Consider the following 144,179-nt stretch of genomic DNA (forward strand, 5'->3'; position numbering starts at 1 on the left):
TTCTTGCCAGCTATTTACTGCAAACTATGCAACTAACATAACAACTCTGTGCAAAAAAATGCGTACCTGTTATAATAAAGATTCTGCTATAGATATGTAGCTTTTGCAACACAAATTGTCATAATGGTGTGAAACTGCCTATTTACTAAGTTTTTAGGTTGTTTGAAACACTGTTTCATGATTAAAACTGATGACATCACTTCCTTTTTTCTGTGCAGGGAGTGTGTGGCAGCAGCCAAAAAAGGAAAATAAGATGCTTGATCTCAATGAGTTGCCTCCTGATCTCAATGAGCTTCCTCATGATATGGATCAGCAGCAACCCAACATACCACATGGAAATTGGACAAAAAATGGGCGATCTGTTTACTACACGCAGACAAGTCTTGGTCCTAACCCTATGGGCCATAATAATGTGGCAGGACAGTCATCAACCCATGGTCCCCCTGTAGTGGTGTCTTTGCAGTCAGAGAGCCATACTCTTGATGACACGGGAACCGCGATAAATGTTCCTGGTCCAACCAGGACTGAGCTAGGAGCTAGGGCTGTTGACGGTGTTGTGCAAGGACAAGGAGAGGATGAGGCTGGTTCTCAGCCCACGGAACCCTATGTTGGCATGAGGTTTGACAACCTTTAAATTACTAAGGATCACTACAATAGCTACGCCCTATGGATGGGTTTCTCTATCAATATGTACACCTCTAGGCGGACACCTCACACCAATGTATTGGTAAAACAACAGTTTTGCTGCAACAATTTCAAGAAGCCCAAAGTTGATGATGGAGGAGCTGAGGCTCCTCCTGTCGTGGACCCTATACCAAATCCAAAACCTATTGACAGTGATGAGAAAATGGAAGATGAACCTCCAATCTTTGCTGAAGAGGAGGTTGGTCCTAGTAAGAAAAAGAAGAAATGGAAATGCGAGACAATAAAGAAGTTGGTGAAGCTGCTAGATGGGCGATGGGAGGTGACGCACTTTGTTCGTAACCACAATCATCCGCTGGTGAACAAACCTTCATTGTGCAAATACTTGAGATCCCACCAAGGCATCTCTCGTGATGAAAAGGAGTTTTTGCGCATCTTGTATAACTGCAACTTGACTACATGCGTGTTTCTATATCCCTTACAAATTTAAGTTTCCTTCTAGGCAGTCCAGTGTGCAACTATTATGGTACTGGTGTGCAACTGAAATGTCTTAATTGTGCAACTAGTTTCCAACTTCCCATGCTGTTTTTATATCACTTTTGTGCTTGTTGTGCAACTAGATTACCTTCACTGTGCAACTACACAATGTCCTGTGTGCAAAGTGCAAGTGTTTTTAAAGGTGCAGCTAGGTGTCCATTTCCTGCAATTATCTTTTATGCCAAGACATGTCCTATTACTATGCAGCTGGGTGTGGGCATTCATGCAACTAAAAATATATATATTGTTTTCTTTTTGTATTATGCATGACGTATGATGCATATAATGGCAGAGTTCTACAGACCTGAGATGATGGTGTCGCTCGGACCAAAGGCAATAACAAATCTGTGTACAAGTTTCCGTAGAGAGGAAACAAAGGAGGGTGACATGATTGCGACAATTGCGCACTTCAAGGATATACAGAAAACCGATCCAAACTTCTTCTATAAGGTAAAATAGGATGAAGAAGACAGAGTTGTCAACATATTTTGGGTGGATGGCTTAGTTCGAAAAGCTTATGCAGAGGCATACCACGATTGCATATCGTTTGACATGACCAACATGTACAATATACCGTTCGCACCCTTCATTGAAATAAATCAACATGACCAATCTTTCATGTTGGGTTGTGCGTTTGTGAGGCAGGAGTTGGCATTGAGCTTTGATTGGGTCTTCCAAGCATTCCTAGAGGCTATGGATGGCAAACCTCCTGACAACTTCATAACCGACCAGGATGGTGCAATGAGGCACTCAATAGAGAGAATATTTCCAACCACCGTGCACTGCTGTTATAGATGGCACATCATGAAAAAGGCATAGGAAAAAGTTGGTTGGTTGTTGTGCCGGAATCCAGGTCTCTTTGATGATTTCAACTACTGTTTTGACTTCAACTTCACTCCAGACGAGTTCGAGCAGAATTGGGCTGGGTTAATGATGAAGTACGAGGCTATGACACACACACACACTTTGAGAAGTTGTACGAATACAAGTCAACTTGGGTGTCGTGCTACTTCAAACACAGGTTCTCCCCCTTCCTATAGTCTACACATCGTAGTGAGGGGTTCAACGCCGTCCTAAAAAGATATGTGAACCCACGCAACTCAATGCTGAACTTCGCCAAGCAATATGATAAAATTTAGTACCACATCCTTGCCAAGGTAGGCTGCAATGATTACAGGACAGAACACCTTGAGATTGAGCTATGGTCCAACTTCCCAATAGAGAGGCAAGCTTACGAAACCTACACTAGGGACCTTTGCTTCAAGTTCAGAGAAGAGTTTGAGCTGATTGGACGTTATAATGCATTTCAAGTTCCTGCTGATATTTTTTAGCCCAGACCGAACCAGGAATTTGTTGCCAAATATGATTCTCGAAACTACTTGGTGCAGGAAAGGGTGGAGGAGGGTTCCTATTTGTGTGAGTGTTGTAAAATGGACAAGGACGACATCCTCTGTTGCCACATCCTCAAGGTGTTCACCCATATTGGAGTTGATGTCATACCAGAAAGGTACATGCTAAGATGGTGGACACCTACTGCTATACCTAGTGTGACAAGGACTGGATATGAGCCACTGGATGAAATGCCTCCTCAATCAAAAAAGCAGATAAGGGAGAGAAGCATGATATATGATTTTCGGAAACTAGCCAAGTTTGTGAGTGGCTCTGATGCAGCACAAGCTATTGTATACAAGCATATGCGTGGAGCATGTACCGAGATCGGCCACCTGAACAAGTCCAAGAAAAAGAAAAAACCGGCTGTTGCTACGGGGCCATCAGATGATGGCAACCCTCAAGGACCTCCTCCACCTCCAGGCCCTACATGGAATGCTCCGCCACATCCTCCCCTGCCTGGCCCAACAAGCAATGCCCCGCGTGCTCCTCCCAATGGCCCTAGAGGGAGTACTTAGGGGGCTCATCATCCAAGTAATTACCTTCCCAATACCCCATCTAACTAGGTGTGTAACTTTAGTTGCACACATCATGGTGCCCAGTTGAACAGAACATGCTACCCAGTTACGCACGCTATGTTAGTTCGAGCATCAAGATAAACAACTAACTTATTTTTCCTATTCTGGCTATAGTTGATGGCAACCCTCGAGGACCTCCTCCACCTCCAGGCCCTACACGGCATGCTCCACCACCTCCTCCCCCGCCTGGACCAACAAGCAGTGCCCCGCGTGCTCCTCCCAACGGCCCTACCGGGAGTACTCAGGGGGCTCGTCATCTAGGTGATTACCTGCCCCAACTCCCCATGCAAGTAGGTGTGTTATTTCACTTGCACACATCATGGTGCCGAGTTGCACAGAACAGGCTACACAGTTGCGCGCGCTATGTTAGTTCGAGCATCAAGACAAACAAATAACTTGTTTTTCCTGTTATGGCTATAGGTGATTACCATCCAAGTGCCATGACGGGCCGTGCTACTACAAGTTTTCTTTTCAACTTAACTTGGACACAACAACTAGTTAGTTGCATAGCATAAGCTGTGTGGTTGCAGAGAACATCAGTCCTAGTTGTGAAGAAAAAACTAAACTTTTTATATGATTATTCCACAGGTGATCAAACACAACCTCGTGATGGTCCAGCGCCCACGCACACTGGTCCTACTGCCTCATTAGAGGCTACATCCTCCGCACAAGCCTCTGATGATTTTGTGCCTAGGGATCCTCCAAGGTCTACTTCAAAGGGTAGGGCGAAGAGTCGGCGGTACAAATCGGCGCTGAAGCTACACCCAAAGAAGAAAAACAAATGCAGCCACTACCAATCTACAGAGCACACTGCTGGTGTGTGTCCACTCAGGCTGCTATGATTCTCTTGCATCGTTTGTATCAAAAAAGGGAAAAAGGAAAAGAATGATGGTTTTTGAGCAATGTTGGGGCCAAGTGGACACATTCAACATCTATGCTTTCTCTTTTCTAAGTTGTTTTCCTTGAATTAGTTCATGCACTGTGTAAAAATGGTTGCTATTTGTGCCTTTGTTGGCAAATGGTTTAATATTTAGTTGTTAAACAATTGTATGCCCAATGCTCCTAATGTGTCAATAAAAGTGATAACATTGAGTTGCAATGGAATTACTACTAATATGCAACTATAAATCTGTCGAAAAATTGTGCAAACAAACAAGGCATTGAAAAAAGGGCAGAGAGTAAAAAGAGTACTAACCTAGTCCTTGTATCTCAGCAACTTCCTCCATGGGGTGGAGTTGTGTGCGCTAGTGACCCAATCATATGCCAGCTTCTTCCTAATGTTCAGTACTTCCTTGGGCTCATAGTTGGGTTGTAGGCTCCCGTTCCACTCAGTGGCATTAAGTAGTGCGAACAGACCACACTCATTGCTGCAGTAGGGAAAAATAAAATTTGTTGGAGGATTTTAAAACCAATAAGATAATGTACTATGTGGCATTGTGCAACTACTTATGTGCCACTATGCAACTAATTATGTGCAACTGTGCAACTACTGATGTTCCACTGTGCAACTGGCTAGATAATCCATGAGAAAGTAATAAAAATGAAAAACAGATTGCAAACTAGTTGTGTGTCTTAAAGAACTATAGATTGTACATGTAGAAATTTTTTAAAACTACAGATTGATGGTAAAAATTGAGAACTATGTCATGCTTCTTGTCTTACTTGCCGAACTGCTTCGGTACAGTGATGTCTATAATTTGGAGGTGCTCGATGTTGTGCTTTGGGTAATGCTTCCTCCATAGCTGGCGTACTGTTCCTGCGATGGTAGAGGCGGTGTTCACCAACTCAATGTCATCTAGCTTCCTTCTTGAATCAAGAACTTTGAAACGTCCTTTCCTCAAGTTGACATTGAAGACCCAATAATGCCCGCCTCCTTCATGATCGTTTATATCAGAGAACTCAAGCACTGGCAGCATGATTTGCACGCTTGAATGATTCAGACACAGATACACGATGTAGGTAAGAAAAAACAGTAAAAAAATGGTGAAGTTGAAACAGGTTGGCAGATGGTATTTGCCAACTAATAGATGTGTCATGTACAATTTAACATGGTATGAGTGCCAACTAAGAGATGGATCATGTGGGCACAACACTGACCAAGCCTTTCTTGTCGAGACAGTTCTTGTATTCAAACTTCTTGTTTATCTCATTCACATTGTGGATCCCTTGCTGTAAATTGATTTGCAGAAATTATAAACACGCCTCAAACTCCTTACTATATGAAAGGACTCGTTGAATTGGTCAAAAAAAGTGGTACAAAAAAAGGAAGAGGGTACAAAGGTTTTGAAAAATCTTATAGAAAACCTCAGTGGCATAACGATTTTCTTTGACCCTTGTGGTAAGTTATCCATGATGTGTATGATTCCAGTCTCAATAACAATTCTTGATAGCCATTAAAGAGGCTTCATGGGATCAACTAACTCCTTTAAAGAAATGTAGAAATTACCATACCTGATTATCGCAGGGCCGATTTTTTTGAAAGAAATGAAATACAAAGTTAGCTCGAAGGGTCACAGCAAGAAAGAAAATATGTATTAAAAAAAAGAGTGTGCAACTAAAAGCACTGTTCTGTGCAACATGATCTGCTTGCTGTGCAACTAAGTGGGTGCTACTATGCAACTGAAAAGGATATGTATATAGGCCGTGGGGAGTTGGTTTACCTGGTATCATCATCATTTGCTCCTTCGTGATGCCTGACCCAATACAACAGGGCAGCGTAAAGCATGTTGACTGCCTCATTGGAGCTAAAGGTCTTCTTTTTGTTGTAATAAATGAATGGGGACCGTTGAGATACTCTGGGCCTTATTACCCTCCTCTATCTTCGTGCAACAGGTGGTCCTAAAGAACTGCTCGTGCCAACTGCTGGTTCTTCACATATCGGGGTGTGGCAGTTGTCTGGTGATCCAACATCTGGCTGCTGAGCTAATCCCTTGCCAGCATCAGCACCAATGCATCCTTCGTTCATAGTTGCTGGATCCAACTCATTCTCATCTATGACAACCACATTGGCTTCCCCTATTTGTGATGCTAGAGCAAGTGCTCCAGCAGGCCCAACATCACCATCTATGCCCAGGTCAAAAGTTGGTGCATCACAGTACCCGTCACCATGATAGCTGTAAGAATTTGATCTGCATATGGGTTGAAGACTAGGGGCATCTGCTTGCGGCACATTCACAGGTGCATCATTCGCTGACCTGGTTCGCGGTAATGTTTGGTTGGTGGCCTGGGAGGCTTGCACTTGCTTACAATGTTGGACACCTCCTCTTGTGTTAATGTGTGCTAAAAATCAGCTCTTGGTGATGCAGGCTTACTTGGATGCTCTGTGATAGCTCTTGGAGACGGCAGTTTGGCAGATTGATGACCTCCTTCCATGTTTGGCATTGAAGAATCTCTATGAGTTGTCACCTTGGGGCTTGCGGTTGCAGTTGTGTCTTCCTGAGCAACAGTGGTAGTTTTGAATGTGACCCGTGTGCTAATTGACACTTCAGTTGGTACACTAGTATCTGCAGTTGGCATCTTTCCAGCCTGAGTTGGCAGCAAACTAGCAGAACTTGGCACTCCTACATCGATGGCTGTGGCATGTTGTTCTGTCTCGTGTCTGGACCCCACACCTTTTGTGCCCTGTTCCCCCTTTGTGCCCTTGGCAAATTTGACAATCTTTTGCTGCTTAGCTAGCTTAGGTGGGACTGTTGATAGAGGAGTCTTCCCCTTGATCCGTTGAACTCCTGTAATGGTTGTAGGCTCAACAGGCATTGCTGACACATCTTGAGTGGTGGTTCGCTCTCTGCTCACTACAGTTGGCACAACAATTTACACCACAGCTTCCTTCTCCACATTTATTTCTGCATCTGCCCTCAGCGTCTGCTGCTTGGTTTGAGGCAACTTCAGATTCTTCATCATTGAAACTCCTTTGTGCTTCTGGACCACACGAGGGTTTGCCACGGATGCCGCCTTGCTCTTGCTGGAGCTCATATCTGGAAGCTGCTTCAAATATTCCTTGTATTTTGCCTTCAAATGAACCTAGTCAAGACCCTTCCCTACTTCCTCCACGTCAACTGGATTCTTTTCAGCCTCACTCAAGAAGAACAGTTTTTGGTCAATGGAAAAATCTATCTTGTCACACAACTCTTGCTCATGAAAGTCTGTCATAGGGAAAGTGGTTGGCAAAGCTGGCTTCAAGTTGCACAGCTTAAACATATCAATGCTCCCCTGAGACTCCGCTTCATCATTTTTCGTTGACTTTGGTAAATGCTTATCTTTCCAGCAAGTTTTGTTAATCAACATCTATAGTGTGCTCCTGCTGCTCATTGAGTTCCTGCTGCTGGCAGGGTTTGGCAAAGCTGCTACTCCCCTGGTTAGGTTGCCGCCTGTACCCCCAGAACCAGGGCCATTACCATCATCATCATCGGTGCTATCACTGCCTCCATTCGATCCCCCTTGATCATTACAATCAACATCCTCTTCTTCTTCCTCATCATCTCCTTCCCCCTCACTGCCATCAACTGTTGCAGCTTTGCTTCCATCCCCCTCCTCGGCCTCATCTTCTTGTTCCTCCTCCTCTGCCTCACTATCTTCTTCCTTGTCCTCCTCCTGTCCTTTGTCCTCTTCTTCTTTGTCCTCCTCCTCGTCATCATCATCTTCTTTGTCATCCTCCTCTTTGTCCTCCTCCTTTGATTCATCCTCATCTGTGTCCCCGTCATCTTCAATATTTTGTGCTACTTCCATTTCATCATATTCTTCTGACTCCTCCTCATCAAACTCTTCTTCTTCTTGTATAGGTGAAACTTGTCTCTTCCTTTTTGGAGCATGGCGTGACATGCCGGTTCCCGTTGATGTCTTCTGTACATATGGATCAATATCCTGTTCCTCATCATCAACCTTGGCAACTGCTTCAATGAAGGTGCAACCTGTTCAGTTATTGCCTTGCACAAGTAATTGACCACTTTGGCAATCTTTGCCTTTTTCTGCATCAACAAAAAAAATTGAGTACTCATTCAATTAGAAACAATTTTAAAAAAGAAAATATCGGTAACTGATCCAAACTCCTTTATGCAAAAGACTTACCTACGGATTGTACGTTAGTTGTAATTTGGATGTCACAAATGCTTGAGCTTGCAAAAGACCACCAAACAATGGTGTCTGCTCCGTGCCCCTATACTCCTCTTTAAGCTGATGTAAAAAAGAGAAAAAGAAAAGAAAAAGGTTATCAAACAAATATTGTGTTGAACGAAAACCAAATGTTATAACCTGTGTAACTACAAAAAAATGTTGGGCAGAGTGGATTCTACATGTATGCAACTGCACAAACCAAAAATACTGTGCACCCCACAGGTCACCTAAAAATGTTTCTGCCAACTGATGTCACACATCTGTGCAACAAGATAAGTAAAACTATGCAAATTGAAACAAATGATGTGCCATATAAAAATGAACATGTGCCCAGATGTCAAACTAGAGCTACAAGCTGTGCAATTATAGGCATTATTGTGCCAACTGATTATAGTTTTTGTGCAACTACCAAAAAGTGGCAAAAAGATGATCTCAAAAGCGTATGGGAAGCTACCAAGGAACTAAAACTGAGAAGAAATTAATAGAACATAAAAATGGCCACTATTGAAAAAAAACAAAAGAGAACTCACTTGTAATTTGCCGAACACACCAGGAGAGATTGAGTCCTTCTTGATCACCTTGGAAATTAGGCTACTATCCCATGGATTCGCTCGTATCATGCAATTTCTTACTGGGATATCATGAACGAGTGCGTCAAGGTACATGATCTGCCGCAGAACCAAAAAAGGACATCCAACTTCAGTTATTATGAGGGGTATTTCAGAAACTATAGTTGAACAAAAAGAAGAAAAACACATGGAAGTGCTAGTTTTCACTCACCATAAAGTGATACAAGCAGCAGCAAACAAATTGCTTTGCCTGGTCCATGTTCCGGAAAGCTTCAAATGTGTTCTGCTACAAAAAGGCAGATGTTTGTGTTCTTGAGGTTTGGACGATCTAGCACGAGTTCGTAGCACTTTGGGCTCAGCCTCAGGGCCGTGGTTGGTGCTAGGAAAGTGATGAATGCAACCGCAAGCCAGGCCATAAAGAATGTGTCATCCGTTCTTCCTGCCATATCCTTAATCATCTTGCACCATGTAGTGATCTGGGGATGAGAATCTCCAGGTATGTTGAAAGCCTCTCTGAATCTCCTAGTTGCATCCTTGTCAACTACATATCTAACTTTTTAACCCCTATTAGGAAGATCAAATACCCTTTGAACACCGTCAGCATCGACACGGATCCTTCCCCTGCCTGGGAATACCATTTCAGAGGTCTCTGGCTGGTAGGACTGCACCAGGAATTTAAAGAAGTCCGTTGGAAGTGTATCTGATAAGTTCAAGCGGCCCTCAAACAACCTTGAAACTAGCTCAGACTTCTGTGGTGGGGATAGCGAGCTGTTGAACTTTGCAAACCACCCTAGTGATGCCCTTATCCTGCCCGCTTGTGATGGTCGCTATCTTCCCGGGCAGCCACCTCAACTCCTTCACCGCTGGCCTGATGATGAGAAAATAAAATAATTAAACACAAGACAAAACACTGGACTGAGAAAAAACTAGCAATGATCATTTGGATCAGTATCGAAAAAACTATATAAACATAAAATGGATCATGCCAACTAATATGATATTTTTGTGCAACTAAGAAAGCTCATTATGGCAACTGAAGACTACCAATGTGCAACCTGCAAAAAAACTAAGAAAACATACTAGACCTGACAACTACAAAAAGTTGTAGGGGATGTGCAAAGATAAAGCATATATTGCAAGAACATAACAACAACTAAGAAAAATGGTTTGCAAGAAACTGTTCAGTAGCTCATAAACACAAAAAAACCACATACCTCAGCATCTACTGCGGAAGATGAGGCAGCTCCTCCAGCAACTGCTGCCTGCACAAAAATGGCGACCAGTGATGTCAACTACAAAGGTGCCAACTCATGTAGACTTCTGTAAAAACTATATTTACATCAAGATGACCAGTGATGTCAACTACAAGATGGTTATTGAGCAACTAGAACAAAATAGTGGTGCCAATGGCTGCATAATTTCATCAGTGCCTAAAAAAAGCAAGAAACATTGATATTCAAGGATTTAATTACCCTAGTAGATGATTCAGCTCGCCTTGCAACTACTGCATGTCTAGTCCGCTTTACAACCCAACACTAATCAACATCCTAAGAAAGATAAAAAAACATGGGCATGGAAAAAAAGATATTATATGACCCAAACAAAACCAAAATAAGGTGCTTGTGTCATCAGCATGCCACTTAACTCAACTTCCTCTCCCTCTTGAACACTGCGCGTACGGCATGGCTGGCGATTAGCAACACGCTTAGTCCTCCGGCGAAGGGACTGACTTCCAGAACCCTAATTAAGTAACCAAAAAACATAAAAAGGATATAAGCATACATGGATAATAAGAAAACAACTCAAAGACACAGAAAAAATTAAAAAATACATCTTCTTCATCGACATCGACATCTCCTCCTATTATAACCATTTTTAGCCCGCGGGGGAAGTACAATAAAAGATAACATAGTTACAAGATGTGAAAAAAACTAGAAAAAACATAAAAGGTTGCTTTGATATCTAGACCTCTACACATAAGCAGGACACCTAGTGCAAAAAACTGTAAAACACGTGGACATCCAACTTGTCGTGGTGGGCGCACGGTAGATGCCAAGGGATGGCTAAAGAGAGGAGGAGGCTCGAGGGCGCTGGTAGGCTCCAGAGGCAAGGTTGATATGCGTGGGCGTGCGACGCCAGACATACCCAGGTTCGGGGCTCTCCAGAGAGATAACACCCCTAGTCCTGCCGAGTTTAGTTGGATGATCGATAGCACAATGTCACTCCTGGAGCTGTATGTAGGAGGAAGGAGGCTGGCCAAGGCTTGGGCGGCTCCTTCTCCCCGGTGTTGCTGGGTGGTGGCTAGTCCTATGCTTTCCTGGGTTTCTCTTACATTTGTCTTGTGTCTATCTTGTATCGCGTGTTCTGCTTGTCGTCCTCTGTGGGCGTGGGCTCCTGGGGTTTTTTATAGATCAACCCACCCAGGGTTACAATGGTAATATGCGGAGTCAGTGGGTCCATATTGTCGGTGTACGGAGTACCGGGCTGGGTCCCGCTTGTCGGCTTGTGGTTCGCCGGGTTCCCCTAGGTGCGGGCCCCGCGTGCCTAGGGCGACTGTGCGCCGTCTTGTCAATCATCATGGCGTGGCCGAGTTGAGCCGCGTACAGTGTTCCCCGTCAGGCCGCGGCTTGCTGTCGTCAGCGGCGAGGGCTGGAACACTGTTGCCACGCCAGCCCTGGTCAGCGGGTAGGTAGGGGGCACTATTGCCACGCTCCGGCTGACCATAGGCATGGGCGGGAACACTCTTGTGTTGGTCATCGGTGATTGAGGTCTCGTCCCATCGTATGGCTTGGATGGGACGGGAGCTGACCCGTGGTTGGGTTGCCGTGGACGCCACGGGTGGGTTGGCTTGCTAGGGAAGCCATGGCTGCACCGGGTTGAGTTGTATTTGCACCAGCTGCTGCAGCCGGGTCGATGTACCTTGCCGAGTCGAGGGTCTTGGCCGAGTTGCGAGCCTTGCCGGGTCGAGCGACCCGGCCTGGCGTGTGCCGGTTTGCGGGGCGATGCGGGCCCTGCTGTTTTTGAAATAGATCCAGGTTCCGCTGCCTGCCCGTGGTTCATCCCCCCGACAGTAGTTCCCGAAGCTGTGAAGGTCCACCGTCTTTGAATGAGTGGGCCTTCGCAGTTTCCCCCCTTGAGCAAGGCGGAATCTGCGAGCGCCGGGTCCGGCAACACCCACTGTGTGCCGGTTTTCTCGGAAACTGGATCGCGGCATCCCGGACGTGGCGGGAACCGAGGAGTCCATCGAATCTGGAGGCGACCCCTCGGGCTTCGCGCAGGTGCCACGTGGTGCCAGGAAGTCGGAGGGGCCTGACAGGCCACACGCATGATGGGACTGGGCGACGGGCCGGGGCCCGCTGCCGCATGCCCTTGGCCCACGCGCGCGGATTTATTGCGGCGTCTGGGGGCCGGTTGCACTTTCCCGCGGAGTTAGTGCGCGTGTACGTGCGCACTTATTGCGGGGTAGTGGAACGGGCGTGTGCAGATGATCCCACTCCCGCATGTTTGAACCCGGGGTTATAAATTGAGGGGGGCAAGGGGGCGGCGGACATTATTCTCGCTTGCGCCCTCCTGTCTCCTTGCTCCTTCTCTGCCCTTTACCACCGATGCATAGATGCGCCCGCGGCCCCGGGAAGAGATCTCTCCGTCGTCCTTCTTCTCTCTTTCTCTTCCGGCGATGTCGCTGCCGTCGGGCTCCTGGATGGGCTCAACCATCACCACCGATGACATCACCTACCTTCGGTCTTCGCGGCGCCTGCTACGGGAGACGGATGTTGGTGTCCGTCTGCCACGCGGCGAGCAGAGGCCCCGGCCCGAGGGGCAGGAGCGCGTCGTCTTCCTCACGCATTTCGAGCATGGCTTCGGGCTGCCGGCGAGCACCTTCTTCCGCACGTTCTTGGACTTCTCATGGCTCCAACCGCACCATCTTGGCGCTGGTGCCATCGTACAGCTCTCCGACTTCGTGACCCTGTGCGAGGGGTACCTGGGGGTCGAGCCGACCATCAATCTCTGGGCGCGGTTCTTCTCCTTGAAGCAGCAGGGCCCGTTGGCCAGGGAGTTCGCCGACTTCGGGGCCGCCGTCATCTCGAAGCGGTCGGGGGCGGACTTCCCCAAGATCCCGCTCGAGGATTCTGCCAAGAAGTGGCAGAACTCCTTCTTCTACGTCCGCAACCACGGTGCAGACCACATTAATCTTCCTGCCTTCGTCGTCGCGCCGCCGTGGGCGAAAATGAACTGGGGCTACTCGCTCCGGCGCCCATTGCTGGAGATCGTCAACCTCTACGAGCAGGTCACAATGATGAGGACGCAGGAGGGGCTCACCGGCACCGACCTCCTTGCCGCGTTCATCACCCGCCGGGTTCTCCCGCTTCAGAGGCGCTCCTGCCTCATCAGCGAGATGATTGGGCTTCAGGACCCCAACCGGATGGGGTCGACGCGGCTGTCTGTGGAGCAGGTCACACGTGGCGTGAACGACATCTCCAAGGCCAACCTTGGAGATGACTGGTGATTCGGCAAGGTGCCGTACAGCCAGGCGAACCCGGCGCCGTAGGTGAGCGTTGGGTCTTCTTATTTTTCCGCCGCGCATCTTCTCATTCGTCCCGACGCGTCACAGGAGATACTTCTGAATGCGAGCCGGCATCCTTACGCCCGGGCTCCATTGCAGGTGGCGCCGGTGGCACCAGAGGAGCCCGCGGATCACGGCGGCCAGGAGGTGGCCGAGTCCGACGCCGGCGCTGGGCGTCGTGTGGGTAATTCTTGATTCTTTTGCTTCTTCATTTGTCTTGAATACTTGGTCACGTTGCGGCGCAGGCGATGCTGACACCGGTTGTTGGTGTAGCGGCGTTGGGCGGGGGAGGCGCCGAGGCGGGCGGAGCCGGGTCCTCGCACTCACCGCCTGCACGGGAAAGAAAGCGTCACGCCGTGACCCTGGGCCCCGAAGCGCACGGCAGAGCCGGCCGAGCCTGGGAGGCCGGCCAAGAAGAGATGCGGGAAGCCAACCCCGGTCCCAGTCTTGACGGGGTAAGTCTTATTTCCTGCTTGCACCTGGATTTCTTGAGCCAGTCTTGTTTCTTGCTTGCTTATTCTTCCTTCTTCTTCAGGTCGCCAATCGCGCTGGCGAGGGTGGCGGCGGAGGCCACGGCCGTCGAGGGGGCCGTGTTTCCTAGGAGCTGGTCCGACCTCGCCGGCCTGGGCGGGGAGGAGGGACGGGGCGACTCGGACCTCGGCCTGGACACGGACGATGCCGAGGCCTTGGCCTGTCGGGACAGGAATCGGGCCGAGGCGAAGCTGGAGGCGACATCGGTCCAGGTTTGGACCAACGCGGCAGCGACATGGGCGCGAGCCGGCGAGGAGCCGACATGGCGCGAGATGCCGGAGGGCACAGTTGGTGGCAGCGACGGTTTTTTAGCCGTCGACGGTGAGGGAGCGCGGCCGTGGAGGCCGGGCTGAGGTGGTGGTCCTCGACCGGGAGGTCGTGGAGGTGGAGGGTGATACCCCGCCGCGAGCCGACGTGGTCGAGCGCACGGGGGTCGATGGTGGCGGGGGCTGCATCGTCTTGGAGGAGGTGCCGCGAGCGGCGGTGCCGGAGGTGCCGTCGGCTATGGAGGAGGCACCACGAGCGGCGGTGCCTGAGGTGGCGACACAGGGCATCCCGGCGTCCGGGTTGCTGATGACGCCGGGAGGAGCGTCGGAGGAGGTGCTGGCCGCGTCGCAAGCGGCCAGCAGGGGGCATGCCTTGGTGCTCCATCTGGTAGGGCGCCGAGCTGCCGTGCCGCAGCCAACACGGAGCGGGGGCGCGGCCATCTTTGGGCCTCAGACCCAGGAGGAGGAAGCACTGGACGCCGTCAGCCGCCGCCTGCGGGGCCGGACGGAGCGGCTTGAGGCCTTTGCCCAGTCTGAGGGGGAGCGGACGCGCGAGCTGGAGCGCACCGTCTTGGTAAGTCTTCTTTCTTCTGTTTCCTTGTGATTTCTTCTTTGTGGGGGCACACTAGCGCACCCACTGGGTGTAGCCCCCGAGGTTCAGGCCAACTATGTAGTAGTTGGGCCGAATCTTAAGAGCGTCGGCCTTGTTCTGACTTTTGTCTGTTTTCATCATCTAGACGCCTTCCGGGTTGCCACCTTCAACCGGCTCCTGGGCAAGCATTGGGAGCTCAAGGAGCAACTTGCTGCCAAGGAGGAGGAGCTTCACGTCCGCAGGTACTCTTGTGCTCTTTTCTAGTGGGGGCGCACTAGCGCACCCACTGGGTTTAGCCCCCGAGGTTTGGGCCAACTGTGTAATAGTTGGGCCAAATCTTAAGTCTTGTCTTTTTTCCTTCTGCTGAATTCTTCTACTTTGCAGCCGAGGTGCTGTCTTGGCAGACCCGGATGCTCCGGGCTGGTCATCATTACGACAGGCTTGTTGCCGACACCGGCCGTCTTGGCTTCCAAGCGGCACAGGCGAGGGCGGAGGCGGCCGCGGCCCGACGATCTCTTGACGAGGCCAACCGGCTGCACGAGTAGCTGGCGGGTCACAAGAGCCGCCTCGAGGCCGAGGTGGAGCTTCTTAAGGCGGAGGTCGTCAAGGTGGTGGATACGCAGAAGGCCTTGGTTGAGGCGGACCAGTAGCGCGGCCAGCTGGCCGACGACAAGGGCCGGCTCCAGGCCGAGGTGGATCGTCTGCGAGAGCAGGCCACCGCGGCTGAGGAGGCTTGCCAGGACGAGACTCGCCGCCGTGAGGCGGCCGAAGACAAGGACACCGAGATGAAGGCGGTCCTTGCTAAGGCGGCCGGCCTGGAGAAGGCGCTCGGGGATCCCGACCGCATCTTGGAGCAGGAGCGACGTGGTACATTGCTCGAGGCGCAACACCTGGAAGAGTCCTTCTCCAGTAAGTGCTCCTTCTTGTAGTTTGCCGGGTCAGGACCCGGTCCTGCCTTCCTTGTTGTTCTTCTAACTTGCTTCTTCTTTTGCGACAGGGGCCTTCCCGGAGACGCAGTGGTTGGTGGAGGAAGCCGTCCGCTATCAGCGCGACCCGACCGACGTTGCCGGGTCCGTGACGGATCCGCTTGTTGGGGAACGTAGAAGAAATTCAAAATTTTCCTACGTGTCACCAAGATCTATCTATGGAGAAACCAGCAACGAGGGGAAGGAGAATGCATCTACATACCCTTGTAGATCACTAAGCGAAAGCGTTGAAGAGAACGGGGTTGAAGGAGTCGTACTCGTTGTGATCCAAATCACCGGAGATCCTAGTGCCGAACGGACAACACCTCCGCTTTCAACACACATACAGCCCGGTGATGTCTCCCATGCCTTGATCGAGATGTTGAGGAAGACTCCATCTAGCAGCAGCACAACGGTGTGGTGGTGATGGAGGAGCGTGGCAATCCCGCAGGGCTTCGCCAAGCACCGCGGGAGAGGAGGAGGGAGAGAGGTAGGGTTGCGCCAGGAAGAGGTCAAAACTCATGTGTTGGCAGCCCCCAAGACCTCAACTATATATAGGGGAGTGGGAGGGGGGTGCGCCCCCTCTAGGGTTTCCACCCCAAGGGGCGCGGCAGCCCCAAACCCATCTAGGGTGGCAGCCAAGGGGGGGGGAGGGGAAACTTGCACCCCAAGTTAGGTGGGTGCGCCCCCTCCCCCAACCCTAGGCGCCTTGGGCCTTGTGGGGGGCGCACCAGCCTACCTAGGGCTGGTCCCCTCCCACACTTGGCCCATGCAGCCCTCCGGGGCCGGTGGCCCGACTTGGTGGACCCTCGGGACCCTCCCGATGGTCCCGGTACGTTACCGATAAAACCCGAAACTTTTCCGGTGACCAAAACAGGGTTCGGGAACCATGCAGACATGACCGAGATGTTCTCCGGTCAATAACCAACAGCGGGATCTAGATACCCATGTTGGCTCCCACATGTTCCACGATGATCTCATTGGATGAACCACGATGTCGAGGATTCGATCAATCCCGTATACAATTCCTTTTGTCTAGCGGTATTGTACTTGCCCGAGATTTGATCGTCGGTATGCCGATACCTTGTTCAATCTCGTTACCGGCAAGTCTCTTTACTCGTTCCGTAACACATCATCCCGTGATCAACCCCTTGGTCACATTGTGCACATTATGATGATGTCCTACCGAGTGGGCCTAGAGATACCTCTCCATTTACACGGAGTGACAAATCCCAGTCTCGATTCGTGCCAACCAAACAGACACTTTCGGAGATACCCGTAGTGCACCTTTATAGCCACCCAGTTACGTTGTGACGTTTGGTGCACCCAAAGCATTCCTACGGTATCCGGGAGTTGCCCAATCTCATGGTCTAAGGAAATGATACTTGACATTAGAAAAGCTTTTGCATACAAACTACGATCTTTGTGCTAGGCTTAGGATTGGGTCTTGTACATCACATCATTCTCCTAATGATGTGATCCTGTTATCAACGACATCCAATGTCCATGGTCAGGAAACCGTAACCATCTGTTGATCAACGAGCTAGTCAACTAGAGGCTTACTAGGGACATGGTGTTGTCTATGTACCCACACATGTATCTGAGTTTCCTATCAATACAATTATAGCATGGATAATAAACAATTATCATGAACAAGGAAATATAATAATAACTAACTTATTATTGCCTCTAGGGCATATTTCCAACAGTCTCCCACTTGCACTAGAGTCAATAATCTAGTTCACATCGCCATGTGATTAACACTGATAGGTCACATCGCCATGTGACCAACATCCAAAGAGTTTACTAGTGTCACTAAACTAGTTCACATCGCCATGTGATTAAGACTCAATGAGTTCTGGGGTTTTATCATGTTTTGCTTGTGAGAGAGGTTTTAGTCAACAGGTCTGCAACATTCAGATCCGTATGTACTTCACAAATCTCTATGTCATATTGTAAATGCTGCTTCCACGCTCCACTTGGAGCTATTCCAAATGGTTGCTCCACTATACGTATTCGGTTTGCTACTCAGAGTCATTCGGATAGGGTTAAATCTTGCATCGATGTAACCCTTTATGCTGAACTCTTTATCACCTCCATAATTGAGAATCATGTCCTTATTTACTCCAAGGACAATTTTGACCACTGTCTAGTGATCCATTCCTGGATCATTCTTGTACCCCTTGAATGACTCATGGCAAGGCACACTTCCAGTGCGGTACACAACATAGCATACTACAGAGCCTATGTCTGAAGCATAGGGGACGACCTTCGTCCTTTCTCTCTCTTCTGCCATGGTCGACCTTTAACTCTTAACTTCATACCTTACAACTCAGGCAAGAACTCCTTCTTTGACTGATCCATCTTGAACACCTTCAAGATCATGTCAAGGTATGTGCTCATTTGAAAGTACCATTTAGCGTTTTTGATCTATCCTCATAGATCTTGATGCTCAATGTTCAAATAGCTTAATTCAGGTTTTCTATTGAAAAACACTTTTCAAATAACCCTGTATGCTTTTCAGAAATTCTACATCATTTCTGATCATCAATATGTCAACAACATATACTCATCAGCATAGTGCTCCCACTCACTTCTTTGGAAATACAAGTTTCTCATAAACTTGTATAAACCCAAAATCTTTGATCATCTCATCAAAGCGTACATTCCAACTCCGAGATGCTTACTCCAGTCCTAAGAAGGATTGCTGGAGCTTTGCATACTTATTAGCATCTTTCAGGATTGACAAAACCTTCTGGTTGTATCACATACAACCTTTCCTCAAGTGTAATGTCGAGGAAACAATGTTTTGCCATCCTATCTGCAAGATTTCATAAATCATGCAGTAGTTGCTAATATAATCCCAACAGATTCTTAGCATCGCTACGAGTGAGAAAGTCTCATCGTAGTCAACTCCTTGAACTTGTCGGAAAACATCTTAACGACAAGTCGAGCTTTCTTAATGGTGATACTTACCATCATTGTCTGTCTTTCTTTTAAAATCCATCTGTACCCAACGGCCTTACGACCATCAAGTATTTCTTCCAAAGTCATGGATCCTTTCTCGGATTTTATGGCCTCGAGCCATTCGTCGGAATCCGGGCCCACCATCGCTTCTCCATAGCTCGTAGGTTCATTGTTATCTAGCAACATGTCCTCCAAGACAGGATTACCGTACCACTCCGAAGCAGTATGCGTCCTTGTCGTCCTACGAGGTTCGGTAGTGACTTGATCCGAAGTTTCATGATCACTATCATAAGCTTCTACTTCAATTGGTGTAGGTGCCACAGGAACAACTTCCTATGCCTTGTTACACACTAGTTGAAGTGATGGTTCAATAACCTCATCAAGTCTCCACCATCCTCCCACTCAATTCTTTCGAGAGAAACTTTTCCTCGAGAAAGGACCCATTTCTACAAAAAATTACTCTTGCTTCCGGATCTGAGATAGGAGGTATACCCAACCATTTTGGGTATCCTATGAAGATGTATTTATCCGTTTTGGGTTTGATCTTATCACGATGAAACCTTTTCACATAAGCGTCGCAGCCCCAAACTTTCAAGAAATGACAGCTTAGGTTTTCCAAACCATAGTTCAAACGGTGTCGTCTCAATGGAATTACGTGGTGCCCTATTAAAGTGAATGTGGTTGTCTCTAATGCCTAACCCATGAACGATAGTGGTAATTCGATAAGAGACATCATGGTACGCACCATATCCAATAGGGTGCAACTATGATGTTTGGACACACCATCACACTATGGTGTTCCAGGCGGTATTAATTGTGAAACAATTTCCACAATGTCTTAATTGCGTGCCAAAGCTCGTAACTCAGATACTCATCTCTATGATCATATCATAGACATTTTATCCTCTTGTCACGATGATCTTCAACTTCACTCTAAAATTACTTGAACCATTCAATAATTTAGACTTGTTTTCATCAAGTAAATATACTCAGTATCTACTTAAATCATCCGTGAAGTAAGAACATAACGATATTCACTGCATGCCTCAGCACTCATTGGACTGCACACATCAAAATGTGTTACTTCCAACAAGTTGCTATCTTGTTCCATCTTACTGAAAACGAGGCTTTTCAGTCATCTTGCCCATGTGGTATGATTTGCATATCTCAAGTGATTCAAAATCAAGTGAGTCCAAACGATCCATCTGCATGGAGTTTCTTCATGCGTATACACCAATAGACATGGTTCGCATGTCTCAAACTTTTCAAAAACGAGTGAGTCCAAAGATCCATCAACATGGAGCTTCTTCATGCGTTTTATACCAATATGACTTACATGGCAGTGCCACAAGTAAGTGGTACTATCATTACTATCTTATGAAAATATGTATCACTATGATCGAGATTCAATAAACCGTTCTTTTAGGTGCAAGACCATTGAAGGTATTATTCAAATAATTAGAGTAACCATTATTCTCCTTAAATGAATAACCGTATTGCGATAGACATAATCCAATCATGTCTATGCTCAACGCAAACACCAAATGACAATTATTTAGGTTTAATACTAATCTTGATGGTAGAGGGAGCGTGCGATGTTTGATCACATCAACCTTGGAAACACTTCCAACACATATCGTCAGCTCACCTTTAGCTAGTCTCCGTTTATTCCGTAGCTTTTATTTCGAGTTACTAACACTTAGCAACTGAACCGGTATCTAATACCCTGGTGCTACTAGGTGTACTAGTAAAGTACACATTAACATAATGTATATCCAATATACTTCTATTGACCTTGCCAGCCTTCTTATCTACCAAGTATCTAGGGTAATTCTGCTCCAGTGGTTGTTCCCCTTATTACAGAAGCACTTAGTCTCGGGTTTGGGTTCAACCTTGGGTTTCTTCATTAGAGCAGCAGCTGATTTGCCGTTTCATGAAGTATCCCTTCTTTCCCTAGCCCTTCTTGAAACTAGTGGTTTCACTAACCATCAACAATTGATGCTCCTTCTTGATTTCTACATTCGCGGTGTCGAACATGGCGAATAGCTCAAGGATCATCATATCTATCCTTGTTATGTTATAGTTCATCAGGAAGCTCTAGTAGCTTGGTGGCTTTGTCTTTGGGGAAACATCACTATCTCATCCGGAAGATCAACTCCCACTCGATTCAAGTGATTGTTGTACCCAAACAATCTGAGTACAAGATCAACGATTGAGATATTCTCCCTTAGTTTGTAGGCTAGAAAACTCGTCGGAGGTCTCATACCTCTTGACGTCGGCACGAGCCTGAAATCCCAGTTTCAGCTCTTGGAACATCTCATATGTTCTGCGACATTTCAAAAATGTCTTCGGTGCCTCAACTCTAAACCGTTTAACTGAACTATCACGTAGTTATCAAAACGTGTATGTCCGATGTTCACAACATCCACAGACGACGTTCGAGGTTTAGCACACTGAGCGGTGCATTAAGGACATAAGCTTTCTATTGTTCTCATAATCGCTACTGTCAACTTTCAACTATATTTTCTCTAGGAACATATCTAAAATAGTAGAACTAAAGCGCGAGCTATGACATAATTGCAAAGGGGTTTTGACTATGTTCAGGATAATTAAGTTCATCTAATGAACTCCCACTCAGACAGACATCCCTCTAGTCATCTAAGTGATTACATGATCCAAGTCAACTAGCCCGTGTCCGATCATCACGTGAGATAGACTAGTCATCATCGGTGAACATCTTCATGTTGATCGTATCTACTATATGACTCATGCTCAACCTTTCGGTCTCTTGTGTTCCGAGGCCATGTATGTACATGCTAGGCTCGTCAAGTTAACCTAAGTGTTTCGCGTGTGTAAATCTGGCTTACACCAGTTGTATGTGAACGTAAGAATCTATCACACCCGATCATCACGTGGTGCTTCGAAACGACGAACTTTCGCAATGGTGCACAGTTAGGGGGAACACTTTCTTGAAATGTTAATGAGGGATCATCTTATTTACTACCGTTATTCTAAGCAAATAAGATGCATAAACATGATAAACATCACATGCAATCAAATAGTGACATGTTATGGCCAATATCATTTTGCTCCTTTTGATCTCCATCTTCGGGGCTCCATGATCATCATCGTCACCGGCATGACACCATGATCTCCATCATCATGATCTCCATCATCGTGTCTTCAAGAAGTTGTCTCGCCAACTATTACTTCTACTACTATGGCTACCGGTTAGCAATAAAGTAAAGAAATTACATGGCATTTTTCAATGACACGCAGGTCATACAATAAATTAAGACAACTCCTATGGCTCCTGCCGGTTGTCATACTCATCGACATGCAAGTCGTGATTCCTATTACAAGAACATGATCAATCTCATACATCACATATCATTCATCACATTCTTCTTGGCCATATCACATCACATAGCATACCCTGCAAAACAAGTTAGACGTCCTCTAATTGTTCTTTGCATGTTTTACGTGGCTGCTATGGGTTTCTACCAAGAACGTTTCTTACCTACGCAAAACCACAACGTGATATGCCAATTGCTATTTACCCTTCATAAGGACCCTTTTCATGGAATCCGTTCCGACTAAAGTGGGAGAGACTGGCACCCGCTAGCCACCTTATGCACCAAGTGCATGTCAGTCGGTGGAACCTGTCTCACGTAAGTGTACGTGTAAGGTCGGTCCGGGCCGCTTCATCCCACAATACCGTCAAAACAAGATTGGACTAGTAACGGTAAGAATATTGAACAAAATCAACGCCCACAACTACTTTTTGTTCTACTCGTGCAAAGAATCTATGCAATAGACCTAGCTCATGATGCCACTGTTGGGGAACGTAGCAGAAATTCAAAATTTTCCTACGTGTCACCAAGATCTATCTATGGAGAAACCAGCAACGAGGGGAAGGAGAGTGCATCTACATACCCTTGTAGATCGCTAAGCGGAAGCGTTCAAGAGAACGGGGTTGAAGGAGTCGTACTCGTCGTGATCCAAATCACCGGAGATCCTAGTGCCGAACGGACGGCACCTCCGCGTTCAACACACGTTACCGGCAAGTCTCTTTACTCGTTCCGTAACACATCATCCCGTGATCAACCCCTTGGTCACATTGTGCACATTATGATGATGTCCTACCGAGTGGGCCTAGAGATACCTCTCCATTTACACGGAGTGACAAATCCCAGTCTCGATTCGTGCCAACCAAACAGACACTTTCGGAGATACCCGTAGTGCACCTTTATAGCCACCCAGTTACGTTGTGACGTTTGGTGCACCCAAAGCATTCCTACGGTATCCGGGAGTTGCCCAATCTCATGGTCTAAGGAAATGATACTTGACATTAGAAAAGCTTTTGCATACAAACTACGATCTTTGTGCTAGGCTTAGGATTGGGTCTTGTACATCACATCATTCTCCTAATGATGTGATCCTGTTATCAACGACATCCAATGTCCATGGTCAGGAAACCGTAACCATCTGTTGATCAACGAGCTAGTCAACTAGAGGCTTACTAGGGACATGGTGTTGTCTATGTACCCACACATGTATCTGAGTTTCCTATCAATACAATTATAGCATGGATAATAAACGATTATCATGAACAAGGAAATATAATAATAACTAACTTATTATTGCCTCTAGGGCATATTTCCAACAGTCTCCCACTTGCACTAGAGTCAATAATCTAGTTCACATCGCCATGTGATTAACACTGATAGGTCACATCGCCATGTGACCAACATCCAAAGAGTTTACTAGTGTCACTAAACTAGTTCACATCGCCATGTGATTAAGACTCAATGAGTTCTGGGGTTTTATCATGTTTTGCTTGTGAGAGAGGTTTTAGTCAACAGGTCTGCAACATTCAGATCCGTATGTACTTCACAAATCTCTATGTCATATTGTAAATGCTGCTTCCACGCTCCACTTGGAGCTATTCCAAATGGTTGCTCCACTATACGTATTCGGTTTGCTACTCAGAGTCATTCGAATAGGGTTAAATCTTGCATCGATGTAACCCTTTATGCTGAACTCTTTATCACCTCCATAATTGAGAATCATGTCCTTATTTACTCCAAGGACAATTTTGACCACTGTCTAGTGATCCATTCCTGGATCATTCTTGTACCCCTTGAATGACTCATGGCAAGGCACACTTCCAGTGCGGTACACAACATAGCATACTACAGAGCCTATGTCTGAAGCATAGGGGACGACCTTCGTCCTTTCTCTCTCTTCTGCCATGGTCGACCTTTAACTCTTAACTTCATACCTTACAACTCAGGCAAGAACTCCTTCTTTGACTGATCCATCTTGAACACCTTCAAGATCATGTCAAGGTATGTGCTCATTTGAAAGTACCATTTAGCGTTTTTGATCTATCCTCATAGATCTTGATGCTCAATGTTCAAATAGCTTAATTCAGGTTTTCTATTGAAAACACTTTTCAAATAACCCTGTATGCTTTTCAGAAATTCTACATCATTTCTGATCATCAATATGTCAACAACATATACTCATCAGCATAGTGCTCCCACTCACTTCTTTGGAAATACAAGTTTCTCATAAACTTGTATAAACCCAAAATCTTTGATCATCTCATCAAAGCGTACATTCCAACTCCGAGATGCTTACTCCAGTCCTAAGAAGGATTGCTGGAGCTTTGCATACTTATTAGCATCTTTCAGGATTGACAAAACCTTCTGGTTGTATCACATACAACCTTTCCTCAAGTGTAATGTCGAGGAAACAATGTTTTGCCATCCTATCTGCAAGATTTCATAAATCATGCAGTAGTTGCTAATATAATCCCAACAGATTCTTAGCATCGCTACGAGTGAGAAAGTCTCATCGTAGTCAACTCCTTGAACTTGTCGGAAAACATCTTAACGACAAGTCGAGCTTTCTTAATGGTGATACTTACCATCATTGTCTGTCTTTCTTTTAAAATCCATCTGTACCCAACGGCCTTACGACCATCAAGTATTTCTTCCAAAGTCATGGATCCTTTCTCGGATTTTATGGCCTCGAGCCATTCGTCGGAATCCGGGCCCACCATCGCTTCTCCATAGCTCGTAGGTTCATTGTTATCTAGCAACATGTCCTCCAAGACAGGATTACCGTACCACTCCGAAGCAGTATGCGTCCTTGTCGTCCTACGAGGTTCGGTAGTGACTTGATCCGAAGTTTCATGATCACTATCATAAGCTTCTACTTCAATTGGTGTAGGTGCCACAGGAACAACTTCCTATGCCTTGTTACACACTAGTTGAAGTGATGGTTCAATAACCTCATCAAGTCTCCACCATCCTCCCACTCAATTCTTTCGAGAGAAACTTTTCCTCGAGAAAGGACCCATTTCTACAAAAAATTACTCTTGCTTCCGGATCTGAGATAGGAGGTATACCCAACCATTTTGGGTATCCTATGAAGATGTATTTATCCGTTTTGGGTTTGATCTTATCACGATGAAACCTTTTCACATAAGCGTCGCAGCCCCAAACTTTCAAGAAATGACAGCTTAGGTTTTTCCAAACCATAGTTCAAACGGTGTCGTCTCAATGGAATTACGTGGTGCCCTATTAAAGTGAATGTGGTTGTCTCTAATGCCTAACCCATGAACGATAGTGGTAATTCGATAAGAGACATCATGGTACGCACCATATCCAATAGGGTGCAACTATGATGTTTGGACACACCATCACACTATGGTGTTCCAGGCGGTATTAATTGTGAAACAATTTCCACAATGTCTTAATTGCGTGCCAAAGCTCGTAACTCAGATACTCATCTCTATGATCATATCATAGACATTTTATCCTCTTGTCACGATGATCTTCAACTTCACTCTAAAATTACTTGAACCATTCAATAATTTAGACTTGTTTTCATCAAGTAAATATACTCAGTATCTACTTAAATCATCCGTGAAGTAAGAACATAACGATATTCACTGCATGCCTCAGCACTCATTGGACTGCACACATCAAAATGTGTTACTTCCAACAAGTTGCTATCTTGTTCCATCTTACTGAAAACGAGGCTTTTCAGTCATCTTGCCCATGTGGTATGATTTGCATATCTCAAGTGATTCAAAATCAAGTGAGTCCAAACGATCCATCTGCATGGAGTTTCTTCATGCGTATACACCAATAGACATGGTTCGCATGTCTCAAACTTTTCAAAAACGAGTGAGTCCAAAGATCCATCAACATGGAGCTTCTTCATGCGTTTTATACCAATATGACTTACATGGCAGTGCCACAAGTAAGTGGTACTATCATTACTATCTTATGAAAATATGTATCACTATGATCGAGATTCAATAAACCGTTCTTTTAGGTGCAAGACCATTGAAGGTATTATTCAAATAATTAGAGTAACCATTATTCTCCTTAAATGAATAACCGTATTGCGATAGACATAATCCAATCATGTCTATGCTCAACGCAAACACCAAATGACAATTATTTAGGTTTAATACTAATCTTGATGGTAGAGGGAGCGTGCGATGTTTGATCACATCAACCTTGGAAACACTTCCAACACATATCGTCAGCTCACCTTTAGCTAGTCTCCGTTTATTCCGTAGCTTTTATTTCGAGTTACTAACACTTAGCAACTGAACCGGTATCTAATACCCTGGTGCTACTAGGTGTACTAGTAAAGTACACATTAACATAATGTATATCCAATATACTTCTATTGACCTTGCCAGCCTTCTTATCTACCAAGTATCTAGGGTAATTCTGCTCCAGTGGTTGTTCCCCTTATTACAGAAGCACTTAGTCTCGGGTTTGGGTTCAACCTTGGGTTTCTTCATTAGAGCAGCAGCTGATTTGCCGTTTCATGAAGTATCCCTTCTTTCCCTAGCCCTTCTTGAAACTAGTGGTTTCACTAACCATCAACAATTGATGCTCCTTCTTGATTTCTACATTCGCGGTGTCGAACATGGCGAATAGCTCAAGGATCATCATATCTATCCTTGTTATGTTATAGTTCATCAGGAAGCTCTAGTAGCTTGGTGGCTTTGTCTTTGGGGAAACATCACTATCTCATCCGGAAGATCAACTCCCACTCGATTCAAGTGATTGTTGTACCCAAACAATCTGAGTACAAGATCAACGATTGAGATATTCTCCCTTAGTTTGTAGGCTAGAAAACTCGTCGGAGGTCTCATACCTCTTGACGTCGGCACGAGCCTGAAATCCCAGTTTCAGCTCTTGGAACATCTCATATGTTCTGCGACATTTCAAAAATGTCTTCGGTGCCTCAACTCTAAACCGTTTAACTGAACTATCACGTAGTTATCAAAACGTGTATGTCCAATGTTCACAACATCCACAGACGACGTTCGAGGTTTAGCACACTGAGCGGTGCATTAAGGACATAAGCTTTCTATTGTTCTCATAATCGCTACTGTCAACTTTCAACTATATTTTCTCTAGGAACATATCTAAAATAGTAGAACTAAAGCGCGAGCTATGACATAATTTGCAAAGGGGTTTTGACTATGTTCAGGATAATTAAGTTCATCTAATGAACTCCCACTCAGACAGACATCCCTCTAGTCATCTAAGTGATTACATGATCCAAGTCAACTAGCCCGTGTCCGATCATCACGTGAGATAGACTAGTCATCATCGGTGAACATCTTCATGTTGATCGTATCTACTATATGACTCATGCTCAACCTTTCGGTCTCTTGTGTTCCGAGGCCATGTATGTACATGCTAGGCTCGTCAAGTTAACCTAAGTGTTTCGCGTGTGTAAATCTGGCTTACACCAGTTGTATGTGAACGTAAGAATCTATCACACCCGATCATCACGTGGTGCTTCGAAACGACGAACTTTCGCAATGGTGCACAGTTAGGGGGAACACTTTCTTGAAATGTTAATGAGGGATCATCTTATTTACTACCGTTATTCTAAGCAAATAAGATGCATAAACATGATAAACATCACATGCAATCAAATAGTGACATGTTATGGCCAATATCATTTTGCTCCTTTTGATCTCCATCTTCGGGGCTCCATGATCATCATCGTCACCGGCATGACACCATGATCTCCATCATCATGATCTCCATCATCGTGTCTTCAAGAAGTTGTCTCGCCAACTATTACTTCTACTACTATGGCTACCGGTTAGCAATAAAGTAAAGAAATTACATGGCATTTTTCAATGACACGCAGGTCATACAATAAATTAAGACAACTCCTATGGCTCCTGCCGGTTGTCATACTCATCGACATGCAAGTCGTGATTCCTATTACAAGAACATGATCAATCTCATACATCACATATCATTCATCACATTCTTCTTGGCCATATCACATCACATAGCATACCCTGCAAAACAAGTTAGACGTCCTCTAATTGTTCTTTGCATGTTTTACGTGGCTGCTATGGGTTTCTACCAAGAATGTTTCTTACCTACGCAAAACCACAACGTGATATGCCAATTGCTATTTACCCTTCATAAGGACCCTTTTCATGGAATCCGTTCCGACTAAAGTGGGAGAGACTGGCACCCGCTAGCCACCTTATGCACCAAGTGCATGTCAGTCGGTGGAACCTGTCTCACGTAAGTGTACGTGTAAGGTCGGTCCGGGCCGCTTCATCCCACAATACCGTCAAAACAAGATTGGACTAGTAACGGTAAGAATATTGAACAAAATCAACGCCCACAACTACTTTTTGTTCTACTCGTGCAAAGAATCTATGCAATAGACCTAGCTCATGATGCCACTGTTGGGGAACGTAGCAGAAATTCAAAATTTTCCTACGTGTCACCAAGATCTATCTATGGAGAAACCAGCAACGAGGGGAAGGAGAGTGCATCTACATACCCTTGTAGATCGCTAAGCGGAAGCGTTCAAGAGAACGGGGTTGAAGGAGTCGTACTCGTCGTGATCCAAATCACCGGAGATCCTAGTGCCGAACGGACGGCACCTCCGCGTTCAACACACGTACAGCCCAGGGACGTCTCCCATGCCTTGATCTAGCAAGGAGAGAGGGAGAGGTTGAGGAAGACTCCATCCAGCAGCAGCACAACGGCGTGGTGGTGATGGAGGAGCGTGGCAATCATGCAGGGCTTCGCCAAGCACCGCGGGAGAGGAGGAGGGAGAGAGGTAGGGCTGCGCCAGGCAGAGGTCAAAACTCATGTGTTGGCAGCCCCCAAGACCTCAACTATATATAGCTGAGAGGGAGGGGGGTGCTCCCCCTATAGGGTTTCCACCCCAAGGGGTGTGGCAGCCCCAAACCCATCTAGGGTGGCGGCCAAGGGGGGGGAGGGGAAACTTGTCCCCCAAGTTAGGTGGGTGCGCCCCCTCCCCCAACCCTAGGTGCCTTGGGCCCTTGTGGGGGGTGCACTAGCCCACCTGGGGCTGGTCCCCTCCCACACTTGGCCCATGCAGCCCTCCGGGGCCGGTGGCCCCATTTGGTGGACCCCTGGGACCCTCCCGGTGGTCCCGGTACGTTACCGATAAAACCCGAAACTTTTCTAGTGACCAAAATAGGACTTCCCATATATAAATCTTTACCTCTGGACCATTCCGGAACTCCTCATGACGTCCGGGATCTCATCCGGGACTCCGAACAACATTCGGTAAACACATACAAACTTCCTTTATAACCCTAGCATCATCGAACCTTAAGTGTGTAGACCCTACGGGTTCGGCAACCATGCAGACATGACAGAGGCATTCTCCGGTCAATAACCAATAGCGGGATCTGGATACCCATGTTGGCTCTCACATGTTCCACGATGATCTCATCGGATGAACCACGATGTCGAGGATTCGATCAATCCCGTATACAATTCCTTTTGTCTAGCGGTATTGTACTTGCCCGAGATTCGATCATCGGTATGCCGATACCTTTTCAATCTCGTTACCAGCAAGTCTCTTTACTCGTTCTGTAACACATCATCCCGTGATCAACCCCTTGGTCACATTGTGCACATTATGATGATGTCCTACCGAGTGGGCCCAGAGATACCTCTCCGTTTACACGGAGTGACAAATCCCAGTCTCGATTCGTGCAAACCCAACAGACACTTTCAGAGATACCCGTAGTGCACCTTTATAGCCACCCAGTTATGTTGTGACGTTTGGTGCACCCAAAGCATTCCTACGGTATCCGGGAGTTTCACAATCTCATGGTCTAAGGAAATGATACTTGACATTAGAAAAGCTTTAGCATACAAACTACAATCTTTGTGCTAGACTAAGGATTGGGTCTTGTCCATCAAATCATTCTCCTAATGATGTGATCCCGTTATCAACGACATCCAATGTCCATGGTCAGGAAACCGTAACCATCTGTTGATCAACGAGCTAGTCAACTAGAGGCTTACTAGGGACATGGTGTTGTCTATGTACCCACACATGTATCTGAGTTTCCTATCAATACAATTATAGCATGGATAATAAACGATTATCATGAACAAGGAAATAGAATAATAACTAATTTATTATTGCCTCTAGGTCATATTTCCAACACCGCTGACGGCCTGGACCTTCCCGGGGATCATCGCCGCTGCTGAGGCCCGCCTGCGGGTCTTGGGGACGCAGATGGAGCGGCTGTCCCAGGCCGGCACCGCAATGACGACGGCCCTGTGGTCGGACTCCGTCCATCTGCGCAGCTTCTCGCGCCTGGCGTGCTGGTTCGAGATGGGCCCGGACCGCTTTAGCGACTGGCGCGTTTCTACCGCCTGGGCCAGTGCTGAGATGGCGCTCTGGATCACGCTGTCTTGGCTTCCGGATCTTCAGCTAGACGCACTGATGGGCCAGCGCGCTGGTTCAGAGCAGTTGCTGCAGGAGCAAGCCGGCCGGATCGCCTCCTGGGCCAGCTACATTGCCGAGTTCGCCTTCCACGACGAGTTCCATCCGGAGCGGACAGAAGACGGCGGGGTCATGGATGGCGACGACTATGGCTTGCTTCTTCGCGACCCGGAGGGGAGCTCGGAGGTGACGGGTGTTTACGGCGACACAGAGGCCGAAGAGGACACTGGTGCCTCGCTGGACCCGGAGGCCGGCAGGGGAGAGCCGTCGACGTCGCGGCGCGTCACTAGGGATGCCTGAGAAACTTAGTGTAGAAAACTTTGTTAAGTAGCAGGTCCACCCACCCACTGGGGTTTTTTAGGGTGTAATGAACTCGGGTTGTGGGCCTTTTCTTTAAACATTTGTGTGTAAATGTTGTGAGTGTTTGTTTGCTTTTTGCCCTCCGCTTTTTTCGAACTTATTTAATGCGCTGTTCCTCTCTGAAACCTCCCCCCCCCCCGCGAGTCAGACGGCCGAGGCTTCGGTCCGTGACAAGGAGTTCGATTCTTTGAGAGGGGCACGCATGATTTGGGTCCTTAGAAGCTTTGAGCGCGAGCGAAACACCCACTGGGCCGGCTGGCGGCAATCCGGCTTGGCCGGTTGGTGAGCAGCCGGTCGTGCGGCTAACTTAGTTGATGAGTGATGGGCCGAGTTAATCGACCCGGCGGCCTTTGACTTAGTGTATGAATCGTAGGGGAGCTTTGGCCTGTTGTGCTTGCCCGCCGTTAGCCAGAGTTGGATCTGCGGTTTTAGGGCGAAGTGGGGGACCGCGGCATCCTAACTTTATCAGGAATCACTAAGTAAAGCGGCAGGGTGGCGACCGAGCCGGCCTGCCCCCTAGCCCCCGGGTAGAGCGAGTCGAGCCGGCGGCCAGGTTCAGTAGTCAAGTGATGCAAAATATGGACACAATAAATTGGTCAACAAAAGGCAGCCCCCGAGTCTCGTTCGGGGACCCCATAGTTTCATACGTTTACAAAAGGCGATGATACATACATTCGTGCGGATAACTATAAAACGGGCGGAGGAGTTCCGCATTCCACGGCCGGATTGTTTCTTCGCCGGCGGTGTCCCTCTTGCGCTTCTTCGACTTGCGTGCGTCGATGAGGTAGTAGGCGTTGCAATCGCGCAAGGCCCTGCTCACGATGAATGGGCCCTCCCATGGAGAAGACAACTTGTGCTGGCCTGCCTGCTCTTGGACGAGTCGGAGGACGAGGTCGCTGATGTCTACTACACAACCTTCTTCTTGTAGACGTTGTTGGGCCTGCAAGTGCACAGGTTTGTAGGACAGTAGCAAATTTCCCTCAAGTGGATGACCTAAGGTTTATCAATCCGTAGGAGGCGTAGGATGAAGATGGTCTCTCTGAAACAACCCTACAACCAAATAACAAAGAGTCTCTTGTGTCCCCAACACACCCAATACAATGGTAAATTGTATAGGTGCACTAGTTCGGCGAAGAGATGGTGATACAAGTGCAATATGGATGGTAGATAAAGGTATTTGTAATCTGAAATTATAAAAACAGCAAGGTAGCAAGTGATAAAAGTGAGCGTAAACGGTATTGCAATGATAGGAAACAAGGCATAGGGTTCATACTTTCACTAGTGCAAGTTCTCTCAACAATAATAACATAGATATATGATATAACAATCCCTCAACATGCAACAAAGAGTCACTCCAAAGCCATTAATAGCGGAGAACAAACGAAGAGATTATGGTAGGGTACGAAACCACCTCAAAGTCATTCTTTCGGATCGATCTATTAAAGAGTTCGTACTAGAATAACACCTTAAGACACAAATCAACCAAAACCCTAATGTCACCTAGATACTCCATTGTCACCTCAAGTATCCGTGGGCATGATTATACGATATGCATCACACAATCTCAGATTCATCTATTCAACCAACACAAAGTACTTCAAAGAGTGCCCCAAAGTTTCTACCAGAGAGTCAAGAACTTGTGCCAACCCCGATGCATAGGTTCATGGGCAGAACCCACAAGTTGGTCACCAAAACATACATCAAGATGGCACATGACATCCCATTGTCACCACAGATAAGCACGGCAAGACATACATCAAGTGTTCTCATAAAAGATTCAATCTGATAAGATAACTTCAAAGGGGAAACTCAATTCATCACAAGAGAGTAGAGGGGGAGAAACATCATAAGATCCAACTACAATAGCAAAGCTCGGGATACATCAAGATCGTGCTATAGAGGGAACACGAGAGAGAGAGAGATCAAACACATAGCTACTGGTACGTACCCTCAGCCCCGAGGGTGAACTACTCCCTCCTCGTCATGGATAGCGCCAGGATGATGAAGATGGCCACCGGTGAAGGATCCCCCCTCCGGCAGGGTGCCGGGAAGGGCTCCCGAGAGGTTTTTGGTGAATACAGAGGCTTGCGGCGGCGGAACTCCCGATCTATCTTGATATTCGATTGTTTTAGGGTATGTAGGCTTATATAGGCGAAAGAAGTCGGTCGGGGGGGGGGGGGGGGGCTCGAGGGGCCCATGAGACAGGGGGCGCGCCCAGTAGGGGGGGGGGCACGCCCTCCTATCTCGTGGCCTCCTCGAGGTTGTTCTGACGTGAACTCCAAGTCTCCCGGGTGATATTCTTCCCAAAAATAACTGTGCCGAAGGTTTCATTCCGTTTGGACTCCGTTTGATATTCGTTTTCTTTGAAATACTGAAACAGGCAATAAAACAGCAATATGGGCTGGGCCTCCGGTTAATAGATGTCTATGATAATATATTTATATGTGAAATCTCTCTTCCTTCAATATTCTCTCATGAATTCTTCAAATTACTAATACAATGCTTGCTAACCGTCAATAAATTTACAACCTCTACTTCTTAGATGTGAAGTCATTACTCCCCATGGGATAAGCAAATGAAACATATATAATTTCAGATTTATGACATTCAACTCATTCAACCATTTACTCATAGGATATAAGTGAAGCACACGAGTAAATGAAAAACTACTCCAAAAAGATATAAGTGAAGATCAATGAGTAGCTAAATAATTATGCAACTATGTGAAGACTCTCTCTCATTAAATAATTTCAGATCTTCGTATTTTATTCAAACAGCAAGCAAATCAAAACAAAATGACAATGCAAGGATAGCACAACTCATGTGAAGAAGCAAAAACTTAGGCTCAACCGATACTAACCGATAGTTGTTGAAGAAGAAAGGTGGGATGCCTACCGGGGCATCCCCAAGCTTAGATGCTTGAGACTTCTTGAAATATTATCTTGGGGTGCCTTGGGCATCCCCAAGCTTGAGCTTTTTTGTCTACTTAATTCCTCTCATATCATGGTTTTTCTATTTCTTATCAAAAGCTTCATTCACAACAAACTCAACAAGAACTCGTGAGATAGGTTAGTATAAACCAATGAAAACCTTATCATTTTCTACTGCAACATATTAGTAACATTATTATTCAACATTGAATACTAAATGTCTCTGCGTATTTAATACTCCTATCCTCAAATAGAATCATTAAACAAGCAAACATATGCAAACAATGCAACCATAACAGCAATCTGCCGAAACAGTACAGTCTGTAAAGAATGCAAGAGTATCAATACTTCCCTGACTCCAAAAATTATGAACTAAAATTTCCACTGTAATAAATTTATCAGAGCTTAATAGGCAAAAAGATTCAACGTTATACCATTCTCTGAGTTTTCTAGGGAATTTTTGCAACAACGGTAAACTTTCTGTTTTCAAACAGCAACATGTATACTTGCAAAGCAAGCATGGCAAAGGCTATCCTTGACATTTTTTTTGAAAATAAAGATTCAAAACATTATTCTAACTAACGGCAAGCAAAACTAAAAAAAAGAAAATGACGCTCCAAGCAAAACACATATCATGTGGTGAATAAAAATATAGCTCCAAGTAAAGTTACCGATGAACGAAGACGAAAGAGGGGATGCCTTCCAGGGCATCCCCAAGCTTAATTGCATGGTTGTCCTTGAATATTACCTTGGGGTTCCTTGGGCATCCCCAAGATTAGGCTCTTTCCACTCCTTATTCCATAGTCCATCGAATCTTTACCCAAAACTTGAAAACTTCAACCACACAAAACTCAACACAAAACTCGTAAGCTCCTAGTATAAGAAAATAAAACCACCACTTAGGTACTGTAATGAAATCATTCTAAATTCATATTGGTGTAATATCTACTGTATTATAACTTCTCTATGGTTCATACCCTCCGATATTACTCATAGATTCATCAAAATAAGCAAACAACACAATGAAAACAGAATCTGTCAAAAAAAAAACAGAACAGTCTGTAGTAATCTGTATCAAATGTATACTTCTGGAACCCCAAAAATTATTAAATAAATTTCTAGACCTGAGTAATTTATCTATTAATCATCTGCAAAAATAATCAACCTAAAAGCACTCTCCAGTAAAAAATGGCAGCTAATCTCGTGAGCACTAAAGTTTCTGTTTTTTACAGCAAGATCACATAAACTTCACCCAAGTCTTCCCAAAGGTTCTACTTGGCATTTTATTGAAATAAAAGCTATAAAACATGATTAATACAGTAGCATAATCATGTGGACACACAAAAACAGTAAGGATAAATATTGGGTTGTCTCCCAACAAGCACTTTTCTTTAATGCCTTTTTAGCTAGGCATAATGATGGCAATGATGCTCACATAAAAGATAAGAATTGAAACATAACGGGAGCATCATGAAGCATATGACTAGCACATTTAAGTCTAACCCACTTCCTATGCATAGGAATTTTGTGAGCAAACAACTTATGGGAACAATAATCAACTAGCATAGGAGGGTAAAACAAGCATAACTTCAAAACTTTAAGCACATAGAGAGGAAACTTGATATTATTGAAATTCCTACAAGCATATGTTCCTCCCTCATAATTATTTTCAGTAGCATCATGAATGAATTCAACAATATAACCAGCACCTAAATCATTCTTTTCATTATCTACAAGCATAGAAAATTTACTACTCTCCACATGAGCAAATTTCTTCTCATTCGGAATAGTGAGAGTATCATAAAAGACTTGAACACTAAAAATTGTTTCCACATTAAAAGAGTAATGTTCAGAAAAAGGGTAATCATAATCATGACAAGTTTTAATAATATAATCATCACTACTTTTTATAGCATAAGTTTCATCACAATAATCATGATAAGTAGCAACTTCGTTCTCATCATAATCAATTGAAACCTCTCCCAAGATAGTGGAATCATCACTAAATAAAGTTGACACTCTTCCAAATCCACTTTCATCAATATAATCATCATAGGTACAAGGCATGCTATCATCATAACAAACTTGGCATGCTAAAAATATCATCTTCATTAAACATAGCATCCCCAAGCTTGGGACAAACATTAATTTCAGCAAATATATTCTCAAATATTTCATCCTCATCAAACATAGCTTCCCCAAGCTTGGGCCCTTTCATATCATAAGCATAATCACTCTCATCATTAAAAATATGGATAGCACCAATAGTAAAGCAATTATCATCATCACAATGAGTAGTAGGAGCAACATCATTTGGGAGGGATACCTTTCTACCTTTGTTGCTCCTTCTTTTCTTTTTCTTCTTCACATTATGTGTGGGTTCAACCTTCCTCTTTGAGCTCCTTATTGATGAGATTTGTTGAATAGAAAGCTCCTCCTCGTTATCTGATTCATCATAAGAAATAATAGGAGGATATTGGGAAGTCTCTTCCCTTTCATTAGTATTCTCATCATCTTCTATTTGCTTTCTTTTCTTTAGGTAATTGGCAATATAAGGATTTTCAATGCAATTCTCCGCACAAAACATATAAATATCCTCTAGATCAAAATCAAGAAATCTATCAAGATTAAATTTTGGAATACCCTCAGTTATACGTTTCATTTCATCATACCCCAAAATAAGACTAAGCTCTTTACGATGCCCAAGGGTAATCAAGTTATCACAATTTTTGGACATGATTCGATCATGAAACAATTTGCATTGGAGATTTAAATGACCACGTTCATTGCAAAGTTCACAAGGAGCACGAAAGATATTGAATCTTCTAGCACACTCATCAAGACTTTCTTGCAAACCTTTAGTTTTTAAATACTTATGCCTCTTGCAATATATATTTTCTCTATTTGGTGTGTCCATGCAAGTCCAATCTACTCCTCACAAATCAACATGCTTATAGGAGACATTTTCATCATAACTAGTGCAATCATCATTAGTACTATGGATATTCAAGGAGTTTATACTAACAACATTGCAATCATGCTCATCATTCAAAGATGTAGTACCAAGCATTTTAATGCACTCTTCTTCTAGCACTTGAGCACAATTTTCCTTTCCATCAAACTCACAAAAGATATTAAAAAGACGAAGCGTATGAGACAAACTTAACTCCATTTTTTGTAGTTTTCTTTTATAAACAAAACTAGTGATAAAACAAGAAACAAAAAGATTCGATTGCAAGATCTAAAGATATACCTTCAAGGACTCACCTCCCCGGCAACGGCACCAGAAATTAGCTTGATGTCTACTACACAACCTTCTTCTTGTAGACGTTGTTGGGCCTGCAAGTGCACATGTTTGTAGGACAGTAGCAAATTTCCCTCAAGTGGATGACCAAAGGTTTATCAATCCGTAGGAGGCGTAGGATGAAGATGGTCTCTCTCAAACAACCCTGCAACCAAATAACAAAGAGTCTCTTGTGTCCCCAACACACCCAATACAATGGTAAATTGTATAGGTGCACTAGTTCGGCGAAGAGATGGTGATACAAGTGCAATATAGATGGTAGATAAAGGTATTTGTAATCTGAAATTATAAAAACAGCAAGGTAGCAAGCGATAAAAGTGAGTGTAAACGGTATTGCAATGATAGGAAACAAGGCATAGGGTTCATACTTTCACTAGTGCATGTTCTCTCAACAATAATAACATAGATATATCATATAACAATTCCTCAACATGAAACAAAGAGTCACTCCAAAGCCACTAATAGCGGAGAACAAACGAAGAGATTATGGTAGGGTACGAAACCACCTCAAAGTCATTCTTTCGGATCGATCTATTAAAGAGTTCGTACTAGAATAACACCTTAAGACACAAATCAACCAAAACCCTAATGTCACCTAGATACTCCATTGTCACCTCAAGTATCCGTGGGCATGATTATATGATATGCATCACACAATCTCAGATTCATCTATTCAACCAACACAAAGTACTTCAAAGAGTGCCCCAAAGTTTCTACCGGAGAGTCAAGAACGTGTGCCAACCCCTATGCATAGGTTCATGGGCGGAACCCGCAAGTTGGTCACCAAAACATACATCAAGATGGGACATGACATCCCATTGTCACCACAGATAAGCACGGCAAGATATACATCAAGTGTTCTCATAGAAGACTCAATCCGATAAGATAACTTCAAAGGGGAAACTCAATTCATCACAAGAGAGTAGAGGGGGAGAAACATCATAAGATCCAACTACAATAGCAAAGCTCGGGATACATCAAGATCGTGCCATAGAGGGAACACAAGAGTGAACATGAGAGAGAGAGAGAGAGATCAAACACACGGCTACTGGTACATACCCTTAGCCCCGAGGGTGAACTACTCCCTCCTCGTCATGGATAGCGCCGGGATGATGAAGATGGCCACCGGTGAAGGATCCCCCCTCCGGCAGGGTGCCGGGAAGGGCTCCCGAGAGGTTTTTGGTGCCTACAGAGGCTTGCGGCGGCGGAACTCCTGATCTATCTTGATATTCGATGGTTTTAGGGTACGTAGGCTTATATAGGCGAAAGAAGTCGGTCGGGGGGTGCTCGAGGGGCCCACAAGACAGGGGGGCACACCCAGCAGGGTGGTGCGCCCTCCTATCTCGTGGCCTCCTCGAGGGTCTTCTGACGTGAACTCCAAGTCTCCTGGTGATATTCTTCCCAAAAATAACGCTGCCAAAGGTTTCATTCCGTTTGGACTCCGTTTGATATTCCTTTTGTTCGAAATACTGAAACAAGCAATAAAACAACAATATGGGCTGGGCCTCCAGTTAATAGGTTAGTCCCAAAAGTAATATAAAAGTGTGTAATAAAACCCATAATCATTCAAAACAGATAATAAAGTAGCATGAATGCTTCATGAATTATAGATATGTTGGAGAATGCTTCGGCTTCGGTGTACATCATGACGCGTGGCAAGTCAAACTTGACGTCGGTCGGGATGACGGCTTCGGATCCATAGACGAGGAAGAACGGGGTGAACCCGGTTGACCGGTTCGGTGTGCTTCGTAGACTCTAGAGAACTGCAGGCAAGTCGTCAAGCCAACTGTCGGGTGAGCGGATGAGTGGCTCGACGAGTCGCGGCTTGATGCCGGACAGGATGAGTCCTTTGGCCCGCTCGACCTGCCCGTTGGACTGCGGATGTGCCACGGAGGCCAGGTCGAGGCGGATGCCGGAGACGGAGTAGTATTGTTCAAGCGTGCCCTTGGCAAAGTTGGTGCCGTTGTCGGTGATGATGCTGTTCGGCATGCCGTTGCACACCGCTATGTCCTTGATGAACCGAACGGCTGTTGGCCCGTCTAGTTTCTTGATTGGTCTTGCCTCGATCCACTTGGTGAATTTGTCCACTGCCACCAGCAAGTGCATCATGCCGCCTCGAGCGGTTTTGAAGGGTCCCACCATGTCGAGTCCCTAGAACACGAAGGGCCAGGCGATCGGTATGGTGCGGAGTGCTGGTGCCGGCTGGTGGCTGCGTTTGCTAAAGCGTTGGCACCCTTCGCACTTGAGGACGAGTGACTCGGCGTCTTTGAGGGCCGTTGGCCAGTAGAACCCGTGGAGAAACGCCTTGGCCACCAGGGATCGTGATGCGGCATGGTGCCTGCACTCGCCCTGGTGAATGTCGAGGAGGATGTCGATGCCACGATCCTGCTCGACGCAGCGCTGCAACACACCGGTAGAGCTTCGCTTGACGAGCTCGTTGTTGATGATGCTGTAGGCGGACGCCTAGTGCTGAACTTGCCGAGCTTCGGTCTCGTCCATGGGGAGAACCCCGTTCTCAGAAATTCTGATATAGGCAAGGCCCAAGATGGGGCCGCGACCACGATGAAGACGGCCACCTGGGTGGGTTCCGAGTCGGCAGCCCTTGAGCCGGGTTGAGCAGCCCCCGGGTTGGGGACGGCGACAGCCGCGTCCGGGGCGATGGTGGCCGGGCTGAGCTGAGTAGCCCCCGGGTTGGGGACGGTGACAGCCGTGTCCGGGGCGATGGTGGCCGGGCTGAGCTGAGAAGCCCCGGGGCCGGGTTCAGCAGCTCCCGGGCCGGCTTGCGGTGCGGCCCGGTCTTCTGGAATGTGGATGGACTCGGAGTCCGGCGATGGCTTGACAGACGGCTTGCGCAGGTGGTCAAGGGAGACGCCGGATGGGATGGCTTGACGTGACGAGGCAATCATGGCAAGCGTGTCGGCTTCCTCATTCTCCGCGCGCGGGACATGGAGGAACTCGCAGCCATCGAAGGATCCGGACAACTTCTGAATGAGGAAGCGGTAGCTTGCCATGTTGGAGTCGTGGGCGTCCCACTCGCCGGAGCACTGCTGCACCACCAAGTCCGAGTCGCCGTAGCACAGGATGCGTCGGATGCCGAGTTCCTTGGCAAGCCGGAGGCTGTGCACAAGGGCTTCATATTCGGCGATGTTGTTGGAGGCGGCGAAGTGGATCTGCAGCGCGTAGCGGAGTCGGTCGCTATTGGAGATGATAGTACGATGCCGGCCCCTAAGCCGAGTTGCATCTTGGACCCGTCGAAGTGCATGCGCCAATGCGTCGAGTCGGGAGACGGCGGCAAGTACTGGGTCTCGGTCCAGTCGACGAGGAAATTGGCCAGGGCCCGAGACTTGATCATGGTGCGGGGCTCGTAGAGGATGGTGTGGCCGGCTAGCTGGATCGCCCATTTGGTGACCCGGCCAGAGGCGTCCCGGCACCCGATAATTTCTCCGATAGGTGCCGTCCTGACGACGGTGACGACGTGCTCTTGAAAGTACTGCTTTAGCTTCTTGGCGGTGAGGTACACGCCGTAACACATCTTCTGGTAGTGTGGGTAGTTCTGCTTGGAGGTGGAGAGCACCTCGCTCAGGTAGTAGACCAGGCGCTGGACGGCCTGGATCTTGCCCTTCTCTGGTCGCTCGACCACCAGCACCGTGCTGACCGCCCGCGAGGTCGCGGCTATGTAGAGAAACAGCGGCTCCTTGTCGATCGGCGCAGCCAGGACTGGTGCGGTGGAGAGCATGAGCTTGAGGTCTTGGAAAGCATCGTCCGCCTTGCGGTTTCACTCGAACGGGCTTGTTTTCTTCATCAGCTGGTACAGGGGTAGTGCCTTCTCGCCTAGCCGGCTTAGAAACCGGCTGACCGAGGCCAAGGAACCTGTGAACTTTTGTACATCGTGCAGCCGAGCCGGCTTGCGCATGCGCTCAATGGCGTTGAGCTTCTCCAGGTTCGCCTCGATGCCGCGTTCCGAGACGAGGAAGCCGAGCAGCTTTCCGGCTGGGACGCCGAAGATGCATTTTTCTGAGTTGAGCTTGACCTTGTATTCGCGGAGGTTGGCGAATGTTTCCTTCAAATCGTCGAAGAGCGTGAGGTGCTGCTTGGTCTTCACCACGATATCGTCCACGTACACATGGATGTTGCGGCCGAGTTGCGGTAGCAGACATTTCTGCATGCAGCGTTGGAAGGTGGCGCCGGAGTTCTTCAAGCCGAGCGACATGGTGATGTAGCAGTACGCCCCAAAGGGCGTGATGAAGGACGTCTTCAGGGCATCGGCCGGGTCCAGCTTGATCTGGTGGTAGTCGGAGTAAGCGTCCAGGAAGGACAGGATCTCGCACCTGGCGGTCGAGTAGATGACTTGGTCGATCCGCGGGAGAGCAAACGGATCCTTGGGACAGGCCTTGTTGAGGCTGGTGTAGTCGATACACATGTGCCAGGTCTTGTTCTTCTTCAGGATGAGGACTGGATTGGCTAGCCACTCGGGGTGAAACACTTCCATTATGAAGCCGGCCACCAAAAGCTTGGCAACCTCTTCACCAATGGTCCTTCTCTTCTCTTCGGAAAATTGTCGGAGGGGTTGACGGACAGGCTTGGCGTCCTTGCGGATGTGGAGTTTGTGCTCGGTGTAATTCCTCGGGATACGCGCATGTCTTTGGGGGTCCATGCGAAGATATCCCGATTCTCACGGAGGAAGTCGACGAGCTCGCCTTCCTATTTGCTGTCGAGGTGGGCGCCTACGATAACGTACTTGCTGCAGCTGGGGTCTCCCGGGTTGAGCTTCACCTTCTTGGTCTCCTTGGAGGGCTTGAAGGCGGCCTCGTCAGCCGGGTCCAGGGTCGGGATCGACACGGAGGAGGCCTCGCCAGCAGGGCGACGATCCGGTTGAGCTGGCGCCGCTCCTCGGCAATGACCAGCGACTCGGCCAACTTGGTGCCGTCTTGGGCGCACTCCAGAGACTTGCGGTAGTCGCCGGTGACGGTAATGAGGCCCTTGGGACCCGACATCTTCATCTTCAGGTACGCGTAGTGGGGAACCTCCATGAACTTGGCGAGTGCGGGCCGGCCCAGTAATGCATGATACGCGCTGGACAAGTCCACCACCTCGAACCAGACCGGTTCGCGTCGAAAGTGGCTGCTGTCGCCAAACAGGACATCGAGACGGACCTGACCAATGGGCGAGCAGGAGAGGCTGGGTACGATGTCGTGGAAGACTGTCCGGGTTGGCTCCAGGTCCTCAGCCTTGAGGCCGAGCTTGGTCATCGTGTCGCGGTAGAGGATGTTGATGCTGCTGCCACCGTTGATGAGGACTAGGGAGAACTTGCATGTACGCCGTGTGATGATGGTGGGGTTGAGGATGAGGGCGTATCCACCCGGACTCGGCATGACTGCCGGTGATCCTCTCGGGTCCAGGTGATCGGGGGATCCGACCAGTGCATCAAATCCGTCTTGGCCGGGACGATGGTGTTCACCTCCTGCCGAAGGAGGCGCTCGCTGCGCTTGTCGTCGCCGAGGCTGGTGAAGATGACGTAGGCCGCATTCTGGTATGGGTAGGCGTCGTTCCGCATCGCACCGGAAGCGGAGGTGGCTGTCTTACGCCTGGAGCCAGAGCCGGAGCCGGAGGAGGCGGAACGTCACCCCTCATGATGCGCTTGGTGATGGCGCACTGCCGAAGCGTGTGCGTGGAGGGTCTTGCGCCGCAGTGGTGCTTGCATGGGGCATCGAGCATCTCTTCAAAGCTCATGGCGGGCTGCCACGCCATCTTGCCGGTCTGCCAGCGCTTCACTGCCGGGTTCGTCGCGCGCTCGGCGGCCGCGACGAGCCGGCTGTCGTGTCGTTGCGCCGGTTGGTCGGCCTTGCGCTTGTTGTTCTGCTGATGCTACTGCCGGCTGCTCTCGCCGGCCGGCTTCTGGGGAGGAACCGGCTTCGCCTTGCCGTCTTCATCTAGCGCCACCTGGATCTTCATGGCGGAGCCGGTGTTGGCGTACTTGTCCGCCGTCACCATGAGCGCGGCCATGGTGGCTGGCTGTCACGCCCAATATGCGATACTATCCTAAAGAGACTCAAAGGTCCCACCAAGGATAGAACCGCATATTGAAACACTTTTGCAAGGTGGATATCATTACATCAACATTACATGATAGATGGGGATACATACAAAAGGCATACAATGCCACACGAATACAACATCATCTTACATAAGAACACCATCCGACTACGGATGATACACAAACAGAAACTCAAATGACATCCACCCTGCTAGCCCAGGCTGCCGACCTGGAACCTATCCCCTGATCGAAGAAGCAGAAGAAGAACTCAACGCAAGCAAGCATCGCTCTCGCGTCATGATCATCACATAACCTGTACCTGCAACTGTTGTTGTAGTAATCTGTGAGTCACGAGGACTCAGCAATCCCGTTACCATGGGTATCAAGACTAGCAAAGCTTAATAGGAAAGGAAGGGGTAAAGTGGTGAGGCTGCAACAGCGACTAAGCATATATGGTGGCTAACATACGCAAATAAGAGCGAGAAGAGAGCAAACGGAACGGTCGTGAAGCTAGCAATGATTAAGAAGTGATCCTGAACTCCTACTTACGTCAAACATAACCCAAAACCGTGTTCACTTCTCGGACTCCGCCAAAAAGAGACCATCACGGCTACACACATGGTTGATGCATTTTAATTCGTATCTGGTGTCAAGTTATCTACAACCGGACATTAACAAATTCCCACCTACCTATAACCGCAGGCACGGCTTTCGAAAGATTATAGCCTGCAGGGGTGTCCCAAATTAGCCCATGATAAGCTCTCGCGATCAACGAAGGATATACCTTCTCCTAGGAAGACCCGATCAGACTCGGAATCCCGGTTTACAAGACATTTCGACAATGGTAATAGAAGACCAGCAAGACCGCCCGATGCGCCGACAATCCCGATAGGAGCTGCACATATCTCGTTCTCAGGGCAACACCGGATAAGCAATCCGTACAACTAAAACCAGACCTCAAGTTTCCCTGAGGGGGCGCTGCAAAGGGCTCTAGTTCGGACCAACACTTAGACAAGCATTGGCCCGGGGGGGGGGGCTATAATAAAGATGACCCTTGGGTTAATTACTCCCAAGGGAAATGTAGGTGGTGGTGAGGCAAATGGTAAAACCAATGTTGGGCCTCGCTGGAGGAGTTTTATTCAAAGCGAACTATCAAGGGGGTCCCATAAATCACCCAACCGCGTAAGGAACGCAAAATCCGAGAACATAACACCGGTATGACGAAAACTAGGGCGGCAAGAGTGGAACAAAACACCAGGCATAAGGCCGAGCCTTCCACCCTTTACCAAATATATAGATGCATTAATTAAATAAGAGATATTGTGATATCCCAACATAATCCTGTCCATCATGGAGCAATCTTCAACTTCACCTACAACTAACAATGCTATAAGAGGGCTGAGCAAAGCGGTAACATAGCCAAGCAATGATTTGCTAGGAACGGTGTCCAAGGTTAGAGGTTCATGGCAATTTGGGAGGCTTGAGGAGCAAAAGATAGGTAACGCAGCATAGCGATAGAACAAAGCAACTAGCATAGCAATGATAGTAGTGAGATCCAGGGTAGCGGTCATCGTGCCTGAAATCCAACAAGGAAGAAGAACGAGTCCATGAAGAAGACGAACGGATGAAGCCGAACCAAGCATAGACGAACGAATCCTCACGATCGCAACGAAACGGGAACTATCGAGAGAAGCACACAACACGGTAAACACACCACACATATACAAGGCCTGATGCACAACCAAGTATGATGCATGACAAAGCTACATGAAGCTACTCATGGCAAGAGATGATGCAAACAAGAGCAACACATCAAGGCAAGTTTAAATGAGGCCGGAAACAACATATAACAATTTCGGTAAGTCCTCATATGCAAATTTCGAAGTTGGTCCAGATCGGAATAAACCTTATGTTCAATATGTTAAACAGCAAGTTAAGATGCACCAAGAAGATCTACACGCGATTCTAGTCAAGTTACATATAAAGTTCATTAGATTCGGAGCTACGGCCTAGAAGATATGGGCAAAACAAGTTAAACATGGCATTGATGCAAAATTCATACAATCATCAATAAAACACCTCAAAACATGGATGCAACATGATAATATGAAACTACATGCAATTCTAAGCAAGTTTCGTATAGAGCACACTCAAAACGGAGCAACGGTTCAACACACACACATGAAACAAGTTTAAAGGACAAGCTGTCCAAAATAGCAACTAGGCATCTAGCAAGCATCAAAACAACATGCTACATGACCTCAACAAGAAAACAAAAGGCATGGCAAGATGGCAACATGGTAAAGCATAACAAAACATGAACACTAAGCTATCTCCAGAAATCACTAGAACATGCTCAAACACACATGGCAAGATTGCAAATGATAATAGTTTCAGACTTTGCAGAAATAACATCAGGTTGCAATGTTTACAGATATCAAACAACATGCTACAGGAACTTATCATGGCAAACAAAGGCATGGCATGAATCTACTAAACCCATAGATCAAAAGTCCCTTACTGACCACGAGCCAAAAAGGATCAGAAAATATGATGGCACCCATATAAACATGGCAAGTTATAAAACAGATTCATACATGGCAGGAACAACGATAAGTAGGCATGTTGGTGAGCTTGCACCACTCACCACAGAGCATTACATGGCATGAAAAGGCAACCAACAGAAAGAAGGCATGTTTATGAAGCTAAGCATGGCAAGAGCAAGTTCATAGGGTGCATGTAACACTAGCAACAATCATGGCAACAACTGAACTTGATGCTAACAGGCTGACAACAACATTATCTAGCAACTTCGGTGCAAGATTACAACAAGCTACAGCGGGCTATAAATGCAACCAGGGGCATGGATGGATAGAGAATGACATTTATAACAAAAGATCCTTAGTGAACATCTCCAGATTAAGCATAGAATGGCTTGTAGCAGCAGGTTTACATAGCATCACAAAATAACAGATTTAGCCTAGCAAAACAGTAACAGCAAGTACACTACTTAGCAAGCTTAATTCAGTCACCACAAGTCATTGCATGACAAGATAAGCATAGCATCAGCAAGAAGACATGTTTATGAAGCTAATCAAGGCAAGAACAAGTTCATAGCATGCAAGGATCAACTACAACAACCTTGGCAAAATTGAATATGTAAACAAGCTTCCAAGAAATATTTTGTAGCAAAAGCAGAGCAAGAAAATGGCATGCTAGACTACTCCATAATTGCAACTAGGGGCATGGATGGATAGAGGATAACCATATGTTCAAAACATCCTTACTGAAGTATCTCAAAATAAGCATGGATCTCTCTGTAGCATCATGTTTACATGGCCTCAAAATAACAGCAGAACAGAGACTAAAATCAGGAACATCACGAAGCCTAGTTTACATGCTTGTTCTAGTCACCACATTGATCACAAAAATACATGGTAAGCACCTCTGTAAAGAAGACATGGCATAGTTCAAAACACATGTAGACATCAACCTCATAAGATGCACACATCAAACATGGCAAAAATGACAAATGAGCATGCTCTGTTAATAGACAGCAGACAACATCATATAGCACTCTTGCAACGATGATTCAGGCATCAAGATGGACTCAAATGAACATGATGCAATGGAATGAAATGAATTACTCGTTGATACGAACAATTTGACATATTACGCGCACAAAACGGAGGAGTATGCATGGACATATGATGCGATGAACATGGCATGATAATGTCAAAATACTTCGGGGACAGTGAAAATTGGACCTCGGGGAAAGTCAACGCGGGCAGTGGATCCGGGTCGGGCGAGGTGGATCCGGGTCGGGGCGGACTCCGGTGAGGTTGGCGCCGGAGAGGAGCGTGGATCTGGCGACGGAGATGGCCGGGACGACGGCCGGTGACGACGGGAGAGGCCGGAGGCGGGGCGCGGCACCGTCCTCTGGCGACGGAGATCGGGCGGCGGGGCCCCGGCGGCGGGCGGCGGCGCGGCGGCGCCGGAGGCGGACGACGCGGTCGGCGGGAGGCAAGGCGGCGGCGGGGCAGATGGACGACGCGGGGCCGGCCGGCGGCAAGGGGAGGGATTCGGCGGCGATGCGAGGCGGCGCCGGCGGCTGCGGGCCCGGCGCTGCCCGGTTTGGCCCGGGGCGGGCCGGATCTGGGCCCCGGGCGGCGGTGCGCGGAGGGATTCGACGGCGCCCACGCGGCGACGCGGGATTGGGCGTGGGCGCGGCGATGATGATGTGGCGGATGCTGATTGGCCCGCACGAAGTGGCTGAGGGTGGGGGACATGTCTGGGCGCCGGGGTTTTTGTCCGGCGGTGCGGGGAGGAAGTAGACTAGGGTTTCATCCGCGAATTTGGACGGGGAGGGCATATTTATAGGTAGAGGGAGCTAGGAGAGTCCAAATGAGGAGCGGTTTTCGCCCACATGATCGTGATCGAACGACCAAGAGCATGGAGGGGGTTTGGATGGGTTTTGGGCCACTTTGTAGGGGTGTTGGGCTGCAAAGAGAAAGGGGGGTTTGCTGGGTTACGCGGTTAACCGTTGGAGTACCAAACGACCTCCAAATGGCACGAAACTTCACAGGCGGTCTACCGGTGGTATACCAAGGCCGCTTGGCAAGACTCGGGCCATTCCGATAAAGTTTAACACCCGCTCACAACAAGAGACAAAAGGGGAACGCTAGAGGGCATAGGAGTGCCAGATTGCAAAACGGACAACGGGGAAAATCCTTGGATGCATGAAATGAACACGTATGCAAAATGAGATGCACATGATGACATGGTAAAATGCAACACGCAAGCAAATGACATGGCAATGACGGCGAATAACTGGCAGACACCTGGCGCAACGAATCCGGGGTGTTACAACACTCCTCCACTAACAAGAGTTCTCGTCCCGAGATCTTAGGACCGAGACGGAAGGGAAAAGGGATGAGGTGAAACAAGAACTCAAGAGAAGAGGCAAGGAATCGAGAGAACTCGAGAAGAAGAGAGGAACGACGAGAATGACGAAAATCGAAAGCTCACGGAATCAGATAGACTATGACACCACTCTGGTTAGATCAATATAAGAAGCGAATAAGACTGAAAGGATTTAGGCAAAACTCTGACTGAACATGGAAAAAATAGAACATGAACTTCACAAGATGGGATGACACTTGATGAGATTAACAACGCAATGCCTCTGGAAGAATTGAAAGAGATGAACGAAAAGAACGGAGAAGAAAATGGAGGATTAATTACACTTCGAGGCTCGAGAAGAAAGATACTTGAACTCCACCAACAAAATATTGATGAACTCTTGACGAATGAATTAACTCATGAAGACCCACCATGAAGAACTCCGGTGACAAAAAGGATGATGAGATGGATGAAAGAAAAGAATAAGATGAGCCTTACGATGATTTAGATGGAGGTTCTGACAAAATAGCCGAGGAAATTGAACTCCGGAAAAGAAAAGACGAAAAGACTTGGAACTAGAGTTTATTCCACAAGAACAAACTCCGAAGGAAAAGTATTACTCACTTGGATGAAATAAGAATAAGATTTATTGTATGCTTATCCTTCATCAAATTAAATTGATGACCAAAAATGGATTTTGCATACTACTTATTCTTCTTGAAAAGGATTAAGGGGAAATATAGCACAAAACTCAAGAAAGTCTTCATGACCCACCGGTAGGATTCGAAAGAACAAATGGATTAAAATGATAATCAAGGAAAATGGATCATGAACGAACCACCGTTAGAAATGAAAATGAACGAAGAAAAGAGAAAGAATCACCGGGAAGAATTGGAAGAACCAATAAGCAAGAGGGGATTTAGATGCAAAAGAACACAGAGATCATGAGCTGATTAAGGAACTCTTGAACGACGCACCGGGATGAATAGAGAACGATAGCCAAAATATGGGGACGAAGAATTCTTCTGGAACGATGGCCTCCGGTGAAAAGAAATGGAAAAACAACTCCTTACATACTCCAGATGGTTAAGAAAGAATATCTGACAGACTGAAATAATTCGAGAGGATGATATGAAGCTAGAACCACGAAACTTCGCAAGAACGGGAAAGATTTAGAGGAAAAACTCTTCTTCGATCTTGAACTGACGACGAGAAACACCACCAAAATTACTGAGATACTCCGGGAGAATGAAAAGCGAAGGGGTTGAGCCAACAATGAAAGCATTTGAAGACGATCTTGGAGAAGGCATGTGACTGATGAAATCCATTCTTACGTCACACTTTGAAAAGAATTTGAGAATAACTCCGGGGGAATTAGAAGAGTCAGGTAAGATCCTGGGAAAAGACCTGTGGGTAGGGCCCACTAAAGAGATAACACCGTTGGAAAGGATTGTTGAAAAGATAGATGATGCACCGGAACAATTGAAAATATTGAATGAGGTAACAACCTCGAATTAATTGGACCACAGGTGAATCTCCTGAGATGTCTTGAGCACTCCGGAAGGATAAACTGGCGAGAGAAGAACAAGCTGGGAGAACACTTGATCGAAGGAAAAGAATATGATAAACCCGAAAAACTTGAATTGAATCCACCGGAGAAGAAAAGAGATGAAGAATGTCGAACAGAACGAGAATTCACCGACTGAAATAATTTACGAAAAACTGAAGAGGTTCCGCACGAATGAAATAGATGGTCGAGAGAGAGACAGACTCCGGGAAGAAAAGGGTGGGAGGGTGGGAAAATAAAATCATCTTGGAAGGGGCAATCGACGAATATCTTGAAGAGAAAACACCGGTTGAAATCATTGAGAGAGAGAGCAAAAACTTCGCACGAGTAGGATGGATACTCGATTATGGACTCTGGTTTCAAGAAAAAAAAGGGGAGGGCGGGTGGGAAAGAAAAACAACTGAGGATTGAACTTGGCAACGATGAAGAGGCTCGAGTCAACTTGACGAGAAATGCACCGGATAAAAAGAGCTGAGGAACAACTACCAGAAAACCAACTGCGTGATCCTAAAGAAAGTTTGAAAGGGAAGAGGAGTAATTCAAAACACCTACGTCAAGATTCCTCACCAGAGCGACGAAGAGGCTGAGGAGTAAAAAGAATTCCTACTCTCCGATATAACTAAACTCTGAAGACAGTTTTCTTCTAGACTCAACAATGGCCAAACTACACGATCAATCAAGGGGGCTTCTAGGGTCGGTTGAGGCTCTGATACGAACTTGTCACGCCCAATATGCGATACTATCCTAAAGAGACTCAAAGGTCCCACCAAGGATAGAACTGCATATTGGAACGCTTTTGCAAGGTGGATATCATTACATCAACATTACATAATAGATGGGGATACATACAAAAGGCATACAATGCCACACGAATACAACATCATCTTACATAAGAACACCATCCGACTACGGATGATACACAAACAAAAACTCAAACGACATCCACCCTGCTAGCCCAGGATGCCGACCTGGAACCTATCCCCTGATCGAAGAAATAGAAGAAGAACTCAACACAAGCAAGCATCGCTCTCACGTCATGATCATCACATAACCTGTACCTGCAACTGTTGTTGTAGTAATCTATGAGTCACGAGGACTCAGCAATCCCATTACCATGGGTATCAAGACTAGCAAAGCTTAATAGGAAAGGAAGGGGTAAAGTGGTGAGGCTGCAGCAGCGACTAAGCATATATGGTGGCTAACATACGCAAATAAGAGCGAGAAGAGAGCAAACGGAATGGTCGTGAAGCTAGCAATGATCAAGAAGTGATCCTGAACTCCTACTTACGTCAAACATAACCCAAAACCGTGTTCACTTCCCGGACTCCGCCGAAAAGAGACCATCACGGCTACACACACGGTTGATGCGTTTTAATTCATATCTGGTGTCAAGTTATCTACAACTGGACATTAACAAATTCCCATCTGCCTATAACCGCAGGCACGGCTTTCGAAAGATTATACCCTGCAGGGGTGTCCCAACTTAGCCCATGATAAGCTCTCGTGATCAACGAAGGATATACCTTCTCCCAGGAAGACCCGATCATACTCGGAATCCCGGTTTACAAGACATTTCGACAATGGTAAAACAAGACCAGCAAGACCGCCCGATGCGCCGACAATCCCGTTGGAGCTGCACATATCTCGTTCTCAGGGCAACACCAGATGAGCAATCCGTACAACTAAAACCAGACCTCAAGTTTCCCTGAGGGGGCGCTGCAAAGGGCTCTAGTTCAGACCAACACTTAGACAAACATTGGCCCGGGGGGGGGGGCTATAATAAAGATGACCCTTGGGTTAATTACTCCCAAGGGAAATGTAGGTGGTGGTGAGGAAAATGGTAAAACCAATGTTGGGCCTTGCTGGAGGAGTTTTATTCAAAGCGAACTGTCAAGGGGGTCCCATAAATCACCCAACCGCGTAAGGAATGCAAAGGAACATAACACCGGTATGACGGAAACTAGGGCGGCAAGAGTGGAACAAAACACCAGGCATAAGGCTGAGCCTTCCACCCTTTACCAAATATATAGATGCATTAATTAAATAAGAGATATTGTCATATCCCAACAGAATCCTGTCCGCCATGGAGCAATCTTCAACTTCACCTGCAACTAACAATGCTATAAGAGGGCTGAGCAAAGCGGTAACATAGCCAAGCAATGGTTTGCTAGGAAGGGTGTCAAAGGTTAGAGGTTCATGGCAATTTGGGAGGCTTGAGGAGCAAAAGATAGGTAACACAGCATAGCGATAGAACAAAGCAACTAGCATAGCAATGATAGTAGTGAGATCCAGGGTAGCGGTCATCTTGCCTGAAATCCCGCAAGGAAGAAGAACGAGTCCATGAAGAAGACGAACGGATGAAGCCGAACCAATCGTAGACGAACGAATCCTCACGATCGCAACGAAACGGGAACTATCGAGAGAAGCACACAACACGGTAAACACACCACACATATACAAGGCCTGATGCACAACCAAGTATGATGCATGACAAAGCTACATGAAGCTACTCATGGCAAGAGATGATGCAAACAAGAGCAACACATCAAGGCAAGTTTAAATGAGGCCGGAAACAACATATAACAATTCCGGTAAGTCCTCATATGCAAATTTCGAAGTTGGTCCAGATCTGAATAAACCTTATGTTGAAGTTGTTAAACAGCAAGTTAAGATGCACCAAGAAGATCTACACGCGATTCTAGTCAAGTTACATATAAAGTTCATTAGATTCGGAGCTACGGCCTAGAAGATATGAGCAAAACAAGTTAAACATGGCATTGATGCAAAATGCATACAATCATCACGCAAACACCTCAAAACATGGATGCAATATGATAATATGAAACTACATGCAATTCTAAGCAAGTGTCATATAGAGCACACTCAAAACGGAGCAACGGTTCAACACACACACACATGAAACAAGTTTAAAGGACAAGCTGTCCAAAACAGCAACTAGGCATCTAGCAAGCATCAAAACAACATGCTACAGGACCTCAACAAGACAAAAAAGGCATGTCCATGATGTACAGGTAAAGCATAACAAAACATGAACACTAAGCTATATCCAGAAATCACTAGAACATGCTCAAACACACATGGCAAGATTGCAAATGATAATAGTTTCAGACTTTGCAGAAATAACATCAGGTTGCAATGTTTAGAGCTATCAAACAACATGCTACAGGAACTTATCATGGCAAACAAAGGCATGGCATGAATCTACTAAACCCATAGATCAAAATTCCCATACTGACCATGAGCCAAAAAGGCACAGAAAATATGATGGCACCCATATAAACATGGCAAGTTATAAAACAGATTCATACATGGCAGGAACAACGATAAGTAAGCATGTTGGTGAGCTTGTACCACTCACCACAGAGCATTACATGGCATGAAAAGGCAACCAGCAGAGAGAAGGCATGTTTATGAAGCTAAGCATGGCAAGAGCAAGTTCATAGGGTGCATGGAACACTAGCAACAATCATGGCAACAACTGAACTTAATGCAAACAGGCTGACAACAACATTATTTAGCAACTTTGGAGCAAGATTACAACAAGCTACATCGGGCTATAAATGCAACCAGGGGCATGGATGGATAGAGCATGACATATATAACAAAAGATCCTTAGTGAACATCTCCAGATTATGCATAGAATGACTTGTAGCAGCAGGTTTACATAGCATCACAAAATAACAGATTCAGCCTAGCAAAACAGTAACAGCAAGCACACTACTTAACAAGCTTGATTCACTCACCACAAGTCATTGCATGACAAGATAAGCATAGCATCAGCAAGAAGGCATGTTTATGAAGCTAATCAAGGCAAGAACAAGTTCATAGCATGCAAGGATCAACTACAACAACCTTGGCAAAATTGAATAACATGTAAACAATCTGCCAGGAAACATTTTGTAGCAAAAGTAGAGAACGAAAATGACATGCTAGACTACTCCATAATTGCAACCAGGGGCATGGATGGATAGAGCATAACCATATGTTCAAAACATCCTTACTGAAGTATCTCAAAATAAGCATGGATCTCTCTGTAGCATCATGTTTACATGGCATCAAAATAACAGCAGAACAGGGACTAAAATTAGCAACATCACGAAGCCTAGTTTACATGCTTGTTCTAGTCACCACATTGATCACAAAAATACATGGTAAGCACCTCTGTAAAGAAGACATGGCATAGTTCAAAACACATGTAGACATCAACCTCATAAGATGCACACATCAAACATGGAAAAAATGACAAATGAGCATGTTCTGTTAACAAACAGCAGACAACATCATATAGCACTCTTGCAACAATGATTCAGGCATCAAGGTGGACTCAAATGAACATGATGCGATGGAATGAAATGAAGTACTCGTTGAGACGAACAATTTGACATATTCGGCGCATAAGACAGAGCAATATGCATGGAGATATGATGCGATGAACATGGCATGATAATGTCAAAATACTTCGAGGACTTGGTGAAAATTGGACCTCGGGGAAAGTCAACGCGGGCAGTGGATCCGGGTCGGGCGAGGTGGATCCGGGTCGGGGCAGACTTCGGTGAGGTCAGCGCCGGAGAGGAGTGCGGATCCGGCGACGGAGATGGCTGGGACGACGGCCGGCGACGACGGGGGAGGCCGGAGGCGGGGCGCGGCGAGGCGCGGGAGGCGCGCGGAGGCGGGGCTCCGGCCTCCGGCGGCGGAGATCGGGCGGCGGGGCCCCGGCGGCGGGTGGCAGCGCGGCGGCGCCGGAGGCGGATGGCGCAGTCGGCGGGAGGTAAGGCGGCGGCGGGGCAGATGGACGACGCGGGGCCGGCCGGCGGCGCAAAGCCGGTGGCAAGGGGAGGGATTCGGCGGAGATGCGGGGCGGCACCGGTGGCGGTGAGTCCGGCGACGGCGGCTGCGGGCCCGGCGCAGCCCGGTTCGGCCAGGGGCGGGCCGGATCTAGGCCCCGGGTGGCGGCGCGCGGAGGGATTCGACGGCGCCCACGTGGCGACGCGGGATTGGGCGTGGGGGCGGCGATGATGATGTGGCGGATGCTGATTGGCCCGGACGACGTGGCTGAGGGTGGCGGACATGTCCGGGCGGCGGGGCTTTTGTCCGGTGGCGCGGGGAGGAAGTAGACTAGGGTTTCATCCGCGAATTTGGACGGGGAGGGCATATTTATAGGTAGAGGGAGCTAGGAGAGTCCAAATGAGGAGCGGTTTTCGCCCACACGATCGTGATCGAACGACCGAGAGCATGGATGGGGTTTGGATGGGTCTTGGGCCACTTTGGAGGGGTGTTGGGCTGCAAAGAGAAAGGGGGGTTTGCTGGGTTACGCGGTTAACCGTTGGAGTACCAAACGACCTCCAAATGGCACGAAACTTGACAGGTGGTCTACCGGTGGTATACCAAGGCCGCTTGGCAAGACTCGGGCCATTCCGAGAAAGTTTAACACCCGCTCACAACAAGAGACAAAACGGGAACGCCGGAGGGCATAGGAGTGCCGGATTGCAAAACGGACAACGGGGAAAATTTTCGGATGCATGAAATGAACACGTCTGCAAAATGAGATGCACATGATGACATGATAAAATGCAACACGCAAGCAAATGACATGGCAATGACGGCGAATAACTGGCAGACACCTAGCGCAATGAATCCGGGGCGTTACACCGGCTTGAAGCGTAGGAGCTTGTGCTAGAGGAGGGTGCCGTCTCTGCACCAACTGACGAAGTATTGTATCGCCTGGACTTCATGGACGCCCTCGCAGCTATTCCAGAGGTTGGTCCAGCGCGCGAGATACTCGCGGCCGGTCTCCGTCAGCCCCTGCACACACATGGTGAGCTGGCTGGGGCGACCCACCGCTTGTATGTCCCCGTGAGGTTGCGGACAAAGGCCTCCTAGATGTCGACCCATGCATTGATGCTGCCCATCAGCAGGTTGTTCAACCATGTGCGGGCCGACCCCTGGAGCATGACGAGACGACAATTGGCACCGGTGATGCCAATGGTCATGGTGTAGTCGGTGAGCCAGTCTTCTGGCTTCACGGTCCCATTGTACTTGGGGGTGTCGCGGGGGAGCACAAACCCCTTGGGGAAGGGCTCCTCCCGGATGCGTAGGCAAACCACGCCGGCACGATAGCGCCGCTCTCCTCCACTTCCAGGGAGCGGGCAAGCTGATCGAGGCGGTGGCGCGCGTCGGTGTCGTCGATGGCGCGCGGGATGAGTCGACCGGCGGCCAGGCCCCAAGGCGCCGGGTCGGTTGGAGCCGGACGCCGGCCATGCTGGCCGGGTCCGTGCTGGGTCTCTGGGGCGGGCTCGTTGCACGGAGCATCGGCGGCGGTGGTGGCCGGGTTGCATCGGGTCCGGGCTTGGCCGGAGTGCGACTCGCCGGTCGGCGTGGAAGCCATGTGCAGGAGTTCACCGGGTCCGCCAAGGTGGGCGGATCCGGACCCAGCCGGCTTGGCAAGCTGGTTGAGGCGATCCTGCTAGGTGTTGGCAGCGTGGAGGAGCTCGCGCATCCGCCCGATGCGTTCCTTGAGTTCCTCGCCCGTGAGTTGGTCGAGGCCGACCGCGGCTGCCTCCGCAGCGCACATGTTCTTGACTGGGGTCTCGTAGACGGTCCGGACGGCGCCGAAGGCCCGGCCGATCGCCCCTCCCAGGGTGCAAGTATTGACGGCCCGGCTTGGTTCGGCATCGTGCTCCATCTGAGCAGCCTCCAGGCGACGCCTAGTGGCGGACAGTGTCTCGGACAGGTCCAGCATCTGCTGCCGCCTGTCCTCGAGCTGGGTTCGGGCTTCAACGATGTTGGCGGCGTCTGAAGTAAATATGCCCTAGAGGCAATAATAAAGTTATTATTTATTTCCTTATTTCATGATAAATGTTTATTATTCATGCTAGAATTGTATTAACCGGAAACATAATACATGTGTGAATACATAGACAAACATAGTGTCACTAGTATGCCTCTACTTGACTAGCTCGTTTATCAAAGATGGTTATGTTTCCTAGCCATGGACAAAAGAGTTGTCATTTGATTAATGGGATCACATCATTAGGAGAATGATGTGATTGACTTGACCCATTCCGTTAGCTTAGCACTTGATCGTTTAGTATGTTGCTATTGCTTTCTTCATGACTTATACATGTTCCTGTAACTATGAGAATTATGCAACTCCCGTTTACCGGAGGAACACTTTGGGTACTACCAAACGTCACAACATAACTGGTTCATTATAAAGGAGTACTACAGGTGTCTCCGAAGGTACATGTTGAGTTGGCGTATTTCGAGATTATGTTTTGTCACTCCGATTGTCGGAGAGGTATCTCTGGGCCCTCTCGGTAATGCACATCATTATAAGCCTTGCAAGCAATGTGACCAATGAGCTGGTTACGGGATGATGCATTACGTAACGAGTAAAGAGACTTGCCGGTAACGAGATTGAACTAGGTATTGGATACCGACGATCAAATCTCGGACAAGTAACATACCGATGACAAAGGGAACAACGTATGTTGTTATGCGGTTTGACCGATAAAGATCTTCGTAGAATATGTAGGAACCAATATGGGCATCCAGGTTACGCTATTGGTTATTGACCGAGAATAGTTCTAGGTCATGTCTACATAGTTCTCGAACCCGTAGGGTCCGCACGCTTAACGTTACGATGACAGTTATATTTTGAGTTTATGAGTTTTGATGTACCAAAGGAGTTCGGAGTCCCGGATGAGATCGGGGACATGACGACGAGTCTCAAAATGGTTGAGACGTAAAGATCGATATATTGGACGACTATATTCGGAGTTCGGAAAGGTTCCGAGTGATTCGGGTATTTTTCGGAGTACCGGAGAGTTACGGGAATTCGCCGGGGAGAAGTATTGGGCCTTATTGGGCCATACGGGAAAGAGAGAGGGGCTGCCTAGGGCAGGCCGCGCGCCCCCCCAAGGAATAGTCCGAATTGGACTAGGGGGAGGGGCCGCACCCCCTCCTTCCTTCCCTTCTCTCTTCCCCTTCCTTCTCTCCTACTCCTACTAGGAAAGGAGGAGTCCTACTCCCGGTGGGAGTAGGACTCCCCCCTTGGGCGCGCCTCCTCCTCCTTGGCCAGCCCTCCCCTTGATCCTTTATATACGGGGGCTGGGGGCACCCCATAGACACACAAGTTGATCTACGGATCGTTCCTTAGCCGTGTGCGGTGCCCCCCTCCACCATATTTCACCTCGGTCATATCGTCGCGGAGTTTAGGAGAAGCCCTGCGCCGGTAGAACATCAACATCGTCACCACGCCGTCGTGCTGACAGAACTCATCTCCGGAGCTCGGCTGGATCGGAGGCCAGAGATCGTCATCGAGCTGAACGTGTGCTGAACTCGGAGGTGCCGTACGTTCGGTGCTTGGATCGGTCGGATCGTGAAGACGTACGACTACATCAACCGTGTTGTCATAATGCTTCCGCTTACGGTCTACGAGGGTACGTAGACAACACTCTCCCCTCTCATTGCTATGCATCACCATGATCTTGCGTGTGCGTAGGAAATTTTTTGAAATTACTACGTTCCCCAACAGTGGCATCCGAGCCAGGTTTTATGCGTAGATGTCATATGCACGAGTAGAACACAAGTGAGCTGTGGGCGATATAAGTCATACTGCTTACCAGCATGTCATACTTTGGTTCGGCGGTATTGTGAGATGAAGCGGCCCGGACCGACATTACGCGTACGCTTACGCGAGACTGGTTTCACCGCTACGAGCACTCGTTGCTTAAAGGTGACCGGCGGGTGTCTGTCTCTCTCACTTCAGCTGAATCGAGTGTGGCTACGCCCGGTCCTTGCGAAGGTTAAAATAGCACCAACTTGACAAACTATCGTTGTGGTTTTTTATGCGTAGGTAAGAACGGTTCTTGCTAAGCCCGTAGCAGCACGTAAAACTTGCAACAACAAAGTAGAGGACGTCTAACTTGTTTTTGCAGGGTATGTTGTGATGTGATATGGTCAAGACGTGATGCTATATTTTATTGTATGAGATGATCATGTTTTGTAACCGAAGTTATCGGCAACTGGCAGGAGCCATATGGTTGTCGCTTTATTGTATGAAATGCAAACGCCCTGTAATTGCTTTAGTTTATCACTAAGCGGTAGCGATAGTCGTAGAAGCAATAGTTGGCGAGACGACAACGATGCTACGATGAAGATCAAGGTGTCGCGCCGGTGATGATGGTGATCATGATGGTGCTTCGAAGATGGAGATCACAAGCACAAGATGATGATGGCCATATCATATCACTTATATTGATTGCATGTGATGTTTATCCTTTATGCATCTTATCTTGCTTTGATTGACGGTAGCATTTTAAGATGATCTCTCATTAAAATTATCAAGAAGTGTTCTCCCTGAGTATGCACCATTGCCTAAGTTCGTCGTGCCCAGACACCACGTGATGATCGGGTGTGATAAGCTCTACGTCCATCTACAATGGGTGCAAGACAGTTTTGCACACGCGGAATACTCAGGTTAAACTTGACAAGCCTAGCATATGCAGATATGGCCTCGGAACACGGAGACCAAAAGGTCGAGCGTGAATCATATAGTAGATATGATCAACATAGTGATGTTCACCATTAAAAACTACTCCATCTCACGTGATGATCAGTTATGGTTTAGTTGATTTGGATCACGTGATCACTTAGATGACTAGAGAGATGTCTTTCTAAGTGGGAGTTCTTAAGTAATATGATTAATTGAACTTAAATTTATCATGAACTTAGTCCTGGTAGTATTTTGCAAATTATGTTGTAGATCAATAGCTTGCGTTGTTGCTTTCATATGTTTATTTTGATATGTTCCTAGAGAAAATTGTGTTGAAAAATGTTAGTAGCAATGATGCGGATTGGATCCGTGATCTGAGGTTTATCCTCATTGCTGCGCAGAAGAATTATGTCCTTGATGCACCGCTAGGTGACAAACCTATTGCAGGAGCAGATGCAGACGTTATGAACGTTTGGCTAGCTCAATATGATGACTACTTGATAGTCTAGTGCACCATGCTTAATGGCTTAGAATCGGGACTTCAAAGACGTTTTGAACGTCATGGACCATATGAGATGTTCCAGGAATTGAAGTTAATATTTCAAGCAAATACCCGAGTTGAGAGATATGAAGTCTCCAACAAGTGCTATTGCTAAAAAGATGGAGGAGAATCGCTCAACTAGTGAGCATGTGCTCAGATTATCTGAGTACTTCAATCGCTTGAATCAAGTGGGAGTTAATCTTCCAGATAACATAGTGATTGACAGAATTCTCTAGTCACCATCACCAAGTTAGTAGAACTTTGTGATGAACTATAGTATGCAAGGGATGACGAAAACGATTCCGAGTTCTTCGTGATGTTGAAATCAACGAAGGTAGAAATCAAGAAAGAGCATCAAGTGTTGACGATTGACAAGACCACTAGTTTCAAGAAAAAGGCAAAGGGAAAGAAAATGGAACTTCAAGTGGAAAGACAAGCAAGTTGTCACTCCCGCGAAGAAGCCCAAAGCTGGACCAAAGCCTGAAACTGAGTGATTATACTGCAAAGGAAATGGTCACTAGAAGCAGGAAATGCCTTGAATATTTGGTGGATAAGAAGGATGGCAAAGTGAACAAGGGTATATTTGATATACATGTTATTGATGTGTACCTTACTAGTGTTTATAGTAACCCCTGAGTATTTGATACTTGTTCGGTTGCTATGATTAGTAACTAGAAACAGGAGTTATAGAATAAACAGAAACTAGTTGAGGGAGAAGTGACGATGTATGTTGGAAGTGGTTCCAAGATTGATATGATCATCATCGCACACTCCCTATACTTTCGGGATTAGTGTTGAACCTAAATAAATGTTATTTGGTGTTTGCGTTGAGCATGAATATGATTTGATCATGTTTATTGCAATACGGTTATTCATTTAAAATCAAAGAATAATTGTTGTTCTGTTTACATGAATAAAACCTTCGATGGTTATACACCCAATGAAAATAGTTTGTTGGATCTCGATCGTAGTGATACACATATTCATAATATTGATGCCAAAAGATGCAAAGTTAATAATGATAGTGCAACTTGTTTGTGGCACTGCCGTTTGGGTCATATTGGTGTAAAGCGCATGAAGAAACTCCATAAAGATGGATTTTCGGAATCACTTGGTTATGAATCATTTGATGCTTGCGAACCGTGCCTTTTGGGCAAGATGACTAAAACTCCGTTCTTCGGAACAATGGAACGAGCTACTGACTTGTTGGAAATAATACATATCGATGTACGTGATCCAATGAGTGTTGATGCTCATGGCAAGTATCGTTATTTTCTGACCTTCACAAGATGATTTGAGCAGATATGGGTATATCTACTTGATGAAACATAAGTATGAAATAATTGAAAGGTTCAAAGAATTTCAGAGTGAAGTGGAAAAATCATCGTAACAAGAAAATAAAGTTTCTGTGATCTGATCGCGGAGACGAATATTTGAGTTACGAGTTTGGTCTTCAATTAAAACAATAGTTTCACAAACTCACGCCACATGGAACACCACAATGTAATGGTGTGTCCGAAAGTCGTAATCGTACTTTACTAGATATGGTGCGATCTATGATATCTCTTATCAGTTTACCACTATCGTTCTGGGGTTATGCATTAGAGACAGCTGCATTCACATTTAATAGGGCACCATCTAAATCCGTTGAGACGACACCGTATGAACTATGGTTTAGCAGTAAACCTAAGCTGTCGTTTCTTAAAGTTTGGAGTTGCGATGCTTATATGAAAAAGGTTTTCAACTTGATAAGCTCGAACCCAAATCGGAGAAGTTCGTCTTCATAGAATACCCAAAGGAAACTGTTGGGTACACCTTCTATCACAGATCCGAAGGCAAAACATTCGTTGCCAAGAATGGATCCTTTCTAGAGAAGAAGTTTCTCTCGAAAGAAGTGAGTGGGAGGAAAGTAGAACTTGATAAGGTAATTGTACCTTCTCCCTTATTGGAAAATAGTTCATCACAGAAATCTATTCCTGTGACTACTACACCAATTAGTGAGGAAGCTAATGATGATGATCATGAAACTTCATATCAAGTTGCTACCAAACCTCGTAGGTCTTCCAGAGTAAAGATCCGCACCAGAGTGGTACGGTAATCATGTTCTGGAAGTCATGTTACTAGACCATGATGAACCTACGAATTATGAGGAAGCGATGATGAGCCCAGATTCCGCAAAATGGCTTGAGGCCATGAGATCTGAGATAAGATCCATATATGAAAACAAAGTATGGACTTTTATTGACTTGCCCAATGATCAGCGAGACATTGAGATTAAATGGATCTTCAAGAGGAAGACGGACGCTGATAGTGTTACTATCTACAAAGCTAGAATTGTCGCAAAAGTTTTTCGACAAGTTCAAGGTGTTGATTACGATGAGAGTTTTTCACTCGTATCTATGCTTAAGTCTATCTGAATCATGTTAGCAATTGCCGCATTTTATGAAATCTGGCAAATGGATAAACAAAACTGCAATCCTTAATGGTTTTCTTAAAGAAGAGTTGTATATGATGCAACCAGAAGGTTTTGTCAATCCTAAAGGTGCGAACAAATTGTGCAAGCTCCAGCGATCCATCTATGGACTGGTGCAAGCATTTCGGAGTTGGAATATATGCTTTGATGAGTTGATCAAAGCATATGGTTTTATACAGATTTTTGAAGAAGCCTGTATTTACAAAGAGCTCTGTAGCATTTCTAATATTATATGTGGATGACATATTGTTAATTGGAAATGATATGGAAATTCTGGATAGCATGAAAGGATACTTGAATAAGAGTTTTTCAAAGCAAGACCTCGGTGAAGATGCTTACACATTGAGCATCAAGATCTATATAGATAGATCAAGACGCGTGATAAGATTTTTCAATGAGTACATACCTTGATAAATTTTTGAAATAGTTCAAAATGGAACAGTCAAAGAAGGAGTTCTTGCATGTGTTACAAGGTGTGAAGTTGAGTAAGACTCAAGACCCGACCATGGCAGAAAATAGAAAGAGAATGAAAAGTCATTCCCTATGCCTTAGTCATAGGTTCTATAAAGTATGCTATGCTGTGAACCAGACCTATTGTATACCTTGCTCTGTGTTTGGCAAAGGAATACAATTTTGATCTAATAAGTAGATCACTGGACATGGGTCAAGAATATCCTTAGTGAGGACTAAGGAGATGTTTCTCGATTATGGAGGTGATAAAAGAGCCCGTCGTAAAAGTTACAACGATGCAAGCTTTTACACCAATCCAGATGACTCTAAGTCTCAATCTGGATATATATTGAAAGTGGGAGCAATTAGCTAGAGTAGCTCCGTGCAGAGCATTGTGCACATAGAATATTTGCGGAATACATACGGCTCAGAATATGACAGACCCGTTGACTAAGCTTCTCTCACGAGCAAAACATGATCATACCTTAGTACTCTTTTGGGTGTTAATCACATAGCGATGTGAACTAGATTATTGAACTCTAGTTAACCCTTTGGGTGTTGATCAGATGATGATGTGAACTATGGGTATTAATCACATGAAGATGTGAATATTGGTGTTAAATCACATAGCGATGTGAACTAGATTATTGACTCTAGTGCAAGTGGGAGACTGAAGGAAATATGCCCTAGAGGCAATAATAAAGTTATTATTTATTTCCTTATTTCATGATAAATGTTTATTATTCATGCTAGAATTGTATTAACCGGAAACATAATACATGTGTGAATACATAGACAAACATAGTGTCACTAGTATGCCTCTACTTGACTAGCTCGTTTATCAAAGATGGTTATGTTTCCTAGCCATGGACAAAAGAGTTGTCATTTGATTAATGGGATCACATCATTAGGAGAATGATGTGATTGACTTGACCCATTCCGTTAGCTTAGCACTTGATCGTTTAGTATGTTGCTATTGCTTTCTTCATGACTTATACATGTTCCTGTAACTATGAGAATTATGCAACTCCGTTTACCGGAGGAACACTTTGGGTACTACCAAACGTCACAACATAACTGGTTCATTATAAAGGAGTACTACAGGTGTCTCCGAAGGTACATGTTGAGTTGGTGTATTTCGAGATTATGTTTTGTCACTCCGATTGTCGGAGAGGTATCTCTGGGCCCTCTCGGTAATGCACATCATTATAAGCCTTGCAAGCAATGTGACCAATGAGTTGGTTACGGGATGATGCATTACGTAACGAGTAAAGAGACTTGCCGGTAACGAGATTGAACTAGGTATTGGATACCGACGATCAAATCTCGGACAAGTAACATACCGATGACAAAGGGAACAACGTATGTTGTTATGCGGTTTGACCGATAAAGATCTTCATAGAATATGTAGGAACCAATATGGGCATCCAGGTTCCGCTATTGGTTATTGATCGAGAATAGTTTTAGGTCATGTCTACATAGTTCTCGAACCCGTAGGGTCCGCACGCTTAACGTTACGATGACAGTTATATTATGAGTTTATGAGTTTTGATGTACCGAAGGAGTTCGGAGTCCCGGATGAGATCAGGGACATGACGACGAGTCTCGAAATGGTCGAGACGTAAAGATCGATATATTGGACGACTATATTCGGAGTTCGGAAAGGTTCCGAGTGATTCGGGTATTTTTCGGAGTACCGGAGAGTTACGGGAATTCGCCGGGGAGAAGTATTGGGCCTTATTGGGCCATACGGGAAAGAGAGAGGGGCTTCCTAGGGAAGGCCGCGCGCCCCCCCCCAAGGCGTAGTCCGAATTGGACTAGGGGGAGGGGCCGCACCCCCTCCTTCCTTCCCTTCTCTCTTCCCCTTCCTTCTCTCCTACTCCTACTAGGAAAGGAGGAGTCCTACTCCCGGTGGGAGTAGGAGTCCCCCCTTGGGCGCGCCTCCTCCTCCTTGGCCGGCCCTCCCCTTGCTCCTTTATATACGGGGGCTGGGGGCACCCCATAGACGCACACGTTGATCTACGGATCGTTCCTTAGCCGTGTGCGGTGCCCCCCTCCACCATATTCCACCTCGGTCATATCGTCGCGGAGTTTAGGCGAAGCCCTGCGCCGGTAGAACATCAACATCGTCACCACGCCGTCGTGCTGGCGGAACTCATCTCCGGAGCTCGGCTGGATCGGAGGCCGGAGATCGTCATCGAGCTGAACGTGTGCTGAACTCGGAGGTGCCGTACGTTCGGTGCTTGGATCGGTCGGATCGTGAAGACGTACGACTACATCAACCGCGTTGTCATAACGCTTCCGCTTACGGTCTACGAGGGTACGTAGACAACACTCTCCCCTCTTGTTGCTATGCATCACCATGATCTTGCGTGTGCGTAGGAATTTTTTTGAAATTACTACGTTCCCCAACAGCGTCGACGTCGGTGCCGATGGGGATGCGGAGGCTCTGCTTCATGGCACGCAGCGGGTCGGACGGCTCGGTCCGTGCCGCAGCGGCCTCGGCTTCCGCGACCCTCCTCGCCTTGCTCGACGAGGAAGAGGCGCCGTCGCCGGTGACGAAGACCTCCACATGGGCGTCCATCGCCTCGGCAATGAATCCGCCGCTAAGGGAGAGCGGAGAGTCGGAGTAGCTGAGCACCTCGCTGGGGTACTCGTCGACCGCAAACATGTCGGAGATGCGCAGCGCGGTGAAGGAGGCATCGAGCGCGCCGATGATGTAGTCCGCCAGAGCGACGGACTCGTCGGAGTAGGAGGAGGGCCCCGTCTGAAGCATGCTCCCGGCCAGCTCCTCGAGCTGCCCCACGGTGGGCGCCAACTGTCGTGGTGGGCGCACGGCAGGTGCCAAGGGATGGCTAAAGAGAGGAGGAGGCTCGAGGGCGCTGGTGGGCTCCAAAGGCGAGGTTGATATGCACGGGCGCGGGATGCCGGACATACCCAGGTTCGGGGCTCTCCGGAGAGATACCACCCCTAGTCCTGCCGAGTTTAGTTGGATGATCAATAGTACAATGTCGCTCCTGGAGCTATATGGAGGAGGAAGGAGGCTGGCCAAGGCTTGGGCGGCTCCTTCTCCCCAGTGTTGCTGTGTGGTGGCTAGTCCTATGCTTGCCTGTGTTTCTCTTACATGTGTCTTGTGTCTATCTTGTATCATGTGTTCTGCTTGTCGTCCCGTGTGGGCGTGGGATCCTGGGGGATTTTATAGATCAACCCACCCACGGTTACAATGGTAATATGGCGAGTCGGTGGGTCCGTATTGTCGGTGTTCGGAGTACCGGGCTGGGTCCCGCTTGTGGGCTTGTGGTTCGCCGGGTTCCCCTAGGTGCAGGCCCCGTGTGCCTAGGGGGATTGTGCACTGTCTTGTCGATCATCTTGGCGTGGCCGAGTTGAGCCGTGTACAGTGTTCCCCGTCAGGCCGCCGCTTGATGTCGTCAGCGGCGAGGGCTGGAACACTGTTGGCACGCCAGCCCTGGTCAGCGGGTAGGCAGGGGCACTGTTGCCACGCTCCAGCTGACCATAGGCATGGGCGGGAAAACTGTTGTCTTGGTAATCGGTGATTGAGGTCTCGTCCCATCATACGGCTTGGATGGGATGGGAGCTGACCCGTGGCTAGGTTGTCGTGGACGCCACGGTGGGTTGGCTTGCTGGGGAAGCAATGGCTGCACCGGGTTGAGTTGTCTTTCCGCTAGCTGCTGCGGCCGGGTCGACGTACCTTTCCAAGTCGAGGGTCTTGGTGGGGTTGCGAGCCTTGCCGGGTCGAGCGACCCGACCTGGCGCGTGCCAGTTTGTGGGGCGATGCGGGCCCCGCTGTTTTTGAAATAGATCCGGGTTCCGTTGCCTGCCCAGGGTTCATCCCCTCGACACAACTACTACAGTGATGCAGCCAACTGGGCAATCAACTTTGTGCAACTGGACAGCTTATAAGCCAACTAGTTTCACTAAGGCAAGAAATAACTAGGCAAAAAAATAGTTAACTAAAGGCAGCTTGCTGAGTATGATAATTCGTGCAACTGGAACAAACAAAAAACCAACTAGTATAGCCAACTAGAATATATGGATAAGTAGGTGCACCAGTAGGGAACCTACGGGGGCAACTCAAACACGGAAGCAGAGCAACTTGTGCAGCTCAAATAGCATATAGACAACCTAGTACAAATCAGGATGCAACCTAAGCATGACAACCTAGCAGCTGATACCTCTTGAGCATGCGTTGGTTTTCCCTTGAAGAGGAAAGGGTGATGCAGCAAAGTAGCGGAAGTATTTCCCTCAGTTTTTGAGAACCAAGGTATCAATCCAGTAGGAGGCTACACTCAAATCCCTCGTACCTGCACAAACAAATAAGAACCTTGCAACCAACGCGATATGGGGGTTGTCAATCCCTTCACGTCCACTTGCAAAAGTGAGATCTGATAGAGATAATAAGATAAATATTTTTGGTATTCTTATAATATAGATTGGAAAGTAAAGATTGCAAAATAAAGTAGATCGGAAACTTATATGATGGAAAATAGACCTGGGGGCCATAGGTTTCACTAGTGGCTTCTCTCAAGATAGCATAAGTATTACGAACGGTGAACAAATTACTCTCGAGCAATTGTTAGAAAATTGCATAGTTATGAGAATATCTAGGCATGATCATGTATATAGGCATCATGTCCGTGACAAGTAGATCGAAAAGATTCTGCATCTACTACTATTACTCCACACATCGACCGCTATCCAGCATGCATCTAGAGTATTAAGTTCATAAGAACAAAGTAACACATTAGGCAAGACGAAGTGATGTAGAGGGATAAACTCAAGCAATATGATATAAAGCCCATCTTTTTATCCTTGATGGCAACAATACAATATGTGCCTTGCTGCCCCTGCTGTCACTGGGAAAGGACACTGCAAGATTGAACCTAAAGCTAAGCACTTCTCCCATTGCAAGAAAGATCAATCTAGTAGGCCAAACCAAACTGGTAGTTCGAAGAGACTTGCAAAGATAACAAATCATACATAAAAGAATTCAGAGGAGATTCAAATATTGTTCACAGATAATCTTAATCATAAACCCACAATTCATCGGATCTCGACAAACACACAACAAAAAGTATTACATTGAATAGATCTCCAAGAAGATCGAGGAGAACTTTGTATTGAGATCCAAAGAGAGAGAAGAAGCCATCTAGCTAATAACTATGGTCTTGAAGGTCTATGGTAAACTACTCACACTTCATCGGAGAGGCTATGGTGTTGATGTAGAATCCCTTCATGATTGATTCCCCCTCCGGTGGAGCGCCGGAAAAGGCCCCAAGATGGTATCTCATGGGTACAGAAGGTTGATGCGGTGGAAATAGGGTTTCTTGGTGCTCCTAGATGTTTTCAGGGTACGTGAGTATATATAGGCGAAGGAAGTCGGTCAGGGGAGCCACGAGGGGCCCACAAGGGTGGGGGGGAGCCTACCCCCCTGGGCGCGCCCTCCTGCCTCGTGGCCTCCTTGTTTCTTTCTTGACGTCCACTACGAGTCTTCTGGATTGCATTTGTTCCAAAAATAACTCTCCCGAAGGTTTCATTCCGTTTGGACTCTGTTTGATATTCCTTTTCTGCGAAACACTGAAATAGGAAAATATTAGCAATTTGGACTGGGCCTCCGGTTAATTGGTTAGTCCCAAAAATAATATAAAAGTGTATAATAAATCCCATTAAACATCCAAAACAGATAATATAATAGCATGGAACAATAAAAAATTATAGATACGTTGGAGATGTATCAAGCATCCCCAAGCTTAATTCCTACTCGTCCTCGAGTAGGTAAATCATAAAAAACAGAATTTTTGATGTGGAATGCTACCTAGCATAATTCTCAATGTAATTTTCCTTATTGTGGCATGAATTTTCAGATCCAAAAGATTCAAGATAAAATTTTAATATTGACATAAGAGTAATAATACTTCAAGCATACTAACAAAGTAATCATGTCTTCTCAAAATAACATGGCCAAAGAAAGTTATCCCTACAAAATCATATAATCTGGCTATGCTCTATCTTCATCACACAAAATATTTAAATCATGCACAACCCCGGTTTTAGCCAAGCAATTGTTTCATACTTTAGTATTCTCAATTTTTTTCAATTTCATGCAATACATGAGCATGAGCCATGGACATAGCACTATAAGTGGAATAGGATGGTGGTTACGGAGAAGACAAAAAAAGAAGAAGATAGTGTCACATCAACTAGGCGTATCAACGGGCTATGGAGATGCCGAATAATAGATATCAATGTGAGTGAGTAGGGATTGCCATCACTACAAAAAAAACACACTTCCGTGATGATACGTGTTTGTGACAGTAGGTCACGTTTTCTGTCATGCATGTACATCCCTGATCATTTTATCACAGAATCAAGATAGTCATACCTGTGCTATCGTAGAAGTGTTCCATGACATTACCAAAATTATCATCACGGAAGTGTCCACTTCCATGACGATAAATCACGCGTCACAGAAGTGCTTTCGTCAAGGGTGAGCAACACGTGGCATCCACCATAACGGAACGCCATTAAGCTATCGGGTCCGGTTTTGGATCCGATAACCCGTTAACAGCCCCGACCAATGGGGATTTTCCACGTGTAAAATCATCATTGGCTGGAGGAAACACGTGTCAGCTCATCGTTGGGACAGATTTTATCCACTCATTGGACCGAAGGCGCCTATGATACGTGGACACGTGGCACGGCCCAACAGAGGCCCATTCCTGTGAAAAGGTCATCCCGTTTGACTTGGTCAAAAGGTGGCGGGCCGGCCCACGGAAAGCCTGTTAACGGCTTGTTCGCATATAGCCCATTTACATCCCGCTAACACAGGGCCCGTTACGACCTCTCCGAATTAGGCCCAATAGCGTCATCTGGGCCATCCAATATGATTCTAGCCCATTTTAACTTCCGGCCCATGTGTGGCCCATGCCTTCTTTCGGCCCATATGAGGCCCTTTGTAACTCTTGCCCATTAACGGCCCATTGTGAAACTGGCCCGGAATGAACAATGTATCACTTTATACCCATTAACGGCCCGTTATTCCGTTGGGCCATTTCCAGCCCAAGTTATCTTTCGGCCTTCTCAGGGCCCATTGGTTCTTGGGCTCATTTGCAGCATTCGGTTACATACGGCCCGTTACTGTCAGTTTCTGCTTGTGGGCCAAATTCAGCCCATCGATGCAGTCAGCCCGTTTGTGGACCGTTAATATGTTGGGCCATTTTCATGTAAAAAAACCCGTTGGTCTATTTTCATAGACTTATCAAATATGGCTTATTAACGGCCCGTTATGGTCCACGAACAGTACGGCCCATGATTGGTGGAATGATGATACGCCCCGTAGAAGGCCCATGGATCCTACCGCCTATTTGAGGCCCATGGATCGTATGGCCCATAGAAGTCCAGTGGATCGCACGGCCCGTAGAAGGCCCATGGACCCTACGGCCCATAGAAGGCCCATGGACCCTACGACCCGTAGAAAGCCCATGAATCCTAAGGCCCGTAGAAGGCCCGTATAGAAGGCCAATGGATCCTACGGCCCGTATAGAAGGCCAATGGATCCTACGGCCGGAAGAAGGCCCATGGAACATACGGCCTGCAGGAGGCCCATGGTTACAATAGTCGTTGTGTTGCCATGATTATTTTGGCCTAGTTACCAAAAATAGGCTATTCTGGCCACTAGAAAAACACAGAAAAAGAACTGCAGTGACTACAAGCAAACAACTAAACAAGACAATAAGGAAATAAAACAAGCAAGCAATAAATGCTAGCCTATTACCGCTATTACACATATTACATCCACTGGGCATCAAAGTTCACCACCAGTGCAAATATAGGGAACAAAGCAACATATTACATACACTGGCCGTCAAAATTGGCCACCAGTGCAAATAAACGCGGCAACAAAACAAGAGGATAACTGAAATAACTTCAGAAGAGCTCAAGAAATGTTATCCTGGGTATCCACCATGCTAGTAATAAGCTTAGCTAGCTTATTAGCTTTATCCTATTTGGCGCTAAAATCCTCCAACGCTTGCTGTTGCACCAGAAAGTATGCATCTGAATACTCCAGGGACTTCCGCAGGCCTTCCCCTTCTTGTCGCAGCACAACTGATCGATGTCTTTCAGCTTGTAGTTGAGACTCAAGAAACCAAACTGATTCAGACAGTGAGTTTGAATAGCTTGTGCAAGCGGTAGTGGCCAGTAACTCGAACACTAAACCAAGACAGGACTTTGGGGTTGTCTCGCTGTCTTCAAGATAGTCTTCCTTAGCTGTTTTATCAGCTTTGTTGGAGACCAACAAGGATGTGTCACTATCCTGAACCTTATCTGCCTTACTTCCTTTACCATTGCTTAATAAGGCACTCTTCCCCAATATTCTATCAGCATTCTAAAATAAGAAACAAGCAGACACATAACAAGTTTAGCATGTACTAGTATATGAAACTCATTTCGGTGAACCAGTTCATTAGTAAGGTGGACATGATTAAACGACCAAGTCTTCTATTGCCAAGTACTAGTACATAATAAAAGCATCAAACAAACATATATCTATGTCCTATGGTCACTACATTGTCTTGCCAAATCAAAATAGAGACACAGTTCAAATCATATCAGTTCAAGACAAAGCAACAGTGAAAGAATACAAAGCGTGGGAAACTACATGGCACAACAAGATTTCAGATGGGTACCACGGGTCTACGTGTACAACAACACTATTGGCTCTGTTGTGATGCTAGTAATGTGCATGATATGCAAGTCAACTGTATACACAATTGAAATTGAAATCAACAACGCTATTGATAAGAGAAAACCTGTTAAAGAAACATGCGTGAACATACCTGCTGTGCCATTGGAGTTTCGTTTGGATCCTTCAATTAAAAAATAAGTTTGTATGAGTAAATACAGTGATACAAGAGCAAAGTAATCATAGTTAAAAAAGGCGCGCCTAAGCGAGCGCTTAAGCACGCCTAGGCTCTAGGCGTTGGCAAAACCGATTGCGCATAACTACGCTTAATCTGTGCATAACTACGCATAAGCATGCCCTTTGGTCAGCAGAGCGCAAGGCGGTGGCAAAACGCACAATTAACGCCTATGGCTTTTTTGAACTATGATAGCATGGAATCTTAAATTAGAACAATTGTTCTTCAGGTTTAGGCGCTTGTTCTACATGAACAAAGTACAATAAGACGCATGCATATAATACTTAAAAATAGAAAATGAGCTCATAGACTTACTACATTCTTGGTTCAGGACCAGTACAGAACAAGGCGTTCCCAGTCATCGTCCAGTAAATGTGTCTCAGAAGAACGTAAGGGAATTTGATGAGTTTCTTTGCCGGTGAAGTACGGTTTCTTCAGGTAATTCCGATACTGCCACCAAGCATTCTTGAAGATAGCAGAGGTATTAGCACAAGTTACCTCATCTCGAGTTTCCAATCGGTCCTTCTCTATAGAGAAAAATGGGAAATTTGTTGTATTATAACCATCATGGAGGTAGGATGTATGGGACGAAGCAAAGTAATTGCCATGAATAACATTACTTACACATAACTCCTGTACAAACACCGAGGTGCTATCTCCACCAAGAGGTAGCACTGTTTTATTTGAAGACCGTGTTTTTAGTCCACTAGATACTGGCATCACCCGCTCCAATTCAAATGGCTGATAAACAGGAAACATAGTTGAATGTACAGACATTGTATGAGAGACATATGCAATAGATAGTGTGGAAAAAAGAGGGCATTAAATAGTTGACATGTATATTGTTTAACTAAAACGGATAGCATGACATTATTTCACATATATGATGTCTATCTAAACTGGATAGCATAGCGTAACATAATTCAAAGATATGATGAATAACAAAACAGGAATGCATGAAATAATTCACCTACATGTTATCTAAGTAATCAAGATCGCATCATTTAATTCTCATATGTGATTTATATGCTAAACAGAGGGCATTCGATATGATGTCTGAACTAAGAACATGGTGTTGAATATTGTGTATATGATGTCTAAACTATGCAATGCAAGACACCATATGCATGATATGAGCAGTATAACCGTGCCAAGTTAGAGCATACACCTCAGTGGGGGAATAGGACTGGTCATCTGTCTCTGAATCCATCTCTGAGGAGCTATCAGGACCCAACAAGAGATCTGCTTCGACGGGTAGCACTGTCTACTCTGAAGGCCTTGTTTTCACTCCAGATTTTTCCATCTCCTACCAAAATGGCTGATTCACAGGAAGAGTAGTTTAATGTACAAACATTGTCGACAAATGGAAATGTAATGAAGAAAAGGATGGGCAAGATATCATTCAAATATATGATGCCTGGTTAAACAGGATGGCTGTCACATCCCTAGTTCTGGCCTGACCTATGCTTGCTTCCATCTGTGCATCATGTTTAAATTTTTGAAACTTGAACTGAGGAATTTGGAAGCCTCAAAACCCTAAATAAAAGAAGGGCAAAAACCCTAAAATCTCATTCATTGTTCCAAAATGCTCTTCTTAAATGTTTGATAATTTTTGGCAAGGGTTCTGGACCCAACCAAAATATTGAACATTTTTAAGGATTTATTTTTGGGACTTTGAATTTAAATCATTAGCTATTTGAATTTGAATTATATTCATATAATTAGAATATAATTTCAAATACCCCTGAAATATTTTATGAGCTTTTGGAAAAAAATCCATCTAGCATAATAAAAATATTCAGAGGAGTTTTTGGCATTGTTTGAATTATTTTAAATTCAAAATAGTGGCAAAACAAATTTAAAAAAATAAAACAAACAGAAAATAAAACAGAGCAGAGAAAACCTTACCTAACGGAGCCCACCTGGCAGCCCGCTGGCCGGCCCAGCACTGTGCTGGCCCGTGCCAGCCACCTGCTTCCTCCCGCCAGAGCAGGCAGGCAGCTGCCTGTCGGCCGCGCGCGCCGCCGTGCGCCACCTCCTGCTTCCCCGGCCCTCCTAGACGACGCCATGGAGACACCCAGAGCCTCCCCTCATTCTCCCCTCTCCCTCTGGACCGCTCCCCCTCCTCTGGCTCTCTCTTTCCCTCTCTTCCCTGTGAGCCCCGAGCGCAGCCGTCGCCGCCGTTCGCCATAGCCGCGGCCACTGGCCACCCCACGCAATCCCGACGCGCCCAGAAGCTCCGCCACGTTGTCTTCTTCTTCTTCGATGAGCCACGCAAGCCGGGAGGGCCTAGAACATCGCCATCGCCGTCGTCTTCCACCTCGGGCTCCGACCACCGCCGCCGTCGATTCGCTGTCTCCACCGCCTCCCCGAGCATGCCGACCTTCTCTTCGAACTCACCGTGAGCCCCTGTCCATTTCCCCTCTCTCCCCGTGCCCGTCCGCGCCTTCTAACCACCCTGGCTGTCGGAGCCGACAGTTCCTCGCCGCCGGCGATGACGCAGACGAGGGTAGAGCCACCGTAGCTAACTCCCGAGCACGGCAACATGCTCAGCACTCTTCCAGGAGCCGGGCGCGCCCACCCGTGTGACCTGTTGTGCCCCCTAGCGCCAACCCCGACCGCGCCGTGCTCCGGCCACCGCCCCGCTCGCCGCCGTCGCCAAGTCCGACCTCCCCAGCACGAACGGATGCCACGATTCGATGCGCGCACACACCATCTATGCGTAGAGCCCCTCAGTCGCCGATTTGGTCGCCGAAGGAGCGTTTCCGAAGCCCTCCGCTGTTGCTGGCGTCGCCGGCGACGAGCCGCGGGTCAACTCCGGTGGGTTTGACCCGGGTTTGACCCCAGTTGGACGCCCCTGACTCAATGACAGGTGGGGCCCAGCCCTGTTAGTTAATTAGGATTAGTACTAATTGAATTAGCTAAACTAATTACCCCTGCTGACACTGACAGTGGGCCCCTTGGCTATTAATTTGATTAGTTAGAGTTAATTAACTCTGTTAGTCACCTAAGTCACTGACCACTGGGCCCCACTGGTCAGGTTTGACCCGGACCAGCCCCTGTTGACCTGCTGACATCATGCCAACGTCATGCTGACGCAGTAAATGTTTTCTGGATTTATTTTTATTCAGAAAATTCCAGAAAATTGTATAAACTTCTAAAATTCATAGAAATTCAACCGTAACTCCAAATGAAATAATTTATATATGAAAAATTATCAGAAAAATTCAAGGAATCCATCTGTACCATTTTCATGCATGTTTGAACAATGTTTGTCCTCTGTTTTGGACAAAACAAATAAAGGGCATTTAAATAATCATATATGGAGTTGGAATTTGAATCGTGTATTCAAACCAACTTCATTTAAATCATAGCTAGGTGCATTAGCCCAAAACACACTCATATTGCCATGTCACTATCATGCATCATATTGTTGCATCGCATTGATTGTGTTCTTTCTTGTTTGCCGGTAATTGTCCCCTCTCAGTAGACGACGTTCCGACGATTGTTCGATGACACCGATGAAGAGCTATATTATCTTCAGAAGTGCCAGGCAAGCAAAACCCCCTTGTTCATTCCGATAAAATCCCACTCTCTCGCTCCAGCTCTCTTTTACTGCATTAGGACAACAACGATTCATCTGTTACTTGTTGCGGTAGCTGAACCCCTTTATCCTTTGCATGACCTGTCATTGCCACAGTAAATAGATGAAACCCACTAGCATGAGTAGGAGTTGTTTGAGCCCTGTTGTGCCTACTCATTCATGCTTGTTTGTCATGCCTGCTACTGCTTAGAGTTGAGTCAGGTCTGATTCATCGGGAATGAATCGGAGGTGTATAAACATGTCCTACTGTTGAGAGCTAAGTGTGTGAACACGATTTGGTAAAGGTAGCGGTGAGAGGCCATGTAGGAGTACATGGTGGGTTGTCTCATTGCAGCTGTCCTCAGGAACTGAGTTTTGTGTTTGTGATCCATGACCAGCTACTACCAGACATTGGAATGCTTAAGTGCCCCTCTCGACTTATTAATCAACTTGATCTCTGTCCAGGAGTTGCAACTAGTTTCTGGTGTTTGTAGGTAGTGTTAGTAGTCTACCAAGTGGCACCCGGTACAGGTGGGCTTGGGACAGACTAGGCACAGTGGCACGGTGTACCAAGTGGCACCCGGATGGTGGGCTTGGGAACCCTGCTCACATCGTTTGGGGCCGTGTGCGACACCCCGGCCGGATCTCCTTGCGGATGGAACCCGAATAGGCGATAAACCTGGACTAGAGACTTGTTCGGTTAGTCAGGTCGTGGCCGACTCCCTCGCCCGGCTTCCGCTTGAAGGTTGCCGAGGTACATGACGTGTACAGGGCGATAAGTGGCGAGAGCGTGTGTGAAGAAGTACACCCCTGCAGGGTTATCACTATCTATTCGAATAGCCGGATTCCTCGGATATGGAAACTTGGACCCCTTGCATAGTTCATAGACAAGTGAAAGTGGATACTCTAAAATACGCAAGATAAGCGTGAGTGCTATGGATGGCATTCTCATAGGGAGACGGGAGCGGATCCATAGTGGTGTATTGATATGGTGAATATGTGGACTCGTGTGCGCCACCTCAAAAGAGTTACTTGCAGTCGTAGTTCAGGTTAGCCACCGAGTCAAAGCTGGCTTGCTGCAGTTAAACTCCACCAACCCCTTTGTTGATAATGATGCATATGTAGATAGATCTGATGTAAGTCTTGCTGGGTACATTTGTACTCACGTTGCTTAATTTATGTTTTTGCAGAGAGACTTCAGTCTCGCTAGTAGTACCGTGTGGACTTCGACGTTTAGCTTGTTACCTCAGCTACGATCTTGTGCCCTCGGCAGGATCTGGTAGATAGTCAGGCTTCTCAGCCTTTTCCATTTATAGATGTCTGTACTCAGACATATTAGCTTTCGCTTGTGCTTTGACTTGTATGCTCTGATTTTTGGGTCATGAGACCCATGTTTGTAATATCTCGCTCCTCGGAGCCTATTGAATAAATACTTGAGTTGTAGAGTCATGTTGTGATGCCATGTTGTATTTGCACATATCGAGCATATTGTGTGTATGTTATTGAAATGCTTGGTATGTGTGGGATCTGACTATCTAGTTGTTTATCCTTAGTAGCCTCTCTTACCGGGAAATGTCTCCTAGTGTTTCCACCGAGCCATGGTAGCTTGCTACTGCTCCGGAGCACTTAGGCTGGCCGGCATGTGTCCTTCTTCGTTCCTGTGTCTGTCCCTTCGGGGAAATGTCACGCGATGAATACCGGAGTCCTGTTAGCCCGCTACAGCCCGGTTCACCAGAGTCCTGCTAGCCCAGTGCTACAGCCTGGATTCACTCGCTGATGACCGACACGTTCGATGCTGGGTCATGGATGCCTGTCCCTGTAAGTTTGTGCCACTTTGGGTTTATGACTAGCCATGTCAGCCCGGGCTCCTTATCATATGGATGCTAGCGACACTGTCATATACGTGTGCCAAAAGGCGCAAACGGTCCCGGGCAAAGGTAAGGCGACACCCGTGGGAATACCGTGCGTGAGGCCGCAAAGTGATATGAGGTGTTACATGCTAGATCGATGTGGCATTGAGTCGGGATCCTGACAATGGCATTGCACATTTCACATATATTATGGTGGGCTAAAATACATGAAACTGCATAATTCCCATATATGATATAGAAACTAAATAGGTGGCATTACAGAACATGTCTAAACTAAGCAGATGACATATATGATGTCAAAAGTAGGCACTGCAAGGCAACATATGCATGATATGACTAACATCATCATGCCAAGGTAGAGAAAACACCTTGGGGGGGGGGGGTAAATAGGAGTGGTCAGCAGCATCTGAATCCGCCTCAGAACAGATATTTTCCTCTGGATTACAATCTGAAGAAGGGTGGGGAGGGTTTGCCATTGAACCCACCATGGAGGGATGTCTGCATGACATTGTATTGCCGCACAAAACTCTTCTCTTTTTCTCTACATGTCCAGCATGACTGTGTACAATATCTGACATGCATATGAAAATAATATGGTGAGATTATGTAAGGAGAGCATGCAGAAATTTAGAGTGATGGTAACAACCAGTGGATGGATCCAAAAATAATGATAGCAGGCTGATGATTGCTTTATTTTAATAAAAAGAGAGATGATGATTGCTTTACTATTTGTTTCCCACCCAAGATGAACAACATAGGCATACCCTAGGTGAACCAGATATTAGACAAACAGACTATTCATTGCTGCCTCGATATGTGCCCCACAACTAATTTAGAACTCAAGTTTGAAAATTAATTTGAATGTGATTCAAGTTAGAATATTATTCTGCCACTAATGCACTTGGTCTTGTTTTCATGCATAGGATTTTGAAAAGTAGGTCCAGGTGGATGTTTTGCTTCATTCCTTTCAACAAAATGCAGGAATAATTGAATAGTAGAGTGCCATTGGAAAATTCGCTATTGCTATGTTTTTCCGTTGAACCAAAATAGCCCTAATGGATCGACATGAATGTATAGTAATAAGTGATGCAACAAGTGTGCAACCTCTTTACCGTAGCCGTGTAGACATCAGGATCATTGGGTTGGTCGCTGAAGCAGTTGAGGTAGAGGTGGCTGTCGGAGGTGTGGAGGAAGATCTGAGGAATCTGTAGACAGCGTCCAAGGCACTGCTCTGTTGTGATGGATCATTCTGTCATTGGAGCAGCTCCGGTGAGCCGTAAGACGTCAAGGTTGAAGCAGCACAAGACAGACATCGTCAATCTCAAGTGGGATTCTAGTAGCATCTCCAATAGATGATGTAAAATTGGTGTAAAATTTACATCACCAAAAACCACCTGACTACAATAGATGAGGTAAAAACTGTTGACTCTGAACTTAACTGTCGAAACTAAAATTTACTGTGCAATCTGAATGTTACTGTCGAAACTGAACGCAATGGTAGCAGAGAGGCACTTGACATGTAGTTTAGGGAGGGCCTGCAGTTCATCTTCAACCTGCACACCCCTGAGCCGCCAGCCACCACCGGCCCCAGCGCCGCCTTGCCGCCCCGAAACAAATCCCCACCGCCGCCCCAGCCAGCCCTCTAGGCCCCCCGCCCCCACCCTGAACCCCAAGATAGATAGTGGGGTACCTCTCCGGTGAGCCCTTGTCCCTGCTCTGTGTGGTTCTTCCTTAACTCTGGCGAGCCCCCCCCCCCCCCCCAACCCCTGAAAATCGACTGACCCAAAAGTCGATTCAGTCGACTGAAGTGTGGCTAAATCAGAGCAGAGCAGCAACACGAGCGAGGGGGAGAGCTGCAGCAGTAGCACGAGCGAGCAAGCGAGAGCCGAAGCAGCAGCAGCTGGGCGAGCGAGCGATCGAGCGAGAGCCGGAGCAGCAGCAGTAGCACGAGCGAGCAAGCGAGAGCCGGAGCAGCAGCAGCAGCGTGAGCGGGCGAGCAAGAGCCGGAGCAGCAGCAGCAGATCCGACTGGTATGGACACCGCCGCCGAAGGGGCTTCGACTAGGGGAGAGTCACCGTGGAGATGTTTCTCGTGGCGCCGGCTTCAAGGTAGCCGCTCCATGGGGGTGCACGATGGAGCAATGTCGGCGCCGGGAGGTCGAGTTAAGGAGAAGGTGCGATGCGATGAGTGTACAACCTATTTGGTGGCGCCGAGTAGGCCTCGGCTTCGTCCGAGGAGTCGGTGAGGATGCTGCGGTTTCGGTGGAGCAGGTTAAGGCGGTGCTGCAGGGATGGAGCAGCTGCGATAGATGAGACGATCGTCAGAGCAGCTCCTTGGAGGTGGAGGATGGGGCGGATGAAGCGGCGGGACAATGAGATGGACGACGGATCCTCATCCGGGGAGGTGGACGAGGGACGTCGAGCTGTTGCAGTGGACGACGTCGTCGGGGAAGAAGCTCCGGCTGGGCAGCGGTGAGGTGGCGGACGGAGGAGGGTGGGGTTTCGCGGCTGGAGCGGAGAGGTTATGGCGGCCTAGGATTTTGAATGGCGAAAAGGGGGCGATGGGAGGGGGTGAACCATGACTTAGGGACGCGGTTGTCCAAAATGTAGGGTGTGTTACAAAAGTACCCCCCACTGATTTGAACTAGCGGCCCTTTTGCCTCAGGGTTAGAAGGGGGATTTCGCGTGTCGGGATTTGGTAGCTGGAGGGAGTTTTCGCGCGCATTGTAATTTCGGGATAGCAAAGCGCGGGTTGTGAAGGCGCCAGTTTTGGGAGCACGATATCTGAATTTTCGGGATATAACAAGGCACGGGTTGAATTTTAGGGACAAGCCTAATGTGTAGTAATATTGTACTTGTACGTACCAAATAAATTCACACTTCCCTCAACCAAAAAGAAAATGAAAAAAATTTAAACTATTCACACCACACAAAGAGAGAATCTTGCCCCGTTTTACTATACAAATGCTATTCAAAGATACTCCCTCCTTCCATCTATATAGGGCCTAATGCGTTTTTCGATGCTAACTCTGACCAAATATTAGAGCAATAATATATGACATGCAAGTTACACAAAGCACACCGTTAAATTCGTCTATGAAAGGTTCTTTCAATGATATAATTTTCACACATTGTGCATGTCATGTACTATTAATCTTGTCAATAGTCAAAGGCCGTGTTTAAAAACTCATTACGCCCTATATAGATGGAAGGAGGGAGTATGAATCCATGTTATGTCCAATTAAATTTTTTCGCTTGGTGTATAATGCATGTAACCTACTCATACCAACATCTTAGTGCATTCCAAATGTCTATACTACCGCTGCAATTCGAACTAAATTTGAATTCGTTTATCTATTTCAATAAGAATCTACAATCATGATTGTTGCCAACTTCAACCATCATTTGTGTATTACCTTAATAACACACAACATGATTACTATAGAGATAGATATGAACTATGTGTACTACATGAACTCGAATTCTAATTTTTGAATACACTTGATGTTGATTCCAAATAATAGTTCATTTGATGTACTAACTATATATTCATAATCTAAACTATGTTCCATACATACACCGTGTTTATCACACAAAGTATAGTGCCCTGCCCCCTACATTATGACAAGTATTTAGACCTGAACTACAAAAGCCACACATTAGCCCAAATTATAATCAATGTTCTATATATTATACGTAGTACTACCAAGATGCCCATGCGTTGCACAGAAGATCAACATGATCAAGGGGCCTAATTTGCAAATATGGAGAGGGGTGTGGGTATCTTTTTTCAAAATTGCCATAGTTTCCTTCCTATCTACCAGATATAAATTGGACGACCTATATTGCAGGATGGCAGGCACACCATCATCAACAACTCCATTTTTTTATAATAAGTAGAGGTAAAATATATTATATGTAGTATAACATGTTCATAACCACACCATGTGTATCACCGTTATATATATTCACACATGCGTCGGTTTAAAACACTATGATAAATTCTGTAAATATCTGAATTCCCTTTTTATAGTGAAGTATGATCTCCATTCGTCTTTTACACCCACACAATCCTCTTGTCTTTGTAGCTAGCGCTAACTTTCTCTCGTGCATGCACACTCCCGCATCCCTCTCACCCTCCCTCAGCATTCTCTAGCTCCATCGTGCAAATTCATCTTTTCACTTTAGGTCTTTCACCCACGGTGTGTGTAGGCCCCCTAGCTCCTTCTTTACGGCACACATCGATCGATATGCCTCTCTAGCCAGGTGTGCCTAGCACAAACACAAGCTTCCCCTCTTGTCTTATCACCGTCCATGCCTCACTGCCACCACTCTTTTCATCGAGCTCGTACTCGCACACTCCTTCCCCCTCGATATAGTATGCCTCTCGTATCACCTCCTAGATGCATCCCTCTCTCTCTATCCTTCTCCACGTGCCTGATTTGCTTCTAACACACACATGCATGTATACCGATCGATCTCCCAACATATACCTAGATCGACTTTAACTATCCCCTCCCCCATCGATCGACGTACCTCACAAGTTATGTCTCTCCTTTCTCTAACAAAGGGCGATTGATCTTCCTATGTAGTTACGTCTGCTTACCACAGCCATATCGTCCTCCCTCATCATTCGTGCATGCCTCCTGACCCGTCTCTCACATGCACGTGCACAGACAAGCAACCATCTCCTCTCTTATTGATATTGCGGGTGTGCCCTCCGTTTGTCTAGCAAGCCTATCCCACCATTTGTTAGAAGCAACTCCACTACCACCCCCTCCAACACTCTTGCTCTGTCTCTCTCCCAACCTTATTCCTCTCCTACACATATGCATGGATGCCGATCGATCTCCCTTAATACATGAGGTAGATCAATCTCCTTAATACATGAGGTAGGCCTCTCTCCTCCTCCACACATATACCAGCCATTGTACCTCTATAATTAATTAGCCCTCCCTCTCCCCCACCACACACCGATAGTCGAGTGATGTAGGGAGGTATCCATGCCACAGAGACAAACTGTACATGTCCCCTCTCAACTTCGAGTAGGCTAGCCACTCTATATATTTGACGTGGGCACACACAAATTCGATGGCACTCTTTACCGATCGCGTGCGCACACACACACACATCATCCCTCTCTTCGATTCTATGGACACCTCAAGCTGATGATACCTCCACTCTCTTCTCGTGGATCGCCCCCTCTCTATATATGATATATCCATGACTCTATTTCACACACATTGCATATGTTACATTTTTTGATTGACCCCCCCACCACCCACCCACAAAAAAACTCTCATGAACCCAACACACTATATGTGTCTAGATTTGTATCTCTCTAACACAACCCCATGTAGGTGGTGTACGTATACAAGAAGAGAATAGGTGCACCGTACACGTACTCACGTTTTGTGCCCAGCCACCCCCGCGCGGGTACACTGTGGAGCTCATTTCTTTACGGAATGGCAGCCCACGTGCTAATTTGAACGCGTGTAGCGGTTGTTTAACTAGGGAGGTCGTGGTACCACGCGTGCACGAAACAAAGTTCGACTTGACGGCGCGTTGTTTTTAAATAAAGTTATAGCGCTCAATGGCACGTACATACAATATAAAACAATTTTTATGGAGAAAACGATAGTCCGCTCCACTATATACAATGGAGCCTGCCTGCCTAGTCTGTCTCTCTTTAGAGTATCTCACACAAGGCTGAGGTGGCCTCTCTCTCTCTCTCACTGTTGGTCAGTGATCCAGCCGCATACCGTCCGCCGGGGGAAAGGGAGGAAGTGCATCGTTTCTCCGTTCGACGGTACCGAGGCAGCACGTCTCGATCTGCAGTACACGCCGTTCTCTCTAACGAAGCTCCGGCGCGGTAGGGCCTACACCACCTGCTCGCTGCCTAGTATGGGTAGATTCCGCTCGCCGCCGCTCACCTAGTTACATCCCGACGACCTCCAGGTATCCCGTCCGGCCTTGCTCCACTGCCCGTCTTCCCACGTCACTGCATGTGGATCTTCCATAGTTCTTTCCCCAAAACGTAGCTCGTCCGACGTACTTTCCATATTGCAATCTCGTCCTCACACTATTTTAGATAAACACAACCGTGTTGTTATCTTCCCTTAGGACAAGGAATATGCTTCTTTTTTGTCGTCGCATGTGTCATCAACTCTTATTGGCCAGTAATTGTTTCCTTTCTACCTCTTTTTTGCAAACAGGGCTATCCATTTCACCTCGTTGCTATTACGACCTTTTGGTGAACTGCACAAATCACTTTTTTCTTAAGAGTGTTTTGTGCAGTTGTACTAAAATGTCACACGGGCAACATCTCTACATTTCAGTGTGACTGCACAAAGGGAGATTGGTTTTGCTCTATCCTCCTCATCTAACTCCGAGCCTAATCTTCTCCAACTAGTTAGTCTTAAGATAGACTGCAAAGGTGATCGGTTCTATTTGTGTGTTTATTGTTTCATCAGCAGTCCTCTATTATCGTAATCACACTTAATATCTTTGGAACAGGGACGCTCAGCTCTATTTTAGTGGAACTGCACAAAATGATCGAAATGTTGCATGCTCCAGACAGCTACTTTTTCCCCAACATGCCTTGTTGATTTAGACAGAGCTGGGTGGACGTTGCTGCCAATGAAAGCATGGATCCATTTTAATTTAACACCTTCTCACAACTTTGTCTTTAGTCGTGATGTAAATATTAGCTCTGATCTGCTAATAATTGAGATGCATTAGCAAGGAAATTAGTTTTTTATTATTTCCGAAAGAGCATCGATGGCACGACACACGAAACAAAAGTTGAATGCTCACACCATTGTACAATTTCATGTCGCTGGAAAATTATTTGTATAGTACGTCAATTATGTAAACAAATGCTGGAAGCTTGGTAGCATTGCCAGAAGCCTCTTCAGCATCCGGGTCCATGTGCCATGCACAAAATTATACTCCTTCGTTCCTAAATATTTGTCTTTTTACAAATTTCAAATGGGCATATTTTAGAGTGTAGATTCACTCATTTTTCTTCGTATGTGTACTGCCTCCGTTCCTAAATACTCTATTTGTCTTTCTAGAGATTTCAACAAGTGACTACATACGGAGCAAAATGAGTGAATCTACACTCTAAAATATGTCTATATACATCTGTATGTAGTAGTCCATTTGAATCTCTAAAAAGACAAATATTTGAGTAGTCACTCGTTGAAATCTCTAGAAAGACAAATACTCCGAAGTGTATTTAAGAACCGAGGGGGTAGTGTAGAACCGCATGGGAGACTCAGCCCGGTCATTGCGCCGCATTAATATTGAGTAATGAACAGTCAAATCATAAGCCCCACCTTTCCCACTGTATGTTGCTCAGAAGAAGCAACCATCAATACGCTCTTCTTTGAATCCGCTCATACTACTCCATTCGTCACTGTTTTATAGAGCGCGCTTTAGAAAAAAGAAAAAATCTGTGGGACCAAGGCGACTAGCGATCGGCCTGAAAAATAGCATTGGTAGTTATAGCACGACGTCTATTACTAGAGGAAATAATGCGTACACACATGCATGCAGTGCTTCCACCCCAGGTACACACATGCATGCACTTACTCCATTCCATAGTAGTACATCGAGAGAAATTTGTGGACTTGATTGCGGTTACCACGCCCTAATTAATTGAGCATTAAACCAAACGCATCTAAAGTCTCTCTGGTGGTGGAAATGCATTGAGAGAAATGCATCATAATGAAGCGCGCCCTGTAAATTGTGACAGAGGGAGGAGTAGTATATGAACATGCAAAACCAAGTACGCGTATGGCCAGTCGGTCAACGCACCTCGTCTTGGCATATCACTGACATGTGGGACAGGAGTGTGAGCAAAACCGATCTCAATTGACAGCAAAATGGCCAACCCGCCGTTCCTTGAGAGAGACGAGGAGCAAGTGCACATAGACGGGCTCGCACGGAGGCCAAGATATATTCAAGCATGGTTGGTTGATCGATATCATCATTACATGTTGGGCTGCCGTTTTCTGCCCTTCTCCTGAGTAAACATGTACTTTATCAGAGATTAAAATAAATAAGAGTATAGACGCTCCACCATGCGGTTCTAGTAGTAGTACTACTCGTACTACTAAACCTTGCGCTTGGCTCTTCGCCTCTTCGTGAAGTCGAACAATGATGGTACTCCACATGTTTGGTACTACAGTGTATGCCTCTGACAATCTGACACCGAATGGATTAATGCATGTACACCGAGGGTAGGTTGGATTAGTCAAAAGGCGTAAGCGAGCTTCACCTTGTCCTGCAAGCTTCTCCTCATTCTGCGAGTTGATTGGACACACTGAAAAGTAGTGCTAGTCCATACTCCCTCCTTTCCAGTTAATATGGCTTAATATTTTTTGCGGGTAAATGAGAGAGCTTTATTCATATATAAGCATTCTTAGGACGATCAGCCAAGACACTGGTCACTAGGAAGCGAGGTATCCCGCAAGAAAAGAAGTAGGAAGCGAGGTGTTTCATCAAGCCAGCTCTCGGCCACATTCAGAGTGCAGCAAGCACGGTTCACACAAAGATGCGCCGCAAGGTTTGCTGACCTGTTTACATGCAGAATAACAAAAAAAAGAAGAAATATTACCGAGCACTCCTATTTGTAACAGGATATGAGCCAGAATTAAGCGAGAGATGTGGCGAATGTTCCATGCAATCAACTTCCATTATCACATGCGAGAACCCTCGAAGAGAACCAAATGTGTTGAAGATTGCTTTAGCACATTTTAAAAATATAATAAGAGTGCAGATGCTCCTCCATCCGATTCCTAGTACTAGTATAGTGCATACTTGGCTCTTCGCCTCTTCGGAAGGTCCAACAATGATGATACTATAGTACAATATGCTTATGGCAATCTGACACCGATTGAACTGCTGCACGCCCGCTGCGAGGGCGAGGTAGAGGGCGCTGTAGTCAAAACCCTCTCGTTGTCCTGCAAGCCACCGCGTGCATGGGCGAGGGAGAGGTGTAATAGTAAGCAAGCTTCTCCTCGTTCGGCGAGTTGAGGGGACACATCAAAGCAGTAACTATTCTACTTTGCGCTTGGTTGTTCGCCTCTTTGGGAAGTCAAACAATAATAGTAGTACTAGTATGGTGTATGCTTCTGGCAATCTGACACCGAATTAACTGTTGCACATCCATAGCATTACTCAAAAGTTTCTCCTTGTCCTGCAAGCCACCGTGCGCAAGCTTCTCCCATCCTGCAAGCTTCTCCTCATTCGGCAAGTTGACGGGACACAGCAAAGTGATGCTAGTCCATACTGCCTCCTCTCTGGTTAATATGGCTTAATTTCAAACGAGATAAATACACTGTCTGTCACTGTATATTTGTAAAAATACGGTCAGTGGACTTCATAATACGCTCATTGCGCTCAATATATACATTTTCCGGTCTTTATACGGTCACTAGCTCACCCTGGCTGAGTATGTGTGTGCATGCATGTGTAGGTTGAGCACTGGAGCGTCACCATGCGTGTTCCGTCATGTGCTCGGGCATGCATGCATTAGGGCGTCGCGCGTGTTTTTGCGTCCATGTGTACGTGTCACTGTTGCATACACGTAGGGGGAGTACGTGTAGGGGCCACTAAGGAGCAGTCAAATCACACAGTAAGTTAGTCGGAAGAAGCAACCATCATTTCACTCTTCAATGACACGTACACAATATAAAATGGTTGATATGGAGAGAAAAAGAAAACCACTATATATACACTAGCAGGAGCCTAAGCTACAAGCCTGCTTGCTTGGGTTGCTCTCTTCACAAGCATAGAATGACGGTAGCCCCACCGCTGGTCACATATCTGGCCTGATCCTGCAGCTCGGGGAAGGGAACAATGTTTTGCATAGACGCGGTAGACATCGGCAAGGGAGAAAACCCACAGTAGGTGTGTCCCAATCGGGGATCACTACGGTATGGGACGATGGCGCGTCCCAACCGCCCTTCTAGCTACAGCCCGACGTCCCATGTAGTCCATCTTCCTTTTGGAGCCGGCTTGTTCCACTGCCGCAGCTCCCCACGTAGCTCCATCTCCATGTCGATCTTTCTCTACTTCTACCGGCTTCTACATGTGATGAGTTTATGTCTCATGAACTAGTGCTAGTACTATTATTCTAATCACACTTCTTCAATATCTTTGCCATCAGGGATGCTCGGCTCGATTTTAGTGGAACTGCACAAAAGCATCGTATGATCCGAGGGTGCCAACCGTCTTTCCTTCGACAGGTTCTACCTGGCCAGGAAATTAATTTTTTTTAGGGTTTAGGGTTTAAGTCGTAGGGAACCCATCAGTAGTTTTTCTTTCGTACACGCTCTCACAACTTTTGTATTTAGCTCTGAAGTAAATATTGGCTATGATTTGTGAATCATTGAGATGCATCAGCATGCGTCTTAGTTTTCCTTTGTATTTGATGGAATGTTGTAACAGGGCAACCTTGGAGTAGGAATGAAAATGGACCGGAAAGTTTCTGTTTTTCCGGAGAAAAATTGAAACGGAGAGAAACCAATGTTTCTTTTCGTTGGATCACGCCATCGAGCAAAACCAACGTTTAAATCACGTCTGACACGTTCGTGTCTCACCCTCCTCCACGGCTCGACCCCACACAGTCGCTCGGCATGCCACTCACCGCAAACCGAGTATACGATAACTTTCCCGCCCGCTTGTCGATGGATCGCGCCATGGAGTACTAGCACTACTCTACAGGAAGAGATTGACGAGTTGGGGGAGGACAGCTAGCTATAGCATGGACTCCCAAGAACTTTTTACATGCATGTTGTGGTCGGCTATTGCGACCTTTGAACACGGAGCAGTCGTGTGCACCAGGAAGCAGCGCGGGCGACGCTCTCTCGGCCGGTGCGCCGCTTCAATGCCGGCGCCAGTGAGAGGTCGCGTCCGCTCTGGCCGGGCATGAATGCGGCACTGACCGTTTCAGGCGGGAAGCACGCGCGGGTGATGCAGAGGGTTCGGGTTGGTCAGGAGCGGTCGTGGCAGCGGTCCGGATGCCCGCAAACAAGAGATGATGTATGTTAATATTGCTGCGTATATAATTATAACAACGTAAATAATGTGCCAGTTGGACAAATATGATTGGAGATGGAGATGGAAATGGAATTTTACGTAAACACGGATATGCATGTCTATGTCTATGTGTGTGTGCGCGACGAGTCTCGCGACCTGGAAGCAGGGCGTGTGTTTGATCGAGTTTTCTTTCTTGGTACGTTAAAAAATTGTTCGCCAATTTTTGTTTCTTTTTTCCGGGAACGCGCGTATTCTATTTAAAACCACTGCTATGGAGAGATTTTTTACTCCATTATAGCCTCTTGTTTGATAGAGTTTCTCACGTCTCGCTCTGTCACCCTCTCCATATCAAAACAAGATGACAGTGTCCACTCTATCTCTCTCCTCACCGGTGGTCACAGATCCGGCCGAATCCCGTCCGCTGCGGGAGGTGAGGAGGTGCAGCATTGATGTTATCGCCGTCGGCAATGGAGGAAGCCGATGCGCACCATCCTCCCAGAGCCGGCGCTGGCACGGTCCAAGGTCCTCCGCGCCTTTGTTAGGTGCCGTCGTGTGGGCAGATCCCGCCCGCCCGCCTAAAGCGACATCTCGCCCACCTGAGGTATAACTTCTTGTACTCGTCCAGCTCCCCAGGTCGCTGCATGCAGGTTTTCTTCTATGCGACTACTCCCCGGCTCCCCATGTATAGTAGCTAGGTTCCGTCGGCTGGTCCAACATCACCTACTATTATAGAGGAAATGCCTCTCGAAAAGTTGTCCTGATTTATGCCTCGGTGGAGGTATACATGTTGTTTCGACAAAAGCTGAAAGGTGGTTGTGCGGTCATTGTCCATATGCTCCTATTGCTGCTGCTAATCTAATACTATCACTGGTTAAATGAAGAAATGCTTTTTTTCTCGGTATCCTGGTTTAGTTCCCATCAAGATAATCATGATACTTCTGTTTGTTGGTGTACTTTCATTAATTCTTATTGACAATAGAGATGTCGTTGTTAATCTTGTAAAACAAAGTAACAACACTATATCTCTTTTTTATATTTTTGGAAACAGCGATGCGTATCTCCATACCCGGCATGTCTTCCTCAATTTTAGTGGAACTGCACAAAATTGGATGGCTATTGTTGTTCCGCCTCACTATCCTCTCCCACGTGGTTCTTCCTTCCTCGAGCTTGATTACTGAGAAGAAACAGACCACAGTGAGGATTTGTCGAACTTCATAGGTGCCTCACCCAAACTTGATGCCAAATGGATGATGCATCACCATGATTACCTATCGAAGCTCATGGTTGCGCCTCATGGTTGCGCCGGCTGGTGAAGCTGATCGATTTTCAATTAAAAACAATATGTATTCCATCAGTGCTCTTTGCTTGTTACCCACAAAGATGATATCCTTCGTCAGTTCACCTTGGTTGCTTTGGAGACGCAGTCGTCTTTCACGTTGGTGCAATTCTATCACACAATTGGCTATGAACCAAATGTTTCCTCGAAGAAGGATCGACGTTGGTACTAAGAGAATAAGTTTTGTATTGATTTCTAAGCCTTCTCACAACTTTGTCTCCAGCTCCCCTGTAATTTTATTTGTCCAGCTATTAACTTTGATTGAAAAAATGGTGTGGACTAAAAACCCGGATGGACGTAGTAGCCCTCCATTTTTATTTACTCCGCATATTAGATTTAACTAAAGTCAAACTTTGTAAAGTTTGACCAAGTTTAGGCCGAACACAACAAATCGTAATTATTAGAGAGGACAAACTATACATACTCTCAAACCTTTCCGATAATTGAAATTAAAATTCTTTATTTGTACACACTCCCACACGTTTCCGATAAATTGGCGCATGTGTGGTTGTTCACTTAAGGCAGGGTAGTGTACCGCACGTGAAGGACAAGAAGTGCGACCAGGACATGTGGATCGTTCGTTCATTGGAAGTACTCCCTCCGTCCCATAATATAAGATGTTTTTTTGACACCTATGTAATATGAAAAAACGTCTTACATTATGGGACAGAGGGATTACTTAGTAGTTTTCTTCACTGGTACGTTAAATAAAGAGTTTCGTTTCATACTTACACAATTTAAAATGATTGTTATGGAGAGAATAAGAAAACCACTCCACTATATATTGGTCGTATACACGAGTACTATATGGACGCAGATTATTTTACTTTAACCTGCCTTTGGGTTTATGACAGGTGGGCCCAAAATGTGGCTGGCCCACCTGTCATACAGCCAAAAGCAGGTGCAGTTACCGCACCGAAGCTTAGTCCGTACTACAGTATATATATAAGCTGGAGCCTCAGCGCTTGTTTGCTAGGGTTTGCACTCTCCACACTCTCGCCGCACTACATATATATACACGTTGGAGGCTCAGTGTTCCTTTGCTAGGGTTTGCTATATTCACAGTCTCTCACCCTCTCTTCACCAGATCTAAACAAGACTGCGTTGGCCTCTTGTCTCTCTCTCCCCCTCACAGCTGGTGAAGGAGGCATCTGGATCCCGTTGCACCGGGAAGGGGAGGAGGTGCAACATTCACTCTATCGCCTTCGGTGAGCGAGGCAATCCACTGCCGGTTGCGCTGTTCTCTTTCACCCAGCGCCTGTGCGGTAGGGCATATCCCTTCTTCCTCGCTACTGTACGTAGTGTGGGCAGATCCGGCCTCCGCCGCACGCCTTGCCACATCCCGACGACCCTAAGGTATAAGTTTATTTGAAACCGTCGTTGCTCTAGCTGCATGTGGATCTTTTTCAATCTGTAGTCGAATCTAGGTCTTGGTTCAAAGAGGAAAGAAGGGTGCGGTGGGGTGGAGCATGAATCTAGGACGTGGTTCAATGAGGAAAGGAAGGACGGAAAGTAGTATAGACTAGCTATCCAGCCGCTCTGTTGGTCGAAAATGGAAAAAGGGGGTAACCCAGTACACACATATGTAACGGAAAGAAACTGGGGGGGGTCGGGTAGTTTGTGCAGTACTAGATTTGCTGCCCTCCCATAGGAAAAAGGTTCAAAGAGAACAAATATGGGACCAACGTAGATATGCTGCTTGGTTACATACTCTGCATCACCCATTTATACGTGTGCACGCACGTGGTGCTGGCATGTCCCATACAACTATTTTGCTGTTGTTAATCTAAGAATGCCGCCGGAAAATTGTAGCAATGCCACTCTTAAAAGTAAATTACATTTTTTAACGAATGTTGTTTTAAGAGAATGTCTCTATTAATATGAATCAATGCAACCGTTTTAGAAATGCTACTATCCTAACTTTGTTTTCCATCAAGATAAGTTAGATGCTTCTTTCTGTCACCGTTTGTTTCATCCTCCTTTATCGGCAAGTAATTGTTTCCTTTTTTCCTTTGTTAAAACAGGGGTATCTATTCAACTTGTTGCCATTGCGACATTTTGCTTCGCTACGCGAAACAATTTGCTTGATTTCAGTGCAACTGCACAAAACGAGATTGGATTTCCTATTCGCTTTGGTAGATTCGTATTTTATTATGGTCGTCTCATGAAAGGTCAGTACAGGCCTTCATCCACATGATTGTGCAGTGTGCTTTGAGATGTTGTGCTACTTGTATTGGTACTGTTTTAAATAAATGTTGAATTGAAGCTATTGTATTGCCGTCTTTTCCCATTAAGTAGTGAACAAAAATGGGACCAACCCAGATATGATGCTTGTTGCTTTGTTACAACAAACTCTGCATCACCCCCTTTATAAGTTGATGGAAGCACATATTGTTGTTGTGCCCATTCTCCCCTGGAACTATTTATGTTTTTCGGTAGTCTAATGCCGCTGGTAAAATTAAGCAATGCCACTCTCAGAATTAACTACTGAATCTTATTTCGAAACTGCAACACTTGTTAGGGGTTGGTGGGATTACCATTTTTGTGGAGTTCAACTTGAATGTCACGCCGGCGAGTCGTCGACTTTGCTTAATTTTGGTGCAACTGCACAAAAGCAGATCGAGATTTCATATATGTGTTGGGATATGTTTTAAGTTGTCCTTGCGAGCTGTTTCAAATCTTGATCAAGAATGGTCTGTACCGACTTTCATCCACATGATGCTGCAGTGAGCTTTGAGATGTTGTGCTACTTGTATTGGTACTGTTTTGGATAAATGTTGAATTGCATCTCTTGAACTGTTGTCTTTTAGAATCAAGTGAGCAAAAATTGTTCCAACCAGACATGATGCTTGTATCTTTGTTACAACAAAACTCTGCATCACCCCCTTTATAAGTAGATGGAAGCACATGCTGTTGTTGCGCCCACTCTCCCCTGGAACTATTTATGCTTTTTGTTAATCTAATGCCACTGGTAAAATTAAGCAATCCCACTCTCGGAATTAATTAACTGCAACACTTGTTAGGGATTGGCGGGATTACCATTTTTGTGGCCGCGTGTTTCATCCTCCTTTATTGGCCAGTAATTGATTTCTTTTTTGCCTCTGTTAAAACGAATCATTCGCATTGTTTTAGGAATGGTACTATCCTGCTTTGTAGTTCTTTCTACATGTTTAACCAAGGTATTGTTAAGATAATGTCTCTGTTAAAATGAATCAGTCGCATTGTTTTAGGAATGGTACTTTTTTGCTTTGTCGTTCTTTATAAATGTTGAAACAAGGCATTGTTAAGATAATGTCTCAGTCAATACGAATGAATCACACTAATGGAGAATTGCTACTCTCCTACTTTGTTTCGCATTAAGATAAGGTAGATCAGTAGATGCTTTTCTTCTGGGAGTACAAGTCATCAACCATTATTTCTCAGTAATTGTTTCCCTACCTATTGTTGCTTATAGGGATATCAAAATTAAAGCTGAGTTTTATTTTGACTTTGCTTTTATTTGAACTGCACAAAAGGAGCCAATGTGTCCAAGGGAAACTGCTGCATTACTGGGTCCAGTTGGTCGTTTCACTTTGCAGAAAGAAGCAGTCACTGTTTGTGCTACATTACAGAAGGAATGACCGAGAAGCTTTACATAGTATTAGTAGACGCTGGTGACATGACTAGTCTACAGAGATCATCGTCAACTCAAAAAGTGCCCAAACAAGTATAAGAAGCCATGAGAAGACTCCACGATCATAGGCATTACAAATTTTTGAATGGGAAAAGCTTGTCAAAGTTTAATTGTTGGTGTTAGCAAGAAGACATGCATTTCATATTTTTGAGTGGGATGCCCTTTGCTGTGAGCTGCGTCGATCGTTTTTTCCTATTCCTGTGTTCAGTTTAGAAGTAAACAGTTACTCTGCTGAGATATTCCTTTGTTAAGAGTTTGTTCTGAATATTGTCTATGTAATGCCAGGCCTTGTGCAATATATACTGGAGTTAGAAAACCTTGTCAAAATTTGGTCATTGATATTTTTGAGTGGGACGCCCTTTGCTGTGAGCAGCGTCGATCGTTTTTTCGTATTCCTGTGTTCAGTTTTAGAAGTAAATAGTTACTCTACTGAGATATTCATGTGTTAAGAGTTTGTTCTGAATTGTCTATGTAATGCCAGGCATTGTGTTTGATTGCAAAGTTGATCTTGGAATGTTGTGGCATGCGACATCACGAGCTGTTCACCGTGCCTCCTGAGAATAATGCTTCGTATTGTTTTGCATGTCGATCTAATGCCAGTGATTTGCTTGTTAAGAAGATCATCCTCTTTTATTGTTTCCGTGCTTAAGAAGTTCATCGTCTTATGTTTCATTCATAGCATATACGACAAGTTGGGTAGGTTAGACGTGAAACCATATGATCTTCCGACCAACTCATCATATTAGGCCGTGATTGGATCGTCGTTTTCCAACCAAAACCGCTTGTAAAACTGACACTTGTAAATAAAAGCAGTTGGTCTCGGGCGAAGCGCTTGGTTGGTCAATTTCGACTAGTAGTAAAATATACACTGGCCTCTCAAATTACACGTCTAACCCGCCGGTTTTACTTACAGACCTCGGGCCCTCGGTTTCATTACGCCTGTATTTTACGCATTGTTTCCGATGACGAGTAAATTACACTTGTATCCTAATACATGTGTGAAATAAACCAGAGCTCCCAAGCACGGCCTTACCGTTTCATGCCGTCTCAGTCCCTCGAAGGTGCTCATAGGTGTCCGATGATCCTGGCTTCCTGAATGAGCAGCGGTCACTGTATCAGACCATCTATAAGGGCCCGCGAGGTCCTCTCCGTCGTCCTTCGAGTTGTTGCCCTCGCCGTAGCGCATAGCATTGTTAACATGGTCAATAAACATGAGGATTCATGAGATGACTTTATTTCGATTGGATGACAGTAGGGGCCCAGTAGGGCCATTGCCGTACGTACGCAAGTGCATCCTTATTATGTACAACTATATTTTTTTTGCTTCCTCCTAGTTTCCTGACATCACGGTCTGACACCATTGTCAACCTATGTAGTCAATATAAATGAGAGAATTGCACAAGGTGCGGCCGACAGCTGGGACCAAGCAGCTCGAGCAGTATTTGTGTTTTTGAGGCGTGAGCACTTCAAACTTTTTCTTGGCGATGTTTTCGTTGTTGCTCAGAGGAGAGAAGGGTATTAACTGGACGAGTTGTGGCTCGTCTAGCCCAGGCCAGATATCCAGCCCAGATATTAAATTTTTTCAAGATGAAAATGGTAGCCCAGCTGATACGTTTTTTTGAGGAATACCCAGCCAAAGGTTACTTGTATTCCTCAGCCCCGCTGGGCCTGCAAATTTTAATCGCATTAGGCTAACAGGAAATGGGCTTTAAAAAAATAATAAATGGGATGTAATATAAAATGGGCAGTAACTATAAAAAATGCACCAAACGAATTAGTTCTAAAATATTATATGGATTTGAAACTCCATTTTATGTTGCGCTGCAATGTGGGATTTTACGTAATACAATTTATTTAATCTGACTAATTTACGATAAAATATTTCGTATCCAAGGGAATTTATTGAATCAACGTGGTTGAAATTATTAATTGTCCTAGCAATGTATTTTAAAACTGAAATTCTAGTAAATTCCTGAATCAAAAAGTGACATCCAATCAAATGGTATAAGTTCTCTGCCACCACTTGCCAACGTTGCGCGTCCCTAAGTTGAGCAAGTTCTTCAACTTACTCTAGGTGGCCTTGTCTATGGCGGCTTTTCTTCAGCGCTGCCCAAATGATTCCCCTGCACTGGCGACCGTTTGGAGCTACGCCTACTAATTGACGCCGCTTTGTCAACTTAGTCATTTTCTACTGTGACCCGATGTCCATCCCATGTGCTTTTCACCTTGATTCTGCTCCAGCCGCCAAGAGCGCCTGTGCCACTCTGCCCCTCTGCACTATGCCGGGAGCCTCACCCACTATCCCATGGCCCATCCCTCTACTCACCCACACCCCCTGTTATTTGGCGGCGACGGCAGCCTCACGCTGCAGCCGAACCCGTGAACCCTCGTACTCCTCTCCGCGTGGGCATCCACTACCGCGTCTTCCCCGGCTCCGCGTCTTCCCCTTCCTAGGTCTCGCCGTCGTCCACCCCCTTTGTGCTCTTGGCGCGGCATGGTCAATGTGGTCAACAACTGACTCCCATCGGAAGAGTACCGTACGTGGAGAGGCTGACAGCTGGGTCCACGGCCAGAGCCCAGTTTTTTGTGATTTGCCAAGTAAGTCGCTTTGTCAGGCATGTTGGGCTGCAAATCTTTCAAGATGAGGAGAGCTTCATTCAGATGGCCGAGAAAATGGCCTATCAGTAATGAGAAATGGGATGTACATTTTTAAAACACATCAAACCGGCAATTAGTTTCAAATTTCTTTTTTTCATTTCGAGATTTTAAATTGCATTGATTTTTATGCGTGGACAATTTGTTGGATTTTATATTGATATACATTTACTTTTAAAATCAGTTTGAATGTGACTCGAAATTTCGGGATTAAAAACAGTTCGGACCGCAACGAAATATGCAAAATTTCGTATAATTTTTTAACCGTGGCCACAATATGGGCTGAAATGCTAACAGAAAGAATATGGGCTCCAAAAAAACCTTAAGAATTAGCAAATGGGTTGTAAATTATTAGAAATAATGGCAGATGGGCTGTATGCTGTTTTCCACAGATTTGAGGCTTTCCTAAAAGAAGGTTGATGCACAAGCAGTGACTGTTGGATTTCCATCCAACGGCCGTCGTGCTTCTTCAATCTCTGCTCTTCCTGCTCCAGCTTCTCAAACAAGCACCGGCGGGACTGCCTGCTCCCTCCTCCCCGCGGCCGGCTGTGCTGCCGCACAGGCCTCGCCGCCCCACCGTACTCTCATCGCTGGCCTAGCCATCCCTCTACTCACCCACGCCTGCTGTTATTCTCCGGCGACGGCAGACGAACCAGTAAACCCTCATAAAGTCGTACTCCCCTCCGCGTGGGAAAGAACTGCCGAGTCTTCCCTACCTCCGTCTCATTCCCTTCCTAGGCCTCACCGTCGTCCACCGCCCTGGTGCTCTCGGCGCGGCCTGGTCAATGTGGTCAACAAGCGACATGCATCTGAAGTGGACTGTACATGGAGAGGCTGACAGCTGGGTACGGCCGTAGCAAGGAAGTGCCTCCATATTACGCGCAAAATAATTATTCCTCCACCTGACAGCGGGGACCCACCGGACGGCCCACCGTATTTCGCGAAAAAATGATTCGCCCCCTGACTGCTGGGACCCACTAGTTACATCTTCGCATGCAAGGAAGTGCGTCTGGGGAAAAAACGATTCGCCCCCCTAACTGCTGGGACCCACCAGCTACATCTTCGCATGCAAGGAAGTGCCTGATAGTTGGGACCCACCTGGTCGAAGCATACGTAGCATTGTCATTCTGGTCGTGAACGTGTACATACATATATACTAGTCGATGTAGAGGTGCGCACGTGTCGTAGTAGAGGCGCACATGTGTCGTAGTAGAGGCACGCACGTAGCATGTACACGTACGTACAACGGCCAGGGTGCAAGAAAGAAAATACGTCCACATACGTACATACGGGCGGGGTCTTGAATGCCTACTCGCGCATACGTATGGCCAGGGCTCGTGTACATGGCTGGGTCAGAACAAAGAAACAGCGTCGTCGTCATGTTCATGGGGAGCCAACCGGCTGGGTCGGAACGGAATGCGTCGTCGTGTTCATCGGGAGGGCTTGGACGGAACAGGCGATGGAAACGAGGTCTGGCGCAGAACGGAGGAAGCAGCCTTGTGTTCGACCGGCCACATTCGAAACAGTATCCTTTTCATCGGGAGGGGTCTGGCGTACCGCAAAACGGATGAAACAGACCTCCTATGGTCGAAACGGGGGTCCTATTGATCGGCAGGGGTGTGGCGTACAGCAAAACGGATGAAACGGACTTGTGTTGGAGCGCTACGGTCGAAGCGGGGGTCCTGTTGATCGGGAGGGGTGTGGCGTACCGCAAAACGGACGAAATGGACTTGTGTTGGAGCGCTACGGTCGAAACGGGGGTCCTGTTCATCGGGAGTTGTGTGGCGTACCGCAAAACGGGACTCCACGGGATACTGTTCATCTCCACCGTCGACCTCCTCCAGCCTCCATGGAATACTGTTCATCCACCGTCGACCTCCTCCAGCCTCCACCTGCGACTGTTCATCCACGGGCTCCCGTTCATCCAGCCTCCACCGCGCGCTACTCCATCGGCTACTGTTCAACCACCCCTCTCCACGGGCTCCTGTTCAACCACCCCTCCACGGGCTACTTTTCATCCACCCCTCCACCATCTACTGTTCAGCCAGCCCTCCACAGGGTCGTCCTATTCATCCAGCCCTCCACGGGGTCCTGTTCATCCAGCCCCAATCGGCTCGATCGATCGGGGTCCTGTTCATCCAGAGGCAACGCCACGGGTCCTGTTCATCCAGTCCCACCGCTCACTGTTCATCCACCCCCCCCCCCTCGATGCTCACTGTTCATCTAGAGAGGCAGCATCGATCGGCTTCAGTTAGCAGCAGTAGCGAAGGAATCGCTCGATCGGGTTCAGTTAACAGCCATCGATCGATCGCTCGGGTTCAGTAATGCGTAGCCTGCAGTGCAATCGCTCGGGTTCAGTTAGATCCCAACACCTCGCTCGGGTTCAGTTAGAGCCAACACCCCGCACACACGCCCGTACGTGTACAAGAGAAACGTGCATCGCTCGGCCCCCGACCACCCACCGTAACCGGGAACTCCCCGAAATTTTCATCTCCCTCGCTTCTACCACGGTTTTTTCCGTCATGGACGGCCCAAAGAATGTCATGCAGCTGCGTCTCCGACCCGCACAGGACGAAAAGCCCATCTCCTGTCATGATTTTTTGTCATAGAAGTAGGAGCCCACCACATCTATGATGATACCGGGTTTTGTCACAATTATCGTCATAGAAGTGTCATATGTATGACAGGAAAAAAATTCGTTCGGCCCAAAATGTCACGGATGTGTCTTTTTTTTGTAGTGCATGCAACGGATGCACTAGAGATATAAGTGTATGAAAGCTCATCAAAAGAAACTAAGTGGGTGTGCATCCAAGTTGCTTGCTCACGAAGACCTAGGGCAATTTTAGGAAGCCCATGATTGGAATATACAAGCCAAGTTCTATAATGAAAAATTCCCACTAGCATACGAAGGTGACAACATAGGAGACTCTCTATCATGAAGATCATGGTGCTACTTTGAAGCACAAATGTGGTAAAAGGATAATAACATTGTCCCTTCTCTCTTTTTCTCTCATTTTTTATATTTTTTGGTGGGCTTCTTTGGCCTCTTTTCTTGTATTTGGGCTTCTTTGGCCTCTTTTATTTTTCATAAAGTCTGGAGACTCATCCCAACTTGTGAGGGAATCATTGCTTCCATCATCCTTTCCTCACATGGGACAATGCTCTAATAATGAAGATCATCCCACTTTTATTTTCTTACAACTCAAGAATTACAACTCAATACTTAGAACAAAATATAACTCTATATGAATGCCTCCGGCGGTGTACCCGGATGTGCAATGATTCAAGAGTGATATATATGAAAAATTATGAACGGTGGCTTTGCCACAAATACGATGTCAACTACATGATCATGCAAAGCAATATGACAATGACGGAGTGTGTCATAATAAACATAACAGTGGAAAGTTGCATGGTAATATATCTCGGAATGGCTATGGAAATGCCATAATAGGTAGGAATGGTGGCTGTTTTGAGGAAGGTATATGGTGGGTGTATAGTACCGGCGAAAGTTGCGTGATACTAGAGAGGCTAGCATTTGTGGAAGGGTGAGAGTGCATATAATCCATGGACTCAACATTAGTCATAAAGAACTCACATACTTATTGCAAAAATATACAAGTCATCAAAACAAAGTACTACACGCATGCTCCTAGGGGAAGGATTGGTAGGAGTTAACCATCGCACGATCCTGACCTCCACACATAAGGAAGACAATAAATAAATAAATCATGCTCCAACTTCATCACATAACGGTTCACCATACGTGCATGCTACGAGAATCACAAACTTTTAACACAAGTATTCATCAAATTCACAACTACTCAACTAGCATGCCCCTAATATTACCATTCTCATATCTCAAAACAATCATCAAGTATCAAACTTCTCATAGTATTCAATGCACTTTATATGATAGTTTTTATTATACCTATCTTGGATGCTCATCATATTAGGACTAAAATTTTAACCAAAGCATTACGATGTTGTTCTAAAGGACTCTCAATATAATATAAGCGAAGAATGAGAGATCAATAATTTCTATAAAATAAAAAAACCACTGCTGTGCTCTAAAAAGATATAAGTGAAGTACTAGAGCAAAATTATCTAGCTCAAAAGATATAAGTGAAGCACATAGAGTATTCTAATAAATTACGATTCATGTGTGTCTCTCTAAAAGGTGTGTATAGCAAGGGTGATTGTGGTAAACTAAAAAGCAATGACTCAAATCATACAAGACGCTCCAAGCAAAACACATATCATGTGGTGAATAAAAATATAGCATCAAGTAAAGTTACCGATAGACGAAGACGAAAGAGGGGATGCCTTCCGGGGCATCCCCAAGCTTAGGATTTTGGTTGTCCTTGAGTTTTACCCTGGGGTCCCTTGGTAAACCCCAATCTTAGGCTCTTGCTACTCCTTATTCCATAATCCATCAAATGTTTACCCAGAACTTGAAAACTTCACAACACAAAACTCAACAGAAAATCTCATGAGGTCCGTTAGTGCAAGAAAACAAACCACCACTTTAAGGTACTGTAATCAACTCATTCTTTATTTATATTGGTGTTAAACCTACTGTATTCCAACTTCTATATGGTTCATACCCCCCGATACTAGCCATAGATTCATCAAAATAAGCAAACAACACACAAAAAACAGAATCTGTCAGAAACAGAACAGTCTGTAGTAATCTGTAACTTTCAAATACTTCTGAAACCTAAAAAATTCTACCAAATTAGTAAGTCCTAGGTAACTTTTCTACCAATCTTCTTCAAAAATAATCAACTGAATAGAATGTTTGTGTGATTTATGAAAATTATTCCCGTGCGCGTAAAAGTTTCTGTTTTTCAGCAAGATCAAATTAACTATCACCGTAGGTTATCCTAAAGGTTTTACTTGGCACAAACAATAATTAAAACATAAAACCACATCTAACCAGAGGCTAGATGAATTATTTATTACTTAACAGGAACAAAAAGCAAAGAACAAAAATAAAATTGGGTTGCCTCCCAACAAGCACTATTGTTTAACGCCCATAACTAGGCATGAAAACAAGAATAGATCTAAGTATTGTCATATTTGGTATTCAATTCATAGGTGGCTCTCATAATAGATTCATAAGGTAATTTGATTTTCTTCCTAGGAAAGTGTTCCATACCTTTCCTTAATGGAAATTGGAATCTAATATTTCCTTCTTTCATATCAATAATTGCACCAATCGTTCTAAGGAAAGGTCTACCAAGAATAATAGGACATGAAAGATTGCAATCTATATGTAGAGCAATAAAATCTACGGGCACATAATTCCTATTTGCAACAATAAGAACATCATTAATCCTTCCCATAGGTTTCTTAATGGTGGAATCCGCAAGGTAAAAATTTAAAGAGCAATCATCAAATTCACGGAAACCTAACACATCACACAAAGTTTTTGGAATCATGGAAACACTAGCACCCAAATCACACAAAGCATAGCATTCATGATCTTTAATTTTAATTTTAATAGTACATTTCCACTCATCAAAAAGTTTTCTAGGGATAGAAACTTCTAATTCAAGTGTTTCTTCATAAGATTGCATTAAAGCATCAACGATATGTTTAGTAAAAGCTTTATTTTGACTATAAGCATGAGGAGAATTTAACATGGATTGCAACAAGGAAATACAGTCTATTAAAAAACAATTACAATAATTAAATTCCTTGAAATCCAAAATAGTGGGTTCATTGCTATGTAAAGTTTTGACCTCTTCGATCCCACTTTTATCAATTTTTCCATCAAGATCTAAAAACTCTGAATCGTTGGGATGCTTCTTAACTAAAGTTGACTCATCTCTAGTCCTATCATTATCAAGATTCATATTGCAAAACAAAGATTTAATAGGAGACACATCAATCACTTTTAGATCTTCATCCCTATTTCCTTATGACCCTTCTGGTTTGGCGGCCATCTTATTAACTAAGGTGGCCTGCTTGTCCAAAATTTGGGCTATTAAGTTTTCAAGACAAGTAAAATGAGATTTCAAACCATAAAATTCCTTAGACATAACATCAAGCTATTTATTCATGTAATCCAGAAAGCTTTTTTGTTCCTTAAACTCGTTTCTAAAGAAATTATTATGCTCAAATTGTAAAGTCATAAGGCTTCTAACGTTGTTTTCAATTTCTTCCAACCTTCTAGGGTGAGGATCAACGTTTTTAGGCAAGGCCATCAGGGCAAACAGGCGCACAAGAGAAAAGCAAAAAAAGAGGCCAACGGAAAAGAGAGGGCGAATAAAACGGCAAGGGTGAAGTGGGGGAGAGGAAAACGAGAGGCAAATGGCAAATAATGTAATGCGAGGGATAAGAGTTTGTGATGGGTACTTGCTATGTCTTGACTTTTTCATAGACTCCCCGGCAACGGTGCAAGAAATCCTTCTTGCTACCTCTTGAGCATGCGTTGGTTTTCCCTTGAAGGGGAAAGGGTGATGCAGCAAAGTAGCGTAAGTATTTCCCTTAGTTTTTGAGAACCAAGGTATCAATCTAGTAGGAGGCTACACTCAAATTCCTCATACCTGCACAAACAAATAAGAATCTTGCAACCAACGCGATAAAGGGGTTGTCAATTCCTTGACGGCCACTTGCAAAAGTGAGATCTGATAGAGATAATAAGATAAATATTTTTGGTATTTTTATGATATAGATTGGAAAGTAAAGATTGCAAAATAAAATAGATCGGAAACTTATATGATGGAAAATAGACCCGGGGGCCATAGGTTTCACTAGTGGCTTCTCTCAAGATATCATAAGTATTACGGTGGGTGAACAAATTATTGTCGAGCAATTGATAGAAAAGTGCATAGTTATGAGAATATCTGAGCATGATCATGTATATAGGCATCATGTCCGTGACAACTAGATCGAAACGATTCTGCATCTACTACTATTACTCCATACATCGACCACAATCCAGCTTGCATCTACAGTATTAAGTTCATAAGAACGGAGTAATACATTAGGCAAGATGACATGATGTAGAGGGATAAACTCAAGCAATATGATATAAAACCCCATCTTTTTATCCTCGATGGCAACAATACAATACGTGCCTTGTTGCCCCTGCTGTCACTGGGAAAGGACACCGCAAGATTGAACCCAAAGTTAAGGACTTCTACCATTGCAAGAAAGATCAATCTAGTAGGCCAAACCAAACTGATAATTCAAAGAGACTTGCAAAGATAACAAATCATACATAAAAGAATTCAGAGGAGATTCAAATATTGTTCATAGATAATCTTGATCATAAACCCACAATTCATCGGATATCGACAAACACACCGCAAAAAGTACTACGTCGAATAGATCTCCAAGAAGATCGAGGAGAACTTTGTATTGAGATCCAAAGAGAGAGAAGAAGCCATCTAGCTAATAACTATGGACCTGAAGGTCTGTGGTAAACTACTCACCTTCATTGGAGAGGCTATGGTGTTGATGTAGAAGCCCTCCATGACCGATTCCCCCTCCGGCAGAGCGCCGGAAAAGGCCCCAAGATGGGTTCTCACGGTTACAGAAGGTTGCGGCGGTGGAAATAGGGTTTCATGGTTCTCCTAGATGTTTTCAGGGTACGTGAGTATATATAGGCGAAGGAAGTCGGCCAGTGGAGCCAGGAGGGGCCCACGAGGGTGGGGGGCGCGCCTACCCCGCTAGGCGCGCCCTCCTGCCTTGTGGCCTCCTTGTTTCTTTCTTGAGTCCACTCCAAGTCTCCTGGATTGCGTTTGTTCCAAAATTAACTATCCTGAAGGTTTCATTCCGTTTGGACTCCATTTGATATTCCTTTTCTGTGAAACACCGAAATAGGCAAAAAAACAGCAATTTGGACTGGGCCTTCGGTTAATAGGTTAGTCCCAAATATAATATAAAAGTGTATAATAAAGCCCATTAAGCATCCAAAATAATATAATAGCAGGGAACAATCAAAAATTATAGATACGTTGGAGACATATCAGCAGCCAACCTAGTACAATGCAGAACATGTGGACAACCAATTAGTATATGGATGCAGCCAACTAAGCAGATAAATTGTGCAAATGAACAACATATAGATAGTCAACCTAGTGCAAAACAACAAACCAACTAAGCAGGACAACTAGTGCAAGTGTAGAACATATGGACAGCCAACTAGTAAAAACGATGCAGCCAACTGAGCAGACAAGTTGTGCAACTGAACAATGTGTAGATACCCAACTAGCACAAACTGGGGCAACTGCAGAACATAAGCACATCCAACTACCATATGAATGAAGCCAACTCGATATAATTTTGTGCAATTAATAGAAAATCTCTACCTAAATCTCTGTACAACAAGTTCAAATCAGCCAATACATTGCACGCAGCATTACGCACATCTAACAAAACAAAACAACTTGGAGAAGGAATAGGAATCATGAACATATCTTAAACCCCTGCCAATTGAACAGGAATTGAACAACACTATCTATTGCCCTAAAATCGCGCAACGGGCATCATGGACGTGCATCCCCTACTACCTATCGACTACCTCGTGCCCTGGCCAACCACCCTGTGCCCTGGACAAACCCACTAGACGCGTCCTTGTAGATCCCGACCAATGTTGGGTGTGTGCTACCACAGAGGAGAGGAGAAAACTCAACATGACCAAAAGTTCGAGCATAAGTGGGGGTACTCCGCCCCGTTCCCAAACCCTAGTAAGCATTCCCCTCATGTATCGGCGAATCCACGCACCGCGAGACAGAGAGAGGGAGAAGAAGCATGGAGAAGTCGCGGGCGAGCGTACTTCCGACGCCGAGGAGCACCAGCAATTCTGCCCCACCGAGAGGCACCTGCAAGCCGCCACCGACCTAAGGACTCCGCCGCGACTCCCGGAATCGTGCCCTTCGATTTAGAGGCTGGCGAGGACGAAGATGAAGGCAAGGGGAGGAATGGGGAGAGAGCACCGCTGCGGGCGAGGCTCAGGCACGGATTTTGAAACCGCCGCCCACAACCCCCTCTCATCACTCGTCTATGGATTACATGTGGGCCTCCCACGTCCAGATAAGGACAAAACCACCCACAACGCACGGCGCGGGGCCAGTCCGGACAAGTTGGCACCTGGCGCACCTGAGCGCGATCGCTCGCGGAGTCGTGCGGCCAGGAAGCGTCGCCCAGTTCGTCTATTGTGTGCACATGCACTTTGGAGGATTTACGCAATTTTTAATGATTTCCAAGAGTTTGTGCTTATTCATGTTTCCCCTTTATTAATGCGGCACTGCCAAGTTTATGATGGACTAAAAAATTCACCTACCTTGCTTTGAAAATATATTGGCTCAGTGATTCCAAGCATAAAGTTCTTGACATGATTACTTTCCATACGGAGAACTGCCCAATTTCGAGGCTTCAGTATGCTTATCAATCTGGGAACATGCATATACAGGTTGCAGCGCTGTACTTCAGCCCGCATATCTTCATAATCAAGTCGCCGGTAATAAGCACCTTGGCAGAGTGTGAGGCCGTGATCTTCAGTAGCTGGTTCTTTAGTAAGTATACAACTTTTTTGTAGTTGCTCTAGTCTTTTGTTATGCTGTTAAGTGTGGTTGCTTCCGACCTTCCGTCAGTTGATGTAGGACGATTAAATGTGTCGACCTCAGTCTGGTTTTGTTATGTTAGCCGGTCAGGGTCGTTGGTGATGTGCCACGGCTGTATGTAACCTGGGGGAAAGGTCTGTAAGATTTGGAAGCGTTCCTACTCTCCTAGAGGAGAGCCACGTTGGGTATATATTGATTGGAGACAGGAAAAGCCCCCGGCATGGCGTACAAGTTTCAGTCGATCGCTTGGATGCAGCTATCGATCAGGAGACCGAGATACATGAGGAGTCTAAGATAGATACGGGAGGGAATAGAGATAAGTCATGTTTAGATTACAATAAGAGGTAAACTGAATATTCTAACACCCTCCCTTAACCTAAACTACCCTAAATTTAAATTTCTCTTGGACTCCTCAAATGACCTGGATGGAAGAGCTTTAGTAAATCCGTCTGCCAACTGATCTTTGGATGGAATGAAATGTATCTCCAACTTCTTGTCTGCTACTCTTTCTCGTATAAAATGAAAATCAATCTCAATGTGTTTGGTTCTAGCATGAAAGATAGGATTGGCAGACAAATAAGTTGCTCCTAAATTATCACACCATAAACAGGACACACGATGTTGCTTACTCCCTAATTCTGTAAGTAAGGATTCCACCCAAATGATCTCTACAGTTGCGTTTGCCAACGACTTGTATTCAGCCTCTGTACTCGAGCTTGATATGGTTTCCTGCTTTCTAGCACTCCAAGAAATAAGATTATATCCAAAAAATACTGCAAAGCCTCCTGTTGATTTTCTATCATCAATGCAGCCCGCCCAATCAGCATCAGAAAAAGCACTAACAAGAGTAGAATTAGAGCGTCTAAACTAAAGACCCAAACTTGCAGTATGCTTTATGTATCTTACAATCCTTTTAACAGTTGTGCAGTGTGTAGTGGTAGGTGCATGCAAATACTGACAAACCTTATTAACAGCAAAGGATATATCTGGCCTTATCAATGTCAAATATTGCAAAGCTCCTACGGTACTCTTGTATCTTGTGCTTTCTTCTTCCTTAAGAGGTTCACCTTCAAAAGTTGAAAGTTTCTCCGAAGAAGATAATGGTGTAGATGACAGCTTACAGTCCTTCATTTCCATTCGAGTTAGAAGTTCAGTAGCATATTTTTCTTGATTCAATACTATGCCATCTTGAATCTTCTTAACTACAATACCCAGTAAGAAGTGTAGATCACCAAGATCCTTAAGAGCAAATTCTGAACTTAGATCACGCAGAAGAGCCTTAGTGGCATTTTGTGAAGAACTTGCAACTATAATATCATCAACGTAAATCAACACAAATATAATTGTGGTTGCCTTATTATAAAAGAAAAGTGATGTATCAACCTTGGATGCAACAAAACCAAGATACCTCAACTGAGATCTCAACCTTGAGTACCATGCTCTTGGTGCTTTTTTCAGGCCATAAAGAGCTTTGTCAAGCTTGCACACATAGTGAGGTGTTTTCTTATTTTTCATACCCAGGTGGTTGTCTCATGTAAACCTCCTCTTCCAGAACACCATGCAAAAACACATTTTTAATATCTAGCTGCCTTAAGCTCCATCCTCTGGACACAACAATAGCTAGCACAAGTCTGATAGTTGCAGCTTTAACAACAGGACTGAAAGTATCTTCATAGTCTAAACCATAACGTTGTTTAAAACCTTTTGCAACTAGACGTGCCTTATACCTGTCAATTGAGCCATCCACCCTTTTTTTGATTCTGTAAACCCACTTACAATCAATGATATTTTTACTTCTCAGTTCTGGTACAAGATGCCCAGTCTTGTTTCTCATAAGCGTGGAGTACTCTTCATCCATTGCATTTTTCCACTTTGGATCTCCAAGTGCAACCTCTAAATTTGTTGGTTCTCCTGCGATACACAACATGCCATATGGTACAGTACCATAAGTTCTAATTTTTGGATTTTTTATACCTTTCTGTAGTCGTGTAGTAGCATGTGAGACAACAGTTGGTTGAGGTTGAACATGACGTGTAGGTTGTTGCACAGGAGATGATGTAGAAGTTCAGGATATAGAAGATTCCGATAGAGCATCTGACCCGCTTTGCACAGCTGATCCAGGCCCAAAGCTAGTAGCCAGCAGTGTGGCCGAAGATGTTGCTTCCTCAAAACTAGTGTCCATATAAAATCCTGGTTTCTCCTCTGTCCAGACCTGCATGTGGCACGTGAGGCATAGCGGCCTCGAGCCAACCGCTGTCGCGCCTGGCCCTGTCGTTTCTGCATGCCCGCGCCCCACGCATGGGACTAGCGCCGCATCGGGTGACGTGGCACCTACTCGTTGGATGGAGCGTCTCCTGGCACGCACATGATCCAGGGCAGATCCCCGCACGCGATCCGAGAATTCTTGACACATAGGAGTTCCAGGTGACACTGGATTTTCCTCATGTCCAGCGTCAACGTCTTCTTCCTCCAACACATGAAATATAGCACCGTTTTCAGCCAAATTTTGATCATTCTGTGCACCATTTTCTGCATCGTTTTCCATTGTTTTTTCTCCATGATCCTGCACAGGCAAAGACACAGTACCAACACTAGTAGAATTATCATTTTGATCAATACAATTGTCACCCCCATGATCAAAATCTCGGAGACTGGGTGCAAGAAGAAGGATTTCTTTCCTAAGAAGGGCTCCGGCATTTGGATGAAGAGATGCAAAGGGAAAACAGACTCGTCAAAAATGACATCACGAGATATGTAGACCCTACTAGTAGAAATATCTAGGCATTTGACTCCTTTGTGAATTGGGCTATACCCAAGAAAAGCACATTGCTTTGAACGGAAGGCAAGTTTGCGTGTATTGTAGGGTCTAAGGTTGGGACAGCATGCACAACCAAAGTGTTTATAATCAGGAGTAGTTCCATAGAGTCATGTGACAGGAGTTTCAGACTTGATGACTTTACTAGGGAGCAAGTTTATGAGATATGTGGCAGTCAAAAATGCTTCATCCCAAAATTTTAGTGGCATGGATGCATTTGCTAGTAGGGCTAGCCTTACCTCAACAACATGACGATGTTTTCTTTCTATGGAGCCATTCTGTTGGTGGGCATGAGGACATGAAACATGATGCGAGATGCCAAGTTGCTGAAAGAAAGAATTGAGTATTCACCACCCCAGTCAGTTTGGATGGCAATGATCTTGGTGTTAGTTGTCTTTCAACAAGATTTTGAAAATTCTTGAAAACATGAAACACTTCAGATCATTTCTTAAGAAGATAGATCCAAGTAAATTTGCTATAGTCATCAATAGAGCTTACATAATATAGGTGTCTACCAACTGAAACAGGAGCTGGCCCCCAAACATCTGAGAATACAAGTTGTAAGGGTGCAGTAGAAATACTGGTAGAGATAGGATATGGTAGCTGATGACTTTTAGCTTGCTGACATGGATCACATACCGACTTAATGCTAGACTCAAAAACATGGGGATGCTTATTTCTGCTAAGAACAAGTTTAACTATAACTGATGAAGGATGACCTAATCTACTATGCCACTTTGAAGAAGACGGCTTGATGGCGACAAAAGCGCTTTTGAAGACGACGATGACAACGATGATATAAGTGGGTAAAGACCACCCACACACTTTCCCCTAAGAAGTATTCTCCTAGTGTCCAAGTCCTTAACCAAAAAGAAGTAAGAATAAAATTCAACGAGAAGAAGATTATCAAGAGTAAACCTATGAACGAAGACACGATTTTTTGAAGTTTCAGGAACATATAGAATCCTATTTAGATTCAAAGTTTTCATGGGAGTTTTGACAATTGAACGGCTAACATGAGTAATTTTCATACTAGAACCGCTTGCGGTGTGAACTTGGTCCGGTCCATGGTATTTATCCCTGATGGTTAGCTTGTCCAGCTCTCCTGTGGTTTGTTGCTCCAGTGTCCGTTTACCAGTTGGTGTCAGTGCCATAGCCGTTGGTGATAGCATTCACCTCCTTATCTTCATAGTCATCTTCCTCATAGCGATCCCAACAAGCACGGGCACCCCCTGCATGAAACTTGTAACATATCTGACATTCAGGATAATCTCGAGGTGGTTGTTGACGTTGCTATTGCTGTTGTTGTGGACGGCCTTGATAGCTTCTACCACAGTTGCCTATAGAGGGAGAAGGGGGCACCTTCCTCGGCCACACCCTCTGTGGCCACGCCCTCGGCCTTGGTTCCTGAACTGGGCACACCCCCTGTACACCACATTGGCTGAGGAGTTGAAGCCCCCATCTGGGCCATCGCCAAGCATCTCTACCCGCTGATCAAAGGCAAAAATCTGGGCAAAGAGATCATCCACAGTGATGGCAGATTTGATAGTGCCAATTGCTGCTACCACTGGATCATAGTCTCGGTCAAGGCCCGCAAGAACGTAGTCTCCCATCTCAGGGGCACTAACCGGGTGACCTGCTGCTGCAAGCTCATCCCAAGGTTCTTCATCTTGGCGATGTAGGTGCTTCATACGTCTGCAACGTATCTATAATTTTTGATTGTTCCATGCTATTATATTACCTGTTTCGGATGTTTATGGGCTTTACTCTACACTTTTATGTCATTTTTGGGACTAGCCTACTAACTGGAGGCCCAGCCCGAATTGTTGTTTTTTTTGCCTATTTCAGTGTTTCGAAGGAAAGGAATATCAAACGGAGTCCAAACGGAATGAAACCTTCGGGAGCGATCTTTTGGAACAAACGCAATCCAGGAGACTTGGAGTGGACGTCAAGAAGCGAACGAGGCGGCCACGAGGGTGCCCGGCACGCCCAGTAAGGGTGGGCGTGCCCCCACCCTCGTGGGCCCCTCGAGCGTCCACCGACCTACTTCTTCCTCCTATATATATCCATGGACCTCGAAAGCATCCAGGAGCACCATGAAAAACTATTTCCACCGCCGCAACCTACTGTATCCGCGGGATCCCATCTTGGAGCCTTCATCGGTGCTCCGCTGGAGGGCGAATCGACCACACAAGTCCTCTCCATCACCACCAAGTCCTCTCCGATGAGTTGTGAGTAGTTTACCACAGACCTTCGGGTCCATTGTTATTAGCTAGATGGCTTCTTCTCTCTCTTTGATTCTCAATACAAAGTTCTCCTTCCCCTTCTTGGAGATCTATTCGATGTAACTCTTTTTGCAGTGTGTTTGTCGAGATCCGATGAATTGTGGGTTTATGATCAAGTTTATCTATGAGAAATATTTGAATGCCTCTGAATTCTTTTATGTATGATTGGTTATTTTTGCAAGTCTCTTCGAATTATCAGTTTGGTTTGGCCTACTAGATTGATCTTTCTTGCAATGGGAGAAGTTCTTAGCTTTTGGTTCAATCTTGCGGTGTCCTTTCCCAGTAACAGCAGGAGCAGCAAGGCACGTATTGTATTGTTGCCATCGAGGATAAAAAGATGGGGTTTATATCATATTGAATGAGTTTGTCCCTCTACATCATGTCATCTTGCTTAATGCGTTATGCTGTTCTTATGAACTTAATACTCTAGATGCAGGCAGGAGTCGGTCGATGTGTGGAGTAATAGTAGTAGATGCAGAATCGTTTCGATCTACTTGTTGCGGACGCGATTCCTATATACATGATCATGCCTCGATAATCTCATAACTATGCACTTTTCTATCAATTGCTCGACAGTAATTTGTTCACCCACCATAATACTTATGCTATCTTGAGAGAAGCCACTAGTGAAACCAATGGCCCCGGGTCTATCTTTTGTAATATAAGTTTTCCATCTACTTTTATTTGCATCTTTTACTTTCCAATCTATATCATAAAAATACCAAAAATATTTATCTTATCATATTATCTCTATCAGATCTCACTTTTGCAAGTTTCCGTGAAGGGATTGACAACCGCTTTATCGCGTTGGTTGCGAGGTTCTTGTTTGTTTTTGTAGGCGCGTGGGACTTGGGAGGAGCCTCCTACTAGATTGATACCTTGGTTTTCAAAAACTGAGGGAAATACTTACGCTACTTTGCTGCATCACCCTTTCCTCTTCAAGGGAAAAGCCAACACATGCTCAAGAGGTAGCAAGAAGGATTTTTGGCACTGTTGCCGGGGAGGTCTTCGCTCAAGTCAAGACATACCAAGTACCCATCACAAAATCATCTCCCTCGCCTTACATTATTTGCCATTTGCCTCTCGTTTTCCTCTCCCCCACTTCACCTTTGTCGTTTTATTCGCCCTCTCTCTTTCCCATTCTCCTTTCTCATTCGCTTGCCTTTGTGTGCTCGTGTGTTAGTTTTTTATCTCGTTATGATGGCTAGTCCTCCTATCATCATTAATATTCTCGATCATGAAGTTCTTAATTTTAAACAAAGGGAGGGAGAAAATCTAAAAGATTCTTGGCATAGAATTTGCAATGCTCAAAATAGATCTACTAGGAAGCAATCCACTTCCGTTCTTATTTGCAATTTTTATGTAGGTATTACCCCTTGGAATAGATACATTCTTGATACCATTACCGGAGGGAATTTTTTGGGTAGCCATACTTTTGATGCTTACAATTCCATGACAGATTTGTTCGGTCTACCGCCTCTTTTGGTTAATGGAATAGTTTTAACTTTAGAACATGTGATTCAAATGCTTGAAATTATTGAAAATAAAGTTGCTACTGTCAAGTTAATTGAAAATTTGGATACAAAGGTCCACAACCAAATTACTCAATATGGATCTAAGGTTGGAGTAACTTTGAAAAGTTTTAAAGAAAAGGAACCTATAGTTAATCAAAGGGTAGATCAAGATTCCACAAGAATTGGTAAACTTAAGGATATTATTACTAATTTAGGGTCTGCCTTTTCATCTATGAAAAATACTCCAACTCCTCCTACAAAAATTGCTAAATTAATGTATGTTGCTAAGAATAAGGGTGCATCTTCTAGTAAGGAATATGCGGATCTCAAATCAATAAGTGTTCATTCCAATTTCATTGCTCTCATTAAGGAACCTTTTGTTACAAATGAATATCTTGATTTTTTGCCTAAGAGTTTAATCATTACCAAAAAGTAAGGAACTTCTATGATTTATAAGTGTTCTATTGAATATATGAATGCCAAAGATGGAAATACTTAGATCTATTCTCATTTTTATGCCTTGCTAGGGGCGTTAAACGATAGTGTTTGTTGGCGGGCAACCCAATTTTATTTTATTTTTGCTTTTTTCTCCTGGTTAGTAATAAATAATCAATCTAGCTTATGTTTAGATGTGTTTTTATGTTTTAATTAGTGTTTGTGCCAAGTAGAACCTATAGGATAACTTATGGTGATAGTTAATTTGATTCTGCTGAAAAACAGAAACTTCACGTGCACGAGAAAAAATTCAATAAATCACAGAAACGTGCTTTTAGTTGATTATTTTTTCTGTAGATCAATAGACAAATGCCCTAGGACGTCCAATTTAGGTAGAATTTTTAAGGTTCCAGAAGTATTCGAGAGTTACAGATTGCTACATACCGTTCTGTTTTTGACAGATTCTGTTTTTTCGTGTGTTGTTTGCTTATTTTGATGCATCTATGGCTAGTATCAGGGGTATGAACCATAGAGAAGTTGGAATACAGTAGTTTTAACACCAATGTAAATAAAGAATGAGTTCATTACAGTACCTTATGTGGTGGATTTTCTTTCTTACACTAATGGAGCTTATGAGATTTCCTGTTGAGTTTTGTGTTGTGAAGTTTTCAAGTTTTGGGTAAAGATTTGACGAACTATGGAATAAGGAGTGGAAAAAGCCTAAGCTTGGGGATGCCCATGGCACCCCAAGATATTAAAGGACAACCAAAAGCCTAAGCTTGGGGATGCCTCAGAAGGCATCCCCTGTTTTGTCTTCGTCTATCGGTAACTTTACTTGGAGCTATATTTTATTTACCACATGATATGTGTTTTGCTTGGAGCGTCTTGTATGATATGAGGGTTTGCTTTTTAGTTTACCACAATCATCCTTGCTGTACACACCTTTTGGGAGAGACCCACATGATTTAGAATTTATTAGAATACTCTATGTGCTTCACTTATATCTTTTGAGCTAGATAGTTTTGCTCTATGTGCTTCACTTATATTTTCTAGAGCACGGCGGTAGCTTTATTTTGAAGAAATTGTTGATCTCTCATGCTTCACTTATATTATTTTGAGAGTCTTTTAGAACAGCATGGTATTTGTTATGGTTATAAATTTGGTCCTAGAATGATGAGCATCCAAAGTTGGGTATAATAAAAACTATCATAGAAAGTGCATTAAAAACTATGATCAATTTGATGCTTGATAATTGTTTTGAGATATAAAGGTGGTAATGTTAGAGTCATGCTAGTTGGGTCATTATGAAATTGAGAAATACTTTTGTTGAAGTTGGAAAGTCCCGTAGCATGCACGTATGGTAAAAGTTGTGTGACAAATTTGTTGCATGGGATGCTCTTTTAATTGCTTTCCTTATGAGTGGAGGTCGGGATCGCATGATGGTTAACTCCTACCAACCCTTCCCCTAGGAGCATGCGTAGTAGTACTTTGCTTAGAGGGAAAGTAGACTTTTGCAATAAGTATATGAGTTCTTTATGACTAATGTGAGTCCATGGATATACGCACACTTACCCTTCCACTTTGCTTGCCTCTATTATGCCGCGCAACCTTCGTCGATATCATGCACCCATTATTTACCTTCCTCAAAACAGCCACCATACCTACCTATTATGGCATTTCCATAGCCATTCCGAGATAAATTGCCATGCAACTTTCCACCGTTCCGTTTAGTATGACACGCCCCATCATTGTCATATTGCTCTTTGCATGATCATGTAGTTGACATCGTATTTGTGGCAAGGCCACCTTCATAATTTTTTCATACATGTCACTCTTGATTAATTGCATATCCCGGTACACCGCTGGAGGCATTCACATAGAGTCATATTTTGTTCTAAGAATTGAATTGTAATTCTTGAGTTGTAAATAAATAAAAGTGTGATGATCTTCATTATTAGAGCATTGTCCCAAGTGATGAAAGGATGATGAAGACTATGATTCCCCCACAAGTCGGGATGAGACTTCGGACTTTATAAAAATAAAAGAGGCCAAAGAAGCCCATACAAAAAAGAGGCCAAAGAAGCCCACCAAAAAAATGATGAGAGAAAAAGAGAGAGGGGACAATGCTACTATCTCTTTTCCACACTTGTGCTTCAAAGTAGCACCATGATGTTCATGATAGAGAGTCTCTTATGTTGTCACTTTCTTATAATAGTTGGAAATTTTCATTATAGAACTTGGCTTGTATATTCCAATGATGGGCTTCCTCAAAATGCCCTAGGTCTTCGTGAGCAAGCAAGTTGGATGCACACCCACTTAGTTTCTTTTGTTGAGCTTTCGTATATTTATAGCTCTAGTGCATCTGTTGCATGGCAATCCCTACTCACTGACATTGATATCTATTAATGGGAATCTCCATAGCCCGTTGATACGCCTAGTTTATGTGAGACTATCTTCTCCCTTTTTGTCCTCACAACCACCACCATATACCACATATAGTGCTACGTCCATGGCTTGCGCTCATGTATTGCATAAGAGTTGAAAAAGCTGAAGCGCGTTAAAAAGTATGAACCAATTGCTTGGCTGAAACAGGGGTTGTGCATAATGGGAGTATTTTGTGTGATAAATATGAAGCATGGCCTAACTATATGATTTTGTAGGGATAAGCTTTCTTTGGCTATGCTATTTTTATAGGACATGATTATTTGTTAGTATGCTTCAAAGTATTACTATTTTTATGTTTTATAAGATTTTATCTTGAATCATTTGGATCTGAACAATCATGCCACAATAAAGAAAATTACATTAAGAATTATGCTAGGTAGCATTCCACATCGAAAATTCTGTTTTTATCATTTACCTACTCGAGGACAAGCAGGAATTAAGCTTGGGGATGCTTGATACGCCTCCAAAGTATCTATAATTTTTTATTGTTCCATGCTATTATATTACCTGTTTTGGATGTTTATGGGCTTTACTCTACACTTTTATATCATTTTTGGGACTAACCTACTAACCGGAGGCCCAGCCTGAATTGCTGTTTTTTTTTGCCTATTTTAGTGTTTTGAAGGAAAGGAATATCAAACGGTGTCCAGACGGAATGAAACCTTTGGGAGAAATCTTTTTGGAACAAACGCAATCCATGAGACTTGGAGTGGACGTCAAGAAATGAAGAGGCAGTCAAGAGGGTGCCCAGCGCGCCCAGTAAGGGTGGGTGCGCCCCCCACCCTCGTGGGCCCCTGGAGCATCCACCGACCTACTTCTTCCTCCTATATATATCCACGGACCTCGAAAACATCCAGGAGCACCACGAAAAACTATTTTCACCGCCGCAACCTTCTGTATCCGCGAGATCCCATCTTGGAGCCCCTGTCGGCGCTCCGCCAGAGGGGGAATTGACCACAGAGGGCCTCTCCATCACCACCAAGGCCTCTCTGATGAGTTGTGAGTAGTTTACCACACACCTTCGAGTCCATAGTTATTAGCTAGATGGCTTCTTCTCTCTCTTTGATTTCAATACAAAGTTCTCCTTCCTCTTCTTTGAGATCTATTTGATGTAACTCTTTTTGCGGTGTGTTTCTCGAGATCCGATGAATTGTGGCTTTATGATCAAGTTTATCTATGAGAAATATTTGAATCTCCTCTGAATTCTTTTATGTGTGATTGGTTATCTTTGCAAGTCTCTTCGAATTATCAGTTTGGTTTGGCCTACTAGATTGATCTTTCTTGCAATGGGAGAAGTGCTTAGCTTTGGGTTCAATCTTGCGGTGTCATTTCCTAGTGACAGCAAGGGCAGCAAGGCACATATTGTATTGTTGCCATCGAGGATAAAAATATGGGGTTTATATCATATTGCATGAGTTTATCCCTCTACATCATGTCATCTTGCTTAATGTGTTACTCTATTCTTGTGAACTTAATACTCTAGATGCAGGCAGGAGAAGGTCGATGTGTGGAGTAATAGTAGTAGATGCAGAATCGTTTCGATCTACTTGTTGCGGATGTGATGCCTATATACATGATCATGCCTAGATAATCTCATAACTATGCACTTTTCTATCAATTGCTTGACAGTAATTTGTTGACCCACCGTAATACTTATGCTATCTTGAGAGAAGCCACTAGTGAAACCTATGGCCCCTGGGTCTATCTTTTATCATATAAGTTTTCCATCTACTTTTATTTGCATCTTTTACTTTCCAATCTATATCATAAAAATACCAAAAATATTTATCTTGTCATATTATCTCTATCAGATCTCACTTTTGCAAGTTTCCGTGAAGGGATTGACAACCCCTTTATCATGTTGGTTGCGAGGTTCTTGTTTGTTTGTGTAGGCGCGTGGGACTTGGGAGGAGCCTCCTACTGGATTAATACCTTGGTTCTCAAAAACTTAGGGAAATACTTACGCTACTTTGCTGCATCACCCTTTCCTCTTCAAGGGAAAAACCAACGCATGCTCAAGAGGTAGCAGTGCTGTTGGACATGGTGCCCTTCTTCGTGTTGGCAATGGCGATCCGTAGATTCGTTATTCTGGATTGTGACTACGATGCAAAGATAGTAGTAATTGTAGTCCATAGATTGTATGCGTTTTCCTTACCAATGACTTGAGCAAGGATCTCCTTGGATAGTGAATTCAACAGATAGCTTAGGAAGTGTTGATCCTTCGACAACCATGCCCCGTACAGTGGATTTGGTACTGTGGTTGTTGTCTTGTATGACTGCTGGTGCTCTACCGTTGTTGGGGGCTCAGCTTTGCTTCCGTCGAGAAGCCCTGTAACCTGTGTTGCTCGCAGTCTGGGCATCACCCGAGCTTTCCACAAGAGGAAGTTCCCCATTGTCAACTTCTCAGACGAAGGAGGACCGAGGTTGAGGACGACCGTAGCCGAGGTGGAAGACATAGCGATAGAAGAAAGATTTATCGTGACTAGCTAGATCGGGAAGAGGAAGGCTCTGTATACCATGTAAGATTTGGAAGCGTTCCTACTCTCCTGGAGGAGAGCCGTGTTGGATATATATTGATTGGAGACAGGAAAAGCCCCTGTCGTGCGTACAGGTTTCAGCCAATCTCTTGGATGCAGCTATTTTTTTTAGAAAAGAGGCGCTTGCCTGACATTAAACTGAGGCCCTTACAAACCAACATCGCAAGGTTCCAGATAAGAGTACGAAAAGATAAAGATACATGCCATAGGCAGATAGGCGACGCGGCGCCGAAGTACGACCATCACGCAGGCACCACCGGCTATCTGGGTAGGAGAGGGTTGCGCCCCACCGAGGCTTGCCCTATGGAGCTCTTCGATGATCAGTGCACTTGGCCCGCATCCTTGTTATGAGCTCCTCCACGCCTCCTCTGTCCTGGGGTCTTGTAAGTATCTTCCACAGTTGCAGGAAGGACACAATTTTATACAAGAGGTCAGCCGGATGTCGTATAATTTCTCCCTCTATTAGTGCTTTGTTTCTAGTAATCCACAGGGCCCAGACTATTGCCCTGAAACCCATCCATGCCAAGCGCTTATCTCTCCCCCTCGTAGAACCTATCAAGCGATATAAGTCCGAGAAACCACACAGATTCCACCCTAATCTCGTGGCTTCTCGAACCGCACTCCACACAAATTGAGCAATAATGTATCTACAGAGGATGTGATCACGATCCTCATTCTCGCCACAGCAGACACATTTTCCGTCGCCCGGGCCGTGGCGTTTCTGAACCTGGTCTCCACTCGTAATTCTGTTGTGTGCCACTTGCCATAGAAAGATTTTAATCTTCACCAGAATGAGAGCTTTCCAGATACCCACTAGGTCACAAGGTGCTGCTGATCTAAAAATCTCTTTATATAACGATCCCGTGGAGAATTGCCCTGATGGCTCTAAGCGCCAGCCGACCACATCCTGCTCCTGACTTAATTGAATCCGTTGAAGCATCGGCTGCAATTCTTCCCATTGCACAACCTCAGCCTCCCCTAGAGGTCTGCGGAACCTAGGTGCCCACCTATTTTGTTGCCATACGCCACTCGGTCGGATTTTCAGTGATGGCAAATAAGTCAGGGAATCTCTCCTGAAGTCGTGTACCCTCGCACCAGATATCCAACCAGAAGGGTGTGGCCTTCCCATTGTGTACCTCGAAACGTGTCCCAAGCTGGAGGAGAGGTTGGACCTTCTTTACCGCCCTCGTAAATTGAGGAAATTTTACATTCCTTCTGAAATTAATTCCCCCCTGCTCTAGGTATTTCGTCCTGAAGATTTGGAGCCACCGACCCCCTTGCCCCGTTAATATCTTCTATGCCCATTTAGTCATCAGGCACCAATTCATAACACTACAAAAAAAATACACTTCCGTGATGATACGTGTTTGTCACAGTAGGTCGCGTTTTATGTCATGCATGTACATCCATGACGATTTTATGACAGAATCAAGATAGTCATACTTGTGCTGTCGTAGAAGTGTTCCATGACATTACCAAAATTATCATCACGGAAGTGTCCACTTCCATGATGATAAATCGTGCGTCACAGAAGTGCTTTCATCAAGGGTGACCGACACGTGGCATCCACCGTAACGGAACACCGTTAAGCTATCGGGTCCGGTTTTGGATCCGATAACCCATTAACAGCCGGGACCAATGGGAAATTTCCACGTGTAAAATTCTGATTGGCCGGAGGGAACACCTGTCAGCTCATCAGTGGTCCAGATGTCGCTCGTCCATTGGAGGAGACATGCCTATGATACGTCGACACGTGGCTTGGGCCTAGCAGAGGCCCATATAGGTTAAAAAGGCCGGCCCAGTCAAAGGCTCGTAGTACTTACACTACTAGAAAAACGGTTTTTAACGACGGTATATGTGGTCGTTGAAAGTGTGATTGTGGTCGTTAAAGGTCATTAACGACCACAATCTGCTAGTCGTAGTAGGCTCCGTCATTGAAAGTATAACGACGACATACTTTTTGTGGTCGTTATTTTTGTAACGACGAGATGGTGTGTCGTCGTCAATCTCAAGGCAATAACGACCACAATTGTAGTATTTACGACCACTTTTGTCATCGCTAATAATGTTATCATGGTGACCAAATTATCATTGCCGTCTACTCTCTTCACCACTTTGTTATCCTTCAAAACCACTTGTATTAATTAGTATAAGTTTTCGTTCAGCAATCATTTTATGCATCATCCAACATTTCAATATTAACATCCACATTATTATAGAAACAAAATAATCTGACTTGAAATGATCATAGCCTTTTTTATTAATAGAAATACCAAAATTTCAACATACAATTCTTAAATTAAGAGCCAAAAGCACTCCTTATATGACCAATGTACTTGATCATATCTATATGGAAAACGAGACACTAGAAAACATAATATTTGTTAATCTTCGATCGAGGGACGCCATCCTTGTTTGAACCGATACCATTCTTCATCGGTGAATACAATGCCTCCTCATGCGAGCTTCAATATCATACAGTGGACAATCAATCCTACAAAATGTTTAGTATGAAAGTTAGTCCTTGTAAATAAATTGGCACAAAAGTATAAAAGCGTATAAAATCAATGTATGAGAACAACTTGCTTGATCATGTGACTTTCCAGAGAACTACTCCCTCTCTGAACAAATATAAGAGCATTTAGATTACTATATACTTATCTAAACACTCTTATATTTCTTTACAGAGGGAGTACCACTTAGGGATCTAGCAGACATAAAACTTAATTTCTGACACGTCTTGCACCATGCCAATGAACTTTTCTTCATGTACTTGTTTTGCTTGCTCAGAAGCTTGAGGTTTACAAACCAATTCAGCCTTACTTAATGTTGCTCCTCGCAAATTCCTTGCTCTAATTCCACCATCAAAGCCAACTACATGACCATGCCGCTTGGATGAGTCACAAACTGAAGGATCAGGATTCAACTTAACTATGGTCGTAATTTGTGCCCGAAGTGCCAAATGTAAGTTATTTGCATCAACTTCTATTTGTAAGTAGGTATTATACACTTCAATTTATCATAGAAATTATTGCATTTGAATTAAGTCTTACATGTTTGGCAGAGGCTGTAGAATCAGCGAAGGTTGTACCCTTTTTGCGAGTCCCAGAAACTTGTTTGTCCATAGTCGGTGGCTTGTTTTCCTTTCGTCCATGTTCCAACGGAGGCAAGTAGCTATTATTAGTTGAAATAAATGACAAGACAAGTCACACTGGGCTTACATTATTGGAAATGAAAATGGCAAGTCCTAAATAGGTGTTCACAAAACAGAATATCGTAAGTACAATACTACAGAAATTCAGATTATAATGTTGGAGCCTATAACCAAACTTACCTTAATTGAGTCAAAAAAATATGTTTTAGAACTGCGATAGTAAGATTGGTCTAGTTCTTTACACTCATCAAGGTAATTCTAGGATTACAGAGGATTCTACCCAAATGATGTAGAACGATTCCGTTCAAGTATTTTGCTATTTCCTAGTGTTCCTCTCGACAATGTTGCCATTTCAGTTACAGCTGATTCAGTTTAAGAGACAGAAAAATGCTACATGAAGGATATTAAACATACACCTGATGCGTGTAATTCACAGGAAGTGCTTAATGCTGTAATACAAAAAAATAATCTTACCAATTCTATTGAATAAAAGCTGCACTTTATAGTGTTCTTGCATTGCCAATCCATCTGATTAAACTAACTATCTAGAACCCCACATGCCAAGTTCTAGCAGATTATATACATGAAGTACTTGTGAGATGGTTAGAAAAATTACGTAGGTTGTGTCCTATTTTTTTATATGAACAAAACTTATTGCACAAAAATAAAACACAAAGAAAAAAATTGATGATCAAGTATATAGTCTTGCAAAATCTGTTCGCATAATTCTAAACAATGGAACAATTGAAGCAACACAAAGTAATATACAAGAAGATGTGGAAATAGGTAACGACCATACTCTGCATTTACTCTGAACTTGGAGGCTGGGCGCACACTAGGACTAGGCCAAGATGTATAATACGGAGTCTCCACAGAGCCGGCTGCGTCAACGCCGCGATCCAACCAGCAAGCCGCCGCGCCAGGCATGGGAAGGTCGACGCCATGGCAGGGATTGCCGCGGCCGCCGACACCGATATGAGCAGCGTGCGGCCCGCCCCAGGGACCCGCCGCAGCCCGCAGAGGACCGGCAGGAACTGTGACCTCGCCAACATCACCTCCAGCTTGGCCGCAATCGGCTGCTACGCTCCCGGCCGGGAGGGAGACGGGAGATCAGAAGTGGGGAGGAGGAGTAGGAGGAGGAGGAGGAGGCAGCGGCGGCGGCTAGCTGGACGGCCCGGCGACTGCTCACGATGGTGGCAGGAAGGGAGAGATGCGGCATGGAGAGATTTGTGGGCATACACATTTTTTTTCATTTTTCTAGTGCGGAGTACTTATCTTCCTTTTTATCCGTCATTTCAGCAGATAAGGACGCGCGATTACCTTCTAAAGATAAGAAAACAACGACCGCTAGACCTATATCGTCCTAGTGAGTAGTCACGGGGTTAATTTAGAGGTGGGACTGAACTCATCATACCAATAACAATCGAGAGTTGTCAATCATTGGTCGTTATTGACCTAATTTTCAGTAGTGTTACTCAGGTACTAGTGGGCCAGCCTAATAACGGCCTGCTTAATAAAGGCCCTTTTAAGGCCCGAAGCCAAATCTGGCACGTTAATTGTTCATCGAATATTTGGGCCCATTTACGGCCTGAAGCCAGATCTGGCACGTTAATTGTTCGCAGAATGTTTGGGCCCAATTACAGCCCAGTGACTTTCATCCTGTTAGAGGCCCGATGTAGACATGGGCCCATTTCAGCCCGGTGTGACTTTTGGCCTGGGAATGGCATGTGCTGCCCATGGGCCATATATGGCTCGACGAGACATCGGGCCCACTAACGGCCCGTGATAAAGGTGGTAATAGTTAAGCCCAACATGAATTTGGGCCTGTTAAAGGCCTGTCGCATAATTCGGTCATTGATGCATGTACTAAGCTTTCGGCCTCTTAATGGCTCATGATATCAGTGGGCCAACAAAGGCCCGAGATATGTTTCGGCCTGGTAATGGCCCGTCATATAACTGGGCCCAAAAAGGCCCGGTCTACATTTCAGCCTGCTGAAGGCCCGTCGACGACTAGTGAAAATTGAGGCCCAACATGCATTTCAGCCTGCTAAAGGCCCATGGTTTCATCTGGGATGTAACAGGCCAGTACAATATTCAGCCTGTTAATGGGCCAACGCTACTTGGGCCAAACTAAGCGCTGGGTCCACAAAAGGCCCAACTAAAATATAGTCCGGTGTAAGTTGTGGGCCTGGCGCAAAGTGTGAAGGCCCCAATCATTCGGACCCAAGAAAGATGCAGGCCGACCCAATTGTGGCCTGCTAAAAACCAGGCCCGTTAGAGGCTAATGTTTCGGCCTGGTTGACTACATCTGATTTTTTTTTCAAATAGTGAATGATGGGAGTAACTTGTAGGAATTAAGATCAAACCTACTCATACAATAAAGAAATTACGGCATAGTAACTAAGAATAAACCTACACTATACAATAAAGGATTTATGGTATATTACATCCACTAGGCATCGAAGTTCGCCACCAGTGATCATAAAGCGCAACGAAGAAGCAGATTACAAAAACTAGGCACCATTGCAGCGTAACAAAATACTAATACTGAACCGAGACCACTTCCAGGACAGTTCAAGAAAGGTTAGCCTTGCGGGGGAACTATTGCGCAAGCTGCTAAGCAAGGCTGTGAGACCGGCCTAGCATGTCGGTCATAGCTTCCAGGTGTAGCTGTTTAGCGATGAGGTTCTCATTGGTGTTCTCCGCAATCTTTCTTAGAGATAGGACTTCAAGTCGAAGTTGAGTTGCAGAATGCCTTTCTACTAGAACTTGTGACTGAAGAAGTCGAACTGATTCAGACAAGGAATACTTTGAGCTTGTCTGATTGCTAGTCTCAAGTAACTTGAACACTGCATCAAGACAAGACTTTAGGGTTGTCTTGCTATCTTCAAGATGTTTTGCCTTCTTTGCTGCAATATATATTGGGTTTGTCTCACAACCTTCAGCAGACTTGTGCATGCCATCAGGCATATCACCCTGAAACAAAGCAGAGATATGACAGGTTTTGCACGTGTATAAACAAACAAGATAATTGTGCTGTCAAGTCCATCCAATTTCAAATTAGAAAATAAAGAGTAAGTTCAAAATATTAATAGCATAATTTGGCATTGTTCATAATGCGGGTAGCTTCACCACACTACTAGATTACCATGTCAACATAACAAGCATAGATGAAGGGCAAAGAAAATCATTGTATCTATTTTGGTTAATGTGCATGGCATGTTGTTCATATCATCAGCCACATTAGTAAGATAAAACAGGAGATGACAAGGTGCAAAGGTGGGCTGCTTGACCACACACTGGATTATAGATCCACAAAAACAAGCATATATATAGGGAGTATTGAGTAATGTGCAATGTATGAATAAGGAATTTGGTTTTAAAAATAAAACTTAGAACTTACGGTTCTTGCGAACATGCATTTTGGTAGAAACGGCAAACTAAACAACGGTAAACGATAGGGAGTATGAGCAAATTAAACATCAGTTGAGGAAGAAGGCTTTAGAAGGACTGACTTACATTAACAGTTAACACTAGCTTTATAATGCCCTTCTCCATGTCAAGGGCAGGATAACTCAAGAATTTCAGCACATAATCTTCTTCATAAGCATTGCCTGTACTCTACAGTCTGTAGAGAGTAATTATAGACATGATAATACTGGAACAGATAGAGGATAATGAAGATAAGATGCAAATTGATGCTACATAATCAACTACCAATCCCTGGAAGTACAAGCGTTACAGGACAAAATGTACTGACAAGAGCAATGGGCTACACTTCTGCACTAGCATTGTCTGTGTATTCTACTTGTTGGTAAGATTAAATATAGATCTGATCTTTTTTAGTAAATGGTGGGCGAGGGAGATAAGATGCAGAATGCTACACAATGAACCAATCCCTCTTCCCATAATACAAGAGTGTTTTGAACACTGGTGTACTATACAAAACGTCCTTATATTATGGGACGGAGGGAGTAGCTGTTAATGTAAGTATAGTGATAGACGACATTCAGTCCTTATAAGAGGACTACAGAGCTAAACCTCTTCAAAAGCATTGGGTTGATTCTACATTTATGTAAGAGTCCATACGGATCTTATAATATCCACCAAATGGACGATAACAAGGCTAACATGTGTAGTGATGCTACATAATCGAACAGCTATGAAAGTAAGTATGGTCTTACAAGGCAAGAGGTACTCACAAGATCAATGCAGTGTGCAGTATAGTTGCGAGATTCTGTGGTCCCTTGAGAATGAATGTTCTTCTGCTAACAGTTTTCGTACAAGTGAGACGTTAAGGCAAATGCAGAAATGTAGTTCAAATTGTGATGTGATATCATAGACAGTACCTTACGCTGCAGCCGAGACCAATGTGTAACAAGATTATTCCAGTCACCATCAGATAAATGTAGCACCCGAGACTTTATAGAAATTTAGGTTAGAGGCTTGCCATCGAAGTGTGCTTGCCTCAGGTAGGAACGATACTTCATCAACGAGTGCTTGAAAAGCGCAACCAACCCTTGCTCGTCCTCACAATCCGGTTTGCTCCTTGCCTATTTAAAAGAATGAAATCTTGTGTCTTCTGTCAGCAGAAACATATGCAGTAATGACAATGAATAACATTAGTACATTACATACGCGTAAGTTGCGGAGGAAGAATGGAAATTGTTATGTGTCTGCGGTATAATCTTTCCATGAAGGAAAGATGCACACAAAGTTCCTGACAACAATATAAGCTTTGTCTTCTAAACTGGGAAGAAATGGAACATGTGTCCTATTTGCTGCAATTGGGGATCTCTCTGGTTCGAAAATGGATTTGGCAACTGGATTTGGTGTACTCTTTGCTGGAATGGGGGTTTTGCGTCATAGAGCTGGTGCTATGTCAACTAGCATAATCATATTGTTTGCTGCAATTGCGGTCTGCTGAGTTGGGGCATCAGAAATGACCAGTGTAGTAGGGCTAGAGTCTGCTAGAGTTGGGGTGTTTTGTGGGTCAGGTGATATTGCAACTACACGGGCTATTTGATTTATCAGGTGCCACTACCTTTTCCAAATACTTTGCTTTTGCGATGTAGGTGCTTGATACGTCTGCTACGTATCTATAATTTTTGATTGTTCCATGCTATTATATTACCTATTTTGGATGTTTATGGGCTTTACTCCACACTTTTATATCATTTTTGGGACTAACCTACTAACCTTAGGCCTAGCCCGAATTGCTATTTTTTTTGCCTATTTCAATATATCAAAGGAAAGGAATATCAAACGGAGTCCAAACGGAATGAAACCTTCGGGAACGATCTTTTTGGAACAAACGCAATCCAGGAGACTTGGAGTGGACGTCAAGAAGCAGCTGAGGAGGCCACGAGGGTGGCCGGCGCGACCAGTAAGGGTGGGCGCGCACCCTGCCTCGTGGGCCCCTTGTGGCTCCCTTGACCGACTTCCTTCGCCTATATATATCTACGTACCCCGAAAACATCAAGGAGCACCACGAAAAACTATTTCCACCGCCGCAACATTCTGTATACGCGAGATCCCATCTTGGAGCCTTCGCCGGCGCTCTGCCGGAGGGGGAATTGACCATGGAGGGCCTCTCCATCACCACCAAGGCCTCTCTGATGACTTGTGAGTAGTTTACCACAGACCTTCGGGTCCATAGTTATTAGCTAGATGGCTTCTTCTCTCTCTTTGAATCTCAATACAAAGTTCTCCTTCCTCTTCTTGGAGATATATTCGATATAACTCTTTTTGCGGTGTGTTTGTCGAGATCCGATGCATTGTGGGTTTATCATCAAGTTTATCTATGAGAAATATTTGAATCTCCTCTGAATTCTTTTATGTATGATTGGTTATGTTTGCAAGTCTCTTCAAATTATCAGTTTGGTTTGGCCTATTAGATTGATCTTTCTTGCCATGGGAGAAGTGCTTAGCTTTGGGTTCAATCTTGCGGTGTCCTTGCCCATTGACAGGAGGGGCAGCAAGGCATGTATTGTATTGTTGCCATCGAGGATAAAAAGATGGGGGTTATATCATATTGCATGAGTTTATCCCTCTACATCATGTCATCTTGCTTAATGCGTTACTCTGTTATGATGAACTTAATACTCTAGATGCAGGCAGGAGTCGGTCGATGTGTGGAGTAATAGTAGTAGATGCAGAATCGTTTCGATGTACTTGTTGCGGACGTGATGCCTATATACATGATCATGCCTAGATATTCTCATAACTATGCACTTTTCTATCAATTGCCCGACAGTAATTTGTTCATCCACCGTAATACTTATGCTATCTTGAGAGAAGCCACTAGTGAAACCTATGGCCCCCGGGTCTATCTTATATCATATAAGTTTTCCATCTACTTTTATTTGCATCTTTTATTTTTCCAATCTATATTGTAAAAACACCAAAAATATCTTATCATATTATCTCTATCAGATTTCACTTTCGCAAGTTTCTGTGAAGGGATTGACAACCCCTTTATCGCATTGGTTGCGAGGTTCTTGTTTGTTTGTGTAGGCGTGTGGGACTTGTGAGGAGCCTCCTACTAGATTGATACCTTGGTTCTCAAAACTGAGGGAAATACTTACGCTACTTTGCTACATCACCCTTTCCTCTTCTAGGGAAAAAGCACACGTGCTCAAGAGGTAGCAAAAGGATTTCTGGCACCGTTGTCGGGGAGGTCTTCGCTCAAGTAAAGATATACCAAGTACCCATCACAAACTCTTCTTCCTCGCACTACATTATTTGCCATTTGCCTCTCGTTTTCCTCTCCCTCACTTCACCCTCGTCGTTTTATTCGCCCTCTCTTTTCCGTTCTCCTCTCCCTCTTTTGCTTGCCTTTTTATGTGCTTGTGTGTTGGATTTCTTGTCTCGATGGCGCAAGATAATACTAAATTGTGTGACTTTTCCAACACCAACAATAATGATTTCCTTAGCAATCTGATTGCTCCTCTTAATGATGTTGAAACTTGTGAAATCAATGCTGCTTTGTTAAATCTTGTTATGAAAGATCAATTCTCCGGCCTTCCTAGTGAAGATGTCGCTACTCATCTAAACAATTTTGTTTATTTGTGTGATATGCAAAAGAGGAAAGATATGGATAATGATGTTGTTAAATTGAAGTTATTTCCGTTTTCACTTAGAGATCATGCTAAAACTTGGTTTTCGTCTTTGCCTAAAAATAGTATTGATTCTTGGAATAAGTGCAAAGATGCTTTTATCTCTAAATATTTTCCTCCCGCTAAGATCATCTCTCTTAGAAACGATATTATGAATTTTAAACAACTTGATCATGAGCATGTTGCCCAATCTTGGGAAAGAATGAAATTAATGATTCGCAATTGCCCTACTCATGGTTTGAATTTATGTATGATCATAAAAAGCTTTTATGTCAGATTGAATTTTGCTTCTAGAAATCTTTTAGATTCGGAAACGGGAGGCACTTTTATGGAAATCACTTTAGGAGAAGCTACAAAACTCCTTGATAATATTATGGTTAATTATTCTCAATGGCACACCGAAAGATCTACTAGTAAAAAAGTTCATGCCATAGAAGAAATTAATGTTTTGAGTGGAAAGATGGATGAACTGATGAAATTGTTTGCTTCTAAGAGTGCCACTATTGATCCTAATGATATACTTTTGTATACTTTGATTGAGAATAATAATGAATCTATGGATGTGAATTTTGTTGGTAGGAATAATTTTGGTAACAACGCGTATAGAGGAAACTTTAATCCTAGGCCTTTCCCTAGTAATTCCTCTGATAATTATTGTAATTCCTACAACAACTCCTATGGAAATTATAATAAGATGCCCTCTGATTTTGAGAATAGTGTTAAAGAATTTATGAATTCTCAAAAGAATTTCAATGCTTTGCTTGAAGAAAAATTGCTTAAGGTTGATGAATTGTCTAGGAGCGTTGATAGACTTTCTCTTGATGTTGATTCTTTGAAACTTACATCTATTCCTCCTAAGCATGATATCAATGAGTCTCTCAAAGCTATGAGAATTTCCATTGATGAGTGCAAATAAAGAACCGCTAGGTTGCGTGCTAAGAAGGATTGCTTTGTTAGAGCGTGTTCTTCTAGTTTTCATGAAAATAATGATGAAGATCTAAAAGTTATTGATGTGTATCCTATTAAATCTTTGTTTTGCAATATGAATCTTGATAATGATGGGACTGGAATTGAATCAACTTTAGTTAAAAGGTGTTCTGATGATTTGGAGTATTTTGATCTTAATGCTAAAACTGGTAAAAGTGGGATTGGAGAGATTAAAACTTTACATAGTGATGAACCCACTACTTTGGATTTCAAGGAATTTAATTATGATAATTGGTCTTTAATAGATTGTATTTCCTTGTTGCAATCCGTGTTGAATTCTCCTCATGCTTTTACTAAACATATTGTTGATGCTTTGATGCAATCTTATGAGGAAAAACTTAATTTGGAAGTTTCTATACCTAGAAAACTATATCATGAGTGGGAACCTACAATAAAAATAAAAATTAAATATCATGAATTCTATGCTTTGTGTGATTTGGGTGCTAGTGTTTCCACGATTCTGAAAACTTTATGTGATGTGCTAGGTTTCCATGAATTTGATGATTTCTCTTTAAACTTGCACCTTGCGGATTCCACCATTAAGAAACCTATGGGAAGAATTAATGATGTTCTTATTGTTGCAAATAGGAATTATGTGCCCGTAGATTTTGTCGTTCTTGATATTGATTGCAATCTTTCGTGTCCTATCATTCTTGGTAGGCCTTTCCTTAGAATGATTGGTGCAATTATTGATATGAAGGAAGGGAATATTAGATTCCAATTTCCGTTAAGGAAAGGCATGAAACACTTTCCTAGAAGGAAAACTAAATTACCTTATGAATCTATTATGCGAGCCACTTATGAATTGAATGCCAAAGATGGCAACACTTAGACCTATCCTCGCTTTTATGCCTAGCTAGGGGCGTTACACGATAGCGCCTGTTGGGAGGCAACCCAATTTTATTTTTATTCCTTGCTTTTTGTTCCTGTTTAGTAATAAATAATTAATCTAGCTTCTGTTTAGATGTGTTTTTTATGTTTTAGTTAGTGTTTGTGCCAAGTAGAACCTATAGGATAACTTATGGTGATAGTTAATTTGATTCTGCTGAAAAACAGAAACTTTGCGTGCACGAGAAAAAAATCAATAAATCACAGAAACGTTATTTTGCGTTGATTCTTTTTGATGTGGATCAATAGACAAATTTCCTAGGACATCCTATTTTGGTAGGAGTTTTAAGGTTCCATAAGTATTCGAAAGTTACAGATTGCTACAGACTGTTCTGTTTTTGACAGATTCTGTTTTTCGTGTGTTGTTTGCTTATTTTGATCCATCTATGGCTAGTATCGGGGGGTATGAACCATAGAGAAGTTGGAATACAGTAGGTTTAAAACCAATATAAATAAAGAATGAGTTCATTACAGTACCTTATGTGGTGGTTTTCTTTCTTGCACTAATGGAGCTTATGAGATTTCCTGTTGAGTTTTGTGTTGTGAAGTTTTCAAGTTTTGAGTAAAGATTTGATGGACTATGGAATAAAGAGTGGAAAAAGCCTAAGATTGGGGATGCCCATGGCACCCCAATATATTCAAGAATAACCAAAATCCTAAGCTTCGGGATGCCCCGGAAGGCATCCCCTCTTTCGTCTTCGTTTATCGGTAACTTTCCTTGGAGCTATATTTTTATTTACCACATGATATCTGTTTTGCTTGGAGCGTCTTGTATGATATGAGTATTTGATTTTTAGTTTACCACAATCATCCTTTCTGTACACACCTTTTGGGAGAGACCCACATGATTTAGAATTTATTAGAATACTCTATGTGCTTCACTTATATCTTTTGAGCTAGATAGTTTTGCTCTATGTGCTTCACTTATATTTTCTAGAGCACGGTGGTGGCTTTATTTTGAAGAAATTGTTGATCTCTCATGCTTCATTATATTATTTTTAGAGTCTTTTAGAACAACATGGTATTTTCTATGGTTATAAATTTGGTCCTAAAATGATGAGCATCCAAGTTGGGTATAATAAAAACTATCATAGAAAGTGCATTAAAAACTATGATCAATTTGATGCTTGATAATTGTTTTGAGATATAAAGGTGGTAATGTTAGAGTCATGCTAGTTGGGTAATTATGAAATTGAGAAATACTTGTGTTGAAGTTGGCAAGTCCCGTAGCATGCAAGTATGGTAAAAGTTGTGTGACAAATTTGTTGCATGGGATGCTCTTTTAATTTATTTCCTTATGAGTGGAGGTCGGGATCACATGATGGTTAACTCCTACCAACCCTTCCCCTAGGAGCATGCGTAGTAGTACTTCGCTTCGAGGGCAAGTAGACTTTTGCAATAAGTATACGAGTTCTTTATGACTAATGTGAGTCCATGGATATACGCACACTTATCCTTCCACTTTGCTAGCCTCTATTATGCCGCACAACCTTCGACGGTATCATGCACCCATTATTTACCTTCCTCAAAACATCCACCATACCTACCTATTATGGCATTTCCATAGCCATTCCGAGATAAATTGCCATGCAACTTTCCACCATTCCATCTATTATGACACGCTCCATCATTGTCATATTGCTCTTTGCATGATCATGTAGTTGACATCATATTTGTGGCAAGGCTGTCGATGTCAAAACCGGCGTATCTCGGGTAGGGGGTCCCGAACTGTGCGTCTAAGGCTAATGGTAACAGGAGACTGGGGACACGATGTTTACCCAGGATCGGGCCCTCTCGGTGGAGGTAATACCCAACTTCCGGCTTGATTGATCTTGATGATATGAGTATTACAAGAGTTGATCTACCACGAGATCGTAGAGGCTAAACCCTAGAAGCTAGCCTATTATTATGATTGTTGTTGTCCTACAGACTAAACCCTCCAGTTTATATAGACATCGAAGGGGGCTAGGGTTACACAGAGTCGGTTACAGAGAAGGAGATCTAACATCCGAATCGCCAAGCTTGCCTTCCACGCAAAGGAGAGTCCCATTCGGACAAGGGACAAAGTCTTCAATCTTGTACCTTCATAGTCCAACAGTCCGGCCAAAGCATATAGTCCGGCTGTCCGGATACCCCCTTATCCAGGACTCCTTCAGTAGCCCATAAACCAGGCTTCAATGACGATGAGTCCGGCGCGCAGAATGTCTTCGGCATTACAAGGCGGGTTCCATCTCCGAATACTCCAAAGTAATCTTCGAACATTTAAATCGTGTCTAGCTCTGCAAGACAAATTTCGCATACCACTGTAGAGAGAACAATATTTCATAAATCTAATCTGCTGACAACTCTTCGTAGCGTGACATCACACCACGACCCGGTCTTTATTCGAACCGTTTTTCACAACCAGCTATCGCACACATTGCGAGGTGGTTTCTTTGGCACGTCTTGTCAAAGTAGAGATCGTGTCCCCTTATCATGGGATCCTCATCAATACGGCCATGGGTAACCCAACTGCGCCATCAATCGTGGCACTTGGAAAATGAGTGATTTTGAGAGGCAAGTGGGGAGGCACACATTTTTCACCGCCTTTATAAAGGGATAAGGAACTCCCGTTTTCACCCACGTCTTCTTCCTCCTTTGCTCATCCGTTCTCGCACTCTCGAGCCCAGCGCCCAAGTTCTCACCTTCTCCGTAGGACCGCAGCATGTCCAGAGCGGGAGGCCAGTGGATGGCATCCTCTGTCACAGAGGAGGACATTACCAAGCTTTGGGCGGCATGATACATGGCCGAAAATATCGCGCACAGGCTTCCGACGGATGGACATATCACCCCCACCCCAAACTCTCGGGAGAGAGTAGTATTTCTCCCTCATTTCGTCCGTGGACTAGGATTTCCACTTCGCCCATTCGTCCACGGGCTCATGTATTACTACGGGCTAGATTTTCATGATCTAGCCCCAAATTTCGTCCTCAACATCTCGGCGTTCATCGTCGTGTGCAAGGCCTTCCTCCGCATCAGCCCCACTTCGGCCTGTGGCTGCAAATCTACTGCGTGAAGCCGAAGATCGTGAGCGGCCAACAGGCGGAGTGCTGAGGCTCCATGGTGGGCAGAATGCCCAACGTTACATGGCTTGACAGTTCCTTCGTGGAGACCGTGAAAGGGTGGCAATCAGGATGGTTCTACATCACCGAGCCGCGTGACGCCAATTGGGTGGCGGCCCCCAAATTCCGATCTGGAATCCCCATGCGGCTCACCTCTTGGGAAAAGAAGGGCCTGGCCTGGGGCGAACCTGCGGAGCTGACCGGACTCGAGACCTGCATCAAAAGTATGAGGGACAAGAAGATCAAGCTTGTCAACATGGTCCAGGTCATGCTCGTCCGCCGGATTCTCTCGTGTCAAAGACGGGCATTCAATATGTGGGAGTTCAATCGGGCCAAACAACAGATGCTGCATGAGCTTTTCGACATGACGCATAAGGACGTCTGGAAGGTGCTATTCAAGATCGGCGAAGTTCCTCCTCCCATTTCTGAGGACCACGGGCTTAGCACAAAGCGCCTCGCCAATCCGGTAAGTCCTCTGATTATCACAAGATGCACCTTTCCCAGCATATTCATGGGAGGATTTTTAAGTCACCATGCTGACAAAACAGGAATTCGTGAAGACGGCGGAGCAGATCGACTATCCGGCTCCACTGCCTGAAGATCCAGCGACCGCACTCCTGACGGAGATGCTGGTTCCGGCGCCTTACAAGGTGCCAGAGAAGAAGGCCGAAAAGAAGGCCACAGGGACCAGGAAGGGTCTCAGGCGCGAGGTTGCACTAGACGCCTCGCCAAAAGATGACGAGGCGCACTACTCCCACGAAGGGGGGAGAGAAAGAGGAAGGCCGTCCCAACTGAGGGGGGCGAAGGGTCCAAGAAGGCGGCCGCGGGGACCAGAAAAGGTCTCCGGTGCAGGGCCGTGATAGACTCGTCATCCAAGGATGACGAGGCAGATTCCTCCCACGGAGACGGGGGAAACATGAAGAAAGGCACCCTCCCCGCACTGGGGAGGAGAAGAAAAGGAAGGTCGCCCTGCAGGGGATGGCTGGGACGCTGAAGAAGGGAAAGGCGTCCCTTCCGGATCACTCCACTACCGCCACCTATAGCGAGGAGGAGTGGCTGCCCAGGGGCAAGCCCCGGGTGAGGTCGTAAGTATCCGCACTCTATAATACTTTTCGTGCGAGTTTGACTTCATAGTTTGTAATAGCACTGAAAACGTATATGCAGTCCGGCCGGGTCCAATCTCGGGGTATCCTCTTCGGAGGGGTCCTCGAGTGAGTCGAAGATGAATAGCAATTCACTCCCGACAGCCACCTCCCCACGACCCGCTGACGACACCGAGGTGTTGTCCCAAAGGATACCAGAGCAGGGGGCGATGGTTCTGGAGGTCCCCCAAGGCAAAATCCCATACGCCAGACACATAGGGGGTAAGATCCCCATGGATTATGTGGACGGGGGCCACAGCAAGTCTGGCTCCCCGCCGGTTACTATACTGGAGCCTCCACGGGTCCAGGATTCAAGTGGGCAGCCCCTCACTAAGGAGGGCGAACCGGCCGTGCCGATGACCTCCGTCCAACCGGTGGCATCGGATAATTTGTTGGAAGTGCTTCGAGGCGCTTCCATTAACTAAGAGCCCCGTACTCTTATGAGTACGGTGATTCAGAAGGTTCGGTCCGCCAAAAGCAGATTGACCGAAGCCTGCACCAGCCTCCTAACAGGCTTTGAGGTAAGTAATGAAAAAGTGTGAGAAAATATCACCCAATAGACAGTGGCCCCTGATACTCTGTTTGGTGTTCGGAAAGAAAAGCCAAACGGAGGGTCAACTTAAGAACGGTGGGAGTCTGACAGTACTTGTCCATGTTAATAAGCAGGCGTTGCCGCTGGCCACTGCTGCATGCACAGCTGAGGTCGCCGGACTCAGGCGGGACCTGGGGCAGGCTGAAGAAGAGCTCGGCCTCGTGAAGAGGCAGCTCGAGGAGAACAAAGGTAAGTGATACCCCGTCCGTGTGTCATATTTAGGAGAAAAATGGTGATGCTAACAAAAAGCATCATGATTTTTAATAGGGGCCACGACCGAAATGGCGGCCCTGAAGAAAGCGTTGTCCGAGGCCGATGCCAAGGCGGCCACGGAGCGCACCGAGCATGAAAAGCAAGATGCTCGGGTGGGAGAGGTACAGCAAGAGCTCCAGGAGTTCGGCAAGAAGTTCGAGTCCTTGGAGCATGACTTCAAGACATAGGAGTCTGAGCTTGCGAAGGCCCTCCAAAGCACGACAGATGCCAAGGCCGAAGCCCAAAAGGCCCTCCAGGAAATCCAGGCGGCCAAAAAGATAGCGGAGGGTAAGGCATTCTTTATGCAAAGCAAGCATGTGGAGGAGACATTTCTTTTACTTACACGAATTCGGAGCTCTCCAGGGGCATTCGCAGATCTGCCACGCAACATTTCAGATACCACGGAGTTCTATCGTGCTGAAGAGGGGAGCTCAACGGAGAAGCTGTTCTGGTCCCAATATACTGGAGCCGAACACCCAATGCCTCTAAGCGACCAACTGAAGCAATTGGTCGAACTCCACACGGCGGCCGAACTGGCCATGAAGGACCTCATAGTCTGGATGTGGCCTGGCGAGCCCCTGCCCGACAGTTACTTTGGCCTTATAAAGCAGATGGTGCATGCATGTCCATGGCTTGAAGTTATCAAGCAGTCCGTCTGTATTGAGGGTTCCCGTCGGGCCTTTGCCCACGCGAAGATGCATTGGGACAAACTGGATGCTGAGAAGCTGGTGAAGGATGGACCCTCGAAGGGTAAGGAGCATTGCTACACTGAAAAATATTATGATGGTGTTATGAAAGGTGCTCGCCTTGTGGCTGATGAATGTGCCAAGAACATAATATTTAAGTGAATGTACTCATGTCGTCTTTGTAATATGAAAACGAGTTTGTTTGCGCTATATACCGCTTTGTTTATTTAAAATATTACCTTCTGTGCGGCTGTTTATAAAATTCTGAAAGTAGGCCAATCGTCGGCTTCCGTCCCCATGTAACTAGTACTGGGGTGTTTGTGGAAAACCCAAACACTCTTTATCCAAATTTTTGGTCCTTTAAGGAGGTGTTTAGCACAGCGAACAAGGCAATCGGACTATGCGGCTTTATAACTCTCACTTGGCCATAGAAGTCTATAATTTTAAATTTCGGCGAAGCCCCTAGTATTTGGAAGGCCGAACTGGGGCGCTATACACGCCCAAATCGGACAAGGCCGATTTCTCGCCTTAAGCGGAAAAAATCTTTAAGGATTTAGTACCTCTCGGATAGTGACCAGCTCTCCCCGCATCATGATGGTCAGTTTTCGGCTTCCTCTACTGAGGTGTTCGTCCGGAAGAACCGGGACACAATCGCAGTAGTTCTCCCTGCGCTACCTTAGCCGATATAACGGAACATAAGGTTCCAAAACAAGGGAGTCAGGCTAACCCAACTATTGACCCAAGACATGATTCGGAGCTGATGCATATAATGCTATAAGTTCGGGGTGCCGCACTGTGGAAAGTGTTCGGACTTTTCTTGCCATGTTTTGGGGCTTAATAAAAAGCCCCTGGCAAACTGATCGTACCAAAGTGTACAGATGCAATATTAAATAAATATTCAAGGGAAAATATGAAGATAGTAGTAAGAAGCTGACGCTGTATACTATTTCCCATTGTTATTTGGATAATGCGTCAAAGCATATGTGTACAATTAATGCATTAAGAAAAAACAAATAGGACTATTTGACATGTCCTATCCAAGGGCAGGCTGCATGCATGTATTTAAAACAAGTATAACAATCATTAACAGAGACCACCTGGGTATTCCCTTGTGTGCAAAGCCTCTTGCCTCCTTGGTGTTCCCTCCTGTGATGAGTCTGATGGTCCGGTTCTCTGAAGGGGCTGCCCTAAAGTAGGGTCCTGAAAGAAAGGAAGAAAAAGGGTATGTGGGCCTCTTGGCGGCTGAACCACACTATAGGCCGCATTGTCGTCTCGCCTCCACCTGTGCCCATGGTATTTTAAGTGCGTAATTGTGTACGCGTGGCACAAATGCCGCCTGAATGGGCCTGGGGCGGAGGCCGGATTGCTAATTGAGCTCTTGGCATGCCTGACGATCCTGTTGCAGGGTGCTCCGAACTCGCTTGACGGTGTTCGGGGTTGTCGTTGCCGAATTGGCTGTTTGTCGAAGGAGGCTGCTTTGTACTTCTGTCGCGAGGGCCGCAGTGTGCTCTTCCGTACGGAGGGAGCGGTCTGTGTTTCCATTGACTGTTATAACCCCGCGAGGTCCTGGCATCTTGAGCTTAAGGTATGCATGGTGAGGTACCATGTTGAATCGAGCGAATGCGGTTCGTCCAAGTAGTGCATGATAGCCACAAAGGAATGGGACGATATCGAAGATTAACTCCTCGCTTTGGAAGTTGTCCGGAGATCCGAAGACCACTTACAGTGTTATTGAGCCCGTAGAGCGGGCCTCCACCCCTGGAATTACACCTTTAAAGGTGGTTTTGGTGGGTTTGATCCGTGAGGGATCGATGCCCATTTTGCGCACTGTGTCCTGATAAAACAGGTTCAGGCTGTTGCCACCATCCATAAGGACTCGCGTGAGGTGGAATCCGTCGATGATTGGGTCAAGGACCAATGTGGCTGAACCGCCATGACGGATGCTGGTAGGATGGTCCCTACGATCGAAGGTGATCGGACAAGATGACCATGGGTTGAACTTTGGGGCGACTGGCTCCATCGCATAGACATCCCTCAGTGCACGCTTTCGTTCCCGCTTGGGAAAGTGGGTGGCATAGATCATGTTTACCATTTTCACCTAGGGGAAAATTTCTTCTGTCCCCCAGTGTTCGGACGCCGGGGCTCCTCGTCATCATTGCTATGCAGCCCCTTGTCCTTGTTTTCGGCATTCAACTTGTCGGCCTGTTTGAACACCCAGCAATCTCTGTTAGTGTGATTGGCTGGTTTGTCGGGGGTGCCGTGAATCTGGCACGAGCGGTCGAGTATGTGGTCCAGACTGGACGATCCCGGATTGTTTCTTTTGAATTGCTTTTTCCACTGACCGGATTTTGAGTTGCTGAATCCTGCATTGACTGTCGTATCTTCGGTGTTGTCACCACTATTCCGATGCTTATGTCTATTGCGTCGTGGCTTTCCATTACTGTCGTGGACATCTGAAGTGCCGGAGTTTCTTGGCGTGGTGCTACTGCGAGCCAACCAGCTGTCCTCGCCCGCGCAAAAGCGGGTCAGGAGTGTCGTGGGGGCTGCCATGGACTTCTTTTTTTCTTGGCCGAGGTTTCGGGCGAGCCACTCGTCGCGGATATTATGCTTAAAGGACGCCAGGGCCTCGGCATCCGGACAATCGATAATTTGGTTCTTTTTAGTTAGGAACCGAGTCCACAATTTCCTGGCTGACTCTCCGGGCTGTTAGGTGATGTGGCTTAAGTCATGAGCATCCGGTGGTCACACGTAAGTGCCTTGGAAGTTGTCGAGGAAAGCGTCCTCGAGATTTTCCCAACTGTCGATGGAGTTTGCCGGCAGGCTATTCAGCCAATGTCTGGCTGGTCCTTTGAGTTTAAGGGGAAGATACTTGATGGTGTGTAGGTCATCGCCGCGGGCCATGTGAATGTGGAGAAGAAAGTCTTCGATCCACACCGCGGGGTCTGTTGTGACATCGTATGACTTGATGTTTATGGGTTTAAACCCTTCTGGGAATTCATGATCCATTACTTCATCAGTGAAGCAGAGGGGGTGTGTGGCGCCTCTGTGCTGGGCTATGTCGCGACGCAGTCCGACTAGGTCTGGTCGGTTATGTTCGGCCCAGCCAGACTTATTATTAATGTATCCGGCATGATGATCATCGTCATGTACTGTGGCGCACCCCCGTGATCCGTATATCAATCTTGGTTGTCCTGCGTTATTTTCCAATATGTCTCACAGGTCCTGCGTATTGCCCCAGGCCGTAGTGAACTGGCGTGGGGGTGCGGGCTGATAATCGGTCTGATATGCCGTTTTATCTCGGCCACGAGGTGGCCGGTCAGCCTCGTCTTGTGCTGGTAGTGTAGGCTCTACGGCCTCCTCCTCTAGTTGAGGTAGCAACTTGTGCTTTGGGTAACCTTTGGTGGGGGGCTCGAGTCCGTATTCCTCGGCCGCCAGGACCTCGGTGCATCTGTCTGCGAGCAGATTTTGATCATCTTGCAGCTGCTGCTATTTCTTTTTCAGGCTTCCTGTAGTGGCTATAAGCCGGCGTTTAAAGTGCACCTGCTCTATGGGATCCTCGGGTACGCCAAATTCATCCTCGTCGAGGCTCACCTCGTCTTCGGAGGGAGGCATGTAGTTGTCATCCTCCAAGTATCCGTTCATCGCCTAATCGTCTGGGCTAACCTGCCCGTCTTCCTGTTCGTCCTGCTCGAAGGTGGGCTGATCAGGATTAAATTCTTCTTCGGCACCATCTGGATTGCTTTCATCTCCTGCCCAGTATTGCTGTGGCGGGGCTTAGAGCGGCGCCGATGACACCCATGCTTTTGTTTCTTCCCTAAGGGGTTATCCTCTGTTGCCTCATCGGCATTGTTTTCTTTGGGGGTGTCCACCATATATATATCGTATGAAGAGGTGGTTGTCCAGCGCCCTGTGGGCGGTGGTTCCTGTTCTTCTCCTGCATCATCGTCTATACCGTCGATGTCTTCAGAGTCGAAGTCAAGCACGTTGGTCAAATCATCGATAGTGGCTATTAAGTGGGTGGTGGGTGGGTAAGGAATTTCTTCGTCGCCTGCTTCCCACTCGAGCCGAACATAGTTCGGCCAGGAATCTCCTGACAAAGAGAGAGACCTTAATGAATTTAGCACATCACCAAGTGGGGAGTGCTGAAAGATATCCGCGGCGGTGAACTCCATTACTGGAGCCCAATCGGACTCGATGGGCCCGAGTGCACGCGGTTCGGAACCTACGGCTGGAGACAAGTCCCGGGGTCCGGTGACACAGATTTCCTTAGAGGTGGAATCTGTGTTCGGCTCCAGCGCTGATGAGCATGCGCCTCCGTGGCGGGGTCCATCCACCCATCCTCGGACGACGCGATCTACCCTGGATTTAGGTCCGGAGCAGCTGGGCGATATGTCGAATACTGTCCAACAGCAGATCTAAGTCGTGCTCGTCATGACTGTTTGGCGCTCCTGGTGCAGGTCCGAATCCGTCGAAGATCAAGTCTCCGTGGATATCGGCCGTGTAATTCAAGTTTCCGAACCTGACCTGATGGGTAGGGGCGTAGCTGTCGATCTGCTCCAGATGGCAAGCAAGTTGGCCCGCAGTGCGAACCCGCCGAACACGAAGATCTGTCCGGGGAGAAAAGTCTCGCCCTAGACTGCGTTGTTGAAGGTTGAAGGAGCCATCGAGCCTTACAGCGACGACACAGAGGAACTCCCAATGAAAGCACCAATGTCGGTGTCAAAACTGGCGGATCTCGGGTAGGGGGTCCTGAACTGTGCGTCTAAGGGTAATGGTAACAGGAGACTGGGGACACGATGTTTACCCAGCTTCGGTCCATCTCGATGGAGGTAATACCTACTTCCTGCTTGATTGATCTTGATGATATGAGTATTACAAGAGTTGATCTACCACGAGATCGTAGAGGCTAAACCCTAGAAGCTAGCCTATGATTATGATTGTTGTTGTCCTACGGACTAAACCCTCCGGTTTATATAGACACCGGAGGGGGCTAGGGTTACACAGAGTCGGTTACAGAGAAGGATATCTAATATTCGAATTGCCAAGCTTGCCTTCCACACAAAGGAGATTCCCATCCGGACACGGGACGAAGTCTTCAATCTTGTACCTTGATAGTCCAACAGTCCGGCCAAAGCATATAGTCCGGCTGTCCGGATACCCCCTTATCCAGGACTCCCTCAAAGGCCACCTTCATAATTTTTCATACATGTCACTCTTGATTCATTGCATATCCCGGTACACCACCTGAGGCATTCACATAGAGTCATATTTTGTTCTAAGTATTGAGTTGTAATTCTTGAGTTGTAAATCAATAAAAGTGTGATGACCTTCATTATTAGAGCATTGTCCCAAGTGAAGAAAGGATGATGAAGACTATGATTCCCCCACAAGTCGGGATGAGACTTCGGACTTTATAAAAATAAAAGAGGCCAAAGAAGCCCATACAAAAAGAAGAGGCCAAAGAAGCCCACCAAATAAAAAAATAAAAAATGAGAGAAAAAGAGAGAAGGGACAATGCTACTATCTCTTTTTCCACACTTGTGCTTCAAAGTAGCACCATGATCTTCATGATAGAGAGTCTCTTATGTTGTCACTTTCATATACTAGTGGGAAATTTTCATTATAGATCTTGGCTTGTATATTCCAATGATGGGCTTCCTCAAAAATGCCCTAGGTCTTTGTGAGCAAGCAAGTTGGATGCACACCCACTTAGTTTCTTTTGTTGAGCTTTCATATATGTATAGCTCTAGTGCATCCATTGCATGGCAATCCCAACTCACTCACGTTGATATCTATTAATGGGCATCTCCATAGCCCGTTGATACGCCTAGTTGATGTGAGACTATCTTCTCCCTTTTTGTCCTCACAACCACCACCATATACCACATATAGTGCTATGTCCATGGCTTGCGCTCATGTATTGTGTAAGAGTTGAAAAAGCTGAAGCGCGTTAAAAAGTATGAACCAATTGCTTGGCTGAAACCGGGATTGTGCATGATGGGAGTATTTTGTGTGATAAATATGAAGCATGGCCTAACTATATGATTTTGAAGGGATAAGCTTTCTTTGGCTATGCTATTTTGATAGGACATGATTATTTGTTAGTATGCTTCAAAGTATTATTATTTTTATGTTTTATAAGCTTTTATCTTCAATCATTTTTATCTGAACAATCATGCCACAATAAAGAAAATTACATTGAGAATTATGCTAGGTAGCATTCCACATCAAAAATTCTGTTTTTATCATTTACCTACTCGAGGACGAGCAGGAATTATGCTTGGGGATGCTTGATACGTCTCCAACGTATCTATAATTCTTGATTGTTTCATGCTATTATATTACCTGTTTTGGATGTTTATGGGCTTTACTCTACACTTTTATATCATTTTTGGTACTAACCTACTAACCGGAGGCCCAGCCCAAATTGCTGTTTTTTTTTGCCTATTTCAGTATATCGAAGCAAAGGAATATCAAACGGAGTCCAAACGGAATGAAACCTTCGGGAGCGATCTTTTTGGAACAAACGCAATCCAGGAGACTTGGAGTGGACGTCAAGAAGCAGCCGAGGAGGCCACGAGGGTGGTCGGTGCGCCCAGTAAGGGTGGGCGCGCCCCCTATCTTGTGGGCCCCTCGTGGCTCCCCTAACCGACTTCCTTCGCCTATATATATCTACGTACACCGAAAACATCCAGGAGCACCACGAAAAACTATTTCCACCGCCGCAACCTTCTGTATCCGCGAGATCCCATCTTGGAGCCTATGCCGGCGCTCCACCGGAGGGGGAATCAACCACGGAGGGCCTCTCCATCACGACCAAGGCCTCTCCGATGAGTTGTGAGTAGTTTACCACAGACCTTCGGGTCCATAGTTATTAGCTAGATGGCTTCTTCTCTCTCTTTGAATCTCAATACAAAGTTCTCCTTCCTCTTCTTGGGGATCTATTCGATGTAACTCTTTTTGCGGTGTGTTTGTCGAGATCCGATGAATTGTGGACTCATGATCAAGTTTATCTATGAGAAATATTTGAATCTCCTCTGAATTATTTTATGTATGATTGGTTATCTTTGCAAGTCTCTTCGAATTATCAGTTTGGTATGGCCTACTAGATTGATCTTTCTTGCCATGGGAGAAGTGCTTAGCTTTGGGTTCAATCTTGTGGTGTCATTTCCCAGCGACAGCAGGGGCAGCAAGACACGTATTGTATTGTTTCCATTGAGGATAAAAAGATGGGTTTTATATCATATTGCATGAGTTTATCCCTCTACATCATGTCATCTTGCTTAATGCGTTACTCTGTTCTTATGAACTTAATACTCTAGATGCAGGCAGGAGTCGGTCGATGTGTGGAGTAATAGTAGTAGATGCAGAATCATTTCGATCTACTTGTTGCGTACGTGATGCCTATATACATGATCATGCCTAGATATTCTCATAACTATGCACTTTTCTATCAATTGCTCGACAGTAATTTGTTCACCCACCATAATACTTATGCTATCTCGAGAGAAGCCACTAGTGAAACCTATGGCCCCAGGTCTATCTTTTATCATATAAGTTTTCCATCTACTTTTATTTGCATCTTTTATTTTCCAATCTATATCAAAAAATACCGAAAATTATCTTATCATATTATCTCTATCAGATCTCACTTTTGCAAGTTTCCGTGAAGGGATTGACAACCCCTTTATCGGGTTCGTAGGGAGGTTCTTGTTTGTTTGTGTAGGCGCGTGGGACTTGTGAGGAGCCTCCTACTGGATTGATACCTTGGTTCTCAAAACTGAGGGAAATACTTACGCTACTTTGTTGCATCACCCTTTCCTCTTCAAGGGAAAAACTAACGCATGGTCAAGAGGTAGCACATCCAGACTTGATTTCAGTCCCTTAATGCCAAGTTTGACAGCCATGGCATTGTTCTGCTTTATTCTTTTCATGCGTGCAAGCTCATAATCATTATGATGCGGTTAAGAATATGAGATTCATGAAAACATAAAAAGTAGTCAGATTATCTATGGAATGCATTGCGGATGCAACTCAAAGAGTGTTTCCCTATAAACCCTGCATATGCAAAGTTCACCCTCCAACTGTGCTGACCAGACCACACATAGAAATACAAAGCCCTTATGTCTCTATAACAGGCAGACACACATTTCAAAACTGAAGTAGGAACATTAGAATCATATGAAATTCGTATTTGAACAAATAAACTAAGGAATTATGAGTGGCATAATGTTTAGCATCAAGGCTAGAGTGTTGGTAGTGCGACACAACGCAAGTAGGCAGATTGTATTCCATGTAAAAGATCGAAGCCTATGTAAAAGCTAGAAATGACACTTTCTTTCTATACAATGCAGTGTTCGTTGCCCACACATGATGGAAGAGATCACCTAGAGAAATACTATTCACTCATGTCTACGGTTCCAGTATTTAGAAACAGGGTGGTCCACCCTAAAAGAATATTGACAACAAATATGACAAGGCAAACATAGATGTAGTGAATCAATCATTTACTTGTGAGTACACACCCGAGCGGCAAACATGCATTTTCGAAACTAATTTAAGAACATTTAGCTGACCAATTATACGACTCTGTTTTAATAATATCAGATTCGTATTTGAACAACTAATTTAGCTTGATGGGTGGAGCAGTGCTATTATGACACGAAGCATGTATTCTGATCGTATAGTGATCATAAAAGGGGGGAAATCTAAGCATGTTTTTTTAGCAAAAGAGGGTTTCCCCTCCGATTTCTATTAAATAAACCACCACGGAACCAACATGATCAATTAAACCCTAAGCATGATCAATTAAACCATATTATGATTGTGCCATGGCTGATTTGAAGCTGCAAACCAAAGAAATGATATTTAGCATCCATTGTTTGCTTCAAACTAAGAACTAAATTCTAAGAGCTGAAAAAGAAAGTAGAGTAACCAAGTTAAGATCTATTTTCTGGTTGAG

This window comes from Triticum aestivum, chromosome 1B, assembly GCF_018294505.1.
Source record: "Triticum aestivum cultivar Chinese Spring chromosome 1B, IWGSC CS RefSeq v2.1, whole genome shotgun sequence".
In the NCBI taxonomy this organism is placed as follows: Eukaryota; Viridiplantae; Streptophyta; class Magnoliopsida; order Poales; family Poaceae; genus Triticum; species Triticum aestivum.